The sequence below is a fragment of the Natator depressus genome, chromosome 1 (assembly GCF_965152275.1).
Source record: "Natator depressus isolate rNatDep1 chromosome 1, rNatDep2.hap1, whole genome shotgun sequence".
NCBI classification, from domain to species: Eukaryota; Metazoa; Chordata; order Testudines; family Cheloniidae; genus Natator; species Natator depressus.
In genome coordinates this window covers 283,359,746-283,503,924 of record NC_134234.1, presented here as the reverse complement: position 1 = coordinate 283,503,924, position 144,179 = coordinate 283,359,746, and the positions used below count along the sequence as shown (strand labels likewise).

Sequence of the window (144,179 nt, the reverse complement as noted above, 5' to 3'; positions counted from 1 at the left end):
CAATTCACTTACTCGTTCCCTACCACTTCCTTCCACCCTACCCACGTTGAATCAGATAAATTATTACATTGATATTTGGTAATCACTGATCACCCATTTGCAACATTGACCAGTAGCTTTCACATTTACTACAGGTATGATGAAAAACAACCCTAGTGAATTCAACATTGTGAAGACGGAAAAAGAAGACAAGCTAGGCAGCTTTACATAGAACCACACTGGGCTTGTCTTCACTAGACTTTACCAATTAACTTGAGGTACCTTTCACATTTATAAAAGCTAATATGGACATCCCCCATGCATTTCTTGCAGGCCAGAAACATTTCTTTCTTACCCTAGACTGACTCTAGGGAAAATCTGATGCCCTGCCCACCTTCCAGAAGTATCTAGATTCTAGCAAGTCAAGCCACTCTAGCACATCACAACTCAATGCATTCCCTTCTCTTTGGTATCCATTGCCAGCTGATTTTTATCTACTAGCCACACCTCTCTCCAATAACTAACAGTAGACTTTGTCATGCTTCTGTAACCTGTTTATTGTCACCTAATTTGTCTAAGAGGCATTATAAGAGCTTTGTTCACTTCCCTTTTAACTTTTTAGGATAACTAGTTTTAATTCACAGACCGAAAATGGAGTCTAATGCTTCAGTATAAAAAACTTTCAAATGCAGAACGTATTTCAGAGTGACACAGATTTTTTTTAAAAATAGATAAAAGCTGGAAATACTAGAAAAAACCTGGGGGGGGGGGGAATCCCCCATTGGGCTGGGCTTTCAAGAGGAATAAAACATTCACAATGGGCTTTTCACGTTCCTAGTTGACTGGTTTAATAGACCACATTGGATTTTCCATTTTTTTTAATAATGGGTGTTAAACCAAAATTTAAAACCTAATTTTAAAAAAGTTGTATAATTTTATAGCCTACAGTGTATGCAAATAAGTTTTGTGTCTTTATTCTCATCTCCAAGGCATACTTTTTCCCAATCCTTTGGGTGTAATTCATTTTTTATTTCACACACAAAAGCAATTTTGTTAATAAAACACAAAGGCGAACACATAATAGTACAGTTATGTAAATAAAAGAACACATGGGCAATTAGGGTATGTGAAGCGTTTTTGAAATAGTTGTAAAGACATTTGTAAAACAGTTCAATCTTTTTACTCAGTAACAGTCACAGTATCTGCTTAGTATGTTAATGCTTGATCACACCTTAAAACTTTAAATGTTTGGCAGTGGATTGAAATAGAACCTTTATTGCTTGAGGCTGCTGATACAAAATAAATATTTTTGCAATGTTAATCAACTGGAATGTTCACAGCATACACTATCAATGGGCAATTTTTGGCCAAAAATAATAAGGCTTTATTTATTTATTTGCAGTGTTCCAGTGGAAAAAAACTCCACCTAAAAATATTTGATTGAAAATGTTTCTTTTAAAGAATACTTTTTAAAAAAGTGTCATGTAGCATTATTGTGATTAAAATAAAAAGTGTTGCTGATGAACTCTTATATTGGTGATTTTTTAAAATTAAAATAAAGGATTACATGTAAACCATTCATACTTTAGTATCTTTGTTTCCATAACTTGGAAGAAAGGGTGAAGAAGCACAGAATTTTGATTTGGCTCGGTTGCTCTTTGACTTGAGGCCAGTTCTGATTACCATAGTGATGGAGAGCAGCAGTGGGAAGAAAGGAATCGGGATCTATTATTAAAAGTGGGGAATGACAAATCATGGGAAAGTACACAAAGAATGAAAGCTTTAAGAGAGGACAAAACTTACTTGGGAAAATAATGAAATGAAAAGCAGAAGAAGAGGAGGAAGAGAAGATCAACTAAGAAAATAAATGTCTGAAATAATTAGATAAGAAGAAAACTTACCCTGAAGATGTCCACTGATGATACTTAACTCAAATTTTCTGATTGTGGTTGGTGCATATCCTCCATCAGCACATCACAAATTAAATGTTTCCATGAATTTGCCCTTTTTTAAAATGCTTGCACCAAGTCCTGGGATTATATGTACAAAACTGGTTAATAAAGATAATATGAAACTGGAGACAGTACAATAGAAATTAACTAGTAATTCAAGGGTCCTTGGGTCTGATTCAACAAGTTATTTAGGTATTTAGCAAGGTGATGAGCATCTTCAAGTCTTATTCAAGAAAATAGGAGCTAAGGATGCTCAGCAATGCACAGGATCAGGCCCTACAACTTGTGGATAAAACACATGAATAGTCCCATTGACTTAGATGAGAGTACACACGAGCTTAAAGTTACACAAGAAACTTGTTGAATTGGGGCCTTAGTAATTCAGTAGGGAAACTATGGGCCCAGGGCCAGCTCCAGGCACCAGCTTTCCAAGCAGGTGCTTGGGGCGGCATTTAGAATGGGGCGGCAGTCCGTGTCCCGCAGTGGCAATTCGGCGGCAGCTCTGCCGCTCTTCCCGCTGCGGCGGCTTTCGGCGGCAGCTCCGCCACTCTTGTGGTGGCAGCAATTCGGTGGTGACTGCTTGGGGCGGCAAAATTGGTAGAGCCACCCCTGTATGGGCCAAAGCCAGTCCTGGCATAACTAGGCACAAATGCCTTTTACTTACATAGGAGTTACCCACCCATGTATATGAAGCCCGATTTAGTGCTAAATATATGTTCTTTGAAGATTGGATGTGGGATTCACTAAAACAGCATTACAAAGAGTGTAGAAAAGAAATATACTATTCCATAGTAAATACAAGAATGGAAGGGATCATGAACTTAAGAAATCAAAGTAGATTTTTATTTACATAGAGGAAATATTAATGTTAGAGATGGGCCTGCATCAAAATCCAAGACCAGGACACACCAAATGTTGTGGAGAAGGAGTTCTCAGAATCCAAGATCAGATCTGAATCTGAATTTCCTGTCTCATTCCCATAACTATGAAAGGACAAACCTAAACACCTGAATTTTGGTGGGGCTCAAAATATGAATCTTGTTCTCACCTCTAGGTAACTCAGTGCACAGACTAAACTATTGAGGGCAGCATTAGATGCACCCACATACATTGATTTTAAAAATAGGAAGAATATGCTGATCTCATCTGGAATACTGTGTGAAATTCAAAAGGAGAGGCATGGCATAAAGAACTTTTTAACTAACATTTTCCAGCACAAAACATTCCCTCCACTACAGAATAGATATTGCCAGTTGTTTCTTGTCAGGACAGGCTTTGAACTGAACCAACAAGGAAACTGAATTACTTCACCGTTTTAAGTGTGAGATTGCTTTGGGGCAAAGAGTGGAATTTACATCAGTTCTATCACATCTTTTCTCTTTTGCTTGCATATGTAACCAAACACTGAAACCCAATTTTTTGCATAGTTTGTTTTAAGGAATGTTTTATCGGGATTTCACATTTGTTCTGCTTAATGTTTGTGAAGAAATTAGATGCCAAATTAAAAAACAAAGTATCAAATTGATCTGTTGTAGTAGCCTGTAGGCAAATGCTAAGTGCCCAAATGCATCTGAGGCCACGTCGACACTACAAACTTTGGCTGACGAAAGTTACATCAGCTTAAAGCTGCTGCAGTTAATATATCACTCATACGCATGCATCCTTGGCTTTTTGTGTCAGTGATGCGCGTACTCACCAGAATTGCTTGAGTCAATTCACAGTGTGGTGCACCATAGGTAGGTATCCCCGTGTGCAAATCGAAACCATCCAGAGTTCTATCTTTTGGGATGTTTTGGCAATGTGTGGTGGGCAGAAATGAGTCACACGGGGTGACTGGGAACAAGGGGTCAAGTTTCTAAAACAAATTTTGAAAGAGAAATGTGTTAAAGAGACATAGAGGTAAACGGTAACTAGGAAAAAATACAACATGGTTTTACAAAAGGTAGATTGTGCCAGACCAACCTGATCTCTTTCTTTGAGAAGGTAACTGATTTTTTAGACAAAGCAAATTCACGAGATCTAATCTAAGGATTTCAGTGAGGCATTTGATACAGTTCCACATGGGAAATTATTAGTCAAATTGGGGAAGATGGGGATTAATCTGAGACTTGAAAGGTAGATAAGGAACTGGTTAAAGGGGAGACTACAATGAGTCATACTGAAATGTGAACTGTCAAGCTGGAGGGAGGTTACTAGAGGAGTTCCTCAGGGCTCAATCTTGGGACCAACCTTATTTAACATGTCAATTAGTGACCTTGTCAGAAAAAGTGGGAGTATGCTAATAAAATTTGGAGATGACACAAAGTTGGGAGGTATTGCCAATACGGAGGAAGACCGGAAAATCATACAAGAAGATCTGGACGACGTTGAAAACTGGAGTAATAGAAATGGCATGAAATTTAATAGTACAAAGTCATGCACTTAGGGACTAACAACAAGAACTTTTGTTATAAACTGGGGACTTAATCAGAGGAGAAGCAACTGAGCAGAAAAAAGACCTGGGTCAATTGGTTGATCAGAGGATGACTATGAGCCACCAATGTGATACGGATGTGAAAAGGCTAATGCAGTCCTATGATGCATCAGGAGAGGTATTTCCAGTAGAGACAGGGAAGTTTTAGCACCATTACACAAGATATTAGAGAGATCTCATCTAGAATACTGTGTGAAATTCTGGTCTCCCATGTTTAAGCAAGATGAATTCAAGTTGGAACAGAGAAGGGCTACTAGCATGATCAAATAATGGAAAACCTACCTTATAAGAGGAGACTCAAAGAGCTTGGCTTGTTAAGTCTAACCAAAGGAAGGCTGAGGGGAGATATGGTTGCTCTCTATAAATACATCCTAGAGATAAATACAATGGAGGATGAAGAGTTATTTAAGTTAAGCACCAATGTTGACACTAGAACAAACGGCTATAAGCTGGCTATCAACAAGTTTCAGCTTGAAATTAGACAAAGGTTTCTGACCATCAGAGGAGTGAAAGTCTCGAACAGCTTTCCAGTGGGACAAAAATCCTAACTGGTTTCAAGATTGAGCTTGATACGTTTATGGAGGGGACGGTATGATGAGACTGCCTTCAATTGTATATAGCTGATCTGCGACTGATAGTAGCAAATATCCCCCATGGGTGGTCATGGATACTAGATGGGGTGGGCTCTAAGTTACAACCGAGAATTCTTTCCCATGTGCCTGGCTGCTGGGTCTTGCCAAAATGCTCAGAGTCCAACTGACCTCCATATTTGGGGCTGGGAAGGAATTTTCCCAGGTCAAACTGGCCTGGGTTGTTTGTTTTTTTTCCCCCTTTTTCTGCAGCATGGGGCAGGGTCACGTACAGGTTTAAACTAGTGTAGATGGTGCATTCTCTGTAACTCAAAGTCTTTAAATCATGATTTGAGGACTTCAGTATCTCAGTCAGAGGTTATGGGTCTATTACAGGAGTAGGTGGATGATGTTCTGTGGCTTGCAATGTGCAGGAGGTCAAACTAGGTAAATGGCCTGTGCTACCACTGAGGTGGCACATTTGACCAGCTGCCCTATTTAGATCTAAAGAATGCCTTTGTTCTCTGGTGAGTCCTTTGCATCCCTCCAGGGGGAATTCCTAGCCATACACTCATCAGCAACAACATAACCCTTCATAAATTATATATAAATGCTTCCTTAATTTACAGGGTTAATAAATATTTTAATAGTGGTTAATCAATACTTATACTGTTAGAATCCAGCCAATCAATTGGTTGTTTGTATTCTACTGATGTGCTTACGACCATCTGTACCACAGTACTCATGTCTAGAACATGCTTATTACCATCTCATAATATATTAACTCTTGTGATACAGGTGGGCCAGGGAGCTGTGGGAGAGTGCTAGAGGGGAAATATATAAGCTCAAGGCTAATTAAGGTGTGGTTCCCTGTAGACTAGGGAAGGTGGCTGCAGGTTAATTGGAGCACCTGCAGTCAATTAAGGCCCTGTTAGGAACCTAATAAAACCCCCCTGCTTCAGGCAGACAGAGGAGGAAGGAGAGAGGACTGGAGTTTGGAGGTGTGCTGTGAGACTTGGAAAATCAGAGAACTGAAGTAAGGGGGACCCTGCCCCAGTAGGGGAGGGAGACTCCCCTCTCCAGCATTTAAGGACTGCAAGTACCCCACCCAAGGGGGAAGAGGGTAAGAACCTGAAGGGGTTGAGAGGGGCTGGGGCTCAGAGTGAGGAGCAAACCCAGACCCCTCCCCTGCTTCCCTCCTTTACCACCTTCCTGGGCCACTAGCGGGGCCATAGATGCCCCAAGAACAGGGGCAATGGGTGGCATCTTAGCTCCCTGCCAAGAAAAGTGCAGGACTCACCAGACTAACATCAGCCATCTTGTCACATGCTGTATAAACTATGTGACCTTTAATATAAGTACTACTGAAATAACAGAATTATAATAAGAAAAGGAGGACTTGTGGCACCTTAGAGACTAACAAATTTATTAGAGGATAAGCTTTCGTGAGCTACAGCTCACTTCATCATGAAAACTTATGCTCTAATAAATTTGTTAGTCTCTAAGGTGCCACAAGTCCTCCTTTTCTTTTTACGGATACAGACTAACACGGCTGCTACTCTGAAACCTAGAATTATAATAGTAACGTTAATATCTAAAACTTCCTGTGAACTCTAATATTGCATGGCTCGTTCACATAGTCGTATTCAGAAAACTACAAGCATGCAACATTCTTCCCCACACCACACACAGTGAATACATTTTTTTAATCTATAAAGCTCATTTCCAGCTCTTCCAGGAATGCAGCTCCCTTTAAATTAGGACTTTCCTTTCAGCAATATGGAAGTGAAAGCTATTAAAAAAGAAAAATGGTTAAAGCCATCAGAAAACTAGATGTGTAATGAACATAGCCTTGGGGCAGTCTTATTAAGTTCCAGCAACATTTAGGACTGCCCAAGTTTATTTGATCTACTTCTTAACCCAAAATGGGTATTTTTGTACTCTTGCTTGATATTACACAGCCACTACTATATATATGTGAGTTCTTTCAACAAAAAGTTGTTATGTAAGAGCTAAGTAGTATTGTTTATGTTTCTTGTTAGAAAATTCCATCCCTTTTCTTCACCATGACTTTCTTTTAATTTCCAAAAGCAGAAGAAGATAAAAATGTTCTCCCCACCTTTTGCTTGTGATCTCTCCCTTTGTGTCTGATCATCCTGGAACTGACTAGTCATAGCTCTGAAGAGTACATGGTATGCTTTATGATGATAGATTTTTAGTAGAAAAAAAATCTGAAAGTGGGGATGAGGCTGAACAATTTTGGGTATTTTCTTCCTTTTGGAAATCTGAGAGTAGGATGCATAAAGTAGTAGAGACTTCCAGACCTCTTGGACTCTGAGGTGAATGTCAACATGGATAGATAATGAGACCCCGGCAGGGTGCTTAATTTTATTTATTTATTTTGGAAGTTGAAAAAGGTGGGGTTTGTTCTGGTTTAGATTCTAACGTGACCTAGGTTGGATTACAAAGGATTATATCAATGTCACTTGTTGAGGTGACAACTATATGTTCCATTGATTTGAACAATATCCACTAGTGGCTACTGGTTTTTCCTTTTTAATGAAATACAGATAAAATATAATATCAAACAAGATAACACTACCAATTGGACATGTCTCAGATGGAGGTCAGGATAAACTACCCGAACTCTTCTGCCAGATGAGATGATTATTTTGCCTCTTTTGGGACATCCGTCAATAGTCACTCTCTGAACCTTGGTTTTCTGTTCATACATATCCACTTCTTTTTTTTCAGAGCAGTTCCTTCTGCAGTTGCCTGCTCAATCACTGAGGTGAGTTTGACACCCAGAGGGTTTGATTGCTAGTCCTAATGCTTTTCTCTCTCAGAGGGCATATGTTGGTTCTGTTTACCCAGAAGCACTGTCAGTGGCATTCTGGAGGTCCTCAAGAAACAGAAAGTCAGTGTCCTCCTTGGTTTTGGTTTCTGTTCCTCTTTTAGGTCTGCCTTTAATGGTGGTTATGATGTACATGATAGCCAACCTCTTTGTTTGGAATTAAAGCAGATGGAGTTACATCAGGAATGACCTTGACCCTGTATAATCACTAGCCCAACATATGTGGTTAGATATGGAAATGAAGCAGTGTGGTAATAAGCAGCTTGATGAAGAAGAAAAAATAAGTATACTAAATCTATAAGAAGTGATGCACCCAGATATTAAAAATGGTATTCCCAGGGGCACTGTGTGGATGGAGGAGCAGATCCCTTGAGCTACAGAGCCATTTGCTGATAGCCACTTCCATCCTGAGCTGCCTCTTGATTCCTGCACCCTCCCCAAACAATCGGGTACCACAAAACCTTTTACATGCCAGTAAGTAGCTATTTGACCACTGCAGGCTCTCCAAACGGCTGAAAGATGAGAACAGGCACCTCCCAAGCTCCTGAATGATACGGCTGACATCGAGGGAACTGAGTCTATGATGGCCCTGCTGAAAAGAGTTGTTGCAAACACTTTAGAAATCAAGACCATAATGGCCACTGTGCAATCCACTCTTATGTCAATTGATTCCTCTCTGCAATCACCGACAGATGGCTGAAGCAAGATATAAGTAATAGAGGATCAGGTACAAGGCTCTCTGCCTAGGTGCAGAGAAGCCTTAAAGACATCTTCTGTAAAATCTAAATGGGCAGACCTCAAGGGGAGGTCTTGTCATCATAATCTGAGAATTGAAGGTGTACCTGAAGGAGCAGAGCAAGGCAAAATCCTATAATTTGTCCCCCAGCTCCTTAGAAGGGCTTAGACTACCAGATGGTTTTGAGAACGAGGAGTACTTGTGGCACCTTAGAGACTAACAAATTTATTTGAGCATAAGCTTTCGTGGGCTAAAACCCACTTCATTGGATGCATGCAGTGGAAAATACAGTAGGAAGATAGATAGATAGATAGATATATACAGAGAACATGAAAAAATGGGTGTTGCCATACACACTATAATGAGAGTGATCAATTAAGGAGAGTTTTGAGTTTCTGCTAGAGAAAGCACGTAAGTCCATGGCTCAAGCCCCAAATGCCAAACCTCATGCATTGATTGTCAAGTTTCTAAGTCATTCTTAAGAGCAGCAATAATGCAGCTAGCTCATGATTTAAAACGCTGTTGGGGGAACGCTATGTAATGAGAATTTTTTGGTGTTTAGCAAAAGATGTGGTAGAAGAGAGCCTTTAGTAGGGCTAGAGAACTTGCCAAGCAACAAGGGCTCAAATATTTCATTGTTTCCAGCTTGGTTCCCTGTCCGGATCGGTGAGGATGTGCATCCATTCCAAAAGCCGCAAGAAGCAGAAAGTCTTTTTAACTAGCCTGCAGAAAACTTTATTATTAATGATGTTTATTACAGACAGTAGAGTCTAAAGAGCCAGCCAAAAATGGGGCCCCAGTGTGCTAGACACTTTACAAACAGAGTAGTAGACTATCCCTGCCCTGAAGAGTTTATAATCTAAATAGACAAGACATCACAGGAGTAGAAATACAAGCAGAGTGAACAATATGATGAAATCATGCCATTAGTGCCAGGATTTTATTTATCTATTGGGGTGGGTTTAGGTAGGAGGGGATAACCTCCATGGAAAGAAAAGGGAAGGGGGGTGAAGGGGAGGGCAGAAGAGGGGCAAGTGTGGAGTGAAGCTGAAGTCAAGAGACTGGGAAGGAGGGAGAAGGGTTGGCTGTTTGCTACAATCAGCACAGGACCGAGAAAGTACAGTAAAAACTACAGAGTTTTCTGAATGTTTGAGTATTTGTTCTGCATTGTCAAATTCACTTCTCTTGTAATCAGTTGTTATGTCTGCCCTACTTGCAGATATGAACCTATCCAGTGACTGTGATAACTTTCTTTTCTGGGTTCTCTTCTGCTCCTAGTATAGCCTTTATTAGCTTTTGTGACATGTAATTCAGTTCTCTTCAGTGGCTGATTGTGAGGTGCCCCACTAGAGCAGTTAAGGGAAGGGTGAACACAAAATGAATATTCTGCCTAAGCTTCTCTATGTTCTAAGGCTAGGTAGCTGACCTCTATATATTCCTCCATACTGGAGCCTTCCCAGGTAGCCCTGGTCAACAGCCACAACTATTATTTGAAAGCAAACAAAACAAAACACACACCTCCCGATGGGCCAGGGAAGGATTTAGGTTCCCAGACCTACAAAATTACTGTTGTGCTTTTATCACAGCACAGTTGTGAAACTGTTTCCAGCATGCTACTACCTCCCCACCTGGGTGAAAGTTGAATGTGTACTAAACACCCGATTCCCCCTGTGGGTTTTGTCTGTGTTTGGACAGTGCCTACCACAGTGGGCTCTGCTTGGCTCTTCTTGTTGTTCAATAGAGAACAAGAAGGTGCTTACAGTGGTGGCCGCACAAAGGGTGTGGACAGTCCTAGCTAAGAGGTACCAGCTTCATCCTCTCCTTCCTGCAGAGGTGCCTACGTGGGGCAACCCGGACTTCCACACTGGGAACAAACCTATAATTTTGAAGAATTTGCTGAGCAAGGGCAGCATACGGGTCTCCTAATTAGTCAGTGGTGAGAACTTTGTCCCTTTTATGCTACAGCAGTGCTCCAACCTGCCCCCCTCAGCAGCATGGCATTACCTACAACTAAGACATTTACTAACATATCAGTTTGTCCCAGACTTACTAGGACTGTCAGAGGCCTCAAACTACTGGGAACTTTATAAATGCTTCATAAACTCCCCTGTCCACTATGTATGCTTATTAATAAAGAAAAATTCTGTTAGACTAGAGTACTTTGTGAAAGCCTGGGAAGGGGATTTATCACAGCCCTTCAAAGTATTCCCATGGCAGAGCATATTACACAATGTTACAAACGCTTCTGTTGCTCTCCGGCTATGCTACATACAACAAGAGATTTTATTCAAAATATATTGGATGCCATAAAGGTTGCACAAGATGAAGGCCTTTTCCTCGGTTTGCCGGTATTGTACTACAGATGATGGGACACCTGCATATGCTATGGAACTGTCTAATGATCAGGCAGCTGTGAAAAAGAGAGAGATGACAGTTAAAATTGCACTTGATATCAGCAGCCAAACCTCTGCTGAAAATTATATCCTAGGATACTTACCTGGTAAACTGGGTTTAACTCCTCCACAAAGACTTTGGTTCTTGAGGGCTGCAACGATCACCAAGTCTGTTTTACAAAGATGAAGGAGTAGGCTTATGCCCAGAGTAGCGCAGTGGCATTCAGATCTGTCTGAACCAGCAGCCAATGAAAGAATAGCTTCTCACTCTAGAGATCAGTTATATGATGTTTGGATACTGTTTCTAGGTACTGTATGTTTGGAGAAAAAAAAAACACAACAACTTGAGACTGTTAGAAGAATGCCAGACCTCCATTTCACTTAACCCCTCCCTGTCTAGTCCCTTCCTTATGTATTCCCTTCCTCCTCTTTCATTATTGTAACCCCTGTCAAAGGGCATGCCTGTCCTGTAGCACCATCTGCTGGCCAAGGATCGCTCTGTTGAGGCCTACCTCTGTTTCCCCTTCACCAATGGCCCCTCCAGAAGTTCACCCAGGCCAGATATTCAAAATATTGCCCCTTCTGGGGTCCAGTTTATTTAGCCCTGCACAAAGTCTTGAAAAAAAACCAACTCAAATTTCCAAAGTCTTCATCCCAGTTTCAGATGGGCCCAGCTTCTCACCTGACGGTCAGAGTTCTAACACTAGGTTTCAGAGTAGCAGCCGTGTTAGTCTGTATCCGCAAAAAGAAAAGGAGGACTTGTGGCACCTTAGAGACTAACAAATTTATTTGAGCATAAGCTTTCGTGAGCTACAGCTCACTTCATCGGATGCATCCGATGAAGTGACTGTAGCTCACGAAAGCTTATGCTCAAATAAATTTGTTAGTTCTAACACTAGTGACTCTTCTGCTCCAATTCCAATCTGGACCCAGCCCTTCCTCACTGAGGGTCTGTCTTCCTGCTCTCCCAACACTTCTTGCCTGGAATTTGGCCTTCTCCACAGGCCTTTCCTGCTGGTGCCTTCCCCCTGCTGACTCAGTGCCCCATAGGAGCCTTCCTAGACCCTGCAGTGTTTGTAGGCATCTGCCAACCAGCTGCACCTGTCTCCCCCTTCATAAGGCCCAGGTACCTTCCCTTAAGCCCTAGTGGGCAGCGGGTGATCAGTCAGGTGCACTGAACCTCACTCCCTCTTAAAGGGGCCAGTCACCCTGTTGACACTCGCACACTGATGTGCTATGTTTATGTAGTATCATATTGTCTTGTATTTATGCAGCTTTGATGAGTTGTAAAATTGCATAATTCTGCTGGAGATCCCATGAAGTGTACAATAATCAGGCATATATACAAGCTGTAAGTCATCTTCTTTTGTACTTCTTATGGACTATTTCTTTATAAAAATCAGTACAAAATTAATTACACAGAAAATGCCTATACCTAGCTGCACTCATGGTTTTAATATGCTAATAAGAAGTTTGGGGCTAGGAATTAAGTAATAAATTAAAATCCAATTTGTGTTCCAAATCACTTAGAAACAAACCTGTACCGCACCTGTGTCTCACCTATATAGCTCTCCTGTACAGGGATGGGATTTAATATTGGGATAGGGTTGATGCATCCTGTGACTTTTCTGTAGTCATCTCAGTCACTGTATGGTCATAATGTGATTAGCAATGAAAGTCCCAAAAATTGTTATAGCAGCTGCCTTTCAAAAAAAAACCTTGTAGTGGAAAAAGAAATAATCAGGGATACAGGATTTTGATCATCTCATCCGCATGTACTCTACTGCACTTAATTCAATATCTGTCTGGAGGCACACACAATATCCTCAGGGTCTTTCCATAGACTGTAAATTATGTTGCTTTCATTACGTTTTTTACAGGGCTGCCAGCAAAAATTACCCTGAAAGTCACCTGACTCTCAGTCTTGCTCTAATCTATGCCTCCTCTTGGTATGTGCTCTTTGGTTGCTGAATCACAGAGTGGGATATTGTAAATCCTGATATCACTGAAGAGAAGGCCAACCCTTTCCACCAGAATGCAGCCAACTGAGTTGAGAGTTGAGGGTACACAGCACCTTGCAAGATCGAGCTCTTGGAGCAGAAGGACCAAAGTCCTGTTTTGTTATATAACAATGAAGTCCTTTGTGGCCACAGATGTGTTACAGAAGCACATGTGCCATTGTAGATAGATGATGTCATTCTGTGTTTGAAGAGTTCGGAAGGCATGTATTTTGGTTTTGCCTTTCATTTATTTAGTTTATTTGCTGATTATATAATAAACTATACAATATTTGTACTCAAATTCGGTTTGAAATTTCTGAGTTCTTGAGTTACTACCTGGATGTCTATCGAACATGGGAACTCTTATTACTCAGTTTCTGTTGGATGTATAGCTAACCATATCCTTTTTTTAGATTAAAATATTTTGTCTGGTTTCAGTATCAGAGCAGATAAGAAGAGGAAAACAATACAATTATATATCGTATAATCAGAAAATAAACAAAACTATTAGGTGAACTACACAAATAATAGACAGGTTTCAGAGTAGCAGCCGTGTTAGTCTGTATTCGCAAAAAGAAAAGGAGGACTTGTGGCACCTTAGAGACTAACCAATTTATTTGAGCATAAGCTTTCGATGAAGTGAGCTGTAGCTCACGAAAGCTTATGCGCAAATAAATTTGTTAGTCTCTAAGGTGCCACAAGTCCTCCTTTTCTTTTTACAAATAATAGAAGTACTGGTTTCTTTTGTTTGTTATTTTGTGAATTATATCACTTAAAATTGGATTATAGGCAAAACTGGAACAATTAGCTACGTTCCCACTAAGCAGAAAAAATATAAGTGAGAGTGTCCTCAGATTTTATCTTTTCCAGATTCTGCTCTGAAGGGAAACTTAAAAATATTAAGGCTGTATCTCATTCTTTCGTAGAAAGAGGTTGATCTATTATTTTTTGTACATTACTAAAGTGAATTGTTAGCAACTCCATGGGTCAACAAAGAATTCAAGACTTTTTTCTTTGCATTGTATTGGCCATCTGAATTTGTGATATCATTCCAGTGTTCTGTTATATGATTAAATGTTACCATGGTTGCGGGATGGGAGGGTGAGAATGATAAAAATTATATCACATAAATGATTAACCATTTGGAGTTTACACTGTGAGGAAAGGAAGTTTTATACTTGTCTTCTTAAGGGCCTTATACTGATTTAATTGCACACCCCAAGCTTGAAATGAAATTAATGAAAGTTGCAATGTGCAAAGAACGGAGGATGACTGTCCTAAAAAAATAAGCTTTATATTGCAATCAAGGGTTTGTCTACACAGCTATAGGCTAAGATGTGAATTTAAACTGAGATAGGTTTCAGAGTAGCAGCCATGTTAGTCTGTATTCGCAAAAAGAAAAGGAGTACTTGTGGCACCTTAGAGACTAACAAATTTATTTGAGCATAAGCTTCATCATCCAATGAAGTGAGCTGTAGCTCACGAAAGCTTATGCTCAAATAAATTTGTTAGTCTCTAAGGTGCCACAAGTGCTCCTTTTCTTTAAACTGAGATAGTTATATCATTATAACTCCATGTTGACACTCTTAGTACATGATCGTTGGTTTATCTTATGTTACTTCGGAGCTGTTTAAGCTACCCCTCCCCCAATCACTCTGAATAAAAGTGGCTATGGGGAGTTATACTGGTATAACTATATAAATTTAAATATACCAGTATAACTGGTAAACCTACCCCTTGTAGACTAGCCCTGGGAGATGGTGGTCAACAGGTTAATAAAATAAAAGATGGATTTGAACTTAAGTTTTCCTGGGTCTTTAATCAGGGTTAATACTTTTATAAGTCACTCTGTGCTTCTCTAGATTTAATTGATACAGAATTACAAAAGCCTTGAATGTAGAGCTGTTATTTTGACTTAAACTGTTTATAGTCTACCAATAAATTTACCTAGTGAGGTGTGTTAATTGTATAAATTTTGCTGAGTAGAAAAATATATGTATATTTAGTACAGATATTTATTAAAGGTTGGAGTTTCATGTTCCATTCAAACTGAGAAAATTACATTATTTCCCACAGGTACATTTTTTTTACTTTCTGCAGGAAAAAAAAAGGGCTATATTAAACTTTTGGCTTCTGTTTTCAGCAGCTGCTGCTATAATTGCCCCCAGTTTCCCAGGCTTACATTTTTCCAGGTGCTGAAACACTGCCATGGCTATGCCAAAATGTTTTCAATCATGCACGTGATTTTAGAGGCTGTGCTGAGGACCCTTTCAACATTCATCGCTCACTGTATTAATTAATTTACTTCTGAATACGTGATCAAAAAGGAAATATGTGGAGGAATTAGGTGCTGAGTGAATACACTAGTGAGAGAATGGGGTTTAGGGAGCTGTATCTTCCCCCACCCTCCGCAGCATCTGGGCAGGATTTCAAATTAATGTCCTATTCATCACTGGGGAGGGGGACTGGCTACCAGGATGGTCCACACACCACAGCCTCAAGGCAATGCAGTCTGCTTAGGAGGAGTACGGTCACCTAAAGCGTGTGCTGATACCTGCAGCACGTGATAGGAAAGGCAGCACACTGCTCCATTGGGACATGATCCAATGCGCATTGAAATCAGTGGGATTTCTTTCCATTGACTTCAATGAGTTTTGGCTCAGAACCCTACAAAGGAGAAGCAGTGTGCAACTCACAGCATTGGTGCAGTTTCATGCTTGACCTGTACCAGCAAGATAGCTCTTGGAAATAACATCTAGTTGGCATCATTTTGCTCCCCACCTGCAACACTTCTCCTATTCATGAGGGTAAACTTTTATCTAAATCCTGATGGCTATTAACGGCATGTAATAGAAGGTGTCATGAGATAAAAATGAATACAGCTTAAAACTTTGGACAGAGCTTTTCACCCCATCTAGAGTATATAGCATACATGTGAACATGCTAAGCATTTCATCCCGAACTCCAAAGCTAATGGAAAGCACACGCTGTGGCTTTGCCAAATTAACATAACAGATAAACCTAGTTTTGTATATGAGTATTTTATTATTCCGTTTTTTTGCTGTGTCTTGGCCTTGACTGTAGACAGAATGATACACAGATTACTGCAAAGAAGAGTAATGTGTTTAGTTCTGGCCTTGGATAGAAAATCAAATCCTCATGGAATATTCATAAAAGATCTGGAGAAAGGGGTAAACAGTGAGGTGGCAAAGTTTGCAGATGATACTAAACTGCTCAAGATAGTTAAGACCAAAGCAGACTGTGAAGAACTTCAGAAAGATCTCACAAAACTAAGTGATTGGGCAACAAAATGGCAAATGAAATGTGATGTGGATAAATGTAAAGTAATGCATATTGGAAAAAATAACCCCAACTATACATACAATATGATGGGGGCTAATTTAGCTACAACTAATCAGGAAAGAGAACTTGGAGTCATCGTGGATAGTTCTCTGAAGACGTCCACGCAGTGTGCAGCGGCAGTCAAAAAAGCAAACGGGATGTTAGTAATCATTAAAAAAAGGATAGAGAATAAGATGGAGAATATCTTATTGCCCTTATGTAAATCCATGGTATGCCCACATCTTGAATACTGCGTACAGATGTGGTCTCCTCATCTCAAAAAAGATATACTGGTATTAGAAAAGGTTCAGAGAAGGACAACTAAAATGATTAGGGGTTTGGAACGGGTCCCATATAAGGAGAGATTAAAGAGGCTAGGACTTTTCAGCTTGGAAAAGAGGAGACTAAGGGGGGATATGATAGAGGTATATAAAATCACCCTGATATCTGCTGGGAGAGCAATATAGCAGTGCACAGACAATCCAGGAAGTTTTTGGAAAGGGTAGGGGACAATTTCCTGGTGCAAGCGCTGGAGGAACCAACTAGGGGCAGAGCTCTTCTTGACCTGCTGCTCACAAACCGGGAAGAATTAGTAGGGGAAGCTAAAGTGGATGGGAACCTGGGAGGCAGTGACCATGAGATGGTCGAGTTCAAGATCCTGACACAGGGAAGAAAGGAGAGCAGCAGAATACGGACCCTGGACTTCAGAAAAGCAGACTTTGACTCCCTCAGGGAACTGATGGGCAGGATCCTCTGGGAGAATAACATGAGGGGGAAAGGAGTCCAGGAGAGCTGGCTGTATTTTAAAGAATCCTTATTGAGGTTACAGGGACAAACCATCCCGATGTGTAGAAAGAATAATAAATATGGCAGGCGACCAGCTTGGCTTAACAGTGAAATCCTTGCTGATCTTGAACACAAAAAAGAAGCTTACAAGAAGTGGAAGATTGGACAAATGACCAGGGAAGAGTATAAAAATATTGCTCGGGGATGCAGGAGTGAAATCAGGAAGGCCAAATCACACCTGGAGTTGCAGCTAGCAAGAGATGTTAAAAGTAACAAGAAGGGTTTCTTCAGGTATGTTAGCAACAAGAAGAAAGTCAAGGAAAGTGTGGGCCCCCCCTTACTGAATGAGGGAGGCAACCTAGTGACAGAGGATGTGGAAAAAGCTAATGTACTCAATGCTTTTTTTGCCTCTGTCTTCATGAACAAGGTCAGCTCCCAGACGGCTGCACTGGGCAGCACAGCATGGGGAGGAGGTGACCAGCCCTCTGTGGAGAAAGAAGTGGTTCGGGACTATTTAGAAAAGCTGGACGAGCACAAGTCCATGGGGCCGGATGCGCTGCATCCGAGAGTGCTAAAGGAGTTGGCGGATGTGGTTGCAGAGCCATTGGCCATTATCTTTGAAAACTCATGGCGATCTCGGGAAGTCCTGGATGACTGGAAAAAGGCTTAATGTAGTGCCCATCTTTAAAAAAGGGAAGAAGGAGGATCCTGGGAACTACAGGCCAGTCAGCCTCACCTCAGTCCCTGGAAAAATCATGGAGCAGGTCCTCAAGGAATCAATTCTGAAGCACTTAGAGGAGAGGAAAGTGATCAGGAACAGTCAGCATGGATTCACCAAGGGCAAGTCATGCCTGACTAATCTAATTGCCTTCTATGATGAGATAACTGGCTCTGTGGATGAGGGGAAAGCGGTGAACGTGTTGTTCCTTGACTTTAGCAAAGCTTTTGACACGGTCTCCCACAGTATTCTTGCCAGCAAGTTAAAGAAGTATGGGCTGGATGAATGGACTATAAGGTGGATAGAAAGTTGGCTAGATTGTCGGGCTCAACAGGTAGTGATCAATGGCTCCATGTCTAGTTGGCAGCCGGTATCAAGTGGAGTTCCCCAAGGGTCGGTCCTCGGGCCGGTTTTGTTCAATATCTTCATAAATGATCTGAAGGATGGTGTGGATTGCACCCTCAGCAAGTTTGCAGATTACACTAAACTGGGAGGAGAGGTAGATACGCTGGAGGGTAGGGATAGGATACAGAGGGACCTAGACAAATTAGAGGATTGGGCCAAAGGAAATCTGATGAGGTTCAACAAGGACAAGTGCAGAGTCCTGCACTTAGGACGGAAGAATCCAATGCACCGCTACAGACTAGGGACCGAATGGCTCGGCAGCAGTTCTGCAGAAAAGGACCTAGGGGTTACAGTGGACGAGAAGCTGGATATGAGTCAACAGTGTGCCCTTGTTGCCAAGAAGGCCAATGGCATTTTGGGATGTATAAGTAGGGGCGTTGCCAGCAGATCGAGAGACGTGATTGTTCCCCTCTATTCGACATTGGTGAGGCCTCATCTGGAGTACTGTGTCCAGTTTTGGGCCCCACACTACAAGAAGGATGTGGAAAAATTGGAAAGAGTCCAGCGGAGGGCAACAAAAATGATTTGGGGACTGGAACACATGACTTATGAGGAGAGGCTGAGGGAACTGGGATTGTTTAATCTGCGGAAGAGAAGAATGAGGGGGGATTTGATAGCTGCTTTCAACTACCTGAAAGGGGGTTCCAAAGAGGATGGATCTAGACTGTTCTCAGTGGTAGCTGATGACAGAACAAGGAGTAATGGTCTCAAGTTGCAGTGGGGAAGGTTTAGGTTGGATATTAGGAAAAACTTTTTCACTAGGAGGGTGGTGAAACACTGGAATGCGTTACCTAGGGAGGTGGTGGAATCTCCTTCCTTAGATATTTTTAAGCCATGACAAAGCCCTGGCTGGGATGATTTAGTTGGGGATTGGTCCTGCTTTGAGCAGGGGGTTGGACTAGATGACCTGCTGAGGTCCCTTCTAACCCTGATATTCTATGATTCTATGATTCTATAAAAATCATGAGTGGTGTGGAGAAAGTGAATAAGGAAAAGTTATTTACTTGTTCCCATAATATAAGAACTAGGGGCCACCAAATGAAATTAATGGGCAGCAGGTTTAACACAAATAAAAGGAGGTTCTTCTTCACATAGCGCACAGTCAACCTGTGGAACTCCTTGCCTGAGGAGGTTGTGAAGGCTAGGACTATAACAGGATTTAAAAGAGAACTAGATAAATTCATGGAGGTTAAGTCCATTAATGGCTATTAGCCAGGATGGGTAAGGAATGGTGTCCCTAGCCTCTGTTTGTCAGAGGGTGGAGATGGATGGCAGGAGAGAGATCACTTGATCATTACCTGTTAGGTTCACTCCCTCTGGGGTACCTGGCATTGGCCACTGTGGTAGACAGGATACTGGGCTGGATGGACCTTTGGTCTGACCCAGTATGGCCGTTCTTATGTTCTTATGGAATGCAAGTTCTTTTTGTTAGGACAAATAGTATGTTTTATTCTGCTGCTGCTCTTTGGGACTCAACTCTGTGATTGCTTTTTATATCTAGCTTTTAATGTGTTAATATGGGGAGGCTAAATCCAGAAATACTTGCTCACACAAAACTCTCACTGAAATCAATGGGAGTTTTGACATAATAAGGAATGAGTAAAGACATCAGGATTTGGTTCCTAATGCTCAAGGTGAGAGCCTCACTCTTATCTCTGGCCTCTTGATGCTGTTTAAAAGGGCAGAAGCAGCATAAAAGGACCCTAAAAGCTCCATAATTAAAAGGATTCCTCTGGTGCACACATTGTGAAAGACAGATGCAAAGCTGCCTTCTGATGACCCCTTTGCAAGCCTCAGCAGAGGGCACTTTGGGGGTGGGGCCGGAGGTGGGTGCGGCGGGGGGGTGTTAAGAATGGGACTGCCGCGGTTCTGGGAATTGCTGCCCAGGGAGACTGCAGTAACTTAGACAGGTCCCCAGGGCTCCCTAAGTTATGCAGCACAGAATCTCACCCTATGAATTGTAAAACAAGTAATGTCCAACTGTGAAAGATGCTGGTTGGCCAATCCTAGAGATATATGGGCCTGATTCTCACTTACACCTTTACACTGTCAGTATAAAGGAGCCAAAGCACTAGTATAAAGCAACGTTAGTGTAACTGAGAATTCAGGCCACAGGACTTCAGACTACAGCATAACAATAAGAGCTGTCTCGCAGTGCCCCTAATATAAAGCCCCAGCTACTGGAGTCATGAGATTATGTGACACTCTCAGCTTTCATTTAAAATAAAGTAAGTTTCTGGCCCTCATGGTTATAGAAAAAAGCCTGAAAATGTGAATCCTAAGGACACAAAATCCAGAAGGCAAATAAATCTCATGATTTGTCAGGTCTGATTCAAGATTTTTGAAAGCTTGAGGTTGGCAATACTTCTTAACCCTGACCTAGAGGTGAATGTGTTGTTCAGTCTTTATGTTCTCCTTGATCTGTCTGTTGAGGATACCAATTAGTGTCAATAATGGTGATAGTTTTGTAATTGGGACACCTCTCCAATAAGAACTAGAATGAGACCCTCAACTCATTTAATGTATTATAAGTAAGAATACATTTTAGTCATGGGTATTTTTAGTAAAAGTCATGGACAGGTCACGGGCAGTAAACAAAAATTCATGGCCTGTGACCTGTCCATGACTTGTACTATATACCCCTGACTAAATCTGGGGGCAGAGGTGGCCCAGGGGTGCTGCAGGTGCTGGGCAGGGGAGGCCTGGGGGCACCACGGGTGATGAGGGGAGGGCGGCCCAGGACCCCTGCTGCTGCTGCTGGAGAGGGGGGGTTGACGGGGCTGGCAGGCTTCCTACCTGGCTCCACGCCTCCCTGGAAGTGGTGACATCCCACTCCCTCTGCTCATAGGTGAAGGCGTGGCCAGGCAGCATGCCTCCACCTTGAGCACTGCCTCCGCAGCTCCCATTGGCTGGGAACCGGGGTGGTGCCTGCAGACAGAGGCAACGCACAAAGCCCCCTGGCCATGCCTCCACCTAGGAGCTGAGGGATGTTGCCACTTCTGGGGAACCCCCCCGAGGTAAGTGCCGCCCAGAACCCTCACCCCCTCCCATGCCCCAACCCCCAGCCTTGAGCCCTACACCCAAACTGCTGCTGCTGCTTGGGGGAAGGGGGACGGTGGCACGAGACTGCCCCAGCAGCGGCCAGTGTGGCTGGCCCAGGGGCTGCCTGCTCAGGCAACCCCCGGGCCAGCCGAAGGGCCGCTGTAGAAGACACAGAGGTCCCAGAAAGTCACAGAATCTGTGACCTCCGTGACAAACTCGCAGCCTTAACTATAGGTCATAATATAGCCATCTGATGATATGGGTTTCAGTCTGCCTTTGATTTTAGTCAGCTAGATATTGGGTAAAAGACGTTGTAGTTTATCATCAATCCTGTGATACATATTAGCTATTGGAACTCCATACAATGTGCTTTATGCTTTTTAACTGAAGTGTTTGTGATAATTTTAACTATTTTTTTTAAATAGATTTGTAACTGTCTCAGACCTTAGAAAATGGACGCAATACACAGATTTTTACAAAATACAATAGAATAGATAAATGTGGTGGTTGGTGTCTGTTTTCCCCTAAATGCACAGGGGATTTATGGTAGTTGATGTGTATAACATTACTAAAAGTTCCTTCTGCACTGATAAGTGCATGGACACCTTTGATTGTACAGGTACAGTATATAGTTGCCTACTCTTTATTTAAACTAAATAATCACAGTTATGGAAGTATAAAAGTTATAGAAAAGTGAGTTAGAAATGAGAGAGAGACAGAAATGAGAATACACAGAAGATATATAAGCACATGTATGGCATGAATAAGCAGAAGAAAGAATGTTAGGTGTTCGGCTGCGTGTGTGTGTTCTCCCTGTGTCCTGCCCCACCTCTGCGCAGACAGCCACACAGCAGACCTCGAGTGCACCGCCTCATGACCACAAGATTCGTTAAGGTACGAAGGCACCAGGCCAAGTTTATTGTTGACAAAGCACAGTAATAGCACCTGGCAGACTTTACGAGGATACTAAAATGTGTATGCCCGTGACAATGGACGCATCTCAGTGAATGGCGGGACTTTCCATTCCCCCCTCGGCTGGACCAAGATACTCCCTCTGAGTTACATCTTTATACCCTGATACAAACAAATTAGTACTGCCTCTGACATAGTTAGTTACTACCCCCTGACATGGCTAGTTATCACCCATCACCTTGTACATGTTGGTTCAATCAAAACATCTCTATTACGTACTGTCATCCTGACCTTATCTTTTAGGAGGGGTCAGTGTGTTCCTGTTATTCTAGGGGAATGCTTTTGTACCATCCTTGATATCAGGATGTTCTGGTATCACTTGATGTCAGGATGTGTTTGCATGAATAATCTGTGCCTAGCACTTCTTAGGAATGTGTATTTCTGCAATATCAGCCCTGTTCTTGCCAGATTCTGTGAGCAAGTTCTGCCTCATACCAGGTCTCTGACACAAGCTCTTATGTCTCAGGCTCTCTTCCTACTACATTCCCCTGCTTTTTGTCTTTTTATGGGGAGGATGTTTACCTGTCGAGGAAAAGCATAATGCATGGACTGAAGGTGGACCAGTGGGCTAAACACTCTTATGTGGCCACCTTACTTTCCCATCCACACATTCTTCCCCATATGTCCCTTACTCTGCACATACCCTCATACGACTGATGGACAGATTTTATTTTCCAATTGTTTTTAGTCCCTTATAGTGGACCTGGGAATGTTAGGCCTAGGATCATGACAGAGGCGTAGGGTGTAGAGTTGTGCTTTGATAACCTATGGGTGACATGAGGAGGCCTTTATACTTAGTTGGTGGTTGGTGAGATGGGCTTTGGTCAGGATTATAATATACATATGTGTATATGTTTGTACCTTAAACATTTCTTACAGGACACACTTGGTTCAACACACCTCACAGAGTATCCAAGTATACAGATGTCCAACAGCCCTTACAAACTGTATAAGTATAAACATTTGCTTTTAAAACATTAATAAGCATTTGATTATTCCTTATAATGATTATTCATTACTATGGCAGTGTGGATAGCTAGTTCCATGCCCAAAGTAGGTGCAGTTGTTCCCTGGAGCTTGAGAAAGGAGAACTGGCTGCCTTGCAGGAGGAAGAAAGTTAGCACCCTGGACAGAGCAGTGCTGGGCAGGATCAGGGAAGTGAGAGCGAGCTTCTGGCTGGCTGCTAAGACTGGCATGCTGAGGCCCTGAGATAAGGGCAAAGAAGATGCTGGGGCGGTAGGGGAATGGCCCAGGGAAGTAGACTGAGAGGTTGGAGGGGATGCAGCATGTGGCTGCCATCTATAGGTGTCTAGGCCAGGACCTGGAGTAGTGGAAGGGCCTGGGCCCCGCCCTCCCTCACCTTTGAGAAAGTGGCTGGCCCAGTGGACTGCAGTACTGTCCCCTAGAAGCAGAGAGCGCATAGTGTGGGCACAGATGGAGGGTTGTGTCCTAAAGAGGATGCCGCAGTTCTTGGAGCGACATGGGTCCAGGAGCAGAAGTGATGGTGGGTGAGACACCATTGGGAGTCAGTGTACTGACCTGTGGAGCTAATCTGCAAGATGTCCAGCAGGAGGCACTAGCATGGTGAGTCCTACCCCATCACAGAGATACACATATTTTCCGGTGAAATTTGAAAAGGGATGGACAGTCTCTGAAGGGGAGAAATGCAAGAAGGCTGAAAAGCTTATATGCAAATACATGTTTTCATACATTTTCCTAAGAAAACAGTTTGATCTGAAAAATCCAAATGTTCAAGGTTAAAATGTGGACATAATCTGGATGTTTGCCAGAGGCCTAATCCTGTAAACATTGTGAAGGGTCTTTAGTCACACAAAGAGTCCCAATGACTTCTGGACTAATCACAGAATTAAGTATTTGCTGCATCAAGCTTTAATGCACAATTCAGATGGTTTGGTTCATTTTGCTTAAATGATAGTGCCATCTAGTGTAATACCAGCATAAAACAATCCAGCAGTGTTACCAAATCCATTCTCCTTGATCTCATGTTCCAGCTAAGGACCTTTCTGCATTACACGTACAATTAAATCCAGCCAAGCATTTAGTTTCAGACAAAGCGTACTGAGTCATGTGTAGGTAGCCTGGACAATGCCTGTCATGCAGTGCAAAGAACGACAAAGATTAGTCAATAAGAAGAATCTTTTAAAAAATGTGAATGCAGTGGCCACGAAAAGCATCATATTGGCAGCCTGTGATGGGGTGCACGAGACCCACACTGGTGAACTAAGGGTTAATGAGCGGCTCTGGGTCCAGAAGGCCCTGCCCAGTCACCCCTGCTGGGCATGCTCACATTGGAGGCTGAGCTCAAAAGGGAACAGCTCAGTTCAGAGAAGGTGGACAGAGTAGTGGAGCAGTTGTGTGCTGCAAGCTTCTGCAGAGAAACTGCCAGGGCTCCACACGGCTGGGACCAGGTCCCACTGCCCAGCTGCTACAGGTCTGGGGGCCAGGACTGATAGGCTGCGACTGATAGAGGAAAACCCTCCAGAGCATGAACTCCAGGGGGAATCCAAATGCAGTCCAGTGGCGCCAGTGGAGGATCTGAAACCAGGGTAGGAAATGGCCCAGGGAGCCGGCATGGGGGCAGCCACCCATCTGGCCACACAGTTAAACTATTACTCACATGGCCCAGGGTCAGAACCCGGTGGAACAGGGAGGGCCTGGGTTCCCCTACCCCTGGTCATTGTCTCCTGCCACTGGGTGGTGTTGCCAGGTTCAGACTTCAGTCCCCTGACAGAGCCTTAAATTAAAACAATGAGGAGTCCGGTGGCACCTGAAAGACTAACAGATTTACTTGGGCATAAACTTTCGTGGATAAAAAACCCACTTCTTCATCTGTTAGACTTTAAGGTGCCACCAGACTCCTTGTAGTTTTTGTGGATATAGACTAACACGGCTACCCCTCTGTTAGCCGATGGCCAGGGATGTTTGGTGAGGTGCCAGCTATGCCCGTTTATACCATCCGTGACTTTAACCGCTAGGACGCACTGTCCCTTCGCGGCGGGCAGCCCGGGCTAGGCTGACGGATGCCCCAAGGTCCTAACCACCCGTGACTTTAACTGCTAGAGCTCAGAGCTCCTTCGCAGCAGGCAGTCAACACTGACTGACAGGTGCCCCAATGGCAGCACTAAGAGCCTCTCCACACCCGTGACTTTAACTGCTAGAGCTCAGAGCTCCTTCGCAGCGGGCAGTCAGGATTGACTGACAGGCGCCCCAAGAGTTTGCCCCGTGGAGGCGGCACAACTCAACGCTAGGCTCTTAGTACTCTCACCTAATGGCCAGGCTTTATAGCCAAAACGGCTGAGGTTCTTTTAATTGTGTTGGCTGCTTTACAGTAAACCAGAGAAACAAGTCAGGCTTATGCATAAATGGTTACCAAAATTTATTAAACTAGATTCTAATCATGTGGTTACAAAATTGCTAGTGCCTACTTATTTAAGTGTAGAGATGTTACACACACAAACAAGTTACAAAACTGAAGCTACAATCCCAAAGAGAGAAAACAAAGTATAGAGCTCTATTTCAAAATATGTGTACACTAAAGATAGGAGATCAGGTGTGGGTGCTTCTTACCCTCCTTGCATCTCTCGATTCCAGCGGTGCCAAGCCAGGATCGGTCACTCAATTCCGCGGAAAGACGAATAAGGGACAAGGCTTAGGGACCCTCTTAGCTGCAGAAGCCTTGGGAGGCTGTCACTTATCTGACCAGCAGATAGATAGTGAAAAGCACTCAAAAATCATGGTGCTGTAGGTCCCCTACTTATACCTCTGTACTCCTTTATTCTCTTTCTCCTTTCTATGCTAAATTGGGGCTGGTCTGTCGGGGTGACGCCAGCTCTCGCAAGAGTAGTTCACACTTGCAAGGGAGAAACAATAAGTTTCGACTACTGGACATTCCTTTTATTAGGGTAAATATTTTCCCACCTAGGATGTTGGTGTGTGTGCATCATGCTGTTTTAGTAGGGGCTAAGAGCCATGTCTGTCACAGCGCCTCTGCCTGCTGTGAGCCCAATTGTTGTATACGTTCCCAGAGGCACATTGTCGTAGCACACCTGTGCTTCTCTCAGCTTCAAAGGCTGTGCTGGAGTGCCCTGGTGTTTTGGCTCCCGTGTGTTTCCAGCAATGCTGGTCTGAGGGGGGGGGCTGGCTGTCTGGCTACACCCTCTGAGCCTTAAATTAAGGTGCCTCATCTATCTAGGGGACAGCCACCGCTCATGTAATCCTTGACCTCTTTGCTCACAGGTGCCAGCTGTGAGGCAGACATCCATCTGCTAGAAAACTGACCGAAATCACCAACTCTAGTAACATAGGTGACCAAACAGACATCAGATGGTAACAATTTATAGCCCTTGCCAATCTAGCCTTGATTAGAACTGTAGATCTGGAGGTGAAGGGCTCTGGAACCCATTACTTATCCCCTGAGTCACAGATTCCCTTAGTTATAAATAAAAACTGAACAAATGATAAAATAATATATAGTAAAGACCATACTATCAATATAACATTTCTACTTAAATAAAATCGCCTCAGGAATAGTTCTGCAGTCATCTGTTTTGAGTAGCTAGACAGTGCCAATATCATAATTTTGAACAGAGCATCAGAGGGGTAGCCATGTTAGTCTGTATCCACAAAAACAACGTGGAGTCTGGTGGCACCTTAAAGACTAACAGATTTATTTGGGCATAAGCTTCTGTGGGTCAAAAACCCACTTTTTCAGATGCATGGAGTGAAAATAACAGATACAGGCATAGATATGTATTGGCACATGAAGAGAAGGGAGTTACCTGACAAGTGGAGAACCAATGTTGAAGGCCAATTTAGTCAGGGTGGATGTGGTCCACTCCCAATAATTGATGAGGAGGTTTCAATACCAAGAGAGGGAAAATTGCTTTTGTAGTGAGCCAGCCACTCCCAGTCTCTATTCAAGCCCAAATTGATGTTAAGTTTGCAAATGAATTGTAGCTCTGCAGTTTCTCTTTGAAGTCTGTTTTTGAAGTTTTTTTGTTGAAGAATGGCTACTTTTAAATCTGTTATTGAGTATCCAGGGAGATTGAAGTGTTCTCCTACTGGCTTTTGTGTATTACCGTTCCTGATGTCTGATTTGTGACCATTTATCCTTTTACAGAGAGACTGTCTGGTTTGGCCAATGTACATGGCAGAGGGGCATTGCTGGCACATGATGGCATATATAACATTAGTAGATGTGCAGGTGAATGAGCCTCTGATGGTGTGGCTGGTGTGGTTGGGTCCTATGATGGTGTCGCTAGAGTAGATATATGGACAGAGAAGGCAACAGGGTTTGTTACAGGGATTGGTTCCTAGGTTAGTGTTTCTGTGGTGTGGTGTGTAGTTGATGGTGAATATCTGCTTCAGGTTGGGGGGCTTTCTGTAAGCAAGGATTGACCTGCCTTCCAAGGCCAGTGACAGTGGGGGATTGTTTTCCAGGATAGGTTGTAGATCGTTGATGATGTGCTGGAGAAGTTTTAGCTGGGGGCTGTACGTGATGGCCAGTGGTGTTCTGTTATTTTGCTTTTTGGGGCCTGTCCTGTAGTAGGTGACTTCTGAGTACTTGTCTTGCTCTGTTAATCTCTTTCCTCACTTCTCCAAGATCCCTGCCTGCTGTGGATCTGTGTGGCTCCCAGAAGCAGTGGCATGTCCCCCTCTGGCTCCTACACGTAGGGGTAGCCAGAGGGCTCTGCACACTGCCCCGGCCCAAATACCGGCTCTGCAGCTCCCATTCGCTGGGAACCACAGCCAATGGGAGCTACGGGGGTGGCGCCTGTGGACAGGGCAGTGCACAGAGCTGTCTGGCCATGCCTCCACATAGGAGCCAGAGAGGGAACATTCTGTTGCTTCCGGGAGCTGCTTGACGTAAGTGCCACCTGGAGCCTGCATCCCTGACCCCCTCCTGTGCCCCAACCACCTGCCCCAGCCCTGATCCCCCTCCTGCACTCCAAACCAGTCAACCACAGCCTGGAACCTCCTCCTGCACCCTAAATCCCTCATCCCCAGCCCCACATCGGAGCCCGCACCCCCAGCCGTAGCTCTCCTGCTACTATGAATCAACCTCGCATTTCCTCTCATCTTCCTATGTAATCTTTAGTATCTACTCTTTCTCTTCCTCATCTAACGCTTCTGCTGCCAACTCTGCTTGGCCATCGTGAACCGAGCAGCACAGTTTCCGCCGCCAACTCTGCTCTCCCACTCTTGCTGCGCTACCGAGCTTCTCCATGTTGTCTGTCCTGAGCTCCCGCCTCCGTGAAAGCTACAGAAGACAACCATTCCCTACTGTTTTTCGGCTATCGTGAACAGAGCAGCACCTCTTCCGCTGCCACTCTGCTCTCCTACGTTTCGCGCCCTTTTTCCAGGATTACCCGTGCAGGCACCATAGCCATGGAGCCCGCTCAGATCTCCGCTGCAGTTTTGACCATTGTAAATACCTCGCGCATTATCCAGCAGTATGTGCAGTACCTGCAAAACTGGGGGAGAAAGCAATGACAGCGTGATTATGATAGTGATGAGGATATGGACACAGACGCTCCTAGAAGCACAGCATGTAGCGATTGGGAGATCATGGTGGTGTTGGGCCAGGTTCATGCTGTGCAACGCTGATTCTGGGCCCGGGAAATAAGCACAGACTGGTGGGACCGCATAGCATTGCAGGTATGGGACGTTTCACCAACATCAACGTGGGATGGCCGGGAAAGGTGCATGACACTGGCATCTTCAGGAACTCTGGTCTGTTTGAACAGGTGCAGGAAGAGAGTTACTTCCCAGACCAGAAAATTACTGTTGGGGATGATGAAATGCCTATAGTTATCCTCGGGGACCCAGCCTACCCCTTAATGCCATGGCTCATGAAGCCGTACACAGGCAGCCTGGACAGTAGTAAGGAGCAGTTCAACTATAGGCTGAGCAAGTGCAGAATGCTGGTAGAATGTGCTTTTGGACGTTTGAAAGCGCGCTGGTGCAGTTTACTGACTCAGTTAGATCTCAGCGCAACCAATATTCCAATTGTAATTGCTGCTTGTTGTGTGCTCCACAATATCTGTGAGAGTAAGGGGGAGACATTTATGGTGGGGTAGGAGGTTGAGGCAACTCGTCTGGTGGCCAGTTTCGCACAGCCAGACAACAGGGCGATTAGAAGAGCGCAGCAGGGCATGCTGCACATCAGAGAGGCTTTGAAAGCCAGTTTCATGACTGGCCAGGGTATGGTGTGACAGTTGTGTTTGTTTCTCTTAAAGTTACCGACCCCCTATATATATATGAAAGGAAATAAAGTCACAATTGTTTAAAAACTGTTCTTTATTATTTGTTTCACAAAACATTGAGAGAAATCAGAAGCTAGATGTGGGAGGTGGGGTATTGGGTTAGGGGGGTGGAGGAGGAGGGAAGGACAAGTCCAGAAACCAAATCAAAATTTAGGATATGCCAGCTTTCTGCTGCTTGTGCAATCCTCTGGGGTTGACTGTGTGGGTCCCCGTAGCCTTCCCCTCCTCTCCCCCCACGTGTTCTTGGGCGTCTGGGTGAGGAGGTTATGGAACTTGGGGAGGAGGGAGGGCGGTTATACAGGGGCTGCAGCAGCAGTCTGTGGTCTTGCTGCCTTTTCCACATTAGATCCACCATACAGTGGAGCTTGTCAGTTTGCTCCTCCATGAGCTTGACCATAGCATCCTGCCTGCTCTCATCGCGCACGTCCCACCTCTCTTCGTATTCATGTAACGCTTTAAGCGACTCCGCAATTGTTTGCCTCCATGCATTCAGCTGGGCCCTATCAGTGCGGGAGGACTGCATGAGCTCGGCAAACATGTTGTCCCGAGTTTGTTTTTTCCACCTTCTAATCTGGACCAGACTTTGGGATGGAGTAGATAGGGGCTGCATTGAAACATTTGCACCTGCTGCGGGAGGAAAAAAAGGGAAGGTAGTATTTTAAAAGATACATTTTAGAGAACAAAGGGGACACTCTTCCTCAGTGAAACAGGCAATTCATAGTACACAGCACATGTTCTTTCTGTACAAGGTCGCATTTTTCCTCTCATACTGACGTGCCTGTCACTTTGGTGTGAGTAAGCCATCACACACGGCCGGGCAACAGAATTCAACTTGCAGGCAGCCATAGTAAGCCCTAGGGGCACGCGGGGTTCTGCTTCTTCCACATTCATTTCAATGCTTTCAAACTTCTGGGCCCCCTTTCCCATAGCAAGCAATGCCTGGTGGGTTTGCCATATAAAAGGAGGGCCTGCAGGCTCTCTGGGATGATCGCTTCACACAACACTCTCCCCCTCCCCGCACCCACCGCATGGCTCTGATGAGGCTCTGAGCAGGGATGAGCCCTTTAAACTAAACGTGAACAGCCCAGCATGGCTGGGTTTCCCCCCACCACATAGCTCCGATCAACCTCTCACTCACCAGAAGTGCCTTCTCCAGGGTCATGGTCTAGGAGCATGCCTTGGGAGTGGGGGTAGGCTATTGGCTCCAGCGTTAAGAATAGTTCCTGGCTAGGGGGAAAAACGGATTTCCCACTTGCCACCTGTGCACTGTCCTTCTCCTCTTCTTCGTCCTCCAAAAACTCATCCTCCTCACTCCGTGCTACTCCCCCCTTGCAGGTGTCCACGGACAGTGGTGGGGTGGTGGTGGCGTCACTCCACATAATTGCATGCAGCTCACGATAGAAGCGGCATGTATGGGGCTGTGACCCAGAGCGCCCGTTCACCTCTCTGGCTTTTTGGTACACTTGCTTGAGCTCCTTGATTTTTGTATGACACTGCTCTGTGTCCCTGGAGTAGCCTCTTTCCGTCATGGCCCTGGAGACTTTAGCGTACGTATTTGCGTTTCTTTCTTTGGAACGGAGTTCTGCCATAACAGATTTGTCTCCCCAACATGCGATGAGATCCAGTACCTCCTGTTCAGACCATGCTGGAGCTTGTCTGCGAATCCGGGACTGCGTGGTCTCTTGTGATGGTGGACTCTGCATGGTCGCCTGTGATGGTGTACTGTGCTGATGGTCACCTGTGCTGATGGTGACCAAACAGAAAATTCAAAAGTTCCCAGGGCTTTTACTGCCTACCTGGCTAGTGCATCGGAGTTGAGAGTGTTGTCCATTGCGGTCACAAGGGAGCATTCTGGGATAGCTCCCGGAGGCCAATAACGTCGAATTGTGTCCACAGTACCTGTAACCTAGAACTGCGATCTCGATTTTAGTGCTACTCCACTTGCCGAGGTGGAGTTCAGAAATCGGATTAAAGAGCCCTTTAAATGGAAAAAACGCGTTTGGTCGTGTGGACGGAATCAGTTTTATTTTGAAGTAACTCGGTGTAGCCAGACAGCCAGCCCCCCCCCCCTCAGACCAGCATTGCTGGAAACACACGGGAGCCAAAAACCACAGGGCACTTAACATGAATTCCAGCACAGCCTTTGAAGCTGAGAGAAGCACAGGTGTGCTGCTACAATGTGCCACTGGGAACATATACAACAATTGGGCTCACAGCAGGCAGAGGCGCTGTGACAGACATGGCTCTTAGCCCCTACTAAAACAGCATGATGCACACACACCAACATCCTAGGTGGGAAAATATTTACCCTGATAAAAGAAATGTCCAGTAGTCGAAACTTATTGTTTCTCCCTTGCAAGTGTGAACTACTCTTGCGAGAGCTGGCGTCGCCCCGACAGACCAGCCCCAATTTGGCATAGAAAGGAGAAAGAGAATAAAGGAGTACAGAGGTATAAGTAGGGGACCTACAGCACCATGATTTTTGAGTGCTTTTCACTATCTATCTGCTGGTCAGATAAGTGACAGCCTCCCAAGGCTTCTGCAGCTAAGAGGGGCCCTAAGCCTTGTCCCTTATTCGTCTTTCCGCGGAACTGAGTGACCGATCCTGGCTTGGCACCGCTGGAATCGAGAGATGCAAGGAGGGTAAGAAGCACCCACACCTGATCTCCTATCTTTAGTGTACACATATTTTGAAATAGAGCTCTATACTTTGTTTTCTTTCTTTGGGATTGTAGCTTCAGTTTTGTAACTTGTTTGTGTGTGTAACATCTCTACATTTAAATAAGTAGGCACTAGCAATTTTGTAACCACATGATTAGAATCTAGTTTAATAAATTTTGGTAACCATTTATGCATAAGCCTGACTTGTTTCTCTGGTTTACTGTAAAGCAGCCAACACAATTAAAGAACCTCAGCCGTTTTGGCTATAAAGCCTGGCCATTAGGTGAGAGTACTAAGAGCCTAGCGTTGAGTTGTGCCGCCTCCACGGGGCAAACTCTTGGGGCACCTGTCAGTCAATCCTGACTGCCCGCTGCGAAGGAGCTCTGAGCTCTAGCAGTTAAAGTCACGGGTGTGGAGAGGCTCTTAGTACTGCCATTGGGGCACCTGTCAGTCAGTGTTGACTGCCCGCTGCGAAGGAGCTCTGAGCTCTAGCAGTTAAAGTCACGGGTGGTTAGGACCTTGGGGCATCCGTCAGCCTAGCCCGGGCTGCCCGCTGCGAAGGGACAGTGCGTCCTAGCGGTTAAAGTCACGGATGGTATAAACGGGCATAGCTGGCACCTCACCAAACATCCCTGGCCATCGGCTAACACTCGGCTAATTCCGAAATAACCGCGTACTGTAGACCAGGCCTTTGACTGATTTCTCTGATCACTTTGCTGTCCACATTTGCACTGCAAAGATACTGGTGGTTTATAGCTGGTTAATTATCTCTTCCCCACTCTTCTCACTGAATTGTAACTTTCTCTTTTTACTCTCGTATTGTAAATGAGTCCTCTGTTCATTTTACTGAGCAGTAAAATAAAGCTTAAAGAACCCCAAAGTTGTATAGGTCACTGTGAGGTCAATGAATAGACTATGAGATGAGACCATTGTGTCTCAGACTGGGAAGACTTCTTAAGAATTTCACATCACATCAGTCAGTTCAGTATGATGTTGGCTATCTTATTACATGATAAAAATTCTAGTATTAGAAGCCACTCTTCTCTTATAGCACTTTGTTCAGTTCTTATACATTGCACGTCTGAATAAAGCTGGATTTTTTTTTTTGCTAAGTATAGCAGCAGAACTTCTAAAATACATTTAGTCTGATACTGCATTGCTTGCACTCTCATTTAAATGAATGGCAATTTAAGATCCCTACAGGAGGATTATAATTAGGGCCCTATTAAATTCACGGTCCATTTTGGTCAATTTCAGGGTCATAGGATTTTTAAAATCATAAATTTCATGATTTCAGCTACTTAAATCTGAAATTTCACGGTGTTGTAATCGTAGGGGTCCTGACCCAAAAAGGAGTTTGGGTGGGGTCACAAGGGTTTTGGAGGGGTGTTTGTGGCACTGCTACCCTTACTTCTGTGCTGCTGTTGGTGACGGTGCTACCTTCAGAGCTGGGCAGCGGGAGAGCAGCAGCTGCTGGCCGGGAGCCCAGCTCTGAAGGCAGAGCCGCCACCAGCAGCAGCACAGAAGTAAGGATGGCCTGGTATGGTATTGCAACCCTTACCTCAGCGCTGCTACTGATGAGGCGCTACCTTCAGAGCTGGGCACCCGGCCAACAGTTGCCACTCTCTGGCCGCCCAGCTCTGAAGGCAGCACAGAAGTAAGGGTGGCAATACCGTGATTCCCCTAAAATACCCTTGTGACCACGCTGCAACTTTCTTTTGGGTCAGGACCCCCAATTTGAGAAACACTGGCCTCCCCCATGAAATCTGTATAGTATAGAGTAAAAGCACACAAAAGATCAGATTTCATGGTCCATAACTCGTTTTTCATGGCTGTGAATTTGGTAGGGCCCTAATTATAATGTTGTTATGGAATAAATTGATCTTTGTGTGAGTGCAACTCCAATGAGTTACACAGAACTGAATTTGGCCTAAAGCATTTAGAAGAGGGACCTGTGGGTAAATGAAACTATCCTGTGGTAGTATTCAGTAATAATGTTGAGGCATATATTTCCAAGTAAGGACCTAACCTGGACCTCTTACCCATGTAAATAGTCCTACGGAGATCAATAAGTAAGGCCTGTAGGATCAGGCCGCAACGCTTAGAGATCCTTATGCTTAGAGTTTGAGGCAGAAAATATAATTTAATATATGTGCCAACAGATAGTGATGTTGATGTTCCTGTCGGGAGGGAATCTCTTGAAAGAGTTTTGCATGATCATTCTTCATTAGTTTCCATAGAAACATCCAGTGTAGATGTTTTCTTTGTGGTTGACAAAACTGACATTTTCTGAAGGTGTTTTGCTGGTTTCTCTCATCTTTCTCATGTGCTCCTTCTTCCTTTATGTCTAGATTTTTTCTTCACTGCAAAATGACTGGCCAAGATACAAAAAAATCCTTAGCTTTGTCTTTTAATATATAGTATTACACTGCATTGCAGAGAAGGGAAGAAAGTAAGGTTACAATGGTATCCAGTACGTTGTGGTAACTCACTGTGAGAGAATTGTTTAAAGATAGTTATGTTCTGTCCTCCACAAAGTCAGAAGTACGCAGTTCTGGTTTTAGGGCTTTCATTATTATTGTACATCTGTTTAATTTATGTTCTTCTGCAATTTTCCATTACAAAATGTCAAAGAAACAAAATGATAACCTCACCTAAATAAGACATATATATATATATAGGTGTTAAAGAATTATTTTTCAACAAAATCTGTCCATTGCCCATGAAATATATTTGCTTTGTTCCGTATGATATAAAATGGCCACCACAGTCCTGATAAAATAATTTATTCCAATGTAAAAAAAACCCCCCCAGGATTACAATTGTGTATAGCTTTTCTGTCTTTTGGCTAAAATAAAGTTAAGGTTCAGATGAATATCTGATATATCCTCTATGTGTGACTATGTTGTACCATAAGAGAGAAATAAATTTGATCTAGTAGGCCATTTCTGTCCCTTTTATCCTATATTTGCTCATTCTACTGTATCACGACTGTGTTGTATGTGGAATTAGCATGTGCTATATATGATTTATATATACTTGGAACAGGCAGGTTCATGTTTACATCTCTGAATAGTTAAATTGTAGGATATTTTTTCATTATTTTCATTCATCCAAGAGTTCTTCCAAATACCTTCCAAGTATCCCTTGGAATTTCTGCCATTTTAGCTTTAGTCTTGGCACCCTCAGCTTCAGACCATACTTCAGGCCAAAGAAGGATGGACACTGTTCTCTCCAGTACCTACTATCATCAGACTAGAGTGAGCAATAGAACAAGACCCAAAAAATTTCAAAAGTGTCCACTAATTTGAGGTATCTGCATTTCTGGACCCTGATTTTCATAGGTCCAAAGCTCAAATGGCTCCCATTGTCTTCATCTGATGTTGTGGATATTCAACATTTCTGCAAATCAGGTCCTGGATGTCTCATGCTGGGCACCCAACATTAGTATACACTTTTGAAAATGATGGGTTAAAACTTCTCCTATTGTTTAAAATTTACCTACTTTATAAGGATGTTGTGACGATACATGAATGTATCATTCTAAAGTATGTAATCTCAGATTAAAAGTACTATAGATGTTCTAAGTAATAATGATTACTTAATTTCATGAATTGTCCATATTGCAAAACGAACTAGGACTCAAACTGATTCAGAATTAACCTAAGACCAGAAAGTAGCTACTAGCTATGTCTCAGTGCTAATTAGTCCTAAAATAATCAACTATCCCCTGATAAGAAAGTAAAACACCTGTCTTCCAATTAATAATTAAAAACACGAGTATAGAACAGGAGTTCCATTTGGACAAATGAAGGTGGTTCTGAAGCATTCCAAGAGAATAGCCTTCAACAAAAAGAATTCATTATATAGCATATATCTTAATGAAAAACAAGATGGAGAGAGCAAGCTCATTATGTAGGTTCTAAATTTATATACCATTTAGGGTTGGCCAAGACACTCACTTTTGCTGTCTTCAAAGAGAAACCCTCATACCGCAGCAAACTTAATAACTGAGGGTCCAATTGTGACCCATGGTGCATGCCTAGGCAATGGACTAAGGGAGAGGGCAGTAAGATTTTTCCCTGTCATTGGGTGGGCCACCCGCATTCTGAGTCATAGTGCAGTGAGAGGTAGACATCAAAGGTGGCATGTGGGCCATGAAAGATAAATGGGGCACTGAGCGAGTGCTCAGGAGATTTTGGTTCTACTGCTGGTTCTGCTACTGACCTATTGCATGACCTTGGGAAGTCTCTGTGCCTGTGTTTCCTTTCCCACCCTTTGTCAGTCTTGTCTAGGTAGATTAAAATCTCATTGTGGTAGGAACTGTATGTCACTATGTGCATATACAGTGTGTAGCACAATAATGGTTCCAGCCTATAGGTACTCCCATAATACAAATAATATTATAGAGGGAGACAAGTGAGTGGCCATGGGAAGGAATGGATGGAGCCTTGACTCTGCCTTCCCCACATGCCAGTGAATTCAGTTGTACCAGGTAAAGGGCTGCGATAGTGAACCTCCCCCGGGAGCAAAAGAGAATCAGAGATCAAATTGTGACTCTCTGAATTCCAATGCTTATTACAAATGTTAATGTCTGAGCAAGAGCTTTTCCTTCCCGATCTCAGTTTTTAATTCTGCTTATCCATTGTGATGTAATTAGAGATGTGCCTAACCAAAATCCCATATAGCCAAACATTTCTGATATTTGGAGTTTCAAAATTGAGGTCTGAATGGGACTTGTCTGTTATGTGACCTTATGGGGGATGGCTCAGGTTACTAGAAGTAGGAAATGAAGTCTTTCACCTATAGGGTGCTAGTGCCAGTTAGACTAAGGTTAATAATGACCAAAAGTTACTAATACATCTGATGAGCAAGCACCTCAACCAGGTTATGAAGAGAAAGCAGAAAACCTTCAAGGAATGGAAGATAGGATGGATCTAGGGCCAGCCTTAGACCAAATGGCACCCCAGGCGATGAGCATCTTTGGCACCCTCCCCCTCCATTTGTTAAACTTTTGAATACCTTCTTTTTTTGCATTTGTAGCCTATTTCATTACTTTGATGCACAATTTGCATGCATGATTTATCCATGTCATATAAGACAATAAATTTGCATGATATATATAAGCAAATAAAAATTCATTTCCTTTAAGCTTATAGAAACTTTTTAATTTTTAGAATAACTGAAAAATAGTAACATCAATAAATTGAACTGTGCACCAACATTGGGTGGACCAGTATTAAATAGTGTTACAGTCGCTGACAGCCTCAGAATGTTAACCCTGGTCCTTTAGTTCAAAAGGTGCTTTTCTTGCCTCTGTCCTCGCGAACTGAAGCACAGCGTCAGAGATCCAAAGACTGGCCAATGGCATTTTCAAGCGATAAAACAGCTAGAGATGTCAGTCTCTCGTTGGCTATCGTAGATTGAAGATATGTTTTAATGAGCCTGAGCTTCGAAAAGCTGCACTCACCATTCGTGATTGTGACCGGCAGCAGAATCCTCAAAGCTATCCACACATTAGGAAAAGTGTCCAAATGGAACAGAGTCTACAGTCTAGAGAGTGGAAATGTTATTGTGGCAAATGCAAATAGTGAGGAGGGTTTCCTGGCCGGTACAATAATGAAAATGTCACACTTTTAGCATCAGAGGATCCTGAATGGATCCACAGTGAGATAGGATTCAGAGTAACAGCCGTGTTAGTCTGTATTCGCAAAAAGAAAAGGAGTACTTGTGGCACCTTAGAGACTAACCAATTTATTTGAGCATGAGCTTTCGTGAGCTACAGCTCACTTCATCGGATGCATACTGTGGAAACTGCAGAAAACATTATATACACAGAGACCATGAAACAATATCTCCTCCCACCCCACTCTCCTGCTGGTAATAGCTTATCTAAAGTGATCATCAAGTTGGGCCATTTCCAGCACAAATCCAGGTTTTCTCACCCTCCGCGCCCCCCCCCCCCACACAAACTCACTCTCCTGCTGGTAATAGCCCATCCAAAGTGACCACTCTCTTTACAATGTGTATGATAATCAAGGTGGGCCATTTCCAGCACAAATCCAGGTTTTCTCACCCCCCCACCCCCCTCCAAAAACCACACACACAAACTCACTCTCCTGCTGGTAATAGCTTATCCAAAGTGACCACTCTCCTTACAATGTGTATGAAAATCAAGGTGGGCCATTTCCAGCACAAATCCAGGTTTTCTCACCCCCCCACTCCCCTCCAAAAACCACACCCACAAACTCACTCTCCTGCTGGTAATAGCTCATCCAAAGTGACCACTCTCCCTACAATGTGCATGATAATCAAGGTGGGCCATTTCCAGCACAAATCCAGGTTTTCTCACCCCCCACCACACACACACACTCTCACTCTCCTGCTGGCAATAGCTCATCCAAACTGACCACTCTCCTTACAATGTGTATGATAATCAAGGTGGGCCATTTCCAGCATAAATCCAAGTTTAACCAGAACGTCTGGGGGGTGGGGGGGGTAGGAAAAAACAAGGGGAAATAGGCTACCTTGCACAATGACTTAGCCACTCCCAGTCTCTATTTAAGCCTAAATTAATGGTATCCAATTTGCAAATGAATTCCAATTCAGCAGTTTCTCGCTGGAGTCTGGATTTGAAGTTTTTTTGTTGTAAGATAGCGACCTTCATGTCTGTGCTTGCGTGACCAGAGAGATTGAAGTGTTCTCTGACTGGTTTATGAATGTTATAATTCTTGACATCTGATTTGTGTCCATTTATTCTTTTACGTAGAGACTGTCCAGTTTGACCAATGTACATGGCAGAGGGGCATTGCTGGCACATGAAGGCATATATCACATTGGTGGATGTGCAGGTGAATGAGCCTCTGATAGTGTGGCTGATGTTATTAGGCCCTGTGATGGTGTCCCCTGAATAGATATGTGGGCACAGTTGGCAACGGGCTTTGTTGCAAGGATAGGTTCCTGGGTTAGTGGTTCTGTTGTGTGCTTTGTGGTTGTTGGTGAGTATTTGCTTCAGGTTGGGGGGCTGTCTGTAGGCAAGGACTCGCCTGTCTTCCAAGATTTGTGAGAGTGTTGGGTCATCCTTCAAGATAGGTTGTAGATCCTTAATAATGCATTGGAGGGGTTTTAGTTGGGGACTGAAGGTGACGGCTAGTGGCGTTCTGTTATTTTCTTTGTTAGGCCTGTCCTGTAGTAGGAGACTTCTGGGAACTCTCTGGCTCTATCAATCTGTTTCTTCACTTCCGCAGGTGGGTATTGTAGTTGTAAGAATGCTTGATAGAGATCTTGTAGGTGTTTGTCTCTGTCTGAGGGGTTGGAGCAAATGCGGTTGTATCGCAGAGCTTGGCTGTAGACGATGGATCGTGTGGTGTGGTCAGGGTGAAAGCTGGAGGCATGTAGGTAGGAATAGCGGTCAGTAGGTTTCCGGTATAGGGTGGTGTTTATGTGACCATTGTTTATTAGCACTGTAGTGTCCAGGAAGTGGATCTGTTGTGTGGACTGGACCAGGCTGAGGTTGATGGTGGGATGGAAATTGTTGAAATCATGGTGGAATTCCTCAAGGGCTTCTTTTCCATGGGTCCAGATGATGAAGATGTCATCAATATAGCGCAAGTAGAGTAGGGGCATTAGGGGACGAGAGCTGAGGAAGCATTGTTCTTTTTGGGGGGGGGGTGAGAAAACCTGTATTTGTGCTGGAAATGGCCCACCTTGATTTTCATACACATTGTAAGGAGAGTGGTCACTTTGGATAAGCTATTACCAGCAGGAGAGTGAGTTTGTGTGTGTGGTTTTTGGAGGGGGGTGGGGGGGGTGAGAAAACTTGGATTTGTGCAGGAAATGGCCCACCTTGATTATCATACACATTGTAAAGAGAGTGGTCACTTTGGATGGGCTATTACCAGCAGGAGAGTGAGTTTTGGGGGGGGGGGGCAGAGGGTGAGAAAACCTGGATTTGTGCTGGAAATGGCCCAACTTGATGATCTCTTTAGATAAGCTATTACCAGCAGGAGAGTGGGGTGGGAGGAGATATTGTTTCATGGTCTCTGTGTATATAATGTTTTCTGCAGTTTCCACAGTATGCATCCGATGAAGTGAGCTGTAGCTCACGAAAGCTTATGCTGAAATAAATTGGTTAGTCTCTAATGTGCCACAAGTACTCCTTTTCTTTTAGTGAGATAGGAGTCCATCCACTTGATAGCAAGGAGGAGCCCTGAAACCCTGTCCTAATGAGGGCTGATTCAGTTACCCTCATTGAAATCAAGTAGTACATTTAAAAATATTTGAGTAGAAGAGTGGGAAAATAAATAAGCATGAATGGGAAAGGCATTCTGTTCCCTTCAGGATTTTTCTGGCTGATAGCTGCCATAATAGCCATTGGAAGGCCCTGAAAGGGGTCATTGAAGAGGAAAGGAGGGAGATCTCCTTTCCTTTGGCCTGGGAAATAATAAGGTATGGTTAATGAGGCTCTCAGAACCCCTGGTGATGTGTTGTTGTATTCACGATGAGGACTATATTCAGATTTGCTCCATTTCTAGCAGAACAGACCGGTGATTCAACCCACAAATCAATGGATCCCCGTGGATCTGTGAGAGGCAAGGAACTTTCATATAGAGGTCCCTGGCTTATACTCTGTGGCCAGCCTTCCTGCTTCTCCAAAGAGTTGTGCTACCAGGGGATCCTCTGACTGTTGCTGTACTTGAACCTCCTCGATGGGGTTGAGGGGATATTCCACAGTGGGCAGAAGAGGAACCCATGCAAGCTACTGCTTAGTTTTCAGCCGTCATTTGCTCTCACAGGGCAAACAAGTTTGGAGGAGGGAATATGCCATGTGGAACAGAACACCTCTTGCCCACCTTCTCCCTACCTGTGGAAATGGATTCCTTTGGAGAGCCTTCTATGGGGCTGAGGAGAATGGGAGAACATGCGGGGGAGCCACTTTTCTGCCCTTCCCTGACTAGATCCACAGGTTTCAGCTCCACTCCAAATATAGTGTGCACAGGGGCTCTGAATTTTTATCAGGTTCAGTGAAATATTTAACTTTTAAAACTTTCCTGACTAAAAACTGATGGCAAGTGATTGCTGATTAGCAACTAGGAACACCCAAGTTCTAGTCCAAAGGCAGGCCACTAACTGACTTTGTTGCCTTGGGAAAATCAGTTTCTCTCTCTGGGCCTCAGTTTCCAACTCTAGAAAACATGACCTTAATACTTACCTGCACCACAGCGGTGTATGCGGATTAATTAGTCAATATGTGTGCAGCATTATCAATTTATGAAGAGCTACATGAGCATTAAATATTATTTGTAATAAACCAGTTTCTGAGCTTCATATTAATTTCTTTAAAAATGGATGTAGTAACAAAAGATGGTTGCAAAAAATTGGTATATTTGGTTGTATCACAAACATGCTATTAATGAGGCACATGATCTCATTGGTGTGTGCTGTGGAATAAAGACATCTGCAGTAAATTATCTGAAAAAGAGGTAGCAATCCCCCTGTTGGGGTAACAAATGCCTATAGGGCATGGTCTTATCTGGAGAAACAATGTAGGAAGACGTGCTCATGAGTCCCACGCTATTAAAAAAAGGGGCATGATAAGAAACAAGTGTGGAGGAGTCTGTCACAAGGAGACATATGTTGTATGATCCTCCAGAAAAATCATGAGAACAGTAGAACTAACTTTACAAGTTTTGTGTGTGAAAGAAGCATAGCGGAAGAGGGAAAAGGCCTACTCAATCACACCAGTGTGCAACACACATCACCAAAATAGAGGGAGCCAAGGAGAAGCTACGGAGGAGGTCAAGTTAAGATGGTCCACAGAGTTTCAGTGGTATGAGTCTTTATGTGCATATAAGAATGGTGCTGTTGGATACAGTTATGTGGGCTTGCCTAGCCTTTCCACTCATACTTCTTCACGTTCTACATCTTTCACTAGCCAGACAATGGCTTTAAAGACTCCTGTCTCATGGCATGTTGTGGCACAAGTTTCCTTTCTTTATGCCATAACAGTTTCTGTTGCATCTCACCTTCTCCCTAAGCCTTTTGCACTACTTTTTGTGGGAGAGGAGCATATGGTCTAAACTATTAGGATCCATATAAATCACAAAGATTAAAATTTCACTAAAATGGATCAACTGTTTAGTTGTCCCACTTCAAGATAATAAACCGCAGCAGCACCAGAAACCTTTAAAGGAATAAAAATTGTTGATCACAAAGCTGTTGCTCACCTCGAGAAATCGGAAGAAATCTTCACAATGTCTACTGATGAAAAAACTTAGACTGCAGTGGGAAATAAACAGCTCAACTTGCATAATATGTAGAGTCTTTTACATTAAGTAAATTTACAGTATGAACTTTCAACATAATGTTATTTATACAAGAATCAAAGCAAGTACAACACATGCTATATAACTGTTATATGCAGTAAGCCTAATCACTAGAACAATTTTGAAAGGTTTACAAGATTACAGAGATAAATATTCTCTTGAATATAAAAACACATCATGACGGGTTCTGAGAGCCTTATTAAGCCGTCTTTGTTATGTCGCAGGCCAAAGGAATGGAGATCCCTTTCCCTGACTCTTCAAAGACCCCCTTCAGGGCTCTCCAGTTGCTACTGTGGCAGCTGTCAATCAGAAGGGCACAGATCCTTGAAAGTATTTAGGTGCCTATCTGTCTCCTCAGAAGCCTAAGCCCACTGTTTAGGCATCACTAACATTTCAAAACTGCCACTCAGCTGCCACCTAACCCCATAGGTGCCTCAGTCTCCTAGGAGCCTAAGTTTCCACCAGTTGGCATTTGCTGTCACCTAAGTCTTGACAGCACCCCACAGCTAATGAGCAGCTCTGACCATTAGCTCACGCTAAAGCCCAGGAGGCCCCTAAGTGGGATTCGCAAACTAGCCAGAGGATTGCCTATTTTTCCAGTGGGACCTGATCCCATAAGCATGCTCTGAGCAAGCCTAAGACCTGATGCCTGTCAAATCCTGCAGCAGGAGGAATGTAGGCCACTGTTAGGTAGGGGGGACAGCACAGCACTTCCACAAAAGGCTGAGCTGGGAGCACAGGAAAACATAGGACAAGCATGAGAGAAGTATTGTGCAGGAGACTGAGAAAGAGATGGTTTTGATTACTAGGGCAAGGGCCACCTAAATGGCTGACTTGGCTTAGGTGTCTAACTGGACATGTTTTTAGGTCTCTAATTGTCTTTATCTATCTACACAGACCCCGCCCCCAGTCTAGCCCTTCCCCCAAGTCCCCACCCCGATCCTTCCCGCCCTGCCTCTTCCCACCCCACCCCCATCTCTCCCACCCCATTCTGCCTCCCCCGAGCACGCCCCACCCTCCCTATTCCCCTTCACCCCAGCCTCTCCTGCATGCCACTAAAAAGCTGATCTGTGGCGGGCGGGAGGTGATGGGAGGGAGAGGGAGGTGCTGATCAGCAGGCAGGGCCGGCTCCAGGCACCAGAGAAGGAAGCAGGTGCCTGGGGCAGCCAATACAAAGGGGCGGCACGCCAACCGTTATTGGGGTGGCACGTCCGGGCCTTCGGCGGCAATTTGGCGGCAAGTCCTTTATTCCCTCCCTTCCACTTCGGCGGCAGCTCAATCGGGTATTTTTTTCTTTTTTCTTTTGGCGCTCAGGGCAGCAAAAAAGCTGGAGCCAGCCCTGTCAGCGGGGCCCGCTGGCGGGCAGGAGATGCTGGGGGAAAGGAAGAGGAGCTGATGGGGGGCTGCTGGTGGGAGCACCCACGGAGTTGGCACCTATGTCCAGCTGCAAAGCCACATCTGTCAATTTTTTCCAAGTGAAGTTCTGAAGTACTCTTGGAGGGGGTAGTTCTCCTGTAAGTTCCTATAAACAGGAAACTCTGATATAGTTTAGCATGGACTCGAAATATTTTAACTGTTCCACTTAATATAAAAATTCCACAAGCTGGATTGCAGCTCTAGAAATGAGGCTCTAGCAACTGAACTCTAATGCAAGTAATGACCCAAAGACAACTATTGACACTGCAACCATTTCCTTGAATCAATTTGATAGTAATACATGTTCTCTTGCTGTATAGAAGATTTTTGCAACAATGGCTTTTAAAATTTGTAGTGCAGCTTGAGGAACATCAACAATGAGTTTTTAGTAAGAGTGTGAAAAGGAAAAAAAGGACTTTTTTTTAATATGCAGCATAATATACATTTGCAAGGAGCTGCTGCATGCTCAATACCTTTGAAAATCAAGTCAACCTGGCTGCTTAAATGTGGGTTTAGGATCCTAAAATTAAGCATGGGGGTTTGAAAATCTTGGATGCTTCTTTAACATGAAGGTGGTTTGGGCAAAAATGACAGTTACTGGTATGTGAAGTTCCATCCTGATTTGAGTGGCCAATTCTTTACTTTGTGGTGTTAACTTTGAACCTGTCACAGCAGAAAACTATACTAATGATCGTACGGAGTATGGAGGCAGGCTGGATCAAGATGGAGCACTGCAGGCTTCTTTGTGTCATTTCCACACACGGCACTGTGCACTTGAATCTATTGTCTATGTAGCCCAGGTTGGGCAAAACTTGTGCCCCTATACTTAGGGGCTGCAAGTGGGACAATGCAAATGAGCGAGAAACACTGTATGACTGTAACGTCTAACGGGAACACTGAGAAATCCCACAAGAGGTGATCCTATCAGTTGCCCAACAGGGTGGCAACTGGTCTGTGGCCAACTCCCATTCCCTATTGGGGAAGACTGGGAAGAGGCAGGCCTATTGTAATGACTAGGCAGAGCACCAGTGAGGTTTACCGTTATTTATTTCTTATTTCCTTTAATAATGTATTCAAAACATTAAATATCTTCAGACCAGTAAGTTCTGCATAGTTTCTTTGGTAAGTTCCTACTTTAGTCACCATTAATCTCCTCTTCCCTGCCCAATTCCCATTTGGTTTTTTGTTGTTGTTCTTGTTTTATTGTCTCATAACCAATGTTCCCTCTAATTTTTTCCATCCATGTGCGGAATAAATTTTGTTATGTGCACCGAAGTAATGTGTGCATGTGCGCCACCAGTAGAAACAAAAAAAACTAGATATAATATATATTTTTAAAAAGTTACCATAGGGAAAATTACTCCAGTCAGGACAGATTATGCATTTTAGAGCTCACTATTCAAAGAGTTAAATTTAAGTGTAAGAGAGAAGTAAAAATTATGAAATGCATAGACCAGTCAAAAAACTAAAATAACATACTTTGAAAGAATAAAATTACAGAGAATATATGTGCATTGCAGAAACTACAAAGAAGTACTAACAACAAACACCACCACCAGAAATATGTGTTTGGAGATGAGTGTGAAAGACTGTGTGTGTGTGAGAGAGAGAGAGAGAGAGAGAGACAGAGAGACATTGTGTGTGCTTGGGAAGTCTCTGAGAGATCATGCGCTGTCTCTTTAAGGTAAAGGCACTCACTCACCCAGCGTTCAGACTCAGACCCTCTCCTGCTTGGAGTCCTCCAGAGCTGGGCTATCCCATCTCTCTTGCTGGAGTACAGGGGCGGGGGGACACCCTGACATCAGCACTCCCCTCTCTGCAGGAGGGTTCCAGGAGCAGCAAGGACTCCAAGGCAGAGGGCAGGAGCAACGTGAAACAGTGGTGAGGGAGGGGCACCTGAATACATGCTATGGCTGGATGTGGGTGGCTCTGTTAATCAACTGCAGGGCACTACAAAACATTCCTGGGCAGCTGCCCCAGCGCGCAGCTTAGAGGGAACACAGCATAACATTTGGTGTTTTTCATAAAGCCTCAGCTCCCGGATACTTGCTGTTAACTCTCAGCTTTTTTTTTTAAAAGCTTTTTTTGAATTTTTCATTCTCATGATTGCAGAGAAAGTCTTGAAAATGTGAATCTAGTATTGTCAGTCAAAAACATCTAAGAATTTTGAGTCTGGCCCTCCAAATTATGAAACTGTCTTAAAAATCATGCGATTTTTTAAATGTAATAATAAATTTTAAACAAATAAATAATAAATTGTGTGTTCTTTTTATTTGCCTTCTGTTTTTTGAGCCTTTATTGTTCACTTGTCACACTTTCATGCTTTTCTTTGTAATCACAAGGGCTAGAAACTTGTTTTTTAATGAAAGTTGAATCTTGCATAATCACACTTGTCTCCAGGAACACAGGGCTTTAACTAAGCAAGACTGATAATAAAATCACGAGAGCTGGCAATACGTGGAATCCTAATGCCTCAAAAACCAGAAGACAGAAGGAATACAAAGGCCCAGATCCTCTAAGGTATTTAGGCACCTAGTTCCTTCTGACAGGTTTCAGAGTAACAGCCGTGTTAGTCTGTATTCGCAAAAAGAAAAGGAGTACTTGTGGCACCTTAGAGACTAACAAATTTATTTGAGCATGAGCTTTCGTGAGCTACAGCTCACTTCATCGGATGCATTCAGTGGAAAATACAGTGGGGAGATTTATATATATAGAGAACATGAAACAATGGGTGTTATCAATGAGACTAATGGCTATCACATTTGGTTCATTTGCTCTCTCATCTGCTTGCATACTCCTCCCCCCCCCATGTGTTTGACTGTAAGCACCATTAGCTCAATTAATTGGTTAGTCTCTAAGGTGCCACAAGTCCTCCTTTTCTTTTTGCGAGTCCACATGGGCCCACCCTAATGCCCAGGGCTCCTGGCAGACACTGGGTCTTGCCTGCGCCCAACTAGTTACAGGATTAGGACTTTAGATTCAAAGCCCTTTGGGGCAGGATCTGCCCCTGACTTGCAGCCTGGGAAGCCCTTCACCCCAATGGCGCGCCAGACCAGGGCCTGCGAGCACCGCAGTATGATGCAGCATTCTGGTTACAATGGTGGGTCCCCAATCCCGCCCCCAAGAGTGGGAGAGCCTGGTCAGAGAGCAAACCTCCAACCCGCGTCGGGAGAGGCTGCAAGGACCGCGGGTACCGCTGAGAGAAACTCCCCAGCCGGCCTGCGTGACACCCCCTCCCTCCTAGCCTGGGGTGGGCTCAGGCGCATCCTGTGGGGGCAGCAGCTGTAGCGGCTGCAGTAACCGGAAGTTCCTCGTCTCCTTCCGGAAGTGACGTTGGCTCCCCCTCCCCGGCGGCGGCTCTAGACCCGGGCGCGGCGGGCGGTGGAGGCGGCGACGGCGGCCCGAGGAGCGGGCGGGATCATGGCGGACGGTGTGGACCATATAGATATCTACGCCGATGTGGGCGAGGAGTTCAACCAGGTACGCGCGGGCGGGACCGGTCCCTGCGCCGCCTGGAGGGCCGCGCGACGGGGACGAGGAGGCGCCGCCGCCATTGTTGGTGTAGGCGCCCGGCCGTGGGTTTCCCGCGGAACGCTAGGCCGCTAGCGCAGGCCGCATGCGCAGGGCCCGGCAGCAGGGGGCCGGGCGGGGGGAGAGGGGAGGTCGCGCCGCTAGCTCCGAAGGGGGTAACGGGCCTCAGCTCGGAGAGCGAGAGCGGCCTGCACCGGGCATCTGCCACCGGCAGCTAGCCGACTCGCTCCCTCATGGCGCCGCCCCTCTCCGCCTTGTGGGGGCGTGCGCAGGGGAGAGACCGTAACGCGCCCGGCAGCAACCCCCACCGTCCCCCCCCATCTCCGCCTCCCCCGAGAGACTGTAACGCACCCACTAACAACCCCACAACTGCTCACCCCTGAGGGACTGTAATGCACTAGCAACAATGCTCCATCTTCTCTCCCCCCCTCCCCCCGACTGTAGCGTGCACACAGCAACTGTTCCATATTCCTAAAGAGAGAAAGAGACTGTATTATACACCCAGCAACAAATCCCCTCCCTCATTTCTATATCCCCCCCCGAGACACTAACCCACACACAGCAACCGGGGTGGTGGGGCTCGGGCTTTGGCCCCCCTGCCTGGGGGGGGTGGGGCTCGGGGCTCAGGTGGCTCAGACTTCATCCCCCGTCCCCCCCCCCCATGTGTTTAGTGTAGTTTTTTTTTGTTGTTGTCAGAAAGGGGTCATGGTGCAATGAAGTTTGAGAACCCCTGCTCTAGAGCAGTACCCAACTCCTTTATCCCCATGGAAAGAGAGCAGCTGTAACACAGATACAGAGCAAATGTCTGCTTTTATCCCCATAGAGAGAAGTTGTAACACACACATAAACACAGCAATGCCTTCTGTATCGAGAGAGAGAGCAACTGTAACTAACACGCACGCACATATGCACCCTCCCCTCCCTCCCCCCCAATGGCCTCTGGATATCCCCAGAAAGAGCAGTTTTAACAGAAGCATAACAGACAGAGAGCAATGCCCCCATATTCCTGTAAAGCAGGGATTCCCAAACTTGGTTCTCGGCTTGTTCGGGGTAAGCCCCTGGCGGGCCACGAGACGCTTTGTTTACCTGAGCGTCTGCAGGTACGGCTGCTGGCAGCCCCCAGTGGCCGCAGTTTGCTGTTCCCGGCCAATGGGAGCTGTGGGAAGCGGCCCTGGGCCAGGCAACTGTTTCCCGCAGCTCCCATTGACCGGGAATGGCGAACCGCGGCCGCTGGAGGCTGCGAGTGGCCGTAACTGCGGACGCTCGGGTAAACAAAGCGTCTTGTGGCCCGCCAAGGGCTTACCCTGAACAAGCCGCAAACCAAGTTTGGGAACCCCTGCGAGTTTAGAGTGATTATAAAACACAGAGCACCAGCCCTCTGGGTTATTGAGAGAGGAACTGTAACACAAACATATAGTAACAATCCCTGTAGAGAGAGCAACTGTAACACACAGCACAATACCCCCCCATCTCAATAAAGAGAGAGGCTGTAACAGACAGGAACACCCCGACCAACTCATAACCTGAGAGAGACTGTAATATCCACTTAGCAACAACTCCCATCTCCATATCCCCAGAGAGAGGGACGGACACAAACACACAGTAACAACCCATCCCCAGAGAAACTAACACACAGCAAAATCTCTGCCATCTCCATGTTGGAAACCTCCTTATCCCTTGGAAGTCTGTAAAACACACGATTCCCACCAGCACGAAAGAGGGGATAGAGATACTGTAGTATACGCATGAAAATCCTTAATCTACAGATGGATAAAGAAACCATAAAGCAAGCACAATTTCTTTGCCTTATCCAAGGCCTCCTAGTAGGAGAGACTAAAATGTGGCAAATTTATCATCCAGAGAGAAGGAAACTAAAATATGCACTGCATTTTCTTGCACACTGCAAAAATTAATAAATAAATATTAGGAGAGAGACTTGAACTGAGCAAAATTTGTCCAGTGAGTCTCCAGAAGGTGAGAGTTGGACCAGTCCTGAGACACCTAGGGTTGTTAAAATATATACTCCTTTTGCCTCCTAATGATAGAGCTTTGTGGAAACACATCTACTTTTTTCCTGTTTTACAGCCAGTTGATTTTTAGCTGTTTACTCTTTTTCTCCTTTTTCATTCATCTCAAAAAGTCTACTTGCCCTTACCAAAATTCATGTCCTGTTCTTATCAGGTTTGCTGTAACCTAGTTACCATCTGTATTTATGTCAGATGGGCTCTGGCATTGTCCTAGGTCATCATACCCCAGATTGCATTGTTTCTGCCCCAGAGCGTGAGAAATTAAATAAAGCGGCCACCCTCCTGCAGACACTTCCAGTCCTGCAGAGCTACTAATGCTCTGCAGTTGGCACTTGAGCACATCTTTTTTAGCAAGGGGAGGTTGATGTGTGTCAGAGAGGGAAATAAATAAATAAATTTTGGGGGATAGGTGGTTGTGTTTGGGAAAAAGTTCTGTTTTATTTGGGTGGTGGATAGAAAAGGAACAGAAGAGTGATTATCACAAATGTTTGTTTAAACATTTAGACATTTGCGATTTCTTTAAATTAATCAGTTAGTCATTTTGGTGAGACTGCATGTTACATAGTGACATACCATAAAGTAAGCAGGCAATGGAGAGGACTGGCTTGTTCTCTTAGGCCTTGTCTACATGGAAAAGTTGCACAGATATAACATAAGGTGTAAATTTAAACTGATATAATGCAATTGGTGCAAACTTCTGTAGAAACACTCCAATTCCAGCATAAGAGTGCTTTCTTTGGTGTAGTTTAAGTTGGTTGGGAACTGGTTTAAACTAAGCTGAAATACTCCTATGCCAAAAAAAGTGTCCACACAGTATTTGCACTTAGTTAACTAAGTCAATTTAATTAAACCAGTGCAAGTGTGTTTGTAGAGAAGCCCTCAAAATGGGAACACTGTGGCTACAAATATGGTGCAGATACCTACTTCCTTCTTGAAGCCATTGTTGCAAACATGGCTGCCAAAGAGAAGATGACTGAGAATATGCTGTCTCTTGCGATATGGCATTGTGATCCCGGGCTACCCAGTGCTGGGCATTCTCTAAAATCATTTTGGTTGTCAGGACAATGGCACTGAAGAATATTTGTTCAAGCTTCTTGTTTAGATATCAGTTTGCCATACCACTTTTGTTAGGCTTTGTCTATAGTAGAAAGAGTTTGCCAGTATAGCCGTATGGGTATAGCTATATCAGAAAACCTTCCTAGTGAAGAGACAGCTCATACCAGCAAGAGTTCTTTTGCTGAGACCACTTAGTCCAGTTCCCCAAACAAAATAAGCTATAACAGCAAAAGGACTTTTTTGTTGGTATAACTGCTTCTACAGTAGGCCTTTTGCTAGCATAGTTGAAATTGGGACTCCCCTCCCGCCCACCACTGATGTAGCTATGCTAACAAAACTTTTAAGGGTAAACTAGGCATTAGTTTTGACTGTCATCTTTCTTTCTCTGGCAGATTTTTTTTTTCTTCCTTGCTGTAAAATGCTATTTTCCCAGTGGTTTTACCCTTGGTGATGGTGTTTCCAAATGTCTCTAGAAAAGCGCTTGAAGTTTGTGATGTATGTGACATTTCAGTGAAGAACTTCATGGAAAGCAGTCAAAACTTATCGAGCAGTTTCCACTGTGTGCCTCTGATCCCAATAAAGTGGCAAATGTCTAGAATCCAGTTTGATTTTATTCTGTTTTTTCTGGATAGTACATATTCTCTCATGTTAGGAAAAGGTTACATACTTAATTACGTCCTACCTTTCTTTCTTAGCATCTAATTGAGTCAACAGTGCACGAATAGACACTAGCTACAAACAAATCCTGCCAAATGAAAAGTATTAAAAAACAAAACAACCTTCTCTGTAAAGGCTGTGGTGTTTTGTGTTTTGTGTTTTTTTTTTAATGTGGTAGTAATGCTGAAAATTTCTGCTCTGACTAATTAGATGTGGCTCTCCGGCTTCTGGCAAGTTGCCACATGGCCCAGGTTGTCTGCTTTTCTCTTTGCTTCAAAAATGCACACAAGCCATTGCTGCGCAATGGCTCATGTGCTTGGTAAATTCCAGAGATGTAGGGGGGTTCAGGTTGTTAACTCAAAGCTGACAAAAGAAGGTCCCACCCACAGTGCGCAACTCCTATAACCAATTGATGATCCTGTTAAAGATCTGGTAAGCAGATGAAATTGAGATAATAAGGAGGTTCTCCTCAACAAAGTTTAGTTAACTTGTCTTATATTGACTACTTAGCATAAACACACTCCAGAACACTATGCCTTTCAATCGTTGTCTTTGTGTAATTTTCTCTAATCCCCATTTTTTTGGGCTTTGTTCATCTCATTACAACTTTTTAATTCATTCTTGTTTGCATTTTTTGACCTTGTCACAATGCTCATTTTACTTCCTCAGACTTTGCTTATTTTTATTACTTTTGAGACTGCTTTTCTTATAAGGTGGGCAGTGGCAGTAGAACGGTAATACTTTAAAATGGAAAGCTGCCAAGGAAAATACTGATCACCATCTTATTCACTTTTCCATTTCAGTTCTTCCAGATGTGAAGTACTTCTGATTATCATTCTTACTTCTACTACAATAGCGCCTAGGTTGTCCTAATTGGGATTGTGACCTCATTGTGCTAGGTGCAGTAGAAATTTGTATGAGATGGTCTTTGACCCAAAAATTGTACAAGATCAGGGTGATGACTGGAAAATCCATTGCAGCCTCAAAGCGGTTAGCATTAGTCAGTTCTCCTCTGTAGCAAGCATTTTACACAGGAGCCAACTGCAAAGGGAACAGCTTGCTGTTATATAAAGTGCGCTGCTGCTGCTGCTGCTGTTGGTTTACATCACCCCAATGCTACAGGAGCCACTAGTTTAGGATGGGGAACTGAGAAGTCCTGAAAGGGTTTGCAAATCCATTAAGTAAAGGGCAACTCAACTTGGATATAAGTAATTTCATTACATCCCTCTCATTTGTATCAGAGACATTCCAAAACAGGTCTTTTAAGACTTCTGTTATGGTGAGCCACTATCACTTTCCCTCGTCCTCAGCTTCAGGATTCAATACTGCTCCCGCCAGTGCTGGTTGTCAGGTCTCCTCTTCTACCCTAGGCTGCTTCCATTCTACATATACACTACAGTACAACTGCCAGAATCCTTGTCCAGATTAAGAGAGCCCCCTTGAGTGCATCTTCACTAGGGAAAAAGATGTATTCTTAACTCTTGTTGGCCAACACATGGTAACTGAGGCAAAATTCTATTGAAGACAAGGCAGATTGTAGTTTTAACAAAAGGTAGCAGGGTTTATCTCAACCTAACCCACATAAGATAAGGCCCTTTAACTTTTACTCTACACCCTTCCATTCTAGTGGAACTCACTCATCAGTTCCACTTGCTGATGGAATTATTTCCAATTTCTCTCAGATCCCTTTATTAGCTTACCTTTGCTATATATGCATAGTACTCAAACTCCCTGCCCTTGCATGTAAGGCCCTTCCCAATATATTTTTTATGATTTTCTATCATCATCATGCCTAGGAGGACCCCATAATGCCAGGCACTCTTCAAACCCAGAAGGAAAAGACAGTTGCTGCCACCAAATTGCTTAAAGTCTAAATATAAGACGACACAGCAGATGGAAACAGACCAATTGTGGGGGACAACAAGGAAACAATGAAGATAATATTGCTCAGTATGATAGGCTGTGGTCTAGTTCCCATCAGTCTTTCTGCTCTTCTCTCCTTTCGGCCAAAACTGCCTGCACATGTCATTTTGTTCAACTCAGCGCGTCTTCTTAAATGTCATCCTCTTTGCCTGACTCCATCCACCTTCAAGTTTCTCTTGAAAATGGATTTCTTCAAGAAGGCTTATTAAAGCCTAGCCTTCATCTCTAAATTAAAAAACAAAAGTAACCCACAAGAAGCATGCATTCACTTAATAAAGGCTCTAAGAAAGTTGTGAATTTTTGTTGTTCAGAAGTTGTGGCCACAGTTTAAGTTGTGGTTTTGATGCTTTCAGTTCAAGTACCATAATAAAACAAACAAGAAGAATGAAGAATAAAGACCTCCCATCTGAATACCCCCACAAGGAGTCCAGTCCTGGGTGTACACCCACACACAAGCTCCAGCCACTTTTGAATGAGTGGCTTTGCCACCTGTTGCACAAGGTTGCAACATCACTCAAATTTGACCTTACTGCTTCTCTGTCATGATGAGCAGATGTAGGTGTTTGTAGAGATGTCCTCAAGGTAGCGTGCTGTGGGATTAGAAGGTAAGGGTGCCATTAGGACAGAGTTGTTAGTAGAGTCTTTTAATCTCCAACATAGGTTGGATACCCCCTCCTCCCCAAGCCTTCAGTCCAGGTTTTGTGTGGGGCCTGAGCCTCTGTGCCCTGACTGGCCCCAACTTGGAGACCCTTAGAAGCCCTGTGAGGGGGCTGGCACTGCCAGAGCATCAAGATCTTTGGGAGGCATAAGTCTCAGCTCCCACCTAGCCCCACTTATTGGGGCCTCCCCAAATTGGTTCCTCAGCACAGTTGAGCTGCTGAAGAAGGCAAAGTCCTTGAGGTTGTCTTCCTAATGCACCACCATAGCCCCATCTCATGCACTAGGTTGCGTCGCTACTTACCCAAATTTTTCTTGGTTGCCAACCAAGGTCTTGATGCTAGTCACTCAAACTTGTCCTGGCCGCCCCTCCATCACGATGGAGGAGGGGCACTAAAAGTTGCAGTGAGTATTACAAATTACAGTTTCTGCAACACAGCTCACAATTTTGACAATGACTGAATGCATCCGATGAAGTGAGCTGTAGCTCACGAAAGCTTATGCTCAAATAAATTTGTCAGTCTCTAAGGTGCCACAAGTACTCCTTTTTCTTTTTGCGAATTTTGTTACTGTCTTACTTATAGTCAGCCTTGTCTGACCTTCTGCGTTTCTGCAAACTTGTGGTTCGCTCCGTTCTCTTGATGTTAAAACTGGCCATGGAGAGAGACCTGCACTGTTAGTGAGAACTGTAGTAATGTTTTTTCCTGCAAAAAAGGTTTAAAAAAAGATTTGAGAAAGTAAGGAAACTGTTTTTGTGTTTGTTTCATTAAATTGATGGTTAAAAGCAACATTTTTCTTCTGCAGAGTAAAGTTTCAAAGCTGTACTAAGTCAATGTTCAGGTGTGAACTTTTTGAAAGAAGAGCCATAACATTTTGTTCAGAGTTATGAACATTTGTGTTATGAACAACCTCCATTTCCAAGGTGTTTGTAACTCTGAGATTCTACTGTACATGGACAATGCTGTTATTATCATCAACCTTTTTGGTAAAATCTTCTCTAAAAAGCTTTGGGTAGCCTTACTAGAATGCCATCACTTTGCCTTCAGGGTGCTCAATTCAGACTCTTTCCTGGCAGTTTTGGAAAACTCATTTATACTTTCTGACATTCTTTACCTGCATTTCTTCACCTTGTTTCTGCCAGTATGATTCCTTTTCAGAGTTCTTTTACACCCTAAAACCTATCTTGAAGAGTTTTCTGTGGTGCAGTGTGTTGGGCTATATGGGAGTGAGAGTACCTATAAAACAGGGGACAACTGTGGTTGAGAGACAATCGGGCACTAAAAATCTAATCAGAGTTGCATATTTACTAAATAAAAGATGTTTTACAATGCCAACTAACATATCTGGTAAACTTTGCTGTTGGTGTGAACATTGTTTAAGATTTTATTGCTAAGCTATGACTACGGTGGGCACATAGTAGTTCCTTTATGCTCTCAGTAGGTTAAATTCATTGTTGTTCTTATTCAGCTGACATTTTTCCAAAAGCTGAATTATGAAATTAAAGCAGGAAGCTGAGCTTCATCTTTAGGAGAGGAAGTTATGGTCCTTCCTATTGTAGAGATGAGATTTCCAGGTAAGTTGGAGAGCGTGAGCGTGAGATTGTCTTTGTGTTCTTTAGTGCCTCAAATTGGAGGAACTGCTAAGGGGAAAGGAAAGAGGAGAAAACCTCAGTAGTCTGTGTTCTCATTTTCTCTTTGACCTTGATTCTGCAGTGTCTGGGTTGGTGGATGCAGCAGGTCACTATCACAGTTTTTTCTACAGCAGAGCCTGGTGGCATATGTACCATTTTTGCATTTTGTGTCTGAAAATATACTGATGACTCTAGTCTTTTAGAGAAGAAAACAAGAAATAGTTTTGAGACATACACACAGTTGAATAATAAAAGTAATTAGACAGGGTAGCCAACTTATGCTAACCATACAAGAGACTACTATAATGTTATGAAGTAGGTGTTGAGCCAGCTGGTATTTACGTAGTCCCAGGCCCCTTGTAGTTATGTAGTCCATGGGAACATGAACTTTTTAAAAAGAAAAAACACCCTGCTCTCTTCTGAAATCGGCTGTCTATCACATGACAGCATGCCATGGCTTTGCCTAGCACCTTGCTGCAACTTTTTGGACTTACTGGTTATCTTTCTGACTTCCTCCAGAGAGCACAGTGGAAACTGAAATAGAGAAAAAGAATGTGGTAAATTCTGTACACTTTTTAAGGATTTAGATTGGTTTACAGGTAAAGATGTTTGCTTTAATATTAAGATAAGGCTGTGTAAATCAAATATGGCTTATTGGAAAATAATTTCTTTGAATTTGGAGGGCAGTTCATCATGTTATTAAGGTTTTGCCCTTGCTTGTAAGGTCTTGAGCACAGACTGCCTGTTACTGAGTGTATGTATAGCACCTATCACAATGGGGCCTCGGTCCCTGTTGGGCCATCTAGAGTAGATGCTACCATAATACAAACAATAAGATAATATTCACATATGCTCTTAGCTACATGTGGATTTTTCTTAGTTATTCCACTTGTACATTGTTTGGCCACTTTCTCAATTTTGTAATGTAATAGTCTCCATTGTATACTGTGAGCTGAAACAGTTGGATGTGTGATGTAAACTGCAAGAACCTACAAGTTGTGCAGGATCCACAAAATCTTGTCCACCATCTTGGATGGTTCTCCTTGAGGAGGGAGTCATCAACTACTGTATTTTTAGTAGCATCAAAAGGCCTTTTCTTTTGTTAAAGCTTGCTTGAGTGTAGGTATGCCAGTACGTGAAGCTGTTTCAGAAGCTTTAACATCTGAGGATTCATTCCCTCCCCTGAAAAAAGGTTGATGACACTGTATTGGTTGTAAAGGACTATACAGATCTTTCTATTTGTGATCTTTTTAGGACCTGCAAATCCTTTCCATAGAGTAACAACACTGTGTGTGCATCAATAGTTTGTATACACAGCAGGATGAGTTAGAAGAAACAAAAACAATAGTGGAAACTTAGATATTTGCCTCTGTTTCCCCCCTCCCCCCCCCCCCCGAAAAAACTGCAGCACATTTTCTTATGGGGGGGGGGGTGTCACTTATTTGTGTGAATGATTTTTCTATTATGCATTTTTCTGTTGTATGACTATGGGTAACAGATGTGCACAAAAATAGTAAATCCCATAGTTCTTCATTCAATCTACAGTAATTGGCCAGTGGTAATTCAAAAGAATCTGTAAAGACTGTCATCCAGCCGGCTCTTCCATGTGGATCCGTAACAAAGTCCTTGTAATTCTGGATGGGCATAGGAGTCTGTCTGCATAAAGCAACTTGCAGCCTTGAGTCCTAAAATGAGACACATTGAGCAAGGGCATGTGAAATGGCAGGTTTAGAAAATATTAAATGAAATGATGTCTTGCTTGTTGTCCTGCATGGAGGCTAAACCACTCTGCCACATCTCCACAGGAGAACAGATTTTTCTTTGCCTGTCCAGCTCATTCTTGTTTTTGCCCTTATTTCTTCCTTCTCTGTTCAGTCGAGTGAATGTGGTGGTAAAGTCCTACTCTGGAAAATAAGTGGGGAGAGAAAAAGCTGTTTTGTTCGGAAAAAATGGAGAGGGGATGGTATGTTAAAAATGGTAAAGCAGCAAAAATTTCTAGATTTTTGTCAAGCATTTCTTAGATTATTTTATTTAATATCTAAAAAGTCTCAGTTATTATGTGAAATTAACATATAATTGAGTTGAAGGGAGAAGGATGGAATTTCATATCTCTGTTGCTACTGGTTTGGTGGGCTGAAATGTTTTCCACAAAACTGATTTAAGGGGGCAACATTGTGTTAATTTGTTGACTATTGGGGCAAGAAAATGTTAAAATTTTAATTTGACATTTTAGATTTTTGATGAGGAAAGGAAAATGTGATATAGAGTTGCAGCATCTATATAACACTTTGTATTACATGCATAATTTGGCAATTTTCGTGGTAGTGGGTTACAATAACATGGGGATGCTCTAAAAATGGAAAGCAATTGATTGGTTTTATCATCCTGTCTGTCATGAAATACAGCAGTCATGCCTTAGAGATGTTTTAGGGGTGAATGGGAATGCACTGAGACTACTCTAATTTCAGTTCCAAGACCAAAGTGCTTAGGTGAACAACAGCTATCACCTCTAGGACCATCTCTTCTGGAGTTCCAGGAGACTTAATTCTTCTTTCACCCTGTTTAACATCTCTGCAAAGTTCTTCTTTGAGTGATTGCACAGGTGTGTGTGGTCCCAGTATACTGGAGCCCAGAGTTTTCTGCAGCAGTACCCATAGGGATGGCATATCTTCATGGCCCTTCCTGAAGCTGTATAAGTTGTTGCTGCCCCAACCCCCTCAGTTCCTTCTTGCTGCCAGTGGTCTGAGCTCCCGGGGCAGTTTGCTACACGATTCTTTTTCTGTGTAGTCAGTGAGTTTAGCTCTACCTTTTCTCGTAAATAGACAAGGTGAGTGACATAATATTGAACCATCTTCTGTTTGTGAGAGAGACAAGCTTTAGTGGTTACTATCCAATAGTTTAGTTTTGTTTTGTTTTATTTGTTATTTTAGTAATTAGTCTTTGATTCTAGGGACTGGTGGCATGTAGTGGTCACTGGGCCTTTAGCACTGCCTGTTGTGTGGGTTGTCTGTCCTGATGGAGACCTCCACATGGGTTGTCTTTTGTGTCTCAACAAGAGACACATTAAGAAAAGCAGTATCTGGCATTATTTCAAGAAAAGAATGCAGATTTCCAGAGATCTGCAACTCAGATTACTCATGGAGCAGGCGATGAGTGCTTTCTCAGCCTCCGAGCCCTCGACCAAACACCCTGCCACCTGCCTGCAGTTTGCTACTGAGGCTGCAGTGATCTCTGGATTCAGATTTCTTTCCATGAAGAAAGAGGGTTGGTCTTGCTCTCCAGAGCTTTCCTGAAAGGAGATATGTAAGACAGGCTGGAGCTACTTGAAGTTGAAAAAAGACTCTTCTTCTTCAAAGGACATGGAACATAACTGGGACTGTTCAGGTACTCAAGGTAGGGTTGGCCATTGACTTGCCTCCCTGCATAGTACTGGGGAGAAGATGTTGGTGCTGTACCATCAACTCCGCTCCTGTTCATGGAACAGCCATTGAGTCTAATACCAATGGATTATGTTTTGGCGCCAACATTATTGATACCAATGACCCCACAAGCTTATGAGGCAGCAAACAACAGTTAGAAAAGGTAGGTAAACATTTTTTCGAAGTCCTCCAGCACTTTGCCATCCCCTTCTAGGCACGGTTTGTCTAGAAAATCTTTTAGTCTGCCCCCAAAAGGAGAGCGCCAGTACCAGGAGTGGGATTGGTTATACAGCGAAGAAAGCATTGTGGACCGGTACCTACTGGCTTCCCATGCCTTATGCTTTCCTGCATTGGCATTTTTGGAACATGTATCCCTATCCCCCAGGTCTCAATCACTGGCCCAGTTGAAAGGAACATTACCATACCATAAGCAAAGCAGCTTCCAGAGCCACTTTGGTTGAAAGCTGGACACTGAGCAGCTAGTGCTGCAGGAGGAATTAATGCAGGAAGAGTACGTTTTACCTCAGGAGGATCCATCAGCTCCTGTTGGCCTGTCTTCCTTCTCACTTGATGATTCAATGATTCCGGACTCCTCTTCTCTTGTTCCAGAAGATTTTAAGTCTTACACCACCAAGTCCCTTTGAGGATTCCTTTTAGTCATGCAAGTTGATCTAGTACAATTGAACACTCACAGGCTTTTGGACTTCCTTGAGATGACTCCTTTGGGGAGGGATGCCCTCCCATTTAATGACGATCTTCTAGAACTGGAAAATGCTTTATGGTACATGCTAGCCTCCTTAGCTCCTACAGCTAAGTGTACAAATAAACATATTCCAATAAGTTGGTTCAAGTGCTTTTATTCCCACCCAGCCCTAAACTCTCTTATAATTATGGCTGCCAATGAGAGAGCGTGTCGGGAGATTTAAATCAGCTCCCAAAGAAAAAGAGCCCAAGAGATTTGATTAGTTTGAGAGTGAAATGTACTATACCTCTTCTCTCCAGATGCGTATAGCGAACTAACAGGCACTGTTAGCTGAATATGACTTTGTAAATGGGAGTTAATGTCCAGGTTTACTGGCAAACTACCAAAGGATGCAAGGGAGGACAAGACCTCACCCAGCCTGCTCCTGACATCATGGGCCCTTGTTCTAGGGCAGTGATTCCCAAACTGGGGGGTTCGCAAAATGTTACAGGGGGTTCTTGGGGGGGGGGGGGAAATTCCCTAATGGTGGACAGAGCTATCCCTAGGGACCCCGGACACCATGGGGCCAGCAGCCCGGAGCTCCTAGACTTCCAAGAGCTAAGCAGATCAAAACAAGCATATCTATCACACTAAGGAGATTTAAACTTCAAGACTCCTTATAAAAAAAATGGAAAGGGAGGTGGATATTTTTTGCTGTTTTTAAAATTAAATAGGTGGCTAGTATTGTTTTTAAAATTATGATGAAGAACAAGTTTAAGCTTTGTTGTAACATGAGTTGTTTGCCTGGACTGCTCAAGACCTGAATGCTTGTGTAGGAGGAACTCTTCGGTTTGGCTTCTTAAATACCTTCATGCTGTTTCACATCTGATACTCCTTGATGAAACATAGGAGCCTTGTCTTAGAAACAGGCTTATTCAAACTGATACAAGCTGCGAAATTGAGATCTTGGAAGAGTGTTGCCGTTTTCATAATGTAATAAAAATACTGTAATGATTAATAATAGTGTGTAATAAGCATGTCACAAAAATAAATTTTATATTCCCAAGATCACTGCTCTTATTTATACTCAGGTAAAGGAGAAAATATTTATTTTTAAGAGGGGATTCACGAGACTTGACATTTTAGTGAAAGGGGTTCACAGGTTGTTAAAGTTTGGGAACCACTGTTCTAGGGTGATGGCTTCTGCAATAACAATGAGACTCCCCTGGTTACATAGCCTTGGACATCCAACAAACTATAGAGAACCTTCTGTTTGATTGGTGTTGCCTGAAAACAAGAACTGACAATGAAACTACTTTCATTTAAAGACTCTTGTGCTACCCTTTTTTGTCAGTATAGACCCTCAACAGTAATATCCATGTCAGTGTTTATATGCAGTCTTGATATCCACCAAGGCAACATGATTTTTTGAGAGGGAAGCACAAACATCGGAGACAGAGGTCCTTCAACTTCACTTTGAGTCAGCCAGCTTATCCTCAGTCAGCTGTGTGGAAGCAGCCCATTTGACTTATCCTTTGAGGACAGCGATGCAGTTGTCAGCAATCTTCCTATCATTTCCTCACCCCCTCATTTAGGGAAAGATTGTCCCATTTTCTCAGTGCTGGGAAGCCATAATGAGAGCCAACTGGATCCTAAGCACTACAAAATTGGGATATTCTATCCATTTCCTCTCCATCCACCTACCCTTTTCAGGGACTCATCTCACGAGTTACTGCTTCTTCAAAAAATTCAGGTTTTAGAGTGGTAGCCGTGTTAGTCTGTATCAACAAAAGTACTCCTCGTTTTTTCAAAAAGTTCAGACTCTGTTCACTTTTTAAGGGCCATACAAGAAGTTCCCCATCAACAATGGGGAAAGAAGTTTTACTCATGATACTTTCTGATCCTCAAGTTGAAGAAAAGTTTGAGACCCATATTGTACTTTTGAAATCTCAGAAAGTTCATCGTGTACATTTGACTTCACATGGTTTCCCTGGCATCAATCCTAGATCAGTTACTGGTTTGCTTTCCTTGTTCTTCCATGCGATGATAGTGCCAAGTAATGGGAAGTTTCTGGGATCTGTAGTAGCAGGCCAACACTATCAGTACACAGTACTTCCGTTTAGCCTGTCAGTGCCACATATGTGCACCAAGTTCATTGTAGTGGTGGTGGACTACTTGAGAACAGAAATGCACGTCTTCCCTTACCTAGGCAACTGTTAGTGTGAGGGAGATCTGAGCATCAGGTTCTCCACCACATTGTTTATCGTTTTGTCTCTTTGACTATGTGGGACTCAGCCTGGAAAAAAAGGAAAATCCAGATTAATCCTAACATAGAAAATAGAATTCATCTGGGCCCTTCTCAGTTCTATAGCTCACACCTCTCCTCCACAACGACAGTCAGCCCATTCAACTCAAGCAACTTCATTAGCTTTTCTATGGGATGTCCCCATGCTAGACATTTGTAGGGCTGCTACTTGGTCCTCTGTGCATGCCTTCATTCCTTATGCCATCATGACTGCTTCAAGATCTAAAGCAAATTTTGGGAAAACAGTATTGCAGTTCCTATTTAAATAGACTCTGCGCCCCACCTCCTAATGGTACTGCTGAGAGTCATCTGAGTGGAACACATGTGCATTCACTCGAAGAAAAAATGGTTGGTTACCCATCTTGTAACCACTCTGCACTGGAGTCCCGAGTCACCATATTCTGGTGCAAAGGAACTCTCGGGGGCTGGGGCACCATTTCCCTTATATAGCCTTGAGAGGAGCCATGAAGATGTGCAGAATGTGTGTGTCTCCTTGACAGGTACAGCTACAGAAAACTCTCTGGCTCTGACATATTGGGTGCACTCTCCTCTGTGGAACATGTATGTGCAACCACATCTCAAAGAACATCAGTTACAATATAGTGGAGTCACATCTTATGCGGGGATTAGGTTCTAAAGCCAGTGCGTAAGGCAACAATGGCGTATAGTCAAAATGACCCTTGAAAATCCCTTAATTGCCCATAAAGTACAGTATACTGTACATGGTTTTGTGTATACGACCCTATACAGTAATATGTATAACGTATACAGTAATGTACAGTATATAATAAGTACATATGCAAAATATCATTTTACAGTACTGTATTTTTAATTACAGGGGGTAATTACAGGGGGTCGTCAGGGCTTGATGTCAATCCAGGAGATGGAGGTGACGGAGAGCTTGGGTAACGGAGCGGGAGTCGTAGACGAAGTGGTTGGCTCTGGTTCAGCTCGAGAAGTTGATTGCATAGGCTCATCTGCTGCTGGTTGTTTTTCCTTGAAAAACGTGGTGATCGGCAACTGTCGCTGTTGTCTCTCTTGAGCTGCTCAAACCTTTCTTGATACAGTCTCAAATAGTCCGTAATATTACATGTGATTTTGAGGCTTCATTCCACAGAGGGATCATATTCAGAAATTAAATCATTCACGTGTTTCGCTGCCTGGAATACTTCAGCAAATTTATGAAGATTCCAACTTGCTGGCTCTTCCTGTTCGTTGTCGTCATCTTCGTCTTCTGTAGACGATTTTATCAGTTCCTCTAACTCTTCGGTAGTCCATGTTTCTCTATGGCTCTCAATTAATTATTCAGTTTCTTCCTCAAGGATGTCGATGAAGCCTGGCCACCTGAACAATGCATTTCACTTCTTTGTCACTGGTTGGGAAACCCTTAAAATCATTCATACATTCTTTCCATAGGTTTCGCCAACATGCATTGACTGTTTCAGGCTTGATTGCATACATTGCCTGTTTAATATAAGTGATGCAATTGGCAGTGTTGAAGGATTTCCAGCACTCCATCTCATTAAGATTGGGATCAGCATCCATAGCGCTATGTATCCATGAGAATGTAAGCCTCATGTAGGTGGCCTTGAAACAGCGAATCACGCCTTGGTCGAGAGGATGGAGGTGGTATTGGTGGGGGAGAAAGATATCTTCAATGTCGTTATGCGCAAAGTGGAGTGCCGCAAGGTGACCAGGAGCATTATCTATGATCAGCAACACTTTAAAGTGAAGTCCTTTTTCTTCGAGGTACCACTTGACCTCCGGAATGAAACACTTGTGGAACCAATCCAGAAATAATACTGCCGTCACCCAAGCCTTTTTATTTGATTGCCAGAACACAGGAAGGAGATTTTTTTTTCTTGCCTTTTGGGGCACGGGGATTTGCAGCCCTGTAGAGCAAGCCTGGCTTTATTAAATGTCCAGCTGCATTGCCACAAAACAACACAGTCACACAGTATTTAGCTGCTTTGAAGCCAGGGGCTTGTCTTTCTGACTTTGAAATGTAAGTGCGGTTGGGCATTTTTTTCCAGAAGAGCCCAGTCTCGTCAGCATTAAAAACTTGTTCCGGAAGATAGCCCTTTTCTATGATTTTCTTTAATTGTTCAGGGTAGGCTTTTGCTGCCTTTTCATTGGCAGATGCAGCTTCACCAGTAGTCTGCACGTTTTTTGAGGTTGAAGCGGTTCCTAAAACCGTTAAGCCAACCTTGGCTGGCTTTGAATTCCTTCTCATAAGAAGGCTGTCCCTCTTCTGCGGGAGGTTTGAACAGCGCGTAGAGGCTAAGAGCCTTTTCTTGCAACATGTTGCCATCGATAGGCACACATTTACAGTTCATGTCTTCCAGCCATTAGCGAAGACTGAAAAGGCATTAAACTTAAGTCTTATCACGCACCTGGCTCGTCACCTTAGCAGTTATTGGAGCACTTGATGCCACTGTTGACGAATTTCTCTCTCTCGAATCTTGATGGCACAGATGCTAGATTTGTTGCAGCCATATTTACGCACCACATTGGAGACTGACATACCGTCTCTCAGTAAGTCCAACACAGCAAGTTTTTCCTCCAGCCTTGGAACGGATCGCTGTTTCTTCGGTTGAGCGCCAGATGAAGTAGTTGGCTTGCGTGTAGGAGCCATGTTATATGAAAAATACGTGTCTTTAAACACTAGAATCACACTCGGCACGGCGAGATGCTCACACTGAGAGGCACGTGGAAACTGAGACCGACTGAGGGAACAGTAGATTAATGTCTCCCATCTCACGCTCACTCCGGGGCATACGCTTATTGAGTGGAATGGTGGGCGGAATTGCTCGCACTATTTCCAGGTATCTTGTTTTTCTTTTTCTCTCTCTCTCTTTTTTTTTTTTTTTTTTTTTGCCAAGTGCGTATATTTGAATTTGCGTAAGTTAAATGATGTGACTCACCTGTACAGATAAGTTACCTTTTTTCCTGGGGAAGATCTTGAGACAACACAGATTCATATGCCAGTAATACATGGACAACACCATTGTGTCAGATACAAAGAGTACCATCCCTTAGCTGTTTTAGGGTATATCTGCATAGCAAAAGCTGTGCAAAGACCAGCCTACTAGATCTAGCTTGAATCTAGCTAGCACAGGTAATATAACAGTGAAGGTAGTGCACTCTGGGCTTCAGTACATGTAGTACAAGCCTGGCATGGATCCTGGGTATGTACTTGGCTTGTTAGCCCATTCAGAAGCTCATGTTGCTTCATCGCTATTGTTACCCACACTAGCTGGATTTAAGCTAGCTTGGGTAGGCTAGTCCATACACATCACTAGCTCAGGTATGTTTGTCAGCGCGCAGCTTTTGCTGTGTAGACATACCACTAGTGTCAGCGAAGAGCAGATGACTGATACTAAATGTGAGCAATACAGGGTGATGCTGGTGGAGAGAAGATAATGCTTCAAAGAACTCGGAACCACATTAACACCCTCCCTGGGGTGGGGCCAGCTGGAATCTTCATTGTTACTGGATGCCCAAATAAATATGGCTGCTGGAAAAGAGCTCTTCTGCCTAAAGCTGGCCAGGAGACTGCACCCCATGGTCTCAGTTTTGGAGTAGGCCACAATGATCCATGCATTAATGACCTTCTGCATTTATTGTTGCAACACATTGTACGTGATTGTGGAGCACTGATGCATGTTGGTACCTCCTGTTCTCTGCCTGTGACACGTAATCTAGTTTCCAGTGGGTTATAATATTTTGGTCTAATTTCAGTTGTGTTTAATGTGCAGGTGCTGGGTAGTGTAGGTGGCATGTTATGTACAGGAGGTCCCTTCTGGCCTTAAACTCTTGACTCTCCGATTGTACCACATTGTCCAATTAGTTCAACGTGAAACAGCTTACCTACTTAATAACATAGATTGCTTACAGCGTATCACCCCAGTGTTCTGCTCATTTCACCAGCTACCCAGTGAACCGAGTCAAACTTGGGGTTACAGTACTGATCCTCAAAGCCCCTCATGACATTGGCATGAGCTGGTTTAAAAGCTGCTTCTCAGTAATTATAAACTTACATGTCAGCTGCATTCCTCAGGAACTGTGGAACTACTAAAACATGTGAAGGCTTATAAATGCAGGTGACAGAACTGAAAGCTCCTGGCCTAGAAATGTGAAACTTGTTTCTGCAGGAAATTAAAATGATCTTGAACCCAATTTTCAGAACAAAGTGCAAAATTCACCACTTTGATTTAGCTTTCCTGCAATTTAAAATAGCAATCAGGAGGGAAAGAAACAGACTCTTTGACTTTTAGAATTTGTAAGACCGTTGAATACTGTGGTGGTGCATGTGGCCTTCATATATTTACTGAGTCAATGTGTGGGTGAAGTAGATATTTAAAAACAAAAGTTAAGATACAACAGAATTTTATATAGTAGAAAGGGGTTTATGTGGGGGAGATCTTGTTGTAAAATACAGAACTTTGGTAGATGGAGATTTGTTTTGCCAGAATTTTGGAGGTTGATTTCACAAGGGAGAATATGGGTGTTATAACTTTGGTATTTTTAGTAGTTGTGCAACTGACTCCTTTACAGAACATCTGGAGTTTCTATAAACCTGGAAATCCTGGACGCCCCATCATCTCAGGCATTGGCACCTTGACAGCAGGATTGTCTGGCTACGTAGGCTCCCTCCTCAGGCCCAACCTACCAGCACTCCTAGCTATCTTGGAGACACCACTGACTTCCTGAGGAAACTAGAATCCATCGGTGATCTTCCTGAAAACACCATCCTGGCCACTGTGGATGTAGAAGCCCTCTACACCAACATTCCATACAAAGATGGACTACAAGCCATCAGGAACAGTATTCCCGATAATGTCACAGCAAACCTGGTGGCTGAATTTTGTGACTTTGTCCTCACCCATAACTATTTCACATTTGGGGACAATGTATACCTTCAAATCAGCGGCACTGCTATGGGTACCCGCGTGGCCCCACAGTATGCCAACATTTTTATGGCTGACTTAGAACAACGCTTCCTCAGCTCTTGTCCCCTAATGCCTCTACTCTGCTTGCGCTATATTGATGACATCTTCATCATCTGGACCCATGGAAAAGAAGCCCTTGAGGAATTCCACCATGATTTCAACAATTTCCATCCCACCATCAATCTCAGCTTGGACCAGTCCACACAAGAGATCCACTTCCTGGACGCTACGGTGCTAATAAGCGATGGTCACACAAACACCACCCCATACCGGAAACCTATGGACTGCTATACTTATGTACATGCCTCTAGCTTTCATCCAGACCACACCACACGATCCATTGTCTACAGCCAAGCTCTACAATTCAACTGCATTTGCTCCAACCCCTCAGACAGAGACAAACACCTACAAGATCTCTATCAAGCGTTCTTACAACTGCAATACCCACCTGCTGAAGTGAAGAAACAGACTTACAGAGCCAGAAGAGTACCCAGAAGTCACCTACTACAGGACAGGCCCAACAAAGAGAATAACAGAACGCCACTAGCCATCACCTTCAGCCCCCAACTGAAACCTCTCCAACGCATCATCAAGGATCTACAACCTATCCTGAAGGACGACCCATCACTCTCACAGATCTTGGGAGACAGGCCAGTGCTTGCTTACAGACAGCCCCGTAACCTGAAGCAAATACTCACCAGCAACCACACAACAAAACCACTAACCCAGGAACCTATCCTTCCAACAAAGCCCGTTGCCAACTGTGTCCACATATCTATTCAGGGGACACCATCATAGGGCCACACTATCAGCCACACAGAGGCTCATTCACCTGCACGTCTACCAATGCCATCATGTGCCAGCAATGCCATGTACATTGGCCAAACCGGACAGTCTCTACGTAAAAGAATAAATGGACACAAATCGGACGTGAAGAATTATAACCTTCAAAAACCAGTCGGAGAACACTTAGTCTCTCTGGTCACTCAATTACAGACCTAAAAGTGGCAATATTACCAAAAAAAACCTTCAAAAACAGACTCCAACGAGAGACTGCTGAATTGGAATTAATTTGCAAACTGGACACCATTAAATCAGTCTTGAATAAAGACTGGGAGTGGATGTGTCATTACACAAAGTAAAACTATTTCCCCATGTTTGTTTTTCCCCTCTACTGTTCCTTACACGTTCTTGTCAACTGCTGAAAATGGCCCACCTTGATTATCACTACAAAAGGGTTTTTTTTCTCTCCTGTTGGTAATAGCTCACCTTACCTTTTCACTCTCGTTACAGTGTGTATGGTAACACCCATTGTTTCATGTTCTCTGTGTATATAAAATCCCCCTACTGTATTTTTCACTACATGCATCAGATGAAGTGAGCTGTAGCTCACGAAAGCTTATGCTCAAATAAATTTGTGAGTCTCTGAGGTGCCACAAGTACTCCTTTTCTTTTTGAGAACATCTGGAAACACTCTCCTCTTATGAAGTGTATGTAACCAGCTTTTCCTGCCTTGTGGTCTGGAATCCTGAAGTGGGGGAAAGCATCATGGGGAGTGGTTTAAGGGGAACGGACGTGTTATGCGAGGATATGAGGGGAGTTTGTTATGGCAGGGCCCTAAGGCAGTGGTCTAGTCCCTTTTAAAATAATAATAATTGTAGCACAGGTAATGCCAGTGTGTTGTCACTCTGATTTTGCAGGTGAGGGACCAGTAAGTCAGATGCTAACTTCATTTGCCAAGTTGTCCATTTATACGACTGTAAATGGAGATTAAAAAATGTAAATGGCTGCATCAAGAGGAGTCTTCAATTTAGATAAGATACTCTGGGTTAAATCTTTTCATAAACTTATTACTAGAGCTATAGCTAGGAATTTTTTTTTATATATATGCTCGCTAATTGCAAAGAAGAGTATATTGCCCATTTTAATGTTAAAATGTCTAAACTTAAAAAAAGTGGACTGATAACGCAATTAAAAATGGATTTGGTTTTGCTCCTCTTAGTCATTTCCCATTTCAACTCCTATTGTGATGACACGGTGATACCAGAAAGTGGGATATAGCTGTCTTTGGAAACAGTCAGTGTTTCTCTTTTATATTAAGTAGGATCATTAGAGTATGAAGTTCTCCCTTCTTGACCCTGTATTCGAGAATCAGGGATCAAGTTTAAGATCCAATCTCTGAAAAATTTAGCTGCATGTTGTGTTCATTGCCAGGACTCTCGTAAAAGCTCAAACCACTTTCCATACCTATTTCTTTTAATATAGGAAAATATTTACTTTGTTTTTGCATAAAACCTGACGTTAACATGCTGCTATTTTGCTTACCAGCATCATTAATGTCAGCAACATTCTCAGAATAAGATTTGTGTTCTCTTGTTTGTCTTTATCAGTAGAACAAAATCATTGTAGGATTAAGCAGTAACTATAGGCTTTTTGTTAATTTTCTGTCAGTTTGGTGGAATTTTTTTTAAGGTAGAAAGCAGAAGGCAGTAACATCAGATTTATATACATTCGAATGTAGATCAAATTGGGATGTAAACTGTTTCACAAGGGAGGGGATATACTGTTGCACTTCAGGTCCAAATGTGTCTGTCTTACCTCATGTGATAATTCTCTGGGACATTTTAGAGCAGTATTTGTTTTGAATAAATATTAAAAGTATTTTATGTAATATGTAATCTACAGCATATTTTTTTGTGTTTTTAGGAAGCTGAATATGGTGGACATGATCAGATAGATTTGTATGATGACGTCATCTCTCCATCTGCAAATAATGGCGATGCCCCAGAGGACCGTGATTATATGGACTCTCTCCCACCCTCAGTTGGAGATGACGTAGGTAAAGGAGCAGCACCAAATGTTGTCTATACGTATACTGGAAAGAGAATTGCATTGTACATTGGAAATCTTACTTGGGTAAGTGTTGGAATTCAGCTACACACATGCTTTTTTATTATGGACAATCTTACACTGATCAAATATACTTATTGTAGTTGACAGAATTTTACTAAAATATTTAACTTTTTGGCACATAATACAAGAAAAATAAATTATAGATTCATAGATACTAAGGTCAGAAGGGACCATTATGATCATCTAGTCCGACCTCCTGCACAACCCAGGCCACAGAATCTCACCCACCCACTCCTGCCAAAAAACCTCTCGCCTACGTCTGAGCTAATGAAGTCCTCAAATCGTGGTTTAAAGACTTCAGGGAGCAGAGGATCCTCCAGCAAGTGACCCATGCCACAGAGGAAGGTGAAAAACAGAAACATTGGAATAGGCCCTAGAGGAAAATTCCTTCCCGACCCCAAATATGGCGATCAACTAAACCCTGAGCATATGGGCAATATTCACCAGCCAGATACCCAGGAAAGAATTTTCTGTAGTAACTCAGATCCCACCCCATCTAACATCCCAGCACAGCCATTAGGCCTATTTACCATGAATATTTAAGGATCAATTAATTACCAAAATCCTATTATCCCATTGTACCATCTCCTCCATAAACTTATCGAGTTTAATCTTAAACCAGATAGATCTTTTGCCCCCACTGCTTCCCTTGGAAGGCTATTCCAAAACTTCACTCCTCTGATGGTTAGAAACCTTCGTCTAATTTCAAGTCCAAACTTCCCAATGACCAGTTTATATCCGTTTGTTCTTGTGTCCACATTGGTACTGAGCTTAAATAATTCCTCTCCTTCCCCGGTATTTATCCCTCTGATATATTTATAGAGAGCAGTCGTATCTCCTCTCAGCCTTCTTTTGGTTAGGCTAAACAAGCCAAGCTCTTTGAGTCTCCTTTCATAAGACAGGTTTTTCCATTCCTCGGATCATCCTAGTAGCCCTTCTCTATACCTGTTCCAGTTTGAATTCATCATTCTTAAACATGGGAGACCAGAACTGCACACAGTATTCCAGGTGAGATCTCACCAGTGCCTTGTATAACGGTACTAACACCTCCTTATCTCTACTGGAAATACCTCGCCTGATGCATCCCAAGACCGCATTAGCTTTTTTTCACGGCAGTATCACATTGGCGGCTCATAGTCATCCTGGGATCAACTAATACTCCAAGGTCCGTCTCCTCCTCTGTTACTTCCAAGTGATGCGTCCCCAGTTTATAACAAAAATTTCTTGTTATTAATCCCTAAATCCATGACCTTGCACTTTTCACTATTAAATTTCATCCTATTCCTATTACTCCAGTTTACAAGGTCATCCAGATCTTCCTGTATGATATCCCGGTCCTTGTCTGTACTAGCAATACCTCCCAGCTTTGTGTCATCCACAAACTTTATTAGCACATTCCCTCTTTTTGTGCCAAGGTCAGTAATAAAAAGATTAAATAAGGTTGGTCCCAAAACCGATCCCTAAGGAACTCCACTAGTAACCTCCTTCCAACCTGACAGTTCACCTTTCAGCGTGACCCATTGTAGTCTCCCCTTTAACCAGTTCCTTATCCACCTTTCAGTTTTCATACTGATCCCCACCTTTTCCAATTTCGGTAATAATTCTCCATGTGGAACCGTATCAAATGCCTTACTGAAATCGAGGTAAATTAGATCCACTGCGTTTCCTTTGTCTAAAAAATCTGTTACTTTCTCAAAGAAGGAGATCAGGTTGGTTTGGCACGATCTACCTTTCGTAAAACCATGTTGTATTTTGTCCCATTTACTATTGACCTCAATGTCCTTAACTTTCTCCTTCAAATTTTTTTCCAAGACCTTGCATACTACATATGTCAAACTAACAGGCCTGTGAACATGGGAGACCAGAACATGGGAGACCGGAACTGCACACAGTATTCCAGATGAGGTCTCTCCAGTGCCTTGTATAACGGTACTAAAACACCTCACCTGACGCATCCCAAGACCGCATTAGCTTTTTTCACGGCAGTATCACATTGGCGGCTCATAGTCATCCTATGATCAACCAATACTCCAAGGTCCTTCTCCTCCTCCGTTACTTCTAATTGATGCGTCCCCAGCTTACAATTAAAATTCTTGTTGTTAATCCCTAAATGCATAACCTTGCACTTTTCACTATTAAATTTCATCCTATTCCTATTACTCCAGTTTACAAGGTCATCCAGATCCTCCTGTATGATATCCCGGTCCTTCTCTAAATTGGCAATACTTCCCAGCTTTGTATCATCCACAAACTTTATTAGCACTCCCACTTTTTGTGCTGAGGTCAGTAATAAAAAGATTAGATAAGATTGGTCCCAAAACTGATCCCTGAGGAACTCCACTGGTAACCTCCCTCCAGCCTGACAGTTCAACTTCCAGTAGGACCCGCTGTAGTCTCCCCTTTAACCAATTCCTTATCCACCTTTCAATTTTCACATTGATCCCTATCTTTTCCAATTTAACTAATAATTCCCCACGTGGCATGGTATCAAACGCCTTACTGAAATCGAGGTAAATTAGATCCACTGCGTTTCCTTTGTCTAAAAAATCTGTTTCCTTCTCAAAGAAGGAGATCAGGTTGGTTTGGTACGATCTACCTTTTGTAAAACCATGTTGTATTTTTTCGTCCCCCCCGTCCCCCCTGCGCGTGCGTGCAATTTAGTCCCATTAAGCTGTTTGAGTTTCGCTTCTACCTCAGATATGGTAATATCTACCTCCCATATCCTCATTCCCATTTGTCATGCTACCATTGTCCCTAAGATTAAAGACTGAGGCAAAGTATTTGTTTAGATATTGGGCCATGCCTAGATTATCCTTGACCTCCACTCCATCCTCAGTGTTTAGCAGTCCCGCTTCTTCTTTCTTCGTTTTCTTCTTATTTATACGGCTATAGAACCTTTTTACTATTGGTTTTAATTCCCTTTGCAAGGTCCAACTCTACTTGACTTTTAGCCTGTCTCACTTTATCCCTACTTGTTCTGACCTCAATAAGGTAGCTTTCCTTGCAGATCCCTCCCATCTTCCACTCCCTGTATGCTTTCTGCTTTTGCTTAATCACCTCTCTGAGATGCTTGCTCATCCAGCTTGGTCTACAACTCCTGCCTATGATTTTTTTTCCCCTTTCTTGGGATGCAGGCTTCTGATTGCTTCTGCAGCTTTGATTTAAAGTAATCCCAGGCCTTCTCTGCCTTTAGATCGATAAATTCTTCAGTCCAATCCACTTCCCTAACTAATTCCTTAATTTCTGAAAGTCAGCCCTTTTGAAATCAGAAACCCTAGTCGCAGATTTATTTTTGTTAATCCTTCCGTTCAGTTTGAACTGAATTAGCTCATGACCACTTGAACCAAGATTATCCCCTACAACCATTTCTTCTAGGAGGTCCTCACTACTCACCAAAACCAAATCTAAAATGGCATCCCCTCTAGTCGGTTCAGCAAATACTTGATGAAGGAATCCATCAGCTATCGCATCCAGGAAAATCTGAGCCCTATTGTCATTACTAGCTCTTGTCCTCCAGTCTATATCTGGGAAGTTAAAGTCTCCCATGATCACACAATTCCCATTAGCATTTACTTCATTAAAAACATTAAAAAGGGCTCTATCCATATCCAGATTGGATCCCGGCGGTCTATAGCACACCCCAAGCACTATCCCAGGGGAGGCTCTAGTAGCTTTCTTCCCAAATGTGATTTTTGCCCAGACACAGTGCCTTATCCATTCCATCACTTATTTCTTTACAGTCTACCTCATCGTTGATATACAATGCTGCTCCACCACCTTTGCCTTTATTTCGGTCTTTCCTAAAAAGCACATACCCCTCAATACCTGTAGTCCAGTCATGACTACTATTCCACCATGTTTCTGTTATCCCTATAATATCTGGTTTCACTTCCTGCACCATTAGCTCTAGTTCCTCCATTGTGTTACCTAGGCTCCTTGCATTGGTGTACAAACATCTTAATTTTTGCTGTTTGGCCTCGCTCACATTCTTTACCCGATTAGGCACAGACATTCTTCTGCCAGTATCACCTATTAGACTGGTATGTATACTACCCTTCCTCCTTATGTCCATTCTCCTACCCACGGCTGTATCCTTTCTTACTTTGTTTTCTTCCCTCTCAATGCTAAAATCCGGCGTGGAGATTACCTGGACATCTCCCCCAAATTCCTAGTTTAAAGCTCTCTTGATAAGTTGTGCCAGCCTCCATCCTAGAAGTCTATTTCCCTCCTTACTCAGGTGAAGTCCATCCCGAGAGAACAGTCCTCTGTCCATAAATGCCTCCTAGTGGCCATACATCCCAAATCCCTCCTTATAGCACCACTGCCTGAGCCATCTGTTGAGCATCATAATCTTGTCATACCTTTTTGTTGCCCTTCTCTAGGAACAGGCAGAATCCCACTAAAGATCACCTGAGCCTCGATTTCCTTAAGCGTCTTCCCCAGCCTAGCATAGTCTCCCTTAATACTTTCCAGCAAGAATCTAGCTGTATCATTTGTTCCCACATGAAGGATAATTAGGGGATTCTTTCCCGCTCCCGTTAGGATCCTTTTCAACCTCAGGTCTACATCCCGTATTTTAGCACCTGGAAGACGGCATACCCTTCTGTTCTCTGGATCAGCTCTTGTTACAGACCTATCTATTCTTCTCAGTAACGAGTCCCCGATCACATAGACCTGCCTTTTCCTGGTGACGGTGCTATTCTCCAGTCTATCCCCTGTTCCCTCTAGCTGCAAGTTCTTTCCATTCCTATTCTCCCTTGTAATCCTCTTCAACCCATCCGGTATCCTTCTGGGGCTCCTATTTGGTGTAGTTTCCATTGACTCTTCCCCTTTTCCTATAGGACTAGCCGCTCTTCTCTTCTTCAGTGACTACCTGCTGAGCCCCTTTATTTTCCAGCTCTGCAAACCTGTTCTTGAGGTCTATTTCTCCTTCACTAGCCCGTCTTTTCCTCTTCCTGGTTCTTTTAGTCACATGCTTCCACTGACCACTTTCCTCACTCAGTCCCCCCATAGAATTCCTCAGTCCTACTTCCATCAGCAAACAGAGAAGCAGGTTTTCTGAACATTTTAGTGAAAATTTTGGGGGAAGAATATAGTTTTTGAGATGTTCATTAAAATGGAGGATATTTACAATATAAAGGTTCAGTTGTGTCTTGTAGAATAAATTAAAGGTGAAAGGGGAAGCTTTCTGGGAAAGCATGGTAAGTTTGTCACCCCATTAGGGCTTTGGGGAAACTCCGAAGAGAAGTAACAGAATAAATTTATTACTATCTAGTGCCTTATGCCTATAAACTGATCTATTTTGAATAATCCCTTGTTGAAGCTTTTACTTTTAAAAGAGAACTGTAACGTTCTTTGAGGTTTCTTTGAGAATTAATCCTCAAAGACTGTGACTTGCAGTGACTTCCCAGGCAAAACTGTTCCAAGCCTCTGTTTTAAGAGTATTTTCAGGTACTGCAGATCTAGGAACCAAAATACAACCGGGGAAATACATATTGTTGACCTTCAGTATGCTTTTTAAAAATAAAAATGTGTAAAATGCTAAATCAGTAGCTGAACTAATTAGTCTTTACTGTGACAGTTAATCTGAAAACCATTTTCTCACCCCTTTCCATGCAAAATTCTGAGTTCATGGTTGCTTCCTCTGCTAAAACCTATACTAGTACCAGGCATGCAGGAAAATGCTTCATACTTTAAGTGTTTGATGTCAAGTGTTGCAGTATCCTGATTTCAGGCACTTTCCAGGTAAGTAAAGTAAAGGAGATACTGATTTATCAAACACTTCATTTAAAAACTTATTTCTAAAGATTGGATTTTCAAAACACAGTGCTTCCATTGACGTCAATGGCCAATTGGCCAATGCTAAATGTTTTGAAAGTCCATATGTAACTTTTAAATCTGTATCGTTACTACTGACGTGGCATCTTAAACAGAACTATCTACAAAATTTTGTGTTTACCTTTTTAAGGATTGTCAAGTTTTTCTTTTTTAAGTGACATGAGATTCAGCAATGTATACTCGAGCTGGTGTGGGTGGGGGGAATGGTATATAGGGAATTTTAAAACTTGCACACCCAGTTTCCCCTCTCTCCTGAAATTTAGGGGGGTTCTGGAGTTAAAGGTTTTCTTCTTACGCCAGCTCCTTTAGTACCAGTACATACTTATGATCAGGATGAAAGTGTTTAACTTCAGAAATGGATAATGTTCGACTTGGACGTTTGCTTATAGCGCAGTCAGTTGTTGTTGTCAGATGTTGATGGATGTCACGTGTCCATGGGCCACTGAAGTGGCTGATAAACTCTGCTTTTCTTACTCTTTTTCTGTTTTTTTTTCCTCTGCCATCAGTAAGTAAAACAATACTACTAAGAATCTTGCTGTCTAAAGCTTAAAAAAACCAGCAGTTCATGGTTCGGGATTTTAGTAAATTAAATTTCACTTGGGCCAGTTTTGGCACTAGTGTAGAGCACCATGGATAAGGGGTACAAGTGTGCTAACACATCTGAAAGTAAAGCACGCTATTGAAATGGTCTCGAAATTTGACCTTGTTCAGAGATGTAGGATTTTGGGCTAATAGAAACTGAGTAGTAATCTATTTTAAATAGGAAAAAATTGCAATCCTTGAGGTATCAAACAAACAAAAGTGACTACTGAAATTGGTCAGATTAAGCCTTGCAGCCTTGAAAGTATGCTTTTGTTTTTCATAAAAACAAAACTTCCTCAAACGTGGCTTTCTTTAAGATCGTGCATTATGTAGTAAGGGTAGTAATACATCATGTCAGGTGCTGTTAGTGCCATATGTGTTGTATTACACATCATTTGTCTGTTCATATATTTTAGCAATGATCTTTTTGAGAAGTACCTGTAAAGTGTCACTTAAAATATTTGCTACAAACCACCACAGAAGACATCCAGTGAGATGCACTACTACTTGATCATTTTCACAATAAAGTAAAAAGCAATAGTACAAACATACAGGATTAGACTGCTGTATTCATAGTGAAAATTGGCATCTTAATGTGTTTTGACATTTGAATATAAAAATATTTTGCAGTGGACAACAGATGAAGACTTAACTGAAGCAGTGCATTCACTGGGAGTAAATGATATTTTGGAGATAAAATTTTTTGAAAACCGTGCTAATGGCCAGTCAAAGGGGTAAGAATTTGTAATCCACGTTTTCTGCTGTTGGTCATTGATCTGCTACAGTGAGGGTGAGTGGTCCATGTTTTCCGCAGCTAGCAATGAGATGTTTACTTTTGTTGGACAGCTAACTTCTAGCAAGGGTTTTGTACCCTATTGTTTCACATTGACGACTAATTCAATTGCAGAAATAAGTTATAAAGACAATACTATAGGTTTCACTACTCCCTGAATAGGATTGCGATATTGACATTCCTTATATGTTCATTTTCCTAAATTTCAGACTGTTTACTCTTAATTTTTTTAACCTCTCATCAGTGTGAATGCCTTCTTATTCTGCCTTTTGTCAAATCCCTTTTTCAAAACTTGATTTGTTAGCCTTTTATTTCTCCATTTTTATTTTGCATAGCTCTGCCAGTGCTTCTCAGTCCCTACTAATAACACATCTCGGAATCCAGTAAATGGTTTTTTGTTTACTATAAATTTGTCAATTGTGTGAGTTTTGTGATGTGGACAAACGGAGTATTTCAATTGTGATTTAAACTATATTTGATTTAAGGTCTTCGTGAGTGCCAGATTAACCCCCCTTCCCCCATCCTACCCCCACCTCGCGCAGGAGGTGTGTGTGTGTGTATTGGTTGGTTGGTTGGTTGGGTTTTTTTTGTGAGAACTAAACTAACATTCAGAATGCAGTTTTGATTCATTTATAATAGAAAAGAAGAATCAGTTGCCTTATGCCAGTTTTATCAAATACAGCTCAATAGTGGAAGATCACGTCCTTCGGTAAAATATGGATTTAAAAAAAAAAAAAAATCCTTTTAAGCTTGACTAAATTTGAATTAGCTTGTTATAGTCTAGTTTAGTTATCTAAAGCCTAAAATAAGTTTCCTTAAGAAATCCTAATTTGTAGAGGAGGAAATATTCATTCTTTACCTTTGAGCTGCTTTGAAAGTCTTTATGAGAGAGACAACTTTCCTTAATCCATTTAAGTTTATCTCTGCAGTGATTCTTTCCTCAATGAGGCTTTTTAGTCACTAGAAATGTGTTCAAAAATTGGAAATTGAAGTAAAGGGTTATAATTTTGTGGACATGCCAGCTAAACAGGGGCATTTCAAATTGAATGGTGAGAAAATTGTAATTCTCATGTTCATATTTACATTTATCATTCTTTTCTCATATCTTTAGAGTTTGCGTTATGATTTTTCAAGTATCTTTAAGACTGAATTAACCAGTGGGGAGGTTTTTTGTCAAATGTTCTTTTGCTTGTCCTGTATTTATCCTTTCTCTGGAAGGCCATCAGATTTTTCTGGTGCAAGAAATTGATGCAGCTTTCCCCCCTTCTTTTTAGGTTTGCCCTTGTAGGTGTGGGATCTGAAGCATCCTCCAAAAAATTGATGGATCTCTTGCCTAAAAGAGAACTGCATGGGCAAAATCCTGTTGTAACTCCATGCAATAAGCAGTTCTTGAGTCAGTTTGAAATGCAGTCAAGGAAAAGTAAGTTTTCTCTTCTTAGTTGCATTGTAACTTTAAAAAACAAAGGTCCATTTCAGGAAAGGTATTGCAGTGGGCACTCAGCCCATGATAACGTGTATGGCTCCAAATAGTTATGAAATGTTTACGGTTAGAGAAACTTGTCAAAAGGTGTCTGGGGCTAATACCTTTATGGATCTTTTCCCTATAGTTCTTCGAAAAATACTATGTGCGTGAAAACATTCATACAACCAGATTGAACAAAATGAATACATTAACAACTTGGACATTTGAAGACAAAATGGACTAGATTCTGATATCTGACTGAGCTCTGCTTGTTGCAGGACCTGAAAAGAGATGGATGTCACTGCTCTGTCCTTCGCACAGCAGTTGGGCCATGGCATAGCTTTGAGCTGTCTGAGGGCTACTATAACTGGCTTCTGAATGCAGTGAACCCAAGGGTCTCTTCCATAGCATGAAATACTTTTGTTCTAGCCAAACCCCTTTCCTCAGCTGAACTCCCTTTGATGGAAAATGGAGGGGTGGGGGGGAAAGAAGGTTTGATGTGCGGCTGGCTATGCCAGTCTGATCACACCAGGGGAATTCTTGAATAAGTGAGCTTTGCTGGGGCTTTGTTCTGGTGGACCACTGTAATGCAACCAGAGCAGGGGCCAGGATTTGACCCATTATGTCCACTTCACTCCTTTAGAAAGGACGGAAATTATCAAGAAATAAAAACTGCACAATGGCAAACACATTTTTACATGTAACGAAATTATAAAAAATTATTAGTGAACTTCTGATGTGAGTAAAAATATTAATGAACTTTTTTGTATTGTACTTTTTATTCAGATTCTATGCTTGGTTCCCTTCTCCACATGCAGGAAGAAAGGGAAAAAGGAACCAAGCATAGAGGCAGAATAAAAACAGCTATGATTCACTCCCTGGTCTTCTGGTCTGGACATGCCTCTCACTGGTGGCTGACAGCTCAAATCCACTTGTGGCTCTGGCCCAGAGAATGGATTCTGTTTTCTCTTCTCCTTTATTATGTAGCAGCGAGTCCCTAAAAGAGTTAGTTCGGCAGGCGCCTCCATGTGTCCAGGTCCTTTTGCAGGCTTCCAGGCTCTCTTCCCCTCCCCGCCCCTTCCCTTTTTATCTATTTAATGGAGGGTGTAGATATCTGTTGTAGAAGCAGATAGACATAAGAATAGCACCATGTGATCATCCACTTCTCTGTCTGTGGACCTCTAGTTGTCTGCAGACCACATTTAGGAATCTTTGGTTTAGTGGCCTGAGCATGGGACAGATGGTTAAGAGATTGAAATACAGTTGCCAACTCCTTCCACTGATTTGCTGAAAGAATTTGGACTAGTCACTTAACTTCTCCATGACTCTGTTTCCCTAGCTCTTAAAATAGAGAGAAGGATGCTTTATAAAGCACTTTGAGAACGGTGCATGACAAGTTTGTATAAATACGAATGGTTAATACTCAGCATTGCTGCAGTAACTATTGAAGAGCACACAGCAATGCTACCCCCTCACCTCAAAAAAAAAACCAAAACAAAAATGAACTCGCTCTGTCACGAATTGCGGGGGGGGGGGAACCCCCAAATCTTCATGTTATGGAATGATGATATACTTTTGCTTCCCCATTGCAGCTACACAGTCAGGCCAGATGTCTGGAGAAGGTAAAGCCGGTCCTCCAGGAGGTGGCTCACGTGCAGCGTTTCCACCAAATAACAGAGGACGAGGCCGTTTTCCAGGTGGCATTCCAGGTGGGGACAGATTTCCTGGACCTGCAGGACCAGGAGGACCACCACCTCCTTTCCCAGGTAGAGACACTAAAACCTATGTTTAATTTCCAAGCTCGCCACTTTCAGTTTTTAATATAGCCAAATATTAATATAGCACACTTTCTAATTTGTTTTGGGAATTACGGAGACCCAGGGAATTGGACTTGTTTACAATATGTCTTCACTTAGTCACCGGAATGTAGGATTCTATGGGAGCTCTGTGTCACTGTTCAGCATAGAGAAATCCAATTTCTCTGGAGCCTGAAAACGCCCCTTTGATATCAGAAGTGGGAGCATGAGTATAAACAAACTTGATAACAATATTATAACAAAAATCATTAAAGTGATAATTTTGTTTAGTGTCACAATGTATATTTTAAAACAATAGTTACACTGGCTCACCACTCTGAGCAGGCTTGTCTTCGCTGATACGTTGAGTTCAAGATATCCGGTTAGCCTAGTTTGAGTGAGAGCAATAATTGCAAAACAACACTCAAGCAGCACAGAGTGACTGTATTAGCAGCACAGTGTAGCTGTGTTCTTCTTCGAGTGCTTGCTCATGTGCTTTCCAGGTTAGGTGTGTGCACACTGCATGCACCATTGCCAGAGATTTTTCCCTCAGTGGTATCCTTTGGGCCGGCTCTAGCACCCTCTGTAGCTGCACGCTTATATGCCAGTATAAGGGGCACTGCTGCCACGCACCCTCTGTCCCTTCTTACCGCTTGTGACGGTTGCTGGAACGACTTCTCTTGCTCCAGCAAGGCCGCCTTCCCTGTGATTTTTGGACTCTAACTTCTTTCTTAGTTATGATAATTCAGTGTGTGTATATATAGTTTTTGTAATTAGTGTTAGTGTACATAGCTTAAATAGATAGTTCCTGTCATCGATGGCCTCTTTTGCCCCAGGGGCTGGGCATGCCCCAGGCTTCAAGCCTTGTGCCTCCTGTGGCTAACCTATGCCTGTGAGTGACCTGTACTCCAGCTGCTTGAAGTGCTTGGGGGAGACTCATGTGAAAGACAGTTGCCAGATTTGTCAGGACTACTCTAAAAAGACAGAGACATTAGGCTATCCTCATGGAAGCCACTTTCAGACTAACCTCAGAGCAGAGCTGCTCCAATTCGGCGCTATGCACTTCGGCGTTGGTGCAAAACCCTCCCCTGAGCTCTTCCCAGGGGCATTCATCATCTCCAGTTCCGAGGAAGAAGGACTAAAAGCAGCTCTTCGACAGAGGGCACTCGCCAGTGCAGAACAAATATAAGCAGGGAGAAGGTAGCACAGTGAGATCTGTGCTGGGCCACTCTTCCACTCCTGGGCCCGTGGTGGCACTGTCAACTCTGCCTAGAGCGTTGAGTCCAGTGCAGGACCTGACACCCAGAAGCCACCGTAGTACCAGTGATCTGATTGTTCCATTGTCCCAGGAGGGGTTCCAAGTGGCTAGGGACTTACTTTCTCTCCCAGTCCCTCGAACTCTAGGGGGATACCTATCAGCTCTGGTGACCAGAAGCAGGAGACAACAAGGAGCATCAGGCTCCTGCCCAGCACCTTCTAGGGGTAAACTGTCCCTAATCCCGTCATCCCGATTACTTTCGGTCCACTGCTGGTCCCCAGAATTCTGGCACCGCACGGAGGCAGAAGCGAGTACTGCTCCACCAGGGTCTCTGAGAGAAGACTCCTGAGCCTAAAGAGGAGCCGTACGTCCAACCTAAAGCCAGTCACCGGTACCTAGCCTATTTGCCACCGGACTTTGGTGCCGGTCCCCCTGTTTGCACCTGGCCAGCAGGTCAGTGGCCTATGCAATGGCCTTACTGGAACCCCTGGGGGTTTCCGTTGGTACCAGCTCCTCCCTCCCATTGCTCTTCGGTGGTTTCTGAGAGACGGGCTACTGCTCCTTCCCACTTGGCACCGGACCCCGACTTCGGTACCAACATTCAGGAAATGGCTCCAGATGTAGTTGAGGAAGAGGGAGGAGCCCATCCTCCAGTGCAAGCCGCCTCCTCCCCAGACAAGGTTGTCATGGGACCCCGTAGCCTGCTTCCGCATGATGATTTCAGGACCCATCAGGACCTTCTGAAGTGGGTAGCTGCAAACCTGGGTCTTGAAACTGAGCAGCTCAAAGAGACATCACACAACCTTATTGATGTCCTGGCTGCAGCAGCTCCCTTAAAGGTGGCCTTACCCATCAGTGAATTGGTGATGGGACTGGTCAAGGTCCTGTTGCAAACTCCTTCTCTGCCCCCCCACCTCAGAGGACAGAGAAAAAGTATTATGTGCCAGTGAGGGGGGTTCAGATACTTGTATTTGCTCTAGACTCCTGGTCCCTGGTGGTGTCTGCAGCAAATGAGAGGGACAGACAAGGCCAGTCAAGTGCAACCCCCAAACAAAAAGATGCTAAGAGACTGAACCTTTTTGGAAGAAAGATTTATTTGACGGGTAACCTTCAGCTACATATCTCCAGCAAGCTTTGCTGGGGAGATACATTTATAATCTATGGGACTCCTATCTATGGCTAAATTTAAGGAATCCGTGCCCCAAGATTCAAGGCAGGAGTTCACTGCTCTCATGGAGGAGGTTAGGAACATGGCCAGGACCTCTCTCCAGGTGGCTCTGGATGCTGCCGACTCTGCAGCCAGGACAATGGCCTCTGCTTGTCACCATCAGACATGGTTCTTGACTCCAGTCCTCCAGGCTTCCTCATGAGGTCTAACAGTCTATTCAAGAGCTCCCATTCAAAAGCTTCTCTTTTCTGGGAGTTGTCTGACACGAGACTTCATCGCCTGAAGGACTCAAGGGCCACCCTGTGATCCATAGGCCTTTGCTTTCTGTCAGCTTCCAAGGAGCACTTCAGGCCCCAGCAGCCATGTCAGTTCTCAGTGCCTCCAAGACAAGAGCCCTTTTAAAGAAAAGGGAGAGGTGAAAAACTCCCAGTCCACCTTCAGCCTCCCACTTGGGTTTTCAGAGGTACTCCAGAGGGCCCAACCAAGCCTTTTAAAGGTGTGCCCGAGGGCGCTGTATCAGTCACCATTTCAGATCTGCTTCCCCTTTATTGTTTTTGGACTGTCTGTCCCTCTTCAGCCTCGCATGGTCATACATAACATTGGACTCCTGGGTGCTGAGTACATGAGCAACTCCTCATCTAAGAGGTACAGTCCATCCTGCGAATGGGGGTTGTGGAGAAAGGTTTCACAAGACTTGAGAGGGAAAGGGTTTTACTCCTGGTATTTCCTAATCCCAAAGGCCAAAGGGGACCTCTGGCCCATCTTGGACCTGCATCGCCTCAACAGATACCTCAAGAAACTGAGGTTCTGCATAGTTTCCCTGGCCTCCATTATTCTCTCCCTGGATCCATATGGTTGGTACATTGCCCTTGACTTAAAGAACATAAACTTTCACATTTCTATCTTCCATGTTCACAGAAGATTTATTAGGTTTATAGTGGGTCAACACCACTAATAATTGCCCTCCGGGTTTTCAAGAAGTGTATGGCGGTAGTAGCAGCCTTCTTCAGATGGCGAGGCCTCCAGGTCTACCCGAACCTCAACAACTGGCTAATCAAGGTTGCAGGCTCACTTACAGAACAGCATCAGTTTGGTCCGAGCCACCGGGCCTGCTGATAAATGAGCAGAAGTCAACCTTTGTCCTGGTTCCGAGAATAGAATTTATTGAGGCAGTTCTCGACTCAACCCAAGCCAGGGCCTTCCTGCCCTAACCTGATTCCAGACCATATCAGACCTGATACCCAGTGTCATGGTCCACCCAATCATGACTGCTCAGGCTTGCCTCAAGCTATTGGGACGCATGGCTGCATGTACTTACTTGGTCCAGCACGCAAGGCTGTGCCTCAGATCCCTTCATATGTGGCTAGCATCAGTATGCTTCCCGAGCAGACACCACTTGGACTCAGTGCTCACGGTCCCTCTCGTGGTCCTCGCCTCCCTGGACTGGTGGAAATCGGTAATGATGGGAGTGCCCTTTGTTACTCCTCAATAGTCGGTAGCTTTAGTCTTGGATGTGTCAGACCTAGGGTAGAGAGCCCACCACAACAACCTGAGAACTCAGGGCCTCTGGTCCCAAGAAGAACTCTCCCTGCATATAAACTTCAGGGCGGTATGCTTAGCATGCCAAGTATTCCTTCCACAGATCTCAGATGAGCTGCTGCAAGTCCTGACAGATAGTACCGCAGCCACGTTCTGTATCAATAAACAGGGAGGGGCCTGATCTTTGGCCCTGTGTCAGGAGGCCATCTGTTTGTGGGACTTCTGCACAAAGCACTCTATTCATCTCGAGGTGTCTCATCTCCCTGGAGCCTGGAATGTACTGGCGGATCCCTTCAGCAGATCCTTTTTCTCTCACAAGTGATCCCTTCACCTTTCTTCCAAAGATGGGAGCTCCCTAGGTGGACCTGTTCACTACCAGGTAGAACAGGAAGTGCCATCAGTTTTGTTCCCTGCCCAGGCACAGCCCCAGGCTACCTCTCCGACACTTTCATAGAATCATAGAATATCAGGGTTGGAAGGGACCTCAGGAGGTCATCCAGTCCAACCCCCTGCTCAAAGCAGGACCGATCCCCAATAAAATCATCCCAGCCAGGGCTTTGTCAAGCCTGACCTTAAAAACTTCTAAGGAAGGAGATTCCACCACCTCCCTAGGTAATGCATTCCAGTGTTTCCCCACCCTCCTAGTGAAAAAGTTTTTCCTAATATCCAACCTAAATCTCCCCCACTGCAACTTGAGACCATTACTCCTTGTTCTGTCATCCGTTACCACTGAGAATAGTCTAGATCCATCCTCTTTGGAACCACCTTTCAGGTACTTGAAAGCAGCTATCAAATCTCCCCTCATTCTTCTCTTCTGTAGACTAAACAATCCCAGTTCCCTCAGCCTCTCCTCGTAAGTCATATGTTCCAGTCCCCTAATAATTTTTGTTGCCCTCCGCTGGACTCTCTCTCCAATTTTTCCACATCCTTCTTGTTGTGTGGGGCCCAAAACTGGACACAGTACTCCAGATGAGGCCTCACCAATGTCGAATAGAGGGGAACGATCACGTCCCTCGATCTGCTCGCTATGCCCCTACTTATACATCCCAAAATGCCATTGGCCTTCTTGGCTACAAGGGCACACTGTTGACTCATATCCAGCTTCTCATCCACTGTAACCCCTAGGTCCTTCTCTGCAGAACTGCTGCCTAGCCATTCGGTCCCTAGTCTGTAGCGGTGTATTGGATTCTTCCGTACTAAGTGCAGGACTGTGCACTTGTCCTTGTTGAACCTCATCAGATTTCGTTTGGCCCAGTCCTCCAATTTGTCTAGGTCCCTCTTTATCCTATCCTTACCCTCCATCATATCTACCCCTTCTCCCAGTTTAGTGTTGTCTGCAAACTTGCTGAGGGTGCAATCCACACCATCCTCCAGATCATTAATGAAGATATTGAACAAAACCGGCCCCAGGACCAACCCATGGGGCACTCCGCTTGATACTGGCTGCCAACTAGACATGGAGCCATTGATCACTACTCTTTGAGCACGACAATCTAGCCAATTTTCTACCCACCTTATAGTGCATTCATCCAGCCCATACTTCTTTAACTTGCTGGCAAGAATACTGTGGGAGACGGTTGCTAAAGTCAAGGAACAACACGTCCACTGCTTTCCCTTCATCCACAGAACCAGTTATCTCATCATAGAAGGCAATTAGATTAGTCAGGCATGACTTGCCCTTGGTGAATCCATGCTGACTGTTCCTGATCACTTTCCTCTAAGTGCTTCAGAATTGATTCCTTGAGGACCTGCTCCTTGATTTTTCCGGGGACTGAGGTGAGGCTGAGTGGCCTGTAGTTCCCAGGATCCTCCTTCTTCCCTTTTTTAAAGATGGGCACTACATTAGCCTTTTTCCAGTCGTCCGGGACTTCCCCGGATCGCCATGAGTTTTCAAAGAGAATGACCAATGGCTCTGTAATCACATCCGCCAACTCCTTTAGCACTCTCTGATGCAGCGCATCCGGCCCCATGGACTTGTGCTCGTCCAGCTTTTCTAAATAGTCCTGAACCACTTCTTTCTCCGCAGAGGCCTGATCACCTCCTCCCCATGCTGTGCTGCCCAGTGCAGTAGTCTGGGAGCTGACCTTGTTCTTGAAGACAAAGGCAAAAAAAGCACTGAGTACATTGGCTTTTTCCATATCCTGTGGACAGATCTACTTTATGCCTTTCCTCCGATCCCCATGGTTCACAAGGTCCTCCTAAAAATCAAACGGGACACGGTGAGAGTTATTCTGATAGTCCGGTGTGGTCACATCAGCACTGGTTTGGCATGCTCCTAGATCTGTCGGTAGCAACTCCACTCCCACTCCATCTGGACCAAATTTCAGAAAACCATGGATGGTTGCTTCATCCATACCTCACCTGCCTGCACCGAACTGCATGAATGCTGCATGGCTGAACCCAGAAGAACAGGCTTGCTCGGAACAGGTCTGGCAGATCTTGCTGGATAGTAGAAAGCCTTTCACCAGGGCCACCTACCTGGCCAAACGGATGCGCGTCTCAATTTGGGCTTCTCCGTGTGTGCTCTCTCCATCTCGATCTTCCCTCCAATCTGTCTTGGACTATTTGTTCCACATAATGCAGCAGGACCTGGCCCTCGCGTCTATCAGGGTGAACTTAGCAGCCATCTCAGCCTTCCACCCTCCAGTGAACAGCAGGTCATCATTCTCACAAAATGACAGTACTGTTTATCCAGGGGCTGGAGAGGCTCTATCCTCAGCCCTGAACCACCCCCTTCCACCCCCCTGGGACTTAAACCTGGTTCTGTCAAGACTCAGTTTTTCTCTTCCCCGCCCCTTTGCTCTTTTAGCATCATGCCCCCTGCTACTTCTCTCTTGGAAGGTCGCCTTCCTGATGGCAATCACCTTGGCCAGAGGGATCTCTGAAATCAAGGCCTTTACATCGGAACTGCCTTATGCAGTGTTCTTTAAGGACAAGGTCCAACTGTGCTCCCATCCAACCTTCCTACCAAAGGTAGTATCACAATTCCATAACAACCAAGCCATTTTCCTACCGGTCATCTTCCCGAAACTTCACAAGAACTCTGAGGAATGGCGGCTTCACTTGTTGGATACTAGATGTGTCCTCACTTTTTATGTTGAGAGGACTAAACCCTTCTACAAGTCCACACAACTCTATTGCAATAGCGGAAGGGATGAGAGGGCTTCCTGTGTCAGCTCAGAGGATCTCATCCTGTATAACCACCTGTATTTGGGCTTGCTCTGGCCACCTTAACCGCTCACTCCACAAGAGCCCAGGCTTTGTAAGTAGCATTTCTCGTGCAGGTCCCAATCCAGGACATCTGCAGAGATGCAACCTGCTCGTCGATGCGTACCTTCGTATCCCACTACACCATCACCCAACGGGCCTGAGATGATGATAGTTTCGGAACAGCAGTGTTGCAGTCAGTATGTCCGTGAACTCCGAGCTCACCTCCTTGGGTACTGTTTGTGAGTCATCTAACATGGAATGGACATGAGCGAGCACTCAAAGAAAAAATGGTTACTAACCTTTCGTAACTGTTGTTCAGGATGTGTTGCTCATGTCCATTCCATGATCCACCCCCTTATCCCTCTGTTGGAGTTAACCTGCAAGACGGAACTCAGAGGGATGTGCTTGGTGGCACCCCTGATGCCGACACACAAGCTCGTGACTTTTGAGGGCGTTCGAACGAGCCCACCGAATACCACTGAGGGAAAAATCTCCAGCAATGGTGTATGCGGCACATGCACACCTAACATGGAATGGACATGAGCAACACATCTCAAAGTCAAGTACTTGTTTGAACTTTATCAAATGATGATTTGCTTTTTCCAAAGTTGGGAATGCATAATGTCTCATGCACATCAAAATTGTTCAGTGAGACTTGCAAAAGTTTAGTTAAAATGATCTAATTATGGAAATAACTTTATTTTCCCATTTTTCTTTCAGCTGGACAGACTCCACCACGTCCACCTCTAGGTCCTCCAGGTCCCCCCGGACCACCAGGTCCTCCACCTCCTGGTCAAGTTCTTCCTCCTCCATTAGCTGGGCCTCCTAATCGTGGTGACCGTCCACCACCACCAGTTCTATTTCCTGGACAACCCTTTGGTCAGCCTCCACTGGGTCCACTTCCTCCTGGTCCTCCACCTCCAGTTCCAGGCTATGGCCCCCCTCCAGGTCCACCACCACCACAGCAGGGTCCACCTCCGCCTCCCGGTCCTTTTCCCCCTCGTCCACCTGGTCCACTTGGGCCTCCCCTGACACTTGCTCCTCCTCCACATCTTCCTGGGCCACCTCCAGGTGCTCCCCCACCTGCTCCACACGTGAATCCAGCTTTCTTCCCCCCACCTGCCAATAGTGGCATACCTACTTCAGACAGTCGTGGTCCACCACCAACAGATCCATATGGCCGACCTCCACCTTATGACAGGGGTGACTATGGTCCACCTGGCAGGTGAGTGCTTTTAGTGTAGTGTACTTCGTAGCACATTTATTCCATGTAGGAGGCATCAGATTCTTTTTGGCTTTTAAGTAGCTTCTTTTCCACTTTCTTCACTAAAACATCTGTCAGTGTTTTTCTAGTTGTGGAAGCATCCTCGGATGCAGTGTCCATCTCCTCCTCTTTTTCCCTCTTCAACTCAGACCTCTGTCTGCCTTCACTTTTTGTAATTTTGGTGTCATTATTGACCTTCTCCAACATTTTCTATTTCTATCTGGCAGTACCTCTGCAGTGGTTTGTTTATGCTTTTGCTGCAGCTCTACCTCCAGAAATCTTCACCTTCATCTTCTCTTACTCTGACTATTTGGCAACTGTCTTCTCATGGCCTTTCCAAGTCCCACCCAGCTCTGCAGACTTCATGCTGTGCAAAATGCTGCTGTCCTTTTTCTTAACATTTATATAGTGCAGTATTTGTAAGAACAGTATAGTACAAAGAACCATAACTGTATCGCCCTCATCTTCATGCAATGCCACTGGCCCCCATTCTTGTCAGGATCAGTATCCTTGTCACAAAAATCCTCCATGGGTTTTCTTTGCCTCTTTACCTTTTTCTCTCCCACCTCCATCTGTTTATCTAGTACCAATCTTGCTATAGTTGGTGCAAATCCTTCTTTTCAACTCCTGCTATCTGGAACAGCCTTCATGATTCTCAAATCTCATCTGAAATATCTCTTCTCCTTTGCCAATACCCCTTAGTTTCTTTATACCTCCACTGTTGTTTGTTTATTCATTGTACTTGCGTTAAACTCTGTAAAGCATTTGGGGACAGTATGTAAGAAAGGCACTGTACAAAATGAAGTTTTATTGTATTTACATATAGATCTTATGAGTTATATTGGTCATGCTTCCAGTGTGAGGAAGACATGCATATTCTGTCCTTTAATTTTTTTTTTTTTTCTGTTTCTGTTTGGACATTGGTTCTGGTTCTTCCCATTATGGAATTCAAAAGTAAAAATCAATTATTTATAAATGTAATGTTCATATAGAAATTGTATGGAAATTTAGAGCATTTGATATAATTACCTTTATATATAATCATAATAAACACCAGGTCTTTTCTGGTATCCAAGATTGAGGTTGTCCACAGTTTGTAGAAGGATTGGGGAGGAAAAGGGTGGGAGAACAGGACAGAACCACTGCACTTGCTGTCCAATATTTTCATTATAATAATTTCAAAATTACAATCCATAACTATTTAAATTGTCATTAATTATATATCATAGGCGTTTCACTGGAAATAACATGTCCATAAGAGAACAATTACATATTCCATTGTATTGGAGGCATACGAAAAATAATACTCAAAACGCAGGGAGGTATGAATTTTTAGACATTTCCTCTTATGCTAAACTGGCTATAGGATCTTGTTCCACTTCTTGCTCTTAAGAGGATAGCATTGCTTATCATTCTGCATTTTCTTTCTACCAGAATAACTAACACTATTTTAGTAGTATTATCCAGCAGTGAGCCAGTTTTATAGTCTCATTAACATCATCCTACAGATACTCTGTATAACAGAGACTGGCTGATAGAACACTGCAGAATTGGATGGGAAATTTTTTATCCCCATTTTGTATAGGTTAATTTCCATTTCTATGGAAACCAAATACACGTGATCAATAAAATATTATTTACAGCATTCAGCGAGAATACTAGAATTCCCTTTTACTACCCTAAGTGTAAGCTTGACACTTTCTCCTTAAAATTTCTTGTTAAAACAGTAAATTGGAGCACCCTTGAACTTGACCAGAAAAATATTGGAAATTAAAGCAGAAATAAAATCTTTGAAACGTTATTCAGGAGGTGGAGCATTAATAATGCTAGACCATATTTACTTCATCTGCTGCATAACTTAAAGTCCTGATGTGATAGTTAGAGCAGGGGACTGGGAGCCAGGAATTTGAGTTCTAATCCCATTTTTGATATAAATTCCATCTTTGACTGTGGGCAAATCACCTGAGTCCCCTGCCTCAGTTTCCCCATCTATACAATAGGGATAATACCTGCTGGTGTTATAGGGATGTTGTGAAGATTAGTTAAAATTCTGTAAAGCATTTTGAAGATGGAAAGCACAATATAACTGCTTCTAAATCTTCAGTATAAAAGGATGATCAAAGATAACTTAAGCACGTTTACACAGCAGATGTTTTAATGGTATTGTACTTTTTTTTGCCTGCAAGTTTTGTACCACAAAACTTTTTTTAAAACAAAAACAAACAAAAAAACCAAAAACCTGCTTTCTGTCCTGTTTGTCACTTTGCTTAAAGTTGCAGACTTGAGTTGTTGATAACTGCAATGCTATCTTCACAAGCTTTGGTTACTTTTTTAAACTTTAGTTTTATTAATTGCAGAGAAATGGATGCTGCAAGAACACCTTTAAGTGAAGCAGAGTTTGAAGAAATCATGAATAGAAATAGGGCCATCTCAAGCAGTGCCATTTCAAGAGCTGTGTCAGATGCCAGTGCTGGTCAGTAAATCTTTAGTGTCCCTCCTGTTCCATCCCACTAAAAGCAATTTTATATAATTTCCCCAGGGGAATCTTGGAGATGTGAAGCCACTACTTCTTTTTCTTTCTTTCTTTTTTAAAAACATCAGAGTGCCATCCTGATTGTAGATATTTCTTGTGACTGACTTGAACTGTGCTCAAATTAGATTTATATGGACACTTGCTGGGTACAAATATATACCATGTTTTTAATAGCTGGTCCGCAGAAGTGGCTTCAATAGCTGTTGCAGAGAAGACCAGCTGTCAAAGGATAATAGTTTTACAGAGAGATTTTTATTACATTTTAATCTCTTTAATCCACTAACATCAAATTTACTTTCTTCTTTTCAGGGGACTATGGAAGTGCTATAGAGACCTTAGTAACTGCTATTTCCTTAATTAAACAATCCAAAGTATCTGCTGATGATCGTTGTAAAGTACTTATTAGCTCTCTGCAGGATTGCCTTCATGGAATTGAGTCCAAGTCTTATGGTTCTGGATCAAGGTAAAGCTTTCCTGTTTCATTCACTAGCTGCACTCTAAATAAACAAGACCTATAAAGGATAGGAGAAAGGTATTTTATCCTCATTTTGCAGATGGGGAACTGAGGCACAGAGTAATTAAGTGACTTGCGTAAAGTCACACAGGAAGTCTGTGGGAGAGCTAGAAATTGGTTCTAGATCTCCTGAAACCCAGTCAGTTGTCCTGAACACAAGGCCATCTTTCCTCCCCAAACTGACCTCTGCGGCCTCATTTTAAATCTAATTTTATTTAGAATTATATTTCTTTACATGCTGCAATAATAGCATCTAAACATCAAAACAGGAATTAATTACGAACTTGTGAGCAGATTGATATATCATGAGTATGAATGTAGTTATTAAAATTAATTACTCTTATTCTAAACTATACAAAATCCGTTTTCATTTTTATGATAGTTATCTGTATTCTTGTCTAGATAATTATGAATTTTAAATGGCAAGAAAATTGGATAATGTTCTTCTGTTATAATTGTGTTAAGGCTACTAAGAGAGAAGACATGAGGGAAAGAGGCAGACAGCTGCAGCGGCACAGGAGCCAGCAAACAGAGCTGTAAACAGAGGCGTTTGAGTGGGAGTTTGTAAGGGAGTTTGTGGGGAAGACTAAGAGAGCCAGGCAAAGGAACAGACAGGCTAGTGAAGGAAGCGTGTGGTGTTCTGGCAGTGTTTTGGTGCTTGTTGGGGGTTTGTTTTGCTGTGCGTGGTGGTGTTTTGGTTTGGCTTGTTTCCCCCAGACTAACAGGACTTAGGTGAGACGGCTATGACAGATACAGAGGCAGCAGTGGTAGTGACCCAAGCAGTGGAGGACACAATGAAGATGACTTGATGTAGAAGCTGCGGCATGTACGTGATCCTGGAGGGGGTACCTGAAAAGAATCTCGTCTGCATGAAGTGCCGCCTGATAGAGCTGATGGAAGAAAAGATCAGAGGATTGGAGATGTAGGAGGAAACTCTGGTTGAGTTTAGAAGGGGGTTCGAGCGGATGATGGAGCAAAGACATGAGGAGGCTGAAGGGAAAAGCTCAGACTTGCAAATGGAAGCAGGACCAAAGAACTGTGAGTGGAGACTGCTGGGTGTGAGGAAAGTGGACAGTGGAACCATGTGACTAAGAGAACCAGGCAGAGGAAAAGACGGGCTAGTGAAGGAGAAACAGAGCTCAGGAACAGGTTTGTGGAGTTGGAAAATGAAGAAGGGGCACAGCAGGTGGTCACTGAATGTGAGAGGGCAAGGGAGAAGAGAAGAGCAGCTAGCCCTATAGGAAGAGGGCAAGAGTCAATGGAGATAACATCAAATATGAACCCCAGGAGGATACAGGATGGGTTGCAGAGGATTGCAAGGGACAATAGGAATCGAGAGGACTTGCAGCCAGAGGGAACAGGGGATAGATTGGAGAATCTCACCATCGCCAGGAAAAGGCAGGTCTACGTGATTGGGGACTCGTTACTGAGAAGAATAGACAGGCCTGTAACAAGAGCTGATCCAGAGAACAGAAGGGTGTGCTGTCTGCCGGGTGCTAAGATACGGGATGTGGACCTGAGGCTAAAGAGGATCCTAACGGGAGCGGGAAAGAATCCACTGATTGTCCTTCTTGTGGGAACAAATGATACGGCTAGATTCTCGCTGGAACGTATCAAGGGAGACTATGCCAGGTTGGGGAAGACACTTAAGGAAATCGAGGCTCAGGTGATCTTCAGTGGGATTCTGCCTGTTCCTAGAGAAGGGCAACAAAAAGGTATGACAAGATTATGATGCTCAACAGATGGCTCAGGCAGTGGTGCTATAAGGAGGGATTTGGGATGTATGGCCACTAGGAGGCATTTATGGACAGAGGACTGTTCTCTCGGGATGGACTTCACCTGAGTAAGGAGGGAAATAGACTTCTAGGATGGAGGCTGGCACAACTTATCAAGAGAGCTTTAAACTAGGAATTTGGGGGAGATGTCCAGGTAATCTCCACGTCGGATTTTAGCATTGAAAGGGAAGAAAACGAAGTAAGAAAGGATACAGCCGTGGGTAGGAGAATGGACATAAGGAGGAAGGGTAGTATACATACCAGTCTAATAGGTGATACTGGCAGAAGAATGTCTGTGCCTAATCGGGTAAAGAATGTGAGCGAGGCCAAACAGCAAAAATTAAGATGTTTGTACACCAATGCAAGGAGCCTAGGTAACACAATGGAGGAACTAGAGCTAATGGTGCAGGAAGTGAAACCAGATATTATAGGGATAACAGAAACATGGTGGAATAGTAGTCATGACTGGACTACAGGTATTGAGGGGTATGTGCTTTTTAGGAAAGACCGAAATAAAGGCAAAGGTGGTGGAGCAGCATTGTATATCAACGATGAGGTAGACTGTAAAGAAATAAGTGATGGAATGGATAAGGCACTGTGTCTGGGCAAAAATCACATTTGGGAAGAAAGCTACTAGAGCCTCCCCTGGGATAGTGCTTGGGGTGTGCTATAGACCGCCGGGATCCAATCTGGATATGGATAGAGCCCTTTTTAATGTTTTTAATGAAGTAAATGCTAATGGGAATTGTGTGATCATGGGAGACTTTAACTTCCCAGATATAGACTGGAGGACAAGTGTTAGTAATAATAATAGGGCTCAGATTTTCCTGGATGTGATAGCTGATGGATTCCTTCACCAAGTAGTTGCTGAACCAACAAGAGGGGATGCCATTTTAGATTTGGTTTTGGTGAGTAGTGAGGACCTCCTAGAAGAAATGGTTGTAGGGGAGAACCTTGGTTGGAGCGATCATGAGCTAATTCAGTTCAAACTAAATGGAAAGATAAAAATAGATCTGTGACGAGGGTTTTTGATTTCAAAAGAGCTAACTTTTTTAAAAAATTAAGGAATTAGTTAGGGAAGTGGATTGGACTGAAGAACTTGTGGATCTAAAGGCGGAGGAGGCCTGGAATTACTTCAAGTCAAAATTGCAGAAACTATCAGAAGCCTGCATCCCAAGAAAGGGGAAAAAATTCATAGGCAGGAGTTGTAGACCAAGTTGGATGAGCAAGCATCTCAGAGAGGAGATTAAGAAAAAGCAGAAAGCCTACAAGGAGCAGAAGATGGGAGGGATCTGCAAGGAAAGCTGCCTTATTGAGGTCAGAAGTGAGAGAGGCCAAAATCCATGTAGAGTTGGATCTTGCAAAGGGAATTAAAACCAATAGTAAAAGGTTCTATAGCCATATAAATAAGAAGAAAACAAAGAAAGAAAGAAGTGGGACTGCTAAACACTGAGAATGGAGTGGAGGTTAAGGATAATCAAGGCATGGCCCAATATCTAAACAAATACTTTTCCTCCATCTTTAGTTAGGAGCTTAGGGATAATGTAGGACAACAAATGGGAAGGAGGCTATGGAGGTAGATATTACCACATCCGAGGTAGAAGCCAAACTTGAACAGCTTAATGGGACTAACTTGGGGCCGGGGGAAGGGCAGATAATCTTTATCCAAGAATATTGAAGGAACTGGCACATAAAATTGCAAGCCCATTAGCAAAAATTTTTAATGAATCTGTAAACTCAGGGGTTGTACCATATGACTGGAGAATTGCTAACATAGTTCCTGTTTTTAAGAGAGCGGGGAAAAAAAAGTGATCCAGGTAACTACAGGCCTGTTAGTTTGACATATGTAGTATGCAAGGACTTGAAAAAAAATTTGAAGGAGAAAGTTAAGGACATTGAGGTCAATAGTAAATGGGACAAAATACAACATGGTTTTACGAAAGGTAGATCGTGCCAAACCAACCTGATCTCCTTCTTTGAGAAAGTAACAGATTTTTTAGACAAAGGAAACGCAGTGGATCTAATTTACCTCGATTTCAGTAAGGCATTTGATACGGTTCCACATGGAGAATTATTACCGAAATTGGAAAAGATGGGGATCAGTATGAAAATTGAAAGGTGGATAAGGAACTGGTTAAAGGGGAGACTACAATGGGTCACGCTGAAAGGTGAACTGTCAGGTTGGAAGGAGGTTACTAGTGGAGTTCCTTAGGGATCGGTTTTGGGACCAACCTTATTTAATCTTTTTATTACTGACCTTGGCACAAAAAGAGGGAATGTGCTAATAAAGTTTGTGGATGACACAAAGCTGGGAGGTATTGCTAGTACAGACAAGGACCGGGATATCATACAGGAAGATCTGGATGACCTTGTAAACTGGAGTAATAGGAATAGGATGAAATTTAATAGTGAAAAGTGCAAGGTCATGGATTTAGGGATTAATAACAAGAAATTTTTGTTATAAACTGGGGACGCATCACTTGGAAGTAACAGAGGAGGAGACGGACCTTGGAGTATTAGTTGATCCCAGGATGACTATGAGCCGCCAATGTGATACTGCCGTGAAAAAAGCTAATGCGGTCTTGGGATGCATCAGGCGAGGTATTTCCAGTAGAGATAAGGAGGTGTTAGTACCGTTATACAAGGCACTGGTGAGATCTCACCTGGAATACTGTGTGCAGTTCTGGTCTCCCATGTTTAAGAAAGATGAATTCAAACTGAAATAGGTACAGAGAAGGACTACTAGGATGATCCGAGGAATGGAAAAACCTGTCTTATGAAAGGAGACTCAAAGAGCTTGGCTTGTTTAGCCTAACCAGAAGAAGGCTGAGAGGAGATACGATTGCTCTCTATAAATATATCAGAGGGATAAATATCATGGAGGGAGAAGAATTATTTGTGGACACAAGAACAAGAACAAATGGATATAAACTGGCCATCAGGAAGTTTAGACTTGAAATTAGATGAAGGTTTCTAACCATCAGAGGAGTAAAGTTCTGGAACAGCCTTCCAAGGGAAGCAGTGGGGGCAAAGACACCTCTGGCTTGAAGACTAAGCTTGATAAGTTCATGGAAGGGACAATACAATGGGATAGCCTAATTTTGGCAATTAATTGATCTTCAACTATTAGCGGTAGAGATGCCCAATGGCCTGTGCTGGGATGTTAGATGGGGTGGGATCTGAGTTACTACAGAGAATTCTTTCCTGGGTGTCTGGCTGGTTAGTCTTGCCCATATGCTCAGGGTTTAACTGATCGCCATATTTGGGGTCAGGAAGGAATTTTTCCTCCAGGGCAGACTGGCAGACTGCCTTTCTCTGCAGCATGGGGCATGGGTCACTTGTTGGAGGATTCTCTGCACCATGGTCTTTAAACCATGATTTAAGGACTTCAGTAGCTCAGACATAGGTTAGGGGTTTGTTACAGGAGTGGGTGGGTGAGATTCTGTGGCCTGCGTTGTGTAGGGGGTCGGACTGGACAATCATAATGGTCCCTTCTGACCTTAAAGTCTATGATTCTATGATTGAAGTCCATCAGGCTTCAAATCAATACTAACCAGAGATATTCATATTTCTTCTAGAATTAACTCCATATGGAGTTTGGACAGATATTCAGTTTGTAGTCAGTCCAGATACTGTACTAATAGTGTAATTTACTGATATTCATAGTCAAATTCAATACTACTGTCCCCACAAACTTTCAATACCAAAAATGGCTGGCACAGTTGTAGCAGCCATTTTAGGTTGGATGCATTCCCATGAGCAGTTGTCTTGTCATCGTCTCCTCAGTTTTCTCTACCTCTTCCTTTCTCCTTTCAGTCCCCAGTACTAGCGTATCTTCTCAAATGGTAAGACCAGGAAATAGATAATATTGTGCTGGGTCTGCTGCTGGAATCCTCAAAAGTGAAGAAGAAATGGGTTAATCTGGAAGAGTGGGAGTAGGGTACATATTCAGTATTCTCTGAATACCAAGTCTGCACTATTAAGTATTTGGTGGCTGCTTGAAATAAAAAAACAGATTCACCCCCTCTGTGCACTATACGCACATGCATCTCTGTATCAAAACAAACATGTCTTTTTGTTTTTTGTTTTGTTCTCAACATTCTTGTTTGAGCATTTTCATTTTATTAAACAGGCAGAGCTTAACACATCTTAATTTTCTGGTGTTGTGTGTGTATTTTGAGTAAAAATTAATGAAGTAATTTCTTTTAGAAGACGTGAACGGTCAAGAGAGAGGGACCACAGCAGGTCAAGAGAAAAAAGCAGGCGTCACAAGTCCCGGAGCAGAGATCGCCATGATGACTATTACCGGGAAAGAAGCCGTGAACGAGAGAGACATCGTGATCGTGACAGAGATCGTGATCGAGAACGTGACAGAGAACGAGAGTATCGCCATCGTTAGAGAAGGTGGGCATTTCAGTTTTATGTTGTGTAGGGTTGATGGTTACTTGAATTAACAGTAACTACTTTGGCCTTGGGATTATTTATACAGTAAATGTGTACACTTAAGTATGGTCCAGCAGTATGTATTGAATCCTTTCCTTCTTGTAGAATCTGAAGAGAACTTTGGTAAGTAATGACAGGTAACTATCTTGACTTGATGTGGGTTTTTTTCTTTTGCTAATTGCATGAATATGTAATTTCTGTGGCGTGGTGTTTTATCTTCTCAGTTTTTATGGATGGGAGGATTAAATATGTTACTGAAAAGGCAGTAGTAAATCAGACTAATCAAAAGGAGTATGTTCTTTGCTTATCTAAACTCTGAAGATTAGGATATCCACAACTCTTAATCACATTTTGCAATGTCATTTAAAGATTTAGAAATGTTTAAAATGTGATGATTTCATTGTAGGCAGTACTTGCATATATAAAATCCGAAGGCCTAAGTCCTACAGAGCTAGCTAAGTTTTCACACAGGTGAATTTTCTGTTGGTTGCAGTGAAGGTTTTGCTCAAGTAAGGACTGAAAGAGGATATAGGGCTTTGTTATAAAATGTGACCTCTTAATAGTTCCTGGTCCGTGAACTAAATTCAGGTGGTGTCCTCTTTCAGTTTTCTGTGCTGCAAAATTGGTGATAGAATTTCTGCCTATAATCTAAAGATTGGTGAACAAATGTACAACACCGGGAATGGGTTGTTTTTTTGGTTATTTTACACTCACTAAATGTTTCAGATAAACACAGTCCTTTTTATGGATTAAACTTTATTTAAAAAAAAAACCCACCACCAACCATGTAATTAGCTGTAGAGTAGCACTTTGGGTAGACACTTGAACTCTGGCAAGCCACTGAAAAGATGTCAGTGTAAATAGTCATTGCATATGTAACTTAGTTATATACACAGTTTGAGGATCTTGAATTGAAATTGCTTGATTTTGACAATTGAAACCAAAACCTCTCTGTCTCTGTCATTTGGAAGTCGTAATCTTTTCCTATCCTTGCGTATTTAGAACAGTTCCTTAATATACTATGTTAAAAGTCACACGCAGAAGAAATGTCTCCTGACAATAGTTTTTTACATTCACCTTACAAATTTGAGAAATGAAGTTTTAATGTGGCATTTAGTCATAGAAATTCATTCAAAAGACATTAATATAGTTGGAGCAAAACTATTTTGAGACTCGTGAAAATCTTAGTAAGCCTTAAGTAAAAGGCATTCTATCAGCCACTTAAAGTGAGTGTCAGTTTTTCTTGGCATGGCTTGTAGCATTTCTATGCACTAGGGACCGAAGTCTGACCTTAAAACATCTGATCCCACTTAATATTGGGACAATATGTATTGTCCTTGGTTCATGCATTCCTTAGTAGCTGATCCATACAGTAATGGCCTATGGAAGGGGAATCAAAGGCGTAAAAGAGACTGAAAAGAGGCAGCTGAAGTGAAGTTGGCAGTCATATACCTTAATTGCTTAAGTGACAGTGGCCAGTGTTTTACTTTGTACTGTGTACTATTTTAGTACAAACATTCCTGGAATTGTAGAAAAATTATTCACCATGCTTGCTAAGCATAAAATGTCAGAACAAAAAGTTTCAAATTTACATGATTGAATGTGGTTTCTTTCATTAAAGCGGATTTTCCTTAGTTACCACGAATTTGTTTTTAAATGTATAGTAGAACCTCAGAGTTACGAACACCTTGGGAATGGAGGTTGTTCGTAACTCTGAACAAAACATTGTGGTGGTTCTTCCAGCAATTTACAACTGAACATTGAGTTAATACAGTTTTGAAACTTTACTATGCAGAAAAAAAAGCTGCTTTCCCTTTGTTTTTTAGTAGTTTTCGTTTAACACAATATTGTACTGTATTTGCTGCTGCTGCTTCTTTTTTTTTTTTTTTTTTTTTTGTGGCCTCTGCTGCTGTCTCTGGTACTTCCGTTTCCAAATAAAGTGTGAGGTTAACTGGTCAGTTTGTAACTCTGGTGTTCCTAACTCTGAGGTTCTGTTGTATTTAAGTGCTACATGTAGGTAGTATTGTGTAGGAGGTAACCCAGTTGAGCTGAATGATCGTTGCATTTCCAAGGCTTTCACTTCTTCAGGGGAAGATGAGTAAATGTCATTAAATACTGTTAATTTGAAGTTCCATAAATTAAAATTAAGGTGGGAAGTTACTTTGGATGCACTTGATTATTGAAGCTTTCAATTTTCATGTATTGAAACGAGGTGTCTGTATCGTGGAACTTCTATATGAAGTATAGATATATTTTCTCCCACAAAGTGTCTGAGGAAACATGGTTGCATTTAGTATTTACCATAACACTGTTTTGTTTTATTTATTTATATGCTCACACATTTTAAGCATGCTGTGTGAGATTATCTGAATTATTTTATTCAACTCAGTACACGTGGGATTTTTACATACGCAACCTCCCTTTAAATTTGTGTGTTGTGCACCAGGATTTCCATTAGGATTAAGAGGAGTTGAGTAGATAAATTCCCCTTAATGAAGAGGAAAATAGACTGGTATTTAAAGGACAGATTTAGTGAACTACATGCAAATGAGAAGTTGGTATTTTAAAAGATAACTTGTAAACAGTTTGTCTTATTATTGTCCTATTAAAGAAGGGCTTACTTTTTGTAGTTTTTGTACAGTACTTAATTTCAGTAATCTTCTGGTGTGTGTTTCATTTTCACCAGATATATGTTTTCATACTTTTGGGGGGGGGGGGGTTGCGAGTGGGGGTGTTACATTTAGATTTGTTTATGAACAGTAACCAAAGGTTCCCAGTCACTTCTAAAATAATAGAAATACTGAGAGGAACATTTTTTCACCCTTTATGCCAGTGTTTTACCAGATAATGCGAGTTTCTGTGCCTGAAAGATATGAATGACAGTGGTTTTCCTCTCTTTATTCCCATGTAAATTTAGTAGTGCTGTGATACCCTACTTGCATATTTTAACAAAAATGTTAAACATGCTCATCTTAGAAGGGTTTTAAAAGTTCATTGTAAAGTTTTGTATGCTGTGAAACATTAATCAGTTTTTTATTACTCATTTTGTCATTTGTATCTACTTGCGTTCATATAGCTGGATTAAATTTGAATAATTTAATAAATGTTTTATAAAATTTTATTGAAAAAAACCTCAAATGTACCATATCAAATTTTCACACTTCTGTTTGTACATTTAGTGATCAAAAACTAAGTTGTCGAGTTGACTTATACGCTTTCAGTTGGGCAGTTGGTCCTTATGTGCATTGCCAGTGTAATCTTGGCAAATAGTTATTTAATTTGAATGTTTTCCTGAAGTCTGTAACTTTTGCTAGCATAGTGGTATAATTATTAATGTAAAACTGCAGAACGGTGGTTGATTTTTAAAAAAAAAAGTACAACTTTCTGATGTAAAGTAATATTCTAGAAAATCAAGAACCTATGTGTTAATAATCAGAGGAATCCGATTTAGAGGAGGAGTAACACCAAAATGAACATGTACAAACAGAAAAGTAATGTAACTTCATCAACATTAGCCCCTGATTTTTAGAAAGGTTTTAGTTTAACTGGTGGTTCAATTATGTATTTCAGCTATTACTGTCCCATCTTAATCTCACTGTCTGGATTTTAATAACTTCTGAATGTTACACATTATTTCATTTTATGTTTTTGTTATTGGGACAGCTGTTTTCTAATTGTATAATTTTTTTGCACAATTAAACTGAATTTGGAATGAACTGCAAAGAGGAAAGGTACACGAACATTGTAATATTCAATATGTATGTAGACTTTGTGCTCCATTTTTCATAACTTATTTCTCTTCCTGTTCTCATACCACTGTAAGCAAAATCCTTAAGCCTTTAGTGTACTTCTGGAGTATACAGTCCAAAAATAAAGTACTTGTGTCCATCTGTGGTAAAATAATCTTGAGCAGGGGTTCTCAAACTTCATCGTACCGCAGCCCCCTTCTGACAACAAAAGTTACTACATGACCCAGGAGGGGGACCAAAGCCTGAGCCTACCGCCACAGGCAGGGAGGCCAACGCCCAAAGGTTTTAGCCCCAGGCGGGGGCCTGTAACGTGAGCCCCATCACCCAGGGCTGAAGCCCTTGGGCTTTGGCTTTGGCCCTGGGCGGTGGGGCTTGGGCTTCGGTCTTGGGCCCCAGCAAGTCTAATGCCAGCCCTGGCGACCCATTAAAAAGGGGTTGCGACCCACTTTGGGGTCCTGACCCACGGTTTGAGAACCGCTGATCTTGAGTATTAGTGTCGCTTATATAAAAATAAAAAATCACACAACTTGTCCTTTCTGTGTTTGTAGAAGAATATTGTACTTGATAATACGTTGTTAAAGGTAGATTCCTGTTTTCCATGGAAAATAAAGTTGAATGCTCATAAGACTGACAACCACTTCACTTGTTAAATGTCAGATAAATGAGCCTGTTTTTGAGAACTTGCAATTAATGGAAATATGTTTTATTTTGCATATTGATTGTTTTTTAATTAAAGCTAATAACTATTAGCATATCTCAAACAATACAGTAGTACTGTTCAGTGCCTAACTGTACTAAGCTTTTTGGCATTGTTTCAGTGATAGTTAATTTTGGAGATATTGCTACCATTTTTTCTCAGATACACCTAGACTCTTTTATTTTAAAAAATATTGTACTTGGGGAAACATGATGTTAATTTGGAAACTGAAAAAGATGGCAACAGCTATAGAATGTGCAATATTATGTCTCTCTTTTTTTGTTATTCTATGAACATCAATAGGCCCTTTTTTGTAAAGCTAGTATTTCTCATAAGAGGTATCATGCTTTTTGTACATTGGGTTGAATTCATGAAACTCATTCTGGAGGAGAGAGTGTAAAAGAGCAGCTGTACCTCAGTGGTATGCTCTTCCTTTTTTGCTGTATAAAATTTATTTTGTATTTGCGACTGCCTCAATGCTTTATGGAAGCGGGTAGTCTATCATTTTAAGTTTACAGTGCCTTTGCACAATTTCTGCCCTTTCATCATCTCCTTCGGGGATGCTCTGATAAAATCCATGTTTGATTTTTTTTTTTTAAAGGGCAAAACTAAAATCTTGCCTTTTAACTCTTTTCAAATGTATAATTTTGTATACTGTTTCTTAATCCTATTGGTATCTGATATCTTTTTTGTCTGCACACATTACTGTAATTTTCCTGCCAATCTTATGTTGACTACTAATGGGCCTGGGATTCATTATATTTCCATCTTCCCTACACCTTGCATTGTCTCTTTTTCACTCAGTTGTACAGTCAATATCTATGACTGAAATTTGCATTGTGAAGCAGTTCCACAAGAAATGTATCTTTAATGTGGCTGCTTTACATTTGAAAACTGTCAGAGGGTTGGCTGGATACAGTATTGTTCAATGAATGAATAAATTGGGTTAGGTTTTTTCCTTTTGCTTACTGTGGTTTGAGAACTAAGTTGTTTGTTTAAAAAATCCAACATATATTTCCCTTTTTATGTTTCTCTGTGGCAGTTTGCTCTGCCTTTCTGTGTCTTCCTCATACCTGAATGTGAAAGATACTTGCCTAACAGCTTTTTAATTTGTAAACTACAACCTAGTTTCTTCTTTCCAAAGAGAGAAATTGCATTTTATTTTTTAATGAAACCTTATGAAAATTTTCTGTATTCTGTAAAAGGGTATATATTTCAATATATTGATGTCATATTTTTAGTAGTCTGTTTTATTGTAGGTAAAACACTGCAACACTAAAAATCTAATTTGTTAGGCAAATTTGTTAGAAAATGCAAATCTCTCTGCTGAACACATTTATGAACTAAGTTACCAGTTATTTTCAAAGGACAGACAAGCTGGGGTAATAGAAAAGGTTTATAGTGACATGAAACTGGAGTTTGGGAATATATTTTCCTTTCATAATAGTTATTTTTGTAGGGTGGGGGTGGTTTTGGTGTTCACCTTAAAGTATAGATTAAGGTTGAGCAAAGGTGTAAGGTAAGTACCGTAGTAATAGGTGAAGAAGCATATGTAAAAGGGTAGTGAAAGAATAGCATTTACACTAATGATAAACAGAACTGAATTCATAGAATTTCTTCTGGCTTAAATACAGAAGAGCAAATGAATTTAGAGTCATGGTTGAAACTGTTCTCTGCTCACCCTGTCGCATGTAAGTGTTACTGGAAAATATAATCTCACTTTTGGGAGGTATTTAATACTATGGACACTAGGTTGAGTTGAAGAATGAATTTCAGCCTTGAAACTGAATTTTTGTAAGATTTGACCTTTGTGTAATTACTTACTTTTTTTTGTTTGTATAAAATAAGATAAAAGGAGAATTTTATTGCAGTACATGAACACGTTAGGAACTATTCGTATGTGGAATAAATCTGTATTTTACACACACACCCCTCCCCACCCCAAATGTGAATATACTGTGATAGACTGTAATTGTTCCTTGAAATGGATACGTTTGTTTAGGGTATTGCATTTATTTAAAGGGCATATGCACGTAAAGCCTTTTAAGTATAATGATAGAAGTTCTCAGACTTTCATTTCATAGCTGTTAAAATACTTATGTGGACATGCAGAAGTTTTTAAAAATATATGTGTATATTTCAAGCTGCTACTGCAAGCGCCACAAAAAAAATAAAAAAATAAATAAAAAAGGACCTGTTGATCCACGTTAAAAAAATGTATATTAGAAAATTAGAAAATTTTCTGTATATGAAAAACAAAAAAAGCCCAACACTGGCAATTTAAATATATATATAATACCTTAAGAGATGAGCAAAGTTTTTGAGATTAAGATATTTAAAATGTTAGGAAAAGAAATCAGTTTTTATTAACAGGAACACTGGAAAGCTCTTTACGGTATGGAAATAAGCAGTTCTTAGACAAGGAAAGAAGTGGTATCGCCAAAAGGCGTCGACAAAAAAGAAATTTCAATATGTAACCTTTTGCATTTTACCCTATTTATAAGCTGTTTTGTACTTCATTATTCTACAAAGTAGAATGTTGAAATGTTAATGCATACAGATTTATTTCCTACTGTAGGAAGTATTAAATCTAAGTTTGCTAATTAGCCAGAATATGTTGACAGTTGTTGGTTTTTTTTTTTTTTTTTAAACAAGAATTTATAACAGTTTTGGGAATTTTAGTGTTTTATGTTTCGTAATTTGTAATTTAGCTTCAGTATAATCTTGACAGTCTCTTAAAATCTGCATAGTGCCTAAATAAAAAAGTGGTGATCCTGTACAGGTTCTTCAAAAGTACCTGTGATTCTTTATGAACTCTAGAAAATCTAGCAAACTCTCCCATTGGGCTCAAACTTTTTATGCTAGTATTGTAAATCAAATTTATGCTTTTGGATCTGTTAACTGTCACTGTAGCAGTGCTGTGAAAGATCCACTATTCCTGCATAGCATTGTACTGCAAGAGCAGCAAATTCTGACATGCAGTCTCGCAGCTGTCATTTATTTATTTGCTCCTCTGAAACATTGAGATCCCTTGTTTGCATTAATAACTTGGCTTTCAATTGCAAATGTTCGTTTTGCATGCACGTGACACTTTAGTACTACTTTTGCTATTGAAAAATCAAGTTTTAAAAGCAGCTGTGGGGATCTGGTCTCTTTTGGAGGAGAGAATCCCCAAAGGAAGTCACTAGTCAATACATTTGTCACTTGATAGCAAAGTTCATGGATTTGAAAAGGTCTTCCAGGCACTAGTTCAAATTTCAGTGATTCTGCTATATGCAGACTGTAGCGTATAGATAATAACTTGTTTTTGTTTTTAAAAATCAAACACTACCAGTCATTGTGGGGGAAGGAAGGACAACTAATTAATTATCATCCATCCAACACAAGTTTGTCTCCTAATTATCATGAACCATTTTAGTAGTACAAGAATCCTTATGACAGCTGTGCATTGGTGTGTGTTCATGAAATTGCTTCTCTAAATGTCCGGTTTTTTTTAAATGACCGATTAATGTGTTGGGTTCTTTTAAGCAACTTGATTTAAATTCTCATGAAGTTGTTGAATGTGGAAATTGTGACCTACTGATAACGTACAGTTATCTAGTTGTGTTTTGTAATGGAATTTTAAATGAAGCATCAGTGAATGGAATTATACCATCCAAGTACTATGTGAATGCTACAATTATATTTAAATGGTTGTTCTGGTTCCTTTATTAGATAAATTGATTGCTGAAATAATTTAGTCTAAGTAGGACGTAGGGTGTTTTGTTTTTTGTTTTGTTTTTGTGTGGGGAAACCTGAATTCTCATCTGTATTGTATTTTTTTTTAAACAAAGTGGGTTTTTGTAATTTTGTGACAGTACTTTTTAAAAAAAAAAAAAATCCAGAGCCCCTATTAATTTGTTAGTTTCTAAATTTTGTAACATTGGCATCAAGCTGATAAATTGCAGAAAATATTGTGCACTGTTAAATATATTACTAATCTGTAAAACACCCACTTCATTAAACATTTAGTGTAGTATTTAATTGTGAAAGAGCTAGTTTAGAATTGCTGTAAATGGGTGGGTAAAAATGTAAAGAACAAATCTGGTTTTGGCAGCATCATCCAAGTACTTACTGACTCTTGCAGTATGAATACTTCAGGAAATGTTCTATATAAATGTTTCCATCATTCACCGAAACAGTAGCTATTTGTTTCTTGTGATTTGGTATTTAAGTTAAATTGCATTTTTTTCAACTTTCTTGTACAACTATTAATATTTATTAAAAATAGATGTTCTAGAACAATTATTGTACACTTTGAGAATTCTCAGCCAAACAAGTAGCTGCTGCTTCAATATCTTTTATTTGTGTTAGATTACATTATGGTGAAGTAGGTGCACGACTTGTGTATGTATAGTTAAGCCAACATTTTTCTGTGTATTATGGGGACTAGCAAAATCTACATCACAAATTTTGACACATTACAGCTGAAGGAAGAGGAACACCTTGCAAAGACAAGAAACATTCTTCATGGAAAGATGCTTATCCAGCGGTTTGCTTCTTGTGATTGAACTGAGCCTGTAAGGATTCATGGATAAAATGAACAGGAATAGATCTGAATAAAGCAAATCTGCATACATGGTAACCAGTAGCTATTTTACTTTTTTATGTTGCTTAACTGTTTTATTTGAGGGAAACCTGTGTGATTTAAAACTTCTAGCTTTTGCAACTTTATTACTGGTTATATACATTTGGCAATTATAATGTGCAAGCAATTGGAAAAAAGTCAAGTAAATCCTTGTTTTTATAGTAGTTTGTTCTTGTTAAAAATGTTCATATGATAATGTCTGTATACAGCACCACTTTGATTACAGTAGATGTAGTGTTGTAATAAACTCTTTAATGGGGCTGATGTGTAAAGCTGTTCAAGTTATTTGATGTTTACACCTCAGGGAAAGTCTTGTGTTCAGCAATATTTAAAGATAATGATTCTATGAAAACATTTATACTGTCTTTAAAAAGCATTGCAATAGAGTTTTTGCATATGCATCAACCTGATCTTGCATTCAGTGACTTAAAAATATTAATGCCACTCTTTCACACATGATTTTGATATACAAATAGGTGATTACACAAAGGCTTTAATAATTTGCTTTTCTAGCAGTTTTTACATAGATGGCCTGTGAATTTGCTGAAAGGCATGTAAAATTGTAAAAACTGCAGTTTGATTGACATAGTCTGTCATTGTTTTGGGGAGAGGAAATCCTAGGTTGATGATTTTAGTAAACTGAAAACTGTCTCCTACAACATGCAGCTGGACTAAGATGCTACAGTTTACATTAGTTTCATTTAAACTGTTAATGTTGGGAAATGCTGGCCTTTTTGAAATACAGCTGCAGTTGTTTACGGTTTTGTGTTAATAATGCTTGTGTGTGTTTAGGTTTTTCCAAGGCCATAGGCAATCTGTACATAGCTGTATATTAGAAAAATGTGACCGATGAAACCAGTCATGATGTTTCCATTTTTTCAGATAATATGGATTCCAGTGGGCTTGGTATTTTCTTAACACTGGGGTTTATCCACATATCTGTGTAAAGGGGGGAAGGTACGCTTGTACATCCCATGTGCACTGGTGGGGAATGCTTTACTGCCTTAACAAAAAGTGAAATAGATTTAGTCATGAGGTTTTGCAAACTTGTCTAAAAACAATTTATTGGAAGTTAGAATTCAAACATTTTAATATCAGAGCTTGAACTAAAGAATTAAAGCAAATTTCAAATAACTAGAATTTGTTCTGAATTTTATGAAGGATATAAATTAGAACAATAGGAAGTGTGTATAACACTGAGCAAATTTACAGTTTGCTTTTCCAGACTGGTGTGGATGTTCATTCTTTAAAATATACTTTGAGTCCCTTTAATATATTAGTCTGAGAAGTTTTCCACTTCTCCTTATACAGATAGCTTGCAGGGCATGTTTTAATGTTTTAAGCTAAGTTTCAAGACCTCAGTGGCTTCAAAAGGTAATCTTTAAAACAAATCATTGGTTTGTTTTATAACTTAATTTTATGTTAAGTATTAAGATCCTGTTCAGGAAAACACATGCTTACGTGCTTTATTGAACTGGGGCCTCTATCCTGTGCGACTGCAAAAGCTTTACATAACACTGAGACTCTTAAATTAATTTTTGTCATCATCACCCTAGATTTGCTGCAGCTAGGCTGATACTATTGGACTTGCCCACATGCCTCTGCACGTTTTTATTGCTTAAATTCTGTACCTCAGGTTCTCATGCATGGGATTATTGGTGTTTGTCCAACTACTTGCTTTTGAATTTCAGATGTTTAACCCTGTTTAAAAATGAAAACTGACTTTTAAAACATTGTATACTGAACATTGTATCAAACAAGTCACATGACTTTTCCCTGTTTTTGTGAATAGGTGTTGGTTTTAACTAGTTTTGATGCAACTTCTTAGCTTTCTTGACAAACATTGTTTGTTTACTGTTACTTGTAATACATTTAAGGAAAGAAATAACCTGCATATACCTATTACATGGGAAATAGCTAATACCGAAGGGGCAGCAGGTAAGTAATGTATCCACATGGCTAGAAAGCTTAAACCCAGAAAAGAAGTATTTTTTAATTTCATGACTAAAATTAAATAATTAAGCAGGAACCAAGATTTGCTCAATTTAGTTATTTGAAACTGATGAATGATACTGCTACTCTTTCCACATTAGGTATCATTTCTTTCCGTTTCTCATCCTTCTGTAGAGACATCCATTGATAGCAATGGAGACACCAAAATATCCAACATAAGAGTTAAACTTTTAATAGAAATCTGCCTGGCTTGTTGGTGAGGTCATAATAGATGAGGCCCCTAATTTCTATCTAGTCTCAATATGTATATAGTTTGAGTGGTTAGATAGTGCTCTGATGTGTCTTGTGATTAGATGGATTATCTTTTCATTGTGGGTTTACTTTTGTAAAATCTGTTTTGGTTTAAAGTGAAAAGATCATGTGTATATAAAAATGATCCAAAAACCCTTACAGACACCAAAAAGGAATATGTCCCCTTTTACGTTTCATTTGTGTAATTAGATCTGCAATGGAATTTGTATCATGCGTCAGTTTATTAAGCAGTACTGAAAATGTTCTGTGCTCTCTCAGATGTCAGTTTTAGTTTACCAGCAGGTGGTGATGCACCTGGATGATGCGTTGATTGCTATTGAAGCATTCTTTGGTATCCAATTGTATTTAATCTGCTTCTGTTTGTGAAAGGACAAAATAGTCTGTTAGGAAGTACTTCCTATTTTGTATGTGGGCATTCATAAGTAACGTTTTAAATTAACATCATATGGCTCTTGTCCAAAGGATTAAACAGTTACCTGAAATAATGGATTTTTTTTTTTAAAGCAACAAAAATAAGATTATAGTCAGGTTAGCTAAGAAAGTTAGTCTGCTTTTGAAAAAGGTGTTTTTACAGACCGAAAAACAGTGGAATATATTGGGGAAACATGCACCTTTTGTTCTCATTCCCTTTCTGTTCTTTAATGTGCCAACAACCTAAATTCAGATTGTATTACACAAGACAGGCATTTGTCAATTTTTTTTTAAATTACGTATAATTCGGCTCTCAAATGGCTATTGCATTTGTATGTGTAAGACAAAAGATACATTATTAAATTTAGGTTTTAACTTGATTATGAGTGGATATTCTGATTTAGTTTCTTTGTTGAGAGTATTGAGGTTTGTAGGGTTTTTTTTAATGCTGTATTTTTTTCAATCTGATTATGCTTAGTTGCATACCCAAGTCCTTGTAAATGTTTTCCCTAGCTGCATGTGGTTAATTTAAATGTGTATATTTGTCATTTGTGTTTCTAGTAAAAATACATGGCATTCTTTTTAGAAATACCTTATTTCTTTTTTCCTTTCCTTACTCATACTTCTGTCAATGTACAATTTAGTGACTTTTTTTATGCTAATTTTATTTGTGGAATCTTATGCCCCTTGCATAAATTTTTTATCACTGTTTTGTGTAAACTAGGTTATGGCCTTAAAACCCTGGCTTTATGCTAGTTAAGGTACACTGTGTCATATAGCATTATATAAAAAAATGTATGTTTAATATTTCATTTACACTTGAAAGACTTAAGACCCTAAATTCCTTTGCACTGAAATTCAGAAATAAAAACTTCATATTCTCATAGAAGAAAAGTAGTGATCAGAATATATAGATTTTCCTGTAGCAGGCAGCATTCCTCATAATACACATCTTTTGACTTTGGAAAGAAACAGCATTAATTTTTAGGATGATCAAAATTATTCAGGTAGAGGGTGATATTATATGTCTTTTAGTGTAGTGAAATGATTTTAGCATACAAGGCAGGACTGAATGTGCATTATTCAGAACCTTTAGTCTTCTACAATTTAGGGGGTTGTTTTTTTTTACAGTGGGATAACTCGTGGTGAAAAGTTCCAGATTAAAGATGCTATAATGTTTACAATATTGATAAAAGGCCCTCTTTTTTTAAAATAGGGATGGTCTAAAGGGTCATCTTAGATCCAGATCATTTTAGGCTTAGAGGCTGAACGAAAGCTAAGTCTTTTTTTTTTTTTTTAATGGAAATATCCATGGTCATATGTTCTCTCAGGATTTTTCCTGTGTTGGATCAGACATGATAAAGGGCCCCTCTAGGTTTTGAACCTTTGAGGCCAGTTGAAATTTGGAGGTTTGAGTCCTTTCCTTACCCCGAGTTATTAAGTGTGGATATTTGTGTTCTGGTGTAGATCCAACTATGTTTTAAAGTTTTTCTACCCATCTTCTGAAACATAACTAGTTTTGTTACAGGTGCTAACCTGAAGGTAGTCAAATTTATAGTTTATCTCATTGAAATAAGGAGAAATTTAATTTGAAATTTCCCAACCAAACATGATGGTAAAATAGAATAATCTTAAATTTATAGAATTCATCATTAATAGAATTGTAATATAACCAATTAATAGAGCTTGTTGACACCACAGCCCCTTGTTTAGTGTATTTTGTGTAAAGAAGATTTTGAACTGTTCATATTGTTGCCACATGTTGTGTTATTAAATATATACATTCCCATGACATCCTATAAAGCTGAGAAAATAAGGGGTATGCATTCTGAGTACAAGTGATGTCAAATTCAGTTTGCTTACTATTATTGATGTCTCGAAAAAAATAGTGCTTGAAAGGAGAATAAATTCCTTTTTGGGAAATTTACAAAGGCTAACTAGCACTGATGACTCCTTCAGCCTTATATGGTCTTCCTGTACTGTTCTTCTCCCCTGATGTCTACGCAAAGGTGCAATTGTTCAAGACATAATTTTAAAGTGTGACCTTAGAAATTTTTGTATTAATAGAAATGCAGAATTATTACATTGCAAATTGTAAACTGATCTGGTATCTGTATGAATGCCTGACTCAAAAAGGGTTTTTATGAATAGTAACAGCTTCCTAATACCAGCAGGCCAAAGAGTGTCATAAGGTATTGAGTTTCTGGAGACCTAGATTTCTCAGCAAGGTAAGGTGCATTTCTGAATACATTTTCAATTAAGGCACCTAGGATTCTAAATTAACTTTAAGACTCATTCCTTTTTCATGTTATGCTTAGAATTTTGCATTAATTTTCATTTTTCACTGGTTTTCTTTTTTAATTACCTTTCTTCCAGCCTTTAGAAGACTATTTAGCAATTTGCTGTCCAACCTTTTTGTTGGTCTTAAACTGCAATGCTAGTTTACCTTGTAATGAAGAAATAAAATTCAATTTTTATTTTAAAAAAAAAAAAAACCTTTGTGTGTCATTTTTATTTCGTCTAACATTCTTACAGCATTCCGCATGTCAGATTCTATCCAGCTGAGAGATTCAGGCAATATAAACAGTAATATTGTGTGTGGAAATTGACGAAATTCTTGTCTAGAAATATTTTTATTCCTTGGCCAACAGTTGCCCTTTTAATTTTGTCATCTTATTTTTAAAATAGCAAACACTTTTCTGCTCAACTTTGGAAGAAGAAAAGTGAGAGAAACATTCATTAGCCTAAGTAGGACAATTTGATATTGGTAATTTCTAATACTGGAAGGCACCCATTTTCTCACCATTTAAAAAACCTGTGGTTCACTGCGTTTCAGATGATGAAGAAAGGAGAACTTCAAAGCAAGCTATGCAAATCTTTGTCAGTGTGTTCATTTTCTTCCTTAAATTAGCGTACATTATTCAAAAGCAAAAATGTGTGCCATATACTGTAGTTTGGAGCAAAAATCTGCTACCTGGCGTACTCTAAACAAATGAAACCCTATCCTTTGTAATGCTGAGGATCTGTTCACCAGTTTGTCAACCCAGGAAAGATTGAAAGGGGAAGAATTGCTGTTCCCTGTGTATAGTTTTTGCTGTTGGACAGTAAAGCTGTTATTAAAATTGAGATTGAGTCTGTTGCTTGCAGTGGTTGCTCTGAAAGTGATGTTTGACATGGTTCAATTAATATAGCACTGTCCTAAAGTTGCACTTTGCAGCATTGCCACCTTCCATGATTTTATTTTTAGTCTCATGATACCTGGTATTTTTTCTTAAAACCCCATCTCCTGCAGTCATATGTGAGAATCTCAGCTTTAGTTTAGAAAAAACAAATTCCAGCTCTCATGGTTGCAGAGAAAAGGTTTAAAAATGTGACCTGAGTGTACCCCAAAGGCTCAGAAGGCAAATAAAATGCGCTCCAAGGTGTTTTTTTTGTTTTGTTCTGATTGAATGCCTGAGGTTGGCAATACTGTGATGCCATGTACAGGAAAGAAACATTCAGAAACACATGAGTTACTTAACTTATTCATGCTTACAGCTCCACATATGTCATAATGAAATGAATGAACATAACCCTTCTGACTGCAGAGGTCCAAGTATAATGGGTCATCTGGTCGCAAAAGCCAAATTGAAACATTCAAGCTAGCTCTGCTAGGAGTAGGCTTGTGCTACTTCTGTCGGATTTATATAAGAGAATCCAATGGGAGGCAAGCAGTTCGAGGATGTTTCTCCTCCTAAGCTGCATCTAGAGAAACAATTAGTTTAAACCAGAGGTATCAAACATAAGGCCCAGAAGATCTTTTTCTCCTGTCTGCAGCTCCCTCCTCCTCTAAGGCATCCATCCTGCAGGTGCTACACTTCAAAAGGGCCAGAGCCTGGGAGGCGCAAGATTGCACCTGACTGGTCACAGTCAACTGAGCTCTCACCACATCTCGAACAGGAGATTCCTTCCCCACTTGTTGCCACCGTTGAGCCATGCAGCACCAGGCCCAGAAGAGCAATTGCCTCTCACTTCCTCTTGCTTCTTCCTGCTGCTCTAAGCAGCTCAGCCTTGGGGAAGAGAGCTGCTTCCGGTGCTGTGTGAGGGAGGGTCTCTTCACCCCACATCTCCTATCCTCCTGCCCAACAGTTAATTCTCTCCCATTTAAACCAATCCTGTCCCCCAACCCTGCCATCAGTTCTGCCCCTGGTCCCAGCCTTGTCTCTGCAGCTTCTGGGGTTCTTCCCTCTCTGGTCTATGTTTGGAGTGGGTAAGGGGGCTGCAGTAGGTATCCACTCTCCCCCTTCTCAGACCAGTGTTGCAGGGAGGGAGGGGGAAGCAGGGAAAAAATACATCCCTCCCATTGCTGACAAGAGCAGAGGAGGAGGAAGTGGAGCAGCTGCCCTGAGTTGCTGGGCTCTTTTTGCTCCCTCCTGCCATGAGCTCCTGTGGAGAGGGAGAGCAGCGCTACCTCTGCAGCTGTCCTGATTTGGCTACTCTTTCCTAGGTGGAGGGCAAGTGGGGAAAGCAGCCAATGAGAGGGAGTTTTCCCTGAGGCAGTACTAAAAACGTGTGCCTCAGCAATGTGGCTGGCTGAGAAATTTTATTTCCTGGGTCTGTGAAGAAGAGCTGTGTATGGCTTAAAAGCTTGTCTCTCACCAACAGAAGTTGGTCCAATAAAAGATGCTACCTCACCCAATTTATGTCTCTAATCTATGGAATCCAACCAAAAGGGGTAAATGGCCCTCACCACAGAATAAGTTTGACACCCCTGGTTTAAACCATGCATATTTAACCATCAGCATTGTCATGCATAGAGTACTGTGGAATGAAGTTCACACAGCAACATTGTGAGCATGAATTGCTGTATAATCACATTTGCAATCAGGAATTGATAGTACTGATATCTTCTGCTTGTGTGTAATGAGATTAACAACAAAGGATGAACTGGATAAAGAGAGATTCCAAATAATACTTTAAACAGGGAAGGGAGGAGCCCTGTAGTTTCCTTGGGTCTTTTTTCGATGGTGCGCAGACAGGGCTTTAAGGTTTGGCAGGGGACAGAAGGCAGCTGTTGCATGGCTGCTGTAAGATTAAAACTTCAGGCTTGACCCCTCACATAACTAATGTAGTTCAGAATCTGTTAATTTCACAGTTAAAAGGCAGAATACCACCGTCAGCAGTTCTGGATTGCCACCCACTTGGCTTCTGTAACTAAAATGCAGATATTTCTCTGATGCTGCCACATGGTGGAATTACTCAGACAGGACCATCTTGATCATTTAGTCCGACTTTCTGCACGTTGCAGGCCACAGAACCTCACCCGCCCACTCATGTAATAGACCCCTATCCTCTGAGTTACTGAAGTCCTCAAATCATGATTTAAAAACTTCAAGTTACAGAGAATCCACCGTTTACACTAGTTTAAATCTGCAAGTGACCTATCCCCATGCTGCTGAGGAAGGCAAAAAAACCCCAAAAACAAACCCAGGGTCTCTATTAAACTGACCTGAGGCAAAATTCCTTCCCAACCCCAGATATAACAATCATTTGGACCCTGAGCATGTGGGCAAGACTCACCAGATAGACACCTGGGAAAGAATTCTCTAGTAACTCAGAGCCTTCTCCGTCTAGTGTTCCATCACCGGCCATTGGAGATACTGCTGCTTGCAGTCGTAGATCGGCTATATACCATAGTAGACAGTCTCATCATACCATCTGCTTCATAAATTTATCAAGCTCAGTCTTGAAGCCAGTTAGGTTTTTGCCCCCACTGTTCCCCTTAAAAAGCTGTTCCAGAGGGAATTGAGGGCCTTTCAGGCAAAAGCAGAATTGAGAGAGAAAGCTCCTTGTTTTCTGATTAATTAAAGCTTTGCTGGACATGAAGAAATTTAACTTTTACATTTCTGTACTGAATCTCACAGTTGGAATTACTACTAGGATATCACTGTACCAATTTAACCATACATTCCTTTATTTAATCTAAAGGCTGAATGGTATACAGTTGTGCTAAACATGTCTAAAAGCTTAATTAATAAACAGTTACTATATCCATAAAGTAACAAACATTGATAAGTATTTGATCGCTAATTACAAGAGGATTAGACCCAGGGTGCTCAAACCCATGTTGGCTGGCTCCAGCTTGGTGAAGCGGGCACCAGTAATGAACTCTTTCAGAGTGTACACTTCTATACCTTTTAACAAAAAAGCATTGTCATTACCAATAGCTAAGAATCAGTTTGGGGAAGTTTAAGGCTGGACCCTTTTCTTCGGCCTGGAGTAGACAAGATTTACAACTAGGCTCCCTTTCTGCAAGGCTTTTTCTCTTTTATCTTCCAAGTCCAGTTTTTACAATTAAGCCACATTCTACAACAGGGGTGGGCAAACCCACATCTGGATATGGAAATTGTGTGGCAGGCCATGAATGCTCAAGAAATTGGGGGTTGGGGTTCAGGAGGGGGTGAGGGCTCTGGCTTGGGGTGTAGGCTCTGGGGTGGGGTTGGGGTGCAGGAGTGTGCTCTGGGCTGGGACCGAGGGGTTTGCGGGTAGGAGGGGGGGATTAGGGCTGGGGCAGGGGATAGGGGTGCATGAGGGGGTCAGGGCTGCAGGCTCCAGGCAGCGCTTACCTTAAGCAGCTCCCAGAAGCAGTGGCATGTTCCTCCTCCAGCTCCTATGCAGTGGCTCTGCATACTGTCCTGTCTGCAGGCACCGCCCCTGCGTCTCCCATTGGCCATGGTTTCAGGCTGATGGGAGCTGCAGGGGTGGCACTTGGGGCAGGGGCAGCATGCAGAGCCCCCTGGTTGCCCCTATGCATAGGAGCCAGAAGGGGGACATGCCATTGCTTCTGGGAGCCACATGGCGCCATGGCATGTACAGAGCGGGGCAAGACCCCGCTCCTGAGCTGGAGTGCCGGAGCAGGGCAAGCCCTGGACCCTGCTTCCCAGTGGGAGCTTGAGGGCTGGATTAAAACACATGAAGGGCCAGATGCGGCCTCCCCGGGCCGCAGTTTGCCCACCCCTGTTCTACAAGGCCTTCCCACAACTGCTAACAGAATGTTCACTTCACACAAACGGCAAGGTGTATTTTTTTTAACCCAAGTTGTTTAACCCTTTATGTACCTATCTAAGCCTTTATTCACTTTTCTAGAAAAAAAGGGGACTCAGTGCAGAAAAGGAGGGCTTCCAGAGGGATGATGGGACCCTACTTCCTTTTAAAGTGAGAAAACTCCCTTACCCTGCTTTAGGGGTTCTCTTAGCAGCAATGCACTGTCGGAAGCTGGCTACTTTTGAAGACAGGATGCTGGAATAGATGAACCATTTACCAATATAGCAATTTATATGCTCTTGTGGAGATGACCTGTCACTCTGTTTTCTAACAAAAATATAGAGTAATGGCCCCCCACAAGACCTCTGGCAGCCTGTTTGCAGAGGCAAAATCATCTCTCCTCCTCCTGATGACCTGTCAGCTTCAGTGAAACCACTTTGAACTCCCTCTTCCGGAGCAGCTCTCCTCCTGCCTCACTTGTCACTGGAAGAGCAGTGCAGGGAAGTCAGAGGGAGCTTCAAAACCCCCTAAATAGAAGCAGGCCCTAGATTTTATCAGAAGTTCCCTTACCTGCACCCTTTGATGCATGTGAGGCTTGATTTTTTTCTAGGTGGTGTCCCTCAGGCTCCCAGCTGTTCCATGGAGGTGGGGAGGAGGGGGAAAGAGTACTTGTGTTCCTCTGTCCACCTTCCCACAGAGCCTCTCAGGGCTGTTGCTATCAGAAGGGAACACGTGGTGTTTGAAGCAGTATTGCAGTTTGGCCTTATCCACTCCACAGGACACAGGGAAACTGCAGAGGGCCAAGGCCTCAGTCTGCAAAAGGGAAGAAAAAGTGGAAAATTAATCAAGGACCCCCAAATTGGATTGATCTCTGGTTGAAATGATTTAAAAGGATGAGTGCATGGACACTCATCAGGAGCCCTGCTCTGACAAAATGAATCCAGCCCTGTTTCTAGAGCGCACAACTCATGTGGGGTCTGTACAAAGCTGACAGTTCAGTTTGTTTCTTGCAGGGTAAATGAAGATGTGGTTTCTGGCAGACCACTGGAAATGTTTTAATCAAGATTAAATGTTTGGTTTGTTTTTTTTAAAGAGATGCTTTAGCGCAAGAACAATTATTGGACTTCATGCAGGACTTATATAAGAAAGTCCAATGGCCTGTGTTATGCAAGAAGGCACACTGGACTATCACAATGGTCCCCTTTTGGCCTTTCATAGATTTTTTTTTAATCAGCTTGGCTTTGCAAATACTTCTCTCAATAGTCCATCCAAACTTTGGTATTAATGAAGTAGGTGGGTCTTACATTTTCTAAGGCATGATAAATTGTTTACTTTATTTCTCACATATATTTTGGCTACATAGAAGTTACCTGAAAACATAGCTAGGGAATTGATTTTTTATTTATTTATTTATTTATTTATTTAAAGAAATCATGTTGTTCTGTGCTGTACAAGAATCAGCTACTGGGACAGTCTGCCAAGGAGTATTAACAGTGTGGGAAACAGACACAGAACAATAAGCACTGGGGGAAGATAATTTTGTCAGACACTTGGAGGGATGGTTTCGGTGATAAAGATATCAGAATGGCAACAGAGGGTTGGTAAGAGTGCCTGAGGTGGGAGATCAGGTTGGGAACAAGTTTTAACTGTCAGGATGGAAAGGAAAGGTCAGACGTCCAAAATAGGGAGAAGTATCATGATTTAATGACAGCCTGGAGGGGTAGTGAGGAGTTGTCAGAGAAGGTACAGAATGTAAACCTGAGAGATGAGGAGGATGGTTGAAGGAGGAAGAGTGGAGGGCTGAGGAGGAAAGAATAGAGCTCTCTTTTGATCAGGTTGAGTTGGAGCAGGTACTGAGCCATAAAAATTCCCCTTACCACCTCCTTATACACAGCCTGGTGTGTGCCCGATTAGAAAAACAGCTCCATTAAGCAGGTGTTAATCCGGGTGCGTTTATATTGGTGCAGCAAAGGTTGAGCAGACCCAGACCTCCAGAATCTGTCCAAAGATATTTTTCCCACTAACAGAAACTCTCTGCCTCTGCTGGAGTAAAGCTAAAGAGTAGTTGCAGACGGTTTCCAAACATAGTTCTTCCCTTCACCCATTGATGGGAACTTGCTGCCATTTTATTTGCTGGTCCTGTTCATCACTGCTGAATAAGTCACAGGAAAACACTACATTCTCTACTGCTTCCCTTCAGACTGCATTCATTGCACGTCTTGCACTTCTGCATCTGTTCAAAGGGACACTCCAATTGGGGAAACTTGGAAGAGAGAAGCTCCCCATCAGGAGGGTTTGTCTACTTTACAGAGAGTGACCCATTGTGAATGATTGATGTTAACAGTGGGTGTAGCTGAACCTATGCTGAGGACTATTCAGCAGCAACCATACACAAGGTCAAACCACGTGAAGCACCAGTTCCAAAAACTTTGTCTCTGTTCAGCAGTGGTTCTGCCATGCTAAGCACCAGGTCACTTTTGTAACAAAGTGAATCCCCCAATAATATTCAGAACAAAAAAAATGCAGTCCAAATATTCCCCTACTTTGACTATTTTAAAATAACAGCCTCCTGCTGCCATCTAGTGGCTAAAATAGTTTGCTTTTAAAGAACAATAAATAGCTCTGCACCAAAATTGATACTTGCTTTTATAGAATTAAGATCACTGTGAGTTGCAGAGGGGGAGCATGGAGCTTGTGCCCACTTTTCCTCTAATGCACTCCCCTTATTTTTCTTGGGGGTTTTATTATGTAGAAAGGAGACCTATATGATTTTTTTTTAAACCTGAATTTTTGCACTTAAATTTAAGTCTTTTCTGCTTTAAAAGCCATTATATTGATGAGATGACGAGTGAAAGTGTGGCTTCAGAAGAGACTTAAAGTTGAGCACCGAGAGGGAAGGGATTTTTAATTGGACTATTTGAAATTGTTAACACCTGTCAGACTTTAGTCAGTGTTTTGGAGAAATGTTGAAATTGTTACACGTTTGACACCCATCTGTAAAGTCCCAAGAGCTACTCCAGCAAAAACCAGGCTTGGACCTGTTCTATACTTAAAAATTAGGTTGACATAGCTACCATGCTCAGAGGTGTGAGAAATTCACCGCCCTGAGCGCTGTAGTTAAGCCGACTTAGTAGCTAGGTCAATGGAAGAATTCTTTTGTCGACCTAGCGGTATCTGTGACCTGGGTATGTGGATTACCACAGCAATGGAGCAATCCCATTTCTCATTGTGGAAGCACCTACTCTAAGGCTCTACAGTGGCATAGCTGCAGTGCTCCAACTGTAACTACTGCTGTAATGCCCGTAGTGGAGGCATGGCCTTGGTACTCCTGATCTATCCCAGTTTTAAGAAGTCAACCTGACCGTCACCTCCTCTTCTCTCTCCTTCCCACTCACCTTCAAAAACCCAAAACAAAGATGAGTAAAACATTTTCATGCCTTTATAAAGTATACAAAGTTCTTATTTCTTAGCCTACGTTGTAAAAAGCAGCTGTCACCTTTTGAGCACTAGGTTCATTCAGGTTTATCTGCATAGTGTTTCAGAGTATGTTTATAGTATCTTTCATGCTGAAATGATGTGCAAACTAGATACAAACAAGCATCACTTTGCCCCTGAAATACGCTTTCCAAGGTTCAGAACTGCATAGACAGCAGGAAATGAAGTTTTTGGCTAAGGCTACTGTGGCAAACACTTACTTTTACAGAAGATGACATGGGATTGGTAGACGTGTGTAGAGGAGACAGTTTGAAAGAATTGGCCCTCTAGGGATACATACTTGTGGTTTCAGAGAGTCTATATATTTCAAACCTGATGCTTAGAACACTGAGGCATCCCCTTTTTTGGTTTACCATCTGCTCGCTAGTGACAGAAACAGAACTAGTCACCACCACCTTTTACAAATTTCAGATTGTGCTTCACTGAAATGTGTGGCTTTACCTGGATGTGTTACAGCTCTTCACCCTGCAGAAAGGGGGATAAAACAGGGACCATTTATGGGTCAAGCTGTACAAGTCTCGGACTCCCACCTCAAAAGGCCAATTGGTGCCTGTACGTGATTAAAACTGCAGTCTCACCTTTGTAAATCAGTCTTCCTGGAATCTTTACAACACAGGAGTTGACAGCTACCGCTACAGTACATGCTTTTGAAACGAATGGGTAACAGAAAAGGGTGATCAAGACAAAACAGCCAACTTAGTGTCTTAGAATAAACTTTTGGAAATAACGTGTGAACTAATGTTTTTAAAAGTGCTTTGAAGTGCTTATCTTTGCATGAAAGGATAAGAAGTGCAAATGTCTTATTACTGGCATAAAAATAAATGGAATCTCCCATCTACACCAATTTTCTCTATGAACAAAGTTCTGTCTTCTCCTTCTGGAGCTGGAAGCATTCCTTCCATGGATTGGCAGTAATTGTACTGTATTTTGGAGACCAGAGAAAATCATATTGTGTACGACTGATCCCCAGTATGAGCCCCTACTTTTTAAAAACTGGCCCCATTTAGTGAAGTTACTTGAAAAACTAATTATGCTTTTTATTCCAAATGAATCTGGAAATAAAACTGAGTTACATCCAGGTTGTTGTTTTAATTCAGCATTTATGGTCATAATATTAACAACAAGTTTGGCTTAGTATTTGTGAGCAGCTCTGATACCTCATTGAAGAGCCAGGCAAGGCTTAGGTAAAATCACTTTATTTAAAGAGAGACAATTGGCATGGCACCAAAACAAAAAGCCCTCCCATCCTTAAGTAAGTATCACAGCCTATCAGGAAAGCTGGCAGCCTGAAGTTCAGTACCAGAGCCATACTTTGTGGTATCTCTAGCCTTGCTTTGAGAGGGCTCTGCGCCTGTTCCGATTGGTTCTCTTTCTACGGCCCTGATCCTGCAGTGAGCTATGCTGGGGTCTACCCACATGGAGCTCATCATGCAAGACCAGCACCTGGGAAATTATTCATAATCCCCCCCCACACAAATGAATTAAAATCTTCCTCCTTTATTTAAAAAAAAAAACCAACTCCAATTACCTCTCAGTAAGCAAGTACACTTAAGTTAATGTAAAAATAATTCTGAAACCCACAGTCTTCAGTTTTCCTATTCATAAGCGAAGATACAACAAAATGATAGGCCAACTCCTGAACATCAGAACCCAGCAAGTGTAGGGTTAGGGTTGATATTGCCTTCTTAGGTGTAGAACTTTTCAGCCTCTGTCTGCATCTCTGTTACAGGGAGCTCCTAAACACAAGGAGGACTGCCGGAGCAAGAAACTATTGTCCTAGCTCTCAAGGGCAATGCTATAACACAAACAAACATTCAGTCAAACAACACGATACAGTAGCTTTTAATAATCAATCTGTAGTTCACCATCCCTCTCTGGATTGTATCTAGTGCATGACTGACCTCTTAATATTTACTTTTCCCTAGAAATAAGACTTTCATATTCAAAATTCCCTTTAAGAGTACAGAGCTTTAAAATTATCCCTCTTTTGCCACTGCAGTCCCTGTCTCAGGATAGGAGTTGTGTGTTTCATGATTACCCTGGGTCACAGCAAACAAAGAGCGTATTGGACAACAAATGAACAGAGCCACCCACACGTTCCTACTTGTACACCGAACAGACTAGCCTTGTCCAGGAGAATTGCCCATTGTGATGCCCAGTATCAGTAACTGAGCAGCTGAACTGCTGCTGAACACGGTTTAACTGCACTGTATAACAGAGACCTGTGTGCTTCCTGTTCCATGTATCTCTACTGCTCTCCCCTGGGAGTCATTGGGCATATTATTTACACTATGCCTTTAAATCAAACACAAAATACCAAGCCACTTGCCAGTTTGTACCTGTGACAAAGTTCCTCCTCTGCGTTGGTGGATCCTGCGCTTTTGGCAGATTTGCTCACCTCAGATGTTCACGGCAGCCCTCAGTTTGGCTGCTTCTGCTACAGGCTCAGACCTGCTGTTCACTCAGCTAACCTCATCACCGGACAACATGGGGGAAATGGAGAACAATCTCCACAGTCTCTGTTGTCCAACCTAGTGGGTCGGTGACAGGCCAGATCCCTTTCCAAATTAGACCTTCCCTGCTGGTGTTGCTCACAGACCAGGTCAACCCTCTTGTGTCGATCAGGAGTTGGGGGCATGGGGAGAACCCTGGCCCGCCCTCTACACCGGGTTCCAGCCCAGGGCCCTGTGGATAGCAACTGTCTACATCTTCTGTATCAGCTGCGTGACAGCTACAACTCCAACTCCCTGGGCTACCTCCCCATGGTCTCCCCCCGGCACCTTCTTTATCCTCACCGCAGGATCTTCCTCCTGAGGCCTGATCATGCTTGTAATCCTCAGTCTTCCAGCAGCACACCTTCTTACTCCTTGCATTGTGCCCCACCCCCACCTAACTGATGGGAGGTCCTTTTTAAAGCAGGTGTCCTAGTTAGTCTGCCTGCCATAATTGATTCTAGCAGGTGCCTGATTGCTCTAGTGCAGCCCCTGCTCTCCTCACTCAGGGATCAGAAAACTATTCATCCGGTGGCCAGTATATGTGCCTTCTACCAGACTCCTGACCCCACTGGTCTGGGTCTGTCACAGTACCTCATATTTGCTTTATACACAGAAAGGCCTATTGATCATGAAAATCAAGCCTGGGGGGCTGAGGGCCTTGGTTTTGGCTTTTTACAAGTAAATGTAGATGGATGATTTCACGCAGACTATTTGCAGATCTTAGTGTTTTTTCTAAATCAGCTGCTAGGGGCTGGACTGTGCCTAACTGCTGTACAAGGGTGGGAGATCATGTGCAGCAGCCCAGAAGGGGCTCAAGTCCATTGGCCTGTTTTCTCCTGCCATTCCCCCTGCCTGCTGATAAACTAATCTGCCCAGCTGCAGCAAGAGTATGCTAATCCTGCCTGTGGAGTGGGGCATATATTCCCCCTCCATGCCAGGGAGGTCAATAGGATTGCCAACTTTGGTTGGATGAATTCCTGGAGGTTTCATCACGACTTTATCTTTAATTCAAGTTTAATCTTTAATTCCTGGAGACTCTAGGACAATCCTGGATGGTTGGCAACCCGAGAGGCCCAAGCACCACCTGCTATTCTCCCTGGTGCAGTGCTGCTCTGTCCCACCTCCCACCATGGAGCTGTGCATATGAGACACAGTCTGGTCCGTAGCGGTTACAGAATCACATCCTGCTGCAACGTGCACCGGCCAGCAGCAGTTTTCAGTCTCATTGTGCAGAAGTTCCGTTTAATTAAGGCCTTGTTTCTCTACAGAGTCCTTTTTTTCCTCTCTCTTTTCATCAGCCCAATGCTAGTATCTCCATCAGTCCCTGACACTTATTGCTGAGCGGTCTGTCACTTTTCATGTGATCTTGCCATTTTTAATCCCAGTCCGCACTGAACAAGGTGTGGTTCAAATACTACATTTCAGTAGCTTTTACTAGGAGCTTTCACGCTGGAGGTAGCATTCAAACCTACCAATACATCCATTTCGTGCATTTTATCTCTTAATTATCAAAGTTTTTTGAGTAGTTTCAAAAAAAAAAAATTGAGTCTCTCTCTCTCACCAGTCTTCTCCCGATGCCCTCATCCCGCAGCAATGCGATAATACGGCTGTGACCTGGCTTTTCTGTCTAAGGTAGCGTGCTGATGGTAGAAGGGGAGGAACGTGATCACTTTACTGCGGGGCCAAAGGAGAAGCTGAGCTTCCCCGAATTGCATAGAATCAAAGAATCTCAGGGTTGGACGAGACCTCAGGAGGTCATCTAGTCCAACCCCCTGCTCAAAGCAGGACCAATCCCCAACTAAATCATCCCAGCCAGGGCGTTTTTCAAGCCGGGCCTTAAAAACCTCTAAGGAAGGAGATTCCACCACCTCCCTAGGTAACCCATTCCCGTGCTTCACCACCCTCCTAGTGAAATAGTGTTTCCTAATATCCAACCTAGACCTCCCTCACTGCAACTTGAGACCATTGCTCCTTGTTCTGTCATCTGCCACCACTGAATTTAATACTTATTTTGCAAAGGTTTGGAGAAATGACTGTTCCGTGTACTGAAGCATGCGTGAACCCCCCTTCGCTCACAGCTGAGCATGAGGAACTAGAAGGAGAAGTGGTGCACTTTTTAACCGAAGTCTTAAATAGCCAGGCCATGCAATATGCACAGGCAATTGTGGGGAGAAATTCTCCCCTCTCTGCTACTCAGTGGCAGTTACTGCAGCTCAATGGCTGGAGGAGCCTCCCCGCCTTTATATTCTCCTTGTCCCTGTTGTGGGGAGGATCCTGTGATGCACATCAGCGGATGCTGTGGTCCTATCCCTGCAGAGCAGGGCTTTGCGCTGGGCATGAAGTGCACCTCTCAAATCGCCTTCCTTCCCATGCAGTTGAACTGCATCAGTTCTGCTGCCAGAGGATCCCTCCATTGCCAGAGAAGCTGGGATTGTCCCGGAGTCTGCAAAACAGGGTCTATGGACAAACCTGCTGTAATGCACCACGTTGACCCTGTGGTTCAAGGATAGTCTGTGGATCCGGGGTGGCTGAGGAATTTACCTACCACTCAGCTTATGCAACAGATTTCATCTGCTACTGTGGTTATTCTGAAATTGCACATGCACATCAAGCCATTCTACTGAATGCTGCTGCAGTTCCCCCTGGGGCTGACCGGCCTCCACAAAGCTGACCAAACGGGGTTAGCTCCCATAGAGATGCTTAATGGTGTGACAGCTGGTTCATGTGGCCATTGTGAGATGAATTGATCTTTCTCACATCCTTCTTTCAGTCAATGAATGAGATCACCCGGTAGCTGAGTGGCAACGTTTTTGGCACGAAGCAACAGGGAGGTGGGGTGAGCATGATGTTATTTAGACTAGGCGAGCCAGAGCAAAGAGCAGTAACTTCACAGTAAATGCTCTGCGCGGCAGACTCCGGTATCAGTGAAAATTATAGGGGGGAATGGAACCACAGCTGCAGCAGCATGTTGGTGTGATGCTGCTGCTCCTGTTGGGCCATCAGAGCAATAGCCTTACTTGCACTAATGCAGCTTTTGTCCTGGAGCATGGCATAGTGTCCACCTATAGTCTTTTCTTGGGTACTAATGTTTGGCTGCTACTCCTCATCGGTGTGTGCCGGTCTATCATGATCGCCATTGGGGAGGGGGGAGCTTGTTTATGTGTAGATGAATTAACATGTCAGAAGAATCCTTCTTTCCCAATTGGAAAGAAAGCAGCATCTTTTACGTGCACCACCAGCCCCACCTTCTGGTTCGGAGAGCCTCCCAGATGCTTGGTCTTCCTATTATGTTTGGTAAATTACACCTATGTCTGTGGGCAGCCACATTCTGAGGTTTGGAATGGAATGGCCACGCTGGAAGGGAGCCAATTCTGAGGAATTTATCCTGTAGCCCCCTAGGCCAAGCCTTCTGGCTATGGTCCTTTGGTGATAGTGCTCAGACAGAGGCACATTCTTCTTTTGGGAATGCAGAATTGTCCTTGCTGCTCTTCACTTTCTTCATGTTATGAGGACTGTTTCTCATGCCACATCAGATCGAGAGACCTTTTCAGGAGGTCGTCTCTCTCTCCCCTCTCCCCCCCAGTGGACACCGTGATCAGTGTGAGTCACGAAGAGTAGTAGAAGAAGTATGAAAATTCTACAGGGCAGTAGCCTCCGGGCCATATGGAGAGTGACTATGCCTATAATATGAGGCTTCTTTAGACTCTCAACTGCTGGGGAGGAAAAAACTGCTCTCAGGCCATGAAATTACAATCTAGAATCTCAAAACATGGGAGACTAATAGGCACTAATTATTTTCTGACTATTTCAGAGAGAGAGAGAGAAATGAAATGCAGTCTCCTTCCAGAGAAATGTGAATTGAAATGGCTCTGATCAAAGGGTAGCTGGAGAAATACCATCTAACTATTGCCAAACAATCCACTTAAGGAAAAGAAAAAGTGCCTTGAAATGTTTGTTGCTAGCAAACATTTCAAGAAATTCACATGCTCAACTTTGACATTAACACGTTTCATGTATACAGAAGCTTCAGTTTAGCTTGAAAAAAAGATGTTTCGGGTATTATTAATTTTTGAGTTCGATATTTGGTACAACTCTACAGAAAACTCAAGGTGACAGGTGGAGATTAGCCTGTTTTCTCAGGGGTCATTTATGCTTTTTTGTCTGCTTGGCTATAACCATATTATTTCTAATCCACACCTTGCTGCAGAACCATGCGTCAAAATCCTGACCTTTCAGAAAACAACCAAGAAAAACAACCAAAAAAAACTAACAACCACCCCCTTTCCAGCTTTCACGGCAGTAAAAATACCTTAAAAGTATGCACAGTGGGAATCAATTCAGTGGTGCCTTCCAGAATCTGCACACAACCAGAAACAATAGCTCAGAGGGGTGTGAACAGCTCCATTGTTCTTAATATTACGTTAATTCTGAAGCCTTAAGATGACATTTGAAGCATTAACATTGTAAATTATTTTAATGAGGATCATTTTAATAGAAACCTCCAGCCTATTTCCTTACCCCACATTTCCAACCTGCCCAAGCTGCAAAAAGCACCCAGCTGCCCATCCCTCCAGTTTTCTCCTGCCCGAAGCTCCTGTTTCCCTCTTGATAACTTCTACAATGCAGTTGTGATGAGCAGGAGGGGATCTGCAGGGGCTTGTGGGAGCCCTTTTTTAAAAGCAGGTGGCTTTGCAGGTCCAGGAGGGAGAATTTTGGCTTTTGTTTAAAATAAAAAGTGAGTCTTTAGGCCTTCTAATTGCACAAATAACCTGGAGACTATAAATTGATGTACAGTAATTGCTAGGGTAGAAAGGAATAAACAGCTTGGTTCATCTCTGAAGATCCTTTCCTGTCGCCCATACACACACTTTACTGACGTAAAATGAATAAATAAAGTATAAGTGGGTGGATGGATGGGGTGTACCTGAATAGTCATCTTACTAATTCTTCTCAAAATCCTTACATCATCCCTGCTGGTGTGCTCATAATGAAGATAACTCAGTGACCCCGGAGGGCATTTATTTCACTGGTCCTCCAGAATGATACAGCTGCTTGTTAAAATGTTTAGCCCCCTTTGAAGCTAGGAGCCAGCCAGCTGATTGATGATGCTCACTCAGGAAGCTCCTGCACCTAAAGTTGGGTGACATTTTTCAGCCAAAACTTTTTTCAGGGAAAAATGCGGATTCAGTGACACCAAAGAGTTTTGCGAATTCGTGTGGATTTCACCAAAGTGTTCGTTTTGAATAAAAACAAACAAAAAATCCAAAAGACTCTTAAATGTTTAATTTTTGTTTCAAAAATTCCTTTAATTTTAGCTAAAAAATTCAAGAACATTTTAAAAGAGTTAAAATCAAAACAAAACATTTTGTTTGATCAGAAATGAATTTTGTTTTACTTTTTCATTTGCTGGAAATTTTCATTTTCTGTCTGACCCAAAACCAACTTTTTTTCCATTTTTCAAAATTGGCAACAAACCAAAAAATCCATTCTTTATCCTGTGCTAGCCACACCCCAATGCCTGGTGTGAGCGCTTTTCAAGGGAATTCCCCCCTGCATCCTCTAGCATTTTGCTAAGTCCTCGCATCCCCCAATCCTTGCTGGCCACTGTGCCAGGGTGGGAGGTAAACTGGTACACCAGGGTAGTGCAGCTGCACAGCATGGGCATCTAGAAACCCTCCCCTTTCCCCCTAACGCCTGAATAGGAAGAGCTGGTATGGGAAGGGCTTGGCGCCCTACTCCCTTCCATCACCACACAAAGAACATCCACTCTCTAATCTGACTCCCATCACAGGCAGGAGATACCCCCTTCCTGACCCCAAACAGCCACCGGAGACCCACTCCCACACCTACCCCTCATGTCAGAGAAGAGCCATCTACTTTAAGAAACAAAGGGGACTCAATTCCCAACCACCCATCAACACAGAAGGGACAACTCCCAGGCTGCAGGACATCACCCCTACCTACCAGAATTGCTGCCATCAGAGGCCACAGGACAGCCACCTGCCATCATTGCTACTTCTGTCAGGAAGAGCTGCCAGGTAGGGGAACCACCTCAAGGAGCCTTCTATGAGATGGTGGGTTGGGGAAAACGTAGTGAGTCAAGAGGTGATGGGCCAGGAAAAGGGTGGTGGTGGAGTTTTCTGTCGTTGAGGATTGTTTGTTGGGGGAAAGGGTGTAGAAATGAAGTTTTATGTTTGGGGGCATGGGGAGGGTAAGGGGGAGTATTTTACCCTGGGAATGGCACACTTTTGAGGGAGCCCACTGTTAAAATGGCAGCACAGCCCTGCTTCTGAAGACTTAAGAAGAGTTAGCAAGAATGGTTTAAACTCCAGTCAGATTCCAGTGGGGTGATTCCATTCTGGTTATCTAAGTTCAGCTAGAACTTGCAACGAACACAGAATTCTTCACTGTCGTGCTGCTGTACAGTGTTTAAAGGTTTTCAGTGCCAGCGGTGGCTGCATTCAACAGTGGATGCAACGTTCTCTGATTACAGTTTTGTAACTAGTCTGGTGCTTTGGCTTTTTGGAGAAAAACACAATATAAATGTCTATCACATACAAAGACTCAAAGGTCAGACTATAAATACCCCCCAAATCAACATTTAAAATGACAGGGTTGGGGTTTTATCTTCACTAAATTGCCATGGTTGACATTTTTCATACTTCATGAAGTTAGGAATTCCTGAACAACATTGTTTAGGGCTCTCCTGGCTGGCCATACATTGTATGGAAAAGAACTCTCCAACTTCAGGCCAGATCATCAGCAGATGTAAATTGGTGTAGCTCCATTGAAGTCACGGATTTGTTCCAGCTCAGCATCTGGCCCTTGGTCTTCAGTGTTTCAGCCAGCCTGGGAAAGGAATAGCACTGCATAGCAATGCTATGCAGAACATGTGCTTAGCCCCCGCTGCCAGGGACTTAAGGAAAGGGGAAGCATCTTGAACCAGTAATCCCTTTGGCTGCACTGGTGTTGATGGCCTCTGGGGAGAGCCCCATAGCTATCAATGGGAGTTAAGCACTTAAATACCATACAGGATCTGGGCCTAGGGCTCCCAAGTCTTTAGAATAGTAAGTAGAAGAAAAAATGTGAAAGGAAAGATCTTGTTGGTCCAAAAATGGCTTGAAGGATCCTGTCCTCTCCCCATCCAGGAATAACCTGTGATTTATACTGAAGACAAGGAGTACTTGTGGCACCTTAGAAACTAAGGTGCCACAAGTACTCCTTGTCTTTTTGCGGATTCAGACTAACACGGCTACTACTCTGAAACCTGTCATACTGAAGACAGTATTGGACCTGATATTACACTGGCACAAATGGGACTACAGACATATATTTTTACACCCAGCTTGACAAACTTCACAGTGCTCTGTTTAAATCAAACTGTTGACAGATGAATGAGGAAATGAAACAATGTATGTTTTTCTTTCTTACTGTAAAAGGAGTTAAAAATACTGATTTAGGATTTCCCAACAGGGCTTTCTTCATAGTGTTGTTCTCTTCCCTGCCCGTATTTGCACAATTCTCCTGATTAAGATGAAAAACAATACAGTAGTGTTCTGGGGTGGGTTTTGTTTTCCTATCATGTATAAATTTAGTAAGGTACAAATCTAGGCCTGGAGGCTAAGAATGGAGCATTTTAGCTGTGTTTGTTATGTGGAAACTGTAGCACATATAATCCATCTATGGCATTTTAAATGGCTCTCATCATCGAAGTATGTGAGCACTGCATGCCACCCCCACAAGGTAGGGAGCGAAGGCACACAGAGACCAAACGACAGAGGAAATCTGTGGCAGAATGGGGAATTGAACCCCGTCTCCCCAAGCCAATGCCCCAACCACTGGGCCATCCTTGCTTTCATAATAATAAAGAACAAACCCTGAGTGAAGGAGTCTCTAGTCCATTTGAATATAGTTTTTAGCTTTAGATGTTGGGATGTTACAACATCTGATCAGAGTTCATAATCCCCTCATTTGAAAGGATTACTCTAGGGAAAACTATGTTCAGGTGAAGTTAATGCTGACGGTACATTTCAGCAACTCCAGTGCAATAAATCCCTACAAGCACCTTGTCACTAGCCAAAAGAAATAGATAAACTCGTGAAATTCAGGGAAATTCATACAATGGGAAGTGTGGAAAATCATAGTTGAGGTGCCCAAACTAGATTCAACTCTGGCTAGCACACGATGTACTCAGTCACCTAAATGTGATCTCCAAATTTTTTTTACTTCAGAGTGACAAATACATACACACCCTCCCCCGAATAATGTTTGTTTCTGAACTTCTGCTTTTAAGGTGTCCAATTCATTTCAGGTTTTTTTTAATAAAATCTTCCCTCTCGGGCCTATTTTATCAGTTTCGAAGCTGACATTCCTGGGGTGGGGCACGCTAGCTGGAGTGGCCCAAATCAGGCTTGTGATGGAAATAGAGTGACAACATTAACTATAGCGTGGCTACTGGCATTCTACAGTGTTACAGAAACAGAAATCTCAGGGGCTGAGTCTGTAGTACGTATACAAACAAAATTCCCATTCATGCATGTTTTTTTTAAATTTACAGATCAGAGTCTCCAAAGTACTAGAGGGATTTTAGATGTGCTGTGCCGGCCCTGTTGGTATCAGTGTAAAGAGTGTTAGTGCCCTAATTTAGCACACATCCCTGTAATAAAGGTGGTCTCCCACCACTGGAGAAAATTATATATTATAAACTGTTCCTTTAGGGTTTAAAGCCAGTCATTAGTAAGACTTATTACTGTAAGTCACAAAATAGCTCTTGATCAGAATAGTAACCTAACAATTATACAGAGCATGTCATCTGTAGTTCACAAAAGAGGTAAGTATAAATATGCCCTTTCTGTGTATGGGGAAACTGAGGCGGGGTGAAGTAACTTGCCCACGGTCACCCTGCAGCCCAGGGGCAGAGTTTGAACTAGACTGTAGATCTCCTGGATCTCAGCCCAGTCCTCTGTCCACTAGACCACACTGCAGCTCGAAATACATAGCAGAATTTGCAAATGCCACAGTAAACGATGAGATAATCTTTCAACCCAGCTATCAAAGTATTTGTAGTTTGTCATGCAAAGCTGCTGAAACAAAACATTTTGAAGGTAACAGGATTTTTAGAAACATGCAGATTATATTGGCTCTTGCCTATTCGTTCTTCCATGAACTCCATGCGCTAATCCTGAATTACAAAAGCCAGTCAGAGTTAACCAACAGGAACTGGTCTCTGATCATTAACTCTTTATAAGCCACTGCAACAGCCATCAGAGGATAACCACGTTTGGCCTGTAGGTCCTGAGTCAGAATTGTAGCAGGGATCTGGCAATAAAACACCAGGTGAGTGAGCTCGCCCGTTCCCCATGGCTAAGCGATTTTAACTTCTGGGCAGTGAGCCCAAGAGTATTGAGAAACGTCCAGGCAGCTCATGGCCTGTTTCCACATCGCTCAGGAAATGGAGAGTTCAGGTGTGGCGGAGAGGAGATTACAATCTCACCAGCATCTCTCTTTCCTTTTAGTCTCAGTGGTAGGAGCCTGGGTTTGCTACGCTGCCAGCATGAAGGTTTTACTAAGCCTGGGGCTTTTCCTCCTGCCCCTGGCTGCTCGTGGGAAGATCTGCGAAAGGTGTGAGCTGGCGAGAGCAATGAAAAGGCTTGGGCTGGATGGGTCCCAGGGCTACAGCCTGGGACACTGTCAGTCTGCTGCCTTGGAGGAGATGTCCATGTGGTTCAGAGGGTGGGCAGGTGATTTACCCATTGAATTAATCCTAGACATTAGAGATGGAAAACCCTCCTAGGTTATCTAGTCTATCCTTCTCAGCACAGGCTGGTTCTCTGCAGTGTATCACCTACAGCTGTGCTCAGTCTTGTTTAAAATGTCCCAAGCAATGGGATTACCACTTCTTCCCTGAAACCTTCCCACAGTTTAACAGATTGCACTGTCAGGAACCTTTTCTGACACCAGGCTGAGAGACCCTTCCCCCCATTCTGTTGCATTATTCCTAGTTATAGCCTTTGTACAATCCCACATTTGATGTCTGCACCCTTCTCACGCTCTGCTCTTTGATCCTCACTGCAGCAGAGCAGGGAAACAGGACTTGGGATGCAGACCACAGCACAAGGCCTGGGTGGGAGGATCACCAGCAGCATCTCAAAACCCCAATTCAAATGGGAGAGAGAAGGGTGAGGGCCTTTCTTAATTTCCTATCATCCTTGCTAATCAGTGATTATTCAACCAGTTTGTTTTTAGGGTTTGTTTACCTGTGTTCTGAGCCACAATCCAGAGAGTTAAACACACATGATGTTTATGCATCCCTGAATATCTCAAATCAAAGAATCCTTCTTTCTAACCTGACTAATTCAGATCCACTTACTGTAAATGAGGAAAGAATAAGGGTGCTTTGGTTAAAGTTTACCATCATTGCTAATATTTATGCAGCACCATCCATGGAAACAAAGGTGAGGGCACTAGTGTAGATAAAACTTCAGCAGGTGCTGTGGTTTAGACCTATTTTCAGCAGGACTGGCCAACACAGTATTAATATGCTAATGGCCACTTGGAGCCCTCTCTACAGTTGGTCTTTCACCATTGATCCTCCCCCTGTTGGAAACAGCAGGAAAGAAATGTTCCAACTCACTTAACTGCATTTTATGAGCGTTAAGGCAAAAGGCAACCTTTATTCATTACATGCAGAGCCATTCCCTGCCAGAGAAAAGTTGACATTTCCCCATGTCTTTCCTTAGTAATATTTGTTGGTTTTGATTTGCATGTTAATATTTTCTTTAGAAAGATGTTTCTATCTCTATAGCATTTTACCCCAAATCACTGGTGTTTCCTTCAAAAATATAGGCCCCATGCAGTGTTCAGATGACAATCAAAAGTTTTATATGTAGAATGGTTTTTCTTACTCATCAAATTTAATAAGGATTGTGAATCTCATCAGTATAAAAGGAATAACAACTGGCTGTGTGTACTTTGTATAAAATAATCATTTGCATCATCTACAAACCAGTGATATGGGGTGTTTAGATCCATATTTCTGTAAAATATCAAGCTATGAGGAGTTTTTATCAGCGGAGAAAATACATCCATCTGTGTGCGGTTATTTATTTATTTATTTTAACGGAACCTTCACAGGGGTGTGCACAGCAAGATACGAGAGCAACCTTAACACACGTGCCACGCATTATAACAACCCTTCCAGAAGCACTGACTGTGGGATTTTTCAAATCAACAGCCGCTGGTGATGCAATGATGGCAAGACTCCAAGAGCCAAGAACGGCTGTGGAATCCAGTGTCATGGTAGGTGCAAAGTAATGTGCTTGACACCATCACATTGTTCACTCTGTGTGTGTGTGTGTTATATCCCTTTCTCCCACCAGGGGTCTGTCTCTCTTTTGTATTGGAAGCTCTTCAAAAAAAGGACCATCTGCTCATCTGTGCTTGCACAGTGCCTAACGCCACAGGCCCCATTCTTGGTTGGTCCTTAGATGCCACAGCAATGAAGTTGATTGATTAATAAATAATAATAATAATAAAAGCTAATTTCTGTATTAGTTTTAAGATGACTGATTCAAAAAAATGAAGAGGAAAATGTTTTTTTTTTCTCCCACTGTTTTTACCACTATATTTCTTTTTTAGCCTTACTGGCAGCAGACATTACAGCACGTGTAAACTGTACAAAGAGAATTGTTTGCGCTTCCAATGGCATGAGTGCATGGTATGTTTAAAACTATTACAAGAACTAATAATAGTGACATACTTGTATGTGTCTATGTGTAAACTTAGGGGGAGACTACTTAGAGCAATGTATTTCTTGAACATGTGAGGTTCCCAGGTGTTCAAATCCCAGTTCAAACACCAAGGGAACAAATCCATAACTACCAAGAGCCTCAAGATTATGTCTCTGTGACGCAGCAGTGGGGAGAGAACGTACATCATCTTAGCCTCCTCCAGCTGGAGCTAAAAGGGAATGTGCGTTAGTTCTATTTAGCAGGATAGAGCTTATGGCACAAAACAGAGTAAATTTGATCCCATCCAGTAGAGAGCAGTGGTACAAATACACCAATCTTCTGCGGCAGGAATATCAGCTCCTAAGTGGGCCTTTGACAACCATGTGGCAACCTTTTAGGAAGTGTTGGCAGACTCAAGATTGATTAAGGGATGCATAGCTCCAGGACCCAGTGGGGCCATGCAAAGTAGTCAGGCGCTGTGCCAGGATTGGGCCAGTAGCAAATTACTTGTATATTAGCTTGGCTCGCTGCAGAAAAGTTAATAAATTTAAAGTGTTGTTTTTTCTGGTGGGCGAAGGGGCTCTGCCCTAATGGATGAACTTTCCATAATCAGTTAACATGATTTTTAACTCACACAGGGTGGTGTGGAAAAAGTACTGCAGAGGACGAGATGTCTCCTGGTGGATCAAGGGCTGCAAGCTGTAAAATGTTGGGATTTATACCGGCTTGGTTCCCTTGCAAATAAGCAGCTTTTCACATAGAGCAAAATGTTCCCTCTGCTTGCTTCCCTTTTACAATTAATCATGTTCAAAATAAAACAAACTCAGGAGAAAGGTTTGCAGAGCAACTGACTAGTGAAATGCAAATATTTTACTCCTTGCTGGTAAGACTGTGGATCTTTCTGTGTAACGAGCTATGGTAACTTATTTTGTGTTATACAAAGTTCAAAAGATGTATGATTATATATATTATATATACACATCAAGATAAGTCAGATCTGTTTTTCCTCTGAGATCCTGCTACTATTTTATTGTGCTAATTAGTAGTATTATGTCATCTTGCTGGAGAGCTCACATTCATTACAATCAATAAAATTACTTACTTTGCACATAGTTTTTGTGATTATTGGTTAATATACAAGAGAAACTGAATATGAGATTGGGCCCTTGAAGAACTGGCCCTGGCACTATGAAATAAAGAATGTGAGAGAATCATGTCATTAGGGAGACCTACATGGTTTATCTCTTGAGTATCATAGTTTGTAAAAATATGGTGGGGAATTGTAATGTGTTATAAATAATTATATTCCAAAAACACACACATGGATTTTAAAAAAATCTGTTAAGGCTGTTAAGCAAATACACTCGTGTCACTCATCATATGATTTACACAACCCAAGCACTTAATAGCAAAGCAGTGAATAGTTAAGAACACTGGACCTCTTACACAGCCACATCACAAACACACACACTGGTCCCAGTTTAACAAGGTACGGAAGCACATGAGTCCTCCACTGTGGTCAGTGGGAGAGGAGAGGGACACCCAGCACTCCTGCAAACCCCAGCGAGCAGATGCTCCCTCAGAGACTGTTACCAGCTGGCAGAGTTAGCTCTCCACTGGAGTTGGGGCACAACAGACAAGAGAAATCAGGGAGTTGTAATCTCTGTCTGATGGCTCCCTCCTCTTCTCTGCTGTGACAAGTGCAGTTCTGATGCACCAGAAAATCTGGCCCGGAATACCTTCCCTGCCTTCGCCTTTTTTTTAAAAAAAAGTGTTCTTAAATGGCACAGTCAAATTCATCAACATCTCTCTGAATTCTTTAGTTCTATTCCACACACTTCTGAAGTCGTTCTGAAATTGTATAAACCTGAATAGGCTGTTACTACAAGACCTTTCAGTTTGTAAAGGATATTTCAGCTTGACGGGGAATCTCTGGGCCTTTACCCTACAAGCTTTACTACGGAGGGGAACTTAAAATGTTACTTCAAAACTTCCTATGCTGCTGCTGATGCCAAAATGCCATATTATTATCGCTGCTCAGCCCCATCCTAATGGGTGCAGATTTTCCCCATAACATTTGCAGTATTGATCATTTTTATTACAATTTTACACAAGGATTATCATTAGAATAATCATATATTAATGTATCCATATCTCTAGCTGGTACATGCAAATATGCAAAGACAAAATTTTCATGCCAGTAGGTGTCACTAATACACTTTTTAAAAGCCTGGTTTGATGACACGATACAAGTTTGTGTTAATATCTGTTGGTAAAATGCACTTTCTGCTCCAAGAATATCCTATGCTGATAAACTAAAACATTTCTGGATTTTCTGAACTGGTAAATTATTATTCTGAACTGGGTTTTCTGAACTGGTAAATTATTTCATAGAAAATCTTTTGTTTGTTTCATTTTGTTCTGCTCTAAACTGAAAGGGCAACCACAGATCATAATAAATCACAGGGAAGGATGTGTTGAAAATACTAGATCCTGATCTTGCTCCATAATTAGCGAAATGCCTAAGAAAAACAAAAACAAACAAACAAACAACCACCACCACCCCCTTTCTAGCTTTCATGGCAGTAAAAATACCTTAAAAGTATGCACAGTGGGAATCAGTTCAGTGGTGCCTTCCAGAATCTGCACACAACCAGAAACAATAGCTCTGAGAGGTGTGAACGTCTCCATTGTTCTCAGTGGGATGTTAATTCTGAAGCCTTAAGATGACATTTAAAGTATTAACATTGTATACAGACATCTTATGGGCCAGGATCTTAAGTAATTCACGCAGCTCTTTTATCAGCTTGAATGAGAAATTGGACTCCCTGTCCAACAGAATTTCTTTTGGGATCCCAACCCTGGCAAAGACCTTCATGAGCTCACCTGCTATGGTGGGCACTTTCATCATACCCAGTGGGATGGCCTCAGGATACCAGGTGACGTAGTCTACAATCACCAGTATGTACTAGAACCTGGATGAGCTTTTCTCCAGGGGTCCCACCAGATCCATCCCTATCCGTTCAAACAGTACTCCCACTGCGGGGATCAGGATGTGGGCCTTCAGCACCACTTTGAGTCCTGTGAGTTGACACTCAGGGCATGAGGCACAAAACTCACACATTTCTTGGTGGATGCATGACCCAAAAAAATCTGAGGGCCATCCATTGTAGTGTTCTCATGCCCCAGGTGTCCAGTGCAGCACTGAGTGGGTCAGGCACAGTATCTCCCGTAGAAATCTCTTAGGCACAAGTAGCTGACGCAGTGTTTCCTGCGTGGGGGGCGGGGAGGGGTGTCTCTCTCACTATCCAGTACAGCCGTTTGTTCTGGACTTCAAAGTGAGGCCCTTGTGGTGTCCCATGGGCCTCCTTTCCTTTCTCCTTCAGGGGTGACTATTTGTTCCCAAGCATGGCTCAGGGTCTGGTCTTCCCATTGCTCCAACACAAAGTCCCCATCTTCCATTAATCAGTTATTGCCCGTCTTGTTCAAAGTCTCCGTAGTTGCAGGTTGGATCACCAGCACCTCTGCCAGGTTTGAGGGGCCCTCATCTGGTTCCTCTGTCTCATCTTGATCCATAAGCCTCCTCACTTTTGGGCGTGGGTTGGTCTCCATAGGGTGTTTGCTGCTCCATCACTTCAGGATCTCCCCAAATCACCTCCAGTCCCATCCCAGGGCTACCAGGGTTCTCAGGACAAATTTTTTGGTGGCCTTAGAGTGCGGGCTAATATTTGATTAGCTTTAGGAAAACCAAATAAATATGGACATATACACATCCAAATCATTGTAATTTATTTATTGCTAGCTAGTAAGTCTGTTGTGAAAAGTGATATTAACAAACATACAGGTATCACTTTTCACAGCAGACTTACTCAGCCCTAGCAAGCCTGGGGACAAATTAAGCCCCTGGGGGATTGGGGGAGGCAGTGGGGGTTAGGGGTGATGGGGTGAGTGGGTAGGGGGCCGGGGGAGGCAGCAGGGAGTTGGAACCCGAAGCCCTATGGCCAGATCCCAACACCCCACAGCTGGGGGATGGGGCCCGGGATGGAGTCCGAAGCCAGGTGGCTGGAGCCTAGGGTCGGCTGTTGCACAGCTGGAGCCCAGGGCTGGAGCCTGAAGTCTTGTGGTAAGAGCCTGCTGCCCCACCACCCCTGGGCTGAAGCCCAAAGCCTGAGCCCCATCACCCCTGGGAAGCTGGGGAACTCACTGTCTGCTAACTCCTCCAGCACTGTGCCCCAGATGTCTCCAGAGCGGGTCAGGGCCCAAACCCTGCGAGCAGCCCCAATAACCAACACCAAGGTAATGCATCCAGGAGCAACAGGGAGGGGCCACTATTTTGCCACTTCCCTCCCCCCCGCCCCGCCTCCACAGCCCAGGAGGCTGTGGCAGCAAGACAAGCCCCTGGTTGCTGCATGCCGCACAGTGGCCGCATTTGAGAAACGCTGGGCCAAGGTGTCCACTAGGCCGACTGGGCATGTCACCATATAGCCCTTCACTTCGAGGCATACCTTGGTTGCCAGGTAGGGTCACACATCCCTGTGGATACACTGGAGGTAGATGGGTATCCCTGCCTTGTCGGGGGATTCTATGAGACTGGTCCAGATAATAGCCTGACTGAACCTGGAGTCCACCAGGCCCATTGCCTGGGTACCATTGAGCCTCACTGGGAGCAGAAGATTGCCCAGACCTCTCTTCCAAGCTTGGGGGCTTGCAGTCCATAGCTACAATCCATAAAAAGGCACTCTCACCTGAAATGCCCTTCTTGTCCACATTCAAAGCATGGGCCTTTCAGGGTCCCTGCTGGCGGGTTCTTTCCTGTAGTCATGGGACCTCCAGTTGGCGCATACCCCTCTCCCTGCAGCTCTTGGACTCTCCTTCATGATGCGTCGGGGCTCAGGTTCCTCCCTCTGGCCAGGGGTATTTCCTTCGGAGTCGGCCTGACTAGTGGTCCCGTCTTCTTTCCTAGCCCAGCTGCCTCCAGGATTTGGGGGCTTACTCCCAGGGTTTCTGGATCTCAGCGCTCGAGTTGTCAGGTCTTCCATGTAAGTGCTGGGCCATGTAATCTTCCATGAGTGTCGCCGCGTCCAACAGTGTCAATAGCTGATGGCACTTCACCCACTCTCTTCCCCTGGTCGGGAGAATCTGGGTGAATTGTTCTATCATTATCATCTCTGCCACTTGAACCTCCATCTCTTTCTCTGGGTTCAGCCAGCACCAGCAATGGTCCCGTAGATGTTGGGTCACCAGTCATGGCCAGGGTCTGGGAGGGTAAACTCCTCCTTTCGAAACCTCTGTCTGTATGTCTTGGAGTTGATTCCCAGTTGGTTGACTATGACCTCCTTCACTCTGGCGTAGTCTAGCATGTCCATGGGGTCCAGGCTTCGGTATGCTGCTTGCATGGAGCCAGTCAAGTATAGGGCCACCTAGGTAGCCCAGTGCTCTGTTGATCAGCATGCCACATTGGCTACCCACTCAAAGGTAACCAGGAAGGCCTAAGGGTCATTCCCAGGGCCCACCTTCATAAGCCTTATGGATAGTCCTGCAGGGAAGTTGTCTCTCCCTGGCCCAAGCGCTGTGGTATTCATAGAATCATAGAATCATAGAATATCAGGGTTGGAAGGGACCCCAGAAGGTCATCTAGTCCAACCCCCTGCTCGAAGCAGGACCAATTCCCAGTTAAATCATCCCAGCCAGGGCTTTGTCAAGCCTGACCTTAAAAACCTCTAAGGAAGGAGATTCTACCACCTCCCTAGGTAACGCATTCCAGTGTTTCACCACCCTCTTAGTGAAAAAGTTTTTCCTAATATCCAATCTAAACCTCCCCCATTGCAACTTGAGACCATTACTCCTCGTTCTGTCATCTGCTACCATTGAGAACAGTCTAGAGCCATCCTCTTTGGAACCCCCTTTCAGGTAGTTGAAAGCAGCTATCAAATCCCCCCTCATTCTTCTCTTCTGCAGACTAAACAATCCCAGCTCCCTCAGCCTCTCCTCATAAGTCATGTGTTCTAGACCCCTAATCATTTTTGTTGCCCTTCGCTGGACTCTCTCCAATTTATCCACATCCTTCTTGTAGTGTGGGGCCCAAAACTGGACACAGTACTCCAGATGAGGCCTCACCAGTGTCGAATAGAGGGGAACGATCACATCCCTCGATCTGCTGGCTATGCCCCTACTTATACATCCCAAAATGCCATTGGCCTTCTTGGCAACAAGGGCACACTGTTGACTCATATCCAGCTTCTCGTCCACTGTCACCCCTAGGTCCTTTTCCGCAGAACTGCTGCCTAGCCATTCGGTCCCTAGTCTGTAGCGGTGCATTGGATTCTTCCATCCTAAGTGCAGGACCCTGCACTTATCCTTATTGAACCTCATCAGATTTCTTTTGGCCCAATCCTCCAATTTGTCTAGGTCCTTCTGTATCCTATCCCTCCCCTCCAGCGTATCTACCACTCCTCCCAGTTTAGTATCATCTGCAAATTTGCTGAGAGTGCAATCCACACCATCCTCCAGATCATTTATGAAGATATTGAACAAAACCGGCCCCAGGACCGACCCCTGGGGCACTCCACTTGACACCGGCTGCCAACTAGACATGGAGCCATTTATCACTACCCGTTGAGCCCGACAATCTAGCCAGCTTTCTACCCACCTTATAGTGCATTCATCCAGCCCATACTTCTTTAACTTGCTGACAAGAATACTGTGGGAGACCGTGTCAAAAGCTTTGCTAAAGTCAAGAAACAATACATCCACTGCTTTCCCTTCATCCACAGAACCAGTAATCTCATCATAAAAGGCGATTAGATTAGTCAGGCATGACCTTCCCTTGGTGAATCCATGCTGACTGTTCCTGATCACTTTCCTCTCATGTAAGTGCTTCAGGATTGATTCTTTGAGGACCTGCTCCATGATGCCCTATGGGTTTTATTAGTGTTGCCAGCTGTAGGACCAGATGCTTCTGTTGTGCCTGGTGCTGGACTGCCAGTTCTCATATCTGCAACTGCTGCTGTTCTTGCTTCTGCTGGACTGCAATCTGCTGCAGCATCTGCTCCTGTTGCAGCTGATGTTGGACGGCCTGCTGTTGCTTGCTCTCCAACACCCACTTTAACAGTTTTTACGTATCCATGATTCCTTGTCTTTATAATATTCTTAGTTCCCTGTTGCTCCTTTTAACAGAATGTTGGATCATATTAAAGAAGTTCTGTATTAAAATCACAAATGAGTTTGATTCCCCATAGTTTAAATACCAGAGTATTACTAATTAAGAGGTCTCTTGGTTTTTGGTACTGTTTCTCTCCCTCTATGTGTGAAACTTGTAAGCTGCTAATTGCGTTAGTACATTCTAAGACAGAGTCTGAATTCACAGAGAGAGAGACTCAAAGCAATACCCTAACAACAGAAACAGCACCCAGAGACTCCCCGCCCTTTTGTTGTATTAACAATTGTGATTAAAATAGAGATAGAGGATGTATGTGGATGGATGCTTGGTGTGGATAATAACTGAATGATCAGGGAGGTGCCAGCCTAAGAACGCAGTGTCCATTGGCTGAAGAAGGCGTCAAGTGGAAATAACCAGAGGACCCCCGGAAGGCAGACTGGAATCCACCCAACAGCCTCAAGAATGGGAGAACCAAAGAACAAGATAACATCTGGCAGCACAGAGCCATCAGGAATGTGCCATCTGCTGATTGATTCAGCAACAGCATGATGAAGCAATTCCCACAGACTGGTATAGGAAGAAACTCCTATAAAAATGGACTCTAGAAAGTGAGAACTTTGTGGGGTCTGATTCTGCAAACCAACTTCCAGGAGCATCAGATGAGCATCTGACAAGGCCCTGGTCCCTCCTCATGTCCAGGCCACCTGGCCAGTGGCTTGGCATGAGCAACTCTAAGTGTATGTCTACACTACGGAATAAGGTCGAATTTATAGAAGTCGGTTTTTTAGAAATCGGTTTTATAAATTCGAGTGTGTGTGTCCCCACAGAAAATGCTCTAAGTGCATTAAGTGCATTAACTTGGCGGAGTGCTTCCACAGTACCGAGGCTAGAGTCGACTTCCGGAGCGTTGCACTGTGGATAGCTATCCCACAGTTCCCGCAGTCTCCGCTGCCCATTGGAATTCTGGGTTGAGATCCCAATGCCTGATGGGGCTGAAACATTGTCGCGGGTGGTTCTGGGTACATATCGTCAGGCCCCCCTTCCCTCCCTCCCTCCGTGAAAGCAAGGGCAGACAATCGTTTCGCGCCTTTTTTCCTGAGTTACCTGTGCAGACGCCATACCACGGCAAGCATGGAGTCCGCTCAGGTAAGCGTCACCGTATGTCTCCTGGGTGCTGGCAGACGCGGTACTGCATTGCTACACAGTAGCAGCAACCCATTGCATTCTGGCAGCAGACGGTGCAATACGACTGGTAGCCGTCATCATCATGTCCGAGGTGCTCCTGGCCACGTCGGCCACGAGCGCCTGGGCAGACATGGGCGCAGGGACTAAATTTGGAGTGACTTTACCAGGTCATTCTCTTTAGTCCTGCAGTCAGTCCTATTGAACCGTCTTATGGTGAGCAGGCAGGCGATATGGATTGCTAGCAGTCGTACTGTACCATCTTCTGCCGGGCAGGCAAGAGATGAGGATGGCTAGCAGTCGTATTGTACCATCTTCTGCCGGGCAGGCAAGAGATGAGGATGGCTAGCAGTCGTACTGTACCATCTTCTGCTGAGCAGCCATGAGATGTGGATGGCATGCAGTCCTTCTGCACCGTCTGCTGCCAGCCAAAGATGTAAAAGATAGATGGAGTGGATCAAAACAAGAAATAGACCAGATTTGTTTTGTACTCATTTGCTTCCCCCCCTCCCCTGTCTAGGGGACTCATTCCTCTAGGTCACACTGCAGTCACTCACAGAGAAGGTGCAGCGAGGTAAATCTAGCCATGTATCAATCAGAGGCCAGGCTAACCTCCTTGTTCCAATAAGAACAATAACTTAGGTGCACCATTTCTTATTGGAACCCTCCGTGAAGTCCTGCCTGAAATACTCCTTGATGTAAAGCCACCCCCTTTGTTGATTTTAATTCCCTGTAAGCCAACCCTGTAAGCCGTGTCGTCAGTCACCCCTCCCTCCGTCAGAGCAACGGCAGACAATCGTTCTGTGCCTTTTTTCTGTGCGGACGCCATACCAAGGCAAGCATGGAGGCCGCTCAGCTCACTTTGGCAATTAGGAGCACATTAAACACCACACGCATTATCCAGCAGTACATGCAGCACCAGAACCTGGCAGAGCGATACCGGGCGAGGAGGCGACGTCAGCGCGGTCACGTGAGTGATCAGGACATGGACACAGATTTCTCTGAAAGCATGGGCCCTGCCAATGCATACATCATGGTTCTAATGGGGCAGGTTCATGCTGTGGAACGCCGATTCTGGGCTCGGGAAACAAGCACAGACTGGTGGGACCGCATAGTGTTGCAGGTCTGGGACGATTCCCAGTGGCTGCAAAACTTTTGCACGCGTAAGGGCACTTTCATGGAACTTTGTGACTTGCTTTCCCCTGCCCTGAAGCGCATGAATACCAAGATGAGAGCAGCCCTCACAGTTGAGAAGCGAGTGGCGATAGCCCTGTGGAAGCTTGCAACGCCAGACAGCTACCGGTCAGTCGGGAATCAATTTGGAGTGGGCAAATCTACTGTTGGGGCTGCTGTGATGCAAGTAGCCCACGCAATCAAAGATCTGCTGATATCAAGGGTAGTGACCCTGGGAAATGTGCAGGTCATAGTGGATGGCTTTGCTGCAATGGGATTCCCTAACTGTGGTGGGGCCATAGACGGAACCTATATCCCTATCTTGGCACCGGAGCACC

At 42.9% G+C, this 144,179-nt stretch overlaps 1 protein-coding gene and 1 pseudogene across 5 annotated transcripts; both read left to right on the top strand.

Moving 5' to 3' along the window:
• Positions 1-47,228: 47,228 nt before the first annotated feature.
• On the top strand, positions 47,229-111,707 carry CPSF6 (cleavage and polyadenylation specific factor 6). Of its 5 annotated transcripts, none has more exons than XM_074942072.1 (11): positions 47,229-47,389; positions 69,455-69,664; positions 76,712-76,815; positions 78,149-78,294; positions 79,929-80,102; positions 88,028-88,532; positions 89,801-89,893; positions 90,929-91,044; positions 91,414-91,567; positions 97,603-97,797; positions 97,942-97,983. In XM_074942072.1, exons 1-10 carry the CDS (start codon positions 47,330-47,332, stop codon positions 97,790-97,792), a joined length of 1,752 nt encoding a protein of 583 aa, XP_074798173.1. In that variant the 5' UTR covers positions 47,229-47,329; the 3' UTR covers positions 97,793-97,797; positions 97,942-97,983. The 5 variants fall into 5 exon arrangements, with proteins under 5 accessions (XP_074798173.1, XP_074798172.1, XP_074798174.1 ...); XM_074942071.1 differs by lacking the exon at positions 97,942-97,983 and adding an exon at positions 106,749-111,707 and having other exon boundaries at positions 47,230-47,389; XM_074942073.1 differs by lacking the exon at positions 97,942-97,983 and adding an exon at positions 106,749-111,707 and having other exon boundaries at positions 47,232-47,389; positions 97,606-97,797.
• A 13,834-nt stretch (positions 111,708-125,541) lies between these two features.
• LOC141989896 (uncharacterized) lies at positions 125,542-135,384 on the top strand (annotated as a pseudogene).
• The last annotated feature ends 8,795 nt before the right edge of the window (positions 135,385-144,179 follow it).

Excerpts from the sequence above, each read along its gene's own strand:
- CPSF6 (XM_074942071.1), top strand. The coding sequence starts at position 47,330 with ATGGCGGACGGTGTGGACCATATAGATATCTACGCCGATGTGGGCGAG. Across the intron at positions 47,390-69,454 it reads TGGGCGAGGAGTTCAACCAG|GAAGCTGAATATGGTGGACA; the intron begins GTACGCGCGGGC and ends TTGTGTTTTTAG. Across the intron at positions 78,295-79,928 it reads TGAAATGCAGTCAAGGAAAA|CTACACAGTCAGGCCAGATG; the intron begins GTAAGTTTTCTC and ends TCCCCATTGCAG.